At 43.0% G+C, this 142,172-nt stretch overlaps 5 protein-coding genes across 7 annotated transcripts; 1 reads left to right on the top strand and 4 right to left on the bottom strand.

The window, feature by feature from the left end:
• Positions 1 to 402: 402 nt before the first annotated feature.
• SANBR (SANT and BTB domain regulator of CSR) lies at positions 403 to 23,698 on the bottom strand. 2 transcript variants are annotated; one of them, XM_071443537.1, is made up of 21 exons: positions 22,879 to 23,686; positions 19,829 to 19,994; positions 17,569 to 17,755; positions 14,367 to 14,460; positions 13,090 to 13,328; positions 11,764 to 11,822; positions 10,967 to 11,127; positions 10,051 to 10,137; positions 9,817 to 9,927; positions 7,954 to 8,077; positions 7,527 to 7,679; positions 7,137 to 7,342; positions 6,669 to 6,768; positions 6,164 to 6,196; positions 5,468 to 5,567; positions 4,314 to 4,408; positions 4,169 to 4,197; positions 4,001 to 4,074; positions 3,274 to 3,362; positions 2,821 to 2,912; positions 403 to 2,417 (listed from the first exon to the last, which is right to left on the bottom strand). In XM_071443537.1, the coding sequence occupies exons 2-21, from the start codon at positions 19,976 to 19,978 to the stop codon at positions 2,381 to 2,383; spliced, it is 2,220 nt and encodes a 739-aa protein (XP_071299638.1). In that variant the 5' UTR covers positions 19,979 to 19,994; positions 22,879 to 23,686; the 3' UTR covers positions 403 to 2,380. The 2 variants fall into 2 exon arrangements, with proteins under 2 accessions (XP_071299638.1, XP_071299721.1); XM_071443620.1 differs by lacking the exon at positions 7,527 to 7,679 and having other exon boundaries at positions 22,879 to 23,698.
• Positions 23,699 to 26,581: 2,883 nt separating this feature from the next.
• On the bottom strand, positions 26,582 to 32,444 carry PEX13 (peroxisomal biogenesis factor 13). The gene is made up of 4 exons (XM_071444181.1): positions 32,288 to 32,444; positions 29,258 to 29,958; positions 28,675 to 28,800; positions 26,582 to 28,435 (listed from the first exon to the last, which is right to left on the bottom strand). Exons 1-4 carry the CDS (start codon positions 32,353 to 32,355, stop codon positions 28,128 to 28,130), a joined length of 1,203 nt encoding a protein of 400 aa, XP_071300282.1. The 5' UTR covers positions 32,356 to 32,444; the 3' UTR covers positions 26,582 to 28,127.
• Positions 32,445 to 32,510: 66 nt separating this feature from the next.
• Positions 32,511 to 58,017, top strand: PUS10 (pseudouridine synthase 10). Its single transcript, XM_071444054.1, has 18 exons — positions 32,511 to 32,589; positions 34,055 to 34,191; positions 35,131 to 35,436; positions 36,663 to 36,749; positions 40,865 to 40,899; positions 41,361 to 41,472; positions 42,997 to 43,058; positions 45,532 to 45,577; positions 47,709 to 47,773; positions 48,198 to 48,283; positions 50,333 to 50,458; positions 51,276 to 51,332; positions 52,221 to 52,297; positions 52,376 to 52,431; positions 52,557 to 52,674; positions 53,761 to 53,903; positions 55,096 to 55,195; positions 55,447 to 58,017. Exons 2-18 carry the CDS (start codon positions 34,066 to 34,068, stop codon positions 55,483 to 55,485), a joined length of 1,641 nt encoding a protein of 546 aa, XP_071300155.1. The 5' UTR covers positions 32,511 to 32,589; positions 34,055 to 34,065; the 3' UTR covers positions 55,486 to 58,017.
• REL (REL proto-oncogene, NF-kB subunit) lies at positions 57,799 to 86,936 on the bottom strand. 2 transcript variants are annotated; one of them, XM_071443836.1, is made up of 10 exons: positions 86,777 to 86,936; positions 81,765 to 81,907; positions 79,033 to 79,181; positions 74,996 to 75,087; positions 65,108 to 65,248; positions 62,075 to 62,179; positions 61,623 to 61,835; positions 61,226 to 61,294; positions 61,053 to 61,127; positions 57,799 to 60,337 (listed from the first exon to the last, which is right to left on the bottom strand). In XM_071443836.1, exons 1-10 carry the CDS (start codon positions 86,781 to 86,783, stop codon positions 59,670 to 59,672), a joined length of 1,662 nt encoding a protein of 553 aa, XP_071299937.1. In that variant the 5' UTR covers positions 86,784 to 86,936; the 3' UTR covers positions 57,799 to 59,669. The 2 variants fall into 2 exon arrangements, with proteins under 2 accessions (XP_071299937.1, XP_071300023.1); XM_071443922.1 differs by lacking the exons at positions 74,996 to 75,087; positions 86,777 to 86,936 and having other exon boundaries at positions 81,765 to 81,903.
• Positions 86,937 to 91,636: 4,700 nt separating this feature from the next.
• Positions 91,637 to 121,222, bottom strand: PAPOLG (poly(A) polymerase gamma). Its single transcript, XM_071443727.1, has 26 exons — positions 121,156 to 121,222; positions 118,341 to 118,499; positions 118,193 to 118,259; positions 117,474 to 117,555; positions 117,281 to 117,390; positions 116,649 to 116,702; positions 115,481 to 115,592; positions 114,541 to 114,630; positions 113,830 to 113,968; positions 113,609 to 113,681; positions 113,404 to 113,524; positions 112,987 to 113,071; positions 112,642 to 112,695; positions 110,968 to 111,087; positions 110,601 to 110,710; positions 108,683 to 108,804; positions 108,426 to 108,595; positions 107,434 to 107,522; positions 107,286 to 107,356; positions 106,172 to 106,243; positions 105,524 to 105,577; positions 104,643 to 104,737; positions 97,542 to 102,346; positions 96,768 to 96,875; positions 93,284 to 93,460; positions 91,637 to 91,766 (listed from the first exon to the last, which is right to left on the bottom strand). Exons 1-23 carry the CDS (start codon positions 121,170 to 121,172, stop codon positions 102,286 to 102,288), a joined length of 2,127 nt encoding a protein of 708 aa, XP_071299828.1. The 5' UTR covers positions 121,173 to 121,222; the 3' UTR covers positions 91,637 to 91,766; positions 93,284 to 93,460; positions 96,768 to 96,875; positions 97,542 to 102,285.
• Positions 121,223 to 142,172: the final 20,950 nt, after the last annotated feature.

Consider the following 142,172-nt stretch of genomic DNA (forward strand, 5'->3'; position numbering starts at 1 on the left):
ATCCATACAGCAATTCCTAGAAACAGAATCATGGAAACTAATTGTATTCACAGATTTAACAGATTGCACCCTTTAAACAATCTGCACTGTGGCAGTGCAAAGCAAAATTACATGGTTTTTTAAACATAGTTTAGCCTGACATTTTGCATACTTGGGTCAGTTGTAGTGCAGCTCACTGAGGAATTTTTAGTCCAGCTTCAAAACTTGATGCAGATAAAAAATCTTTGAAGTTCTTGTAGATTTGGATAGCTCTGCATTTAATGATATCCTGTTCTTGACAGACAAAAAGCCTGTATGAGGATGCTGCAATTTAATCACAAATACACATGCATGACTGAGACCATCAAACAGTATCTATGCACATACTTAGCTCTTAAAAGCATCTATAAAAAACTCACACACTTCTTAAATTAATAATGTTTATTTCCATTAAACCAAGACAAATTTTCAAAATTAATACAAGATAAAAATTCAAGGTGGTTGGCATGGGGGAAAAAAGGTAACACTGCACATCATGTATATTATTTGTATATGCTCAAAAATATTTTTGAATTAAACAATACTGGCATGTAGAACTGGCACTTCCCCACAGAATAAAACCAGCAGAATTTTCCTTTCTCTTCTAGTCAGTAGTTCTATGAAAACTAAACACACACACATGCAGCCTGCAACTTTCACCCCAGGTTTACCATGGGAATTTGGAGCAACCCTCTATCAGAAGTCACAAAATTGTAGCAAAACATTTTTTCTACCGCATTTTTCATACCTGATGGGTTTTATAATACTTTCAACAAACAACAATCAGTTTTCCAACATTAACTACAAGTGCTTCAAACTGCATTAGTACTTGCAAACAGGCCTGAGGAATTCACAAAACCTTATTTATTTGATAACAGATTAAAGCACTCCTGCAAAGTTACAGCTCCTGCCCGAAATCAAAACCACTGAAATCCAGTTTTGCTTGTTGGTTTCACTGGGCTCCAAATTTGCTACAGCATTGGACAAAACACACAAGTAACACTGATTATTAATTGTTTCAATAAAAATCTTCCACCTTGACAGCAGTATTTTCAAGTATTGCTATCCTAGTCCTCTAACACCTACCAAAAATCATCAGGGAACAAGACAAACAAAAAAAGCCCAGTTGGAGAGAAGAGCATTTAAACCAATCTCCCTCTCCTTACCCCACCCCACCCTCCCACCCAGGAAGTTGCTGACTAAATTCCAAACTCCCCATTTATTGTACAGCCAGGAGTTGGAATAAGCTTTCCCTGAGCTCTCTTTCTACCTGTTTCAAAAAGTCAGAATGTGTTTCCTTGAATTCAGCATTCATCATTATTATTATTATTATTGCCATTTTCTCTGCTAATATGCAACATATTTTCTAGGCAAGTTATGTCATTTTGGTAGCCCTGGATTTGTGTTCTATTGCTCCAAATACAGAACTTGAAAGTGCATCTGACTTCTAAACAGTGTTAATCAGGCAGGTTTCAGGGAGTAACTAGACCCAAAAGATCTACATGCACAAGCCTTTGTAGTGATACATCTCTGTTGAATGATGCAGAAATTAATAACAGATCTGTTCAGAAATTTAGTGGCATGGCATCAGTTAGAGAGAGAACTGCTTTGCATCACAAGCTTTGGGTTTTAGAAGGGAACAAAGCACTGTCCTGTGCAGGAGGGGTCAGGAATGGGGATGGGTACAGATTTCACATCCAAGAAAAGCAAGTGGTTCACATGCAAGATGCAATGCTGCACCATCACAGCACTGAAAGCATCTTTGGAGGTCTAGTCCCTACCTGCTACCCACCTTCAGAGGAGTGGGAGTTGTGTGATGTACACAAGGAATCTCAGAACTGCATGAAAATTTTGCCTAAACTAGTCTAAGTCTCAGGTATTGTCATGGACTTTGAATGCAAATCCCCAGAAGACTGACCTAAAATGTACCATCAAATACAACACAATATAAATACACAAGGAGACTTGGGTTAATGCTGCTGACTGCATTCAGAACTCAGTAGTCTTGCTTTTTCCTTTTCAGTATTTCTAGCATACCAAAAGGCATATTTGTATCTTCCCCCATAAATAAAGTTAGTCTGATAATTTAATTTTGTAGATTTATAAAATATTTCTATGCAACTTAACGCAATAGCCTAAAAAAAGCAATTAAATTTAACTTTAACAAATAGTATATTTACAATTAAAATAAGTACAGACCTTATTGGGTTTGCATTCATTTATAGCACAAAATAATTTACAAGGCTTAAAGTAATAAATAAGTCACTGGCAAGCTTTCAGAGGTGTGCATTGTCCATTGTCAGAGTGCAGTGGAGTTTCAGGAAGCAGTAATGAGTTCTGGCTAAAGCATGTCCATGACTCCTCATGTGGGACGGCCTGGGCCAAAACGGGTTTTTGACCTGGGTTAAAAACACATGAGAAACATTTACATTATTCATGTAGGGCTTTTTTACTATTAAAGCAGGTTTTTGATGTGTGGGGGTTTTTTGGTTTAGTTCTACAAGGTGGATGAAGAACTGGATAAAAATCTTGGCTGACACTTTTCCAATTTTCCGTAGTTTCCCAAAAAGAAAATTATGTTGGAGCTGCAGGGAACCTCCCCGCACAAGAATTTCATTCTCCTAGCTCTACTGGGAGACCAAGGGAAGCCTTTGCACCTCATATGGCTTAACCTGGTAGAAGCTGATCCATAAGAAGTGTGTGAACTGAAGCATGTTTTTTCTTTAAAATGTTTCTTTAAAACCCACCACCCCACACTCCCAAAATCCAGGAGTTTTTCTTGCTTTTATTTTAAAATCTTACCTGGGATTCTTCTCAGTGCTGCTTTGTCGTGCACTGACCTGTGCTGAGGCTTTTATCTGAGCTTCAAGCCTGGAATAAATGCCTCCTGCATACTGGAATCCAGAAAAAATACTCAACTTTTGACATGATTTCAATGCAATCAGTAACTTTCCATAAAATTCACTAATATTCAGCACAATCTACAGCATACTTTTGTCCATTATCACAACCCAGCAGTGTTTTTGTCAAACCCATTCTACTTTCCATAAGCAGTTTTTAAAAGCAGTGAACTTTAAACATTATTTTAAACTCCAATCCTCAAAAAATCACACTTGGAACAAGAGGAAGATTGATAAAATGAATTCTTTAGCTTGTGTATTGAATAGATGTTATTTTCATTTGTGTTTAATATTTTTGTTAAGCAAGGCTCACTTCAACTCTGCAAACATTACATTTTGCCAGGACAAATCTTACTTCTTTGCTGTCTTTGGACTTGACTCGATCAAGGTCTCCCAGTCTCATTTTTATTAAGTGCCCTGTGATCTCAGACATTCTTCTCTGATCTGTCAGAAGTAAGAAAGGATATTTAGAACAAAGGTTTTCATTGCTACTGAACACAAAGAGGATTAGACACAGACTTCAGTGATACTGGATTTGTAATTTTTTTTAGTTTATATAAAAGTCTTGAACAGCCAAGCTCCTAAACCCTGATGTAGCCTCAGCAGCCTTGGCAGATACCAGAATCAGCCTGAGGCACTACACTGAGATCAAAATCTCAGGAAATGGTTTGGAGGCAGAAGGTTTTAAAAAAGCAAAATTGCACAAGAGCTTCAGGAGAGATTAAAAAAGGCAGAACAAATTAACCCAATTCTGAATATTTTTAGTCACAGAGACTGGGAAGGAGATGGAAGTGGATGTTTCTCTGTTTATCTGCACAGACAACAAATGCCACAGTGATGCAGGAAAAAATATCTGCATACTTTAATAATCATGAGATGACACAGCTATAATCTCTGTAGGTTCTGTGCTGACATTCCAAATAAAACACATAAATCACACAAACACCTCAAATCCCACTGCTGGATCTGAGATTAAATTCACCCTAGAGGGATGTAACTAAGTGAATTTTAAGAGAATTAGCTGGCTCATTTCCTTTGCATAGTGTTAACTTGATGAAAGGCAAACTCATGCAGGAACAGACCATCTTCTCTTTGAGCATCTTGGTTGTATCTCAGGGACCTGGAGGCATCCCACTTGTTCTGCTGCATGCTCACACTGCAAGGGAAAGGTGCACAAACCCTGTTACCAGGAGCAGCTTAAGAGAGGGAGATACTAAAATGTGCTCAAAAGGGCTTTGAAAATGACTTACATGAAAGGAGAAGCGTCTCGGGAACTTGACTGTTGAAGGAAAAACCAGATTTAATGTGGTTGTCTAAGGTCAAGTCCAACACTTAGAGAAAATTGCTCATTATTTAAGCCAGCCAGAGAGCCTGGATTCACAGCTGTGATTTTACCTTATCAGATGGCTTCTCCCTTTTCTGAACACTAGGTGAAGAAACTGCTTTCTTTGGGTGCCTGTAGGATTTCTTTAGTTTCTCCTTTCTCCCTGCTAATAGAAGAAATGTCTATTCATACCCTCAGATGCTTGGAATTTCTCAACTACAGAACTACTGAAGTATTTTTGCCCCTCAATTTCTTTACAAATAGTGTAAATCAATAGGCTGTTTTCCTTTTATCAGTGTTGCAGGCATGCTAACACACACTACTCAAACGCTTTTCTATAAGAAATGTACAGAAACTCAAGTATGCATTTAAAATGCAGAGTGGTTGCACATAACAGCATACATTTTTTATATTTAAAAATTAATGCACATGCAAGCTATACTTTTGACCATATTAATTCAATGACTAAATTCTGAGCAAATCAGATCAAACAAGTTTAAATTTAAATTACAACATTTTCTTTCAAAATTTATATATATTTTTAAACTGGTACAATTCTAATTGCCCTTTGAGTAATGACAAAAAGAACAAAAATTTTTTTTTTTTTGTTCCAATGAATCATCAGTAGGGTGAAAAGGAGAAGTTGGTTTTTTGCTTTCCATGTTCCTAAACCCATTAAAACATTAAAAATGAATAAAAGTATTTTCAGATCATATACAGCTTAGCTTCAATGCAGACACAATTTTAACTACATTAACCAATCATTCCTCTATGTAATCAAAAGACAAATCTGCAGGGGATTTTTTTGCATGTAAAAGCAGCAAAAAATTGCTGCCTTTTCTTCCAACATTCATTACATGAAACCTCATTAATTTGAGAGTTTCCTGCAAAATAAGTGCTTGATAATTCCAGGGAATTCTCAGACATGAATAGCTGCAGCTTTTCTTGCTTGCCAGTGATTTTTGATGGCACCAAGCAGTGGGGTAATTTGTATCTAACCACAGGAAAACCTGGGATAAATTCAAGTAACTTTGGGTTTCCTTTTGAAACACTAATATTCAAAATCTGCTTACAGAGGACTTCTGCTGCCTCAAATAAAATTCAAATAACTTTGGGTTTTATTTTTGAAACACCTAATATTCAAAATCTGCTTACAGAGGACTTCTGCTGCCTCAAATCCCTATCAGGTAACTCCAGAGAGAAGGACTGTAAAGACTTGATGTACCTGGTTTCTTGCACACTTCTTCTTCATCCCCCACTTCATCCTCAGTGACCTCTGAGCCCGTGGTGTACTCCTCCTCTTCAGATAACAGCGACTGCTGCTTCTAACCAACACCAGGAGAAGCCAGAGATTAAAAGGGAGCCTGGGTTTCTATTCAATGATATATTAAATCTGTCCTGCAGCTGCTGACACCCAGCACAGCTCCCTGTCTCAGTGACCAAAGAGTGAATCAGCACAGAATTATGGAAATGTTCAGTAATGTGATGTTTACATTGTTTGAATATACAGAATTACCTCAATAAGTGATAATGAGTGCCTAGTAATGAGAAATGATGAAGCTTAACGATGAAGACCTGAAGCCCCTCAGACCAGCCAAGAGAGACAGATAAATCAAATCCAAAGTTTTGAGTATGTTTCTACCAGCCTAAAAAACTATTAATAACTGATGCATGCAGTGCTAGTGTGGCTTGCTGCCATTTATAAACACATTCAAAGGAATTTCTCATTTCTATTAATGCAAAAGTAGCACTTCACACTAATGCTTTCTTGTAAAAACTTGTTCCTATACTGCAACCTCCAATTTAAAGCAAAAAATTGCATATTTTGTCTCATTTATTAGGAAATAAGATAAAAATCAAAGCTAGTTCTTTGCTAGTACAGAAGACCAAATATTTAAAATCAGTAAAATATTTTACTAACCAGCTGCAAAGTCCAGTTCTTCAGAGACAAAAACTGGAGTCACAAAGAGAAAAAAGGCATATAAGTTTAAGAAATAATAATAATTCAAATAAAAAAGGGAGAGAAATTCTAAAAATAGGAGTTGTATGTTACAGTACAGCACTCCACACTGGTAACTCCCAGGCCTCCTCCCATCTTGAACTCCAAATTTTGGTGGAATGATCAAACCCAAGTAGGTTGAAAACCACTGACCAACTAAATGCAGTCAAGTCATGGTTTAGTGAAAGTAAGTTTAGCATTAAAAATATTTACAGCTGATCTTTTGATCAAAAATCAGTCCAGGACAGGAGAGAAGTTATGTACTGAAATATTTCCAGCAGACATGGGGAAAAGTTTTGCCTTTTCACTTACCAGGTATTTTGTACCTATGTCTTACTCCAACAATGTATGGGGCTTATTTTTATTAAAAGTTCTTCAAGAACTTCTTCATTATTAGGAAGAAAGAAGGAAAAGCATCAGTACTCACAGCATTGATCTCTCCAGTTTTGGGGCCCCATGGTGTATTTGGTTCTACAAGCACATCACATTCAAGGCCTTTGTCATCACCAAGCCCAATACCAGAATCACTTTGAGAGAAATACATAAACCAAAATTAAACATTTCTATTCCTCTACTTCAGAATCAGCCTCCATTGACTGGACATGCATCAAGAGAGCAGGCAGACCTCTGAGTCAGACACATACCATCTTGACAGAAATACATTAAAATATAAAGACAGCAGTGAATGCTTACGGAGGTTGAGTGACTAAAAGCCTGCTTGAAAAGTGAAAGGAGAAAGTACTTGTTCTTCAATTTCCAAGTAAACAGTCAAAAATAAGTTACCCTCAGAAAGACCTGTGACTCATTTTGAAATGGGAGAGAGCTCCAATATAACAGCACACGTGTTCACTGTTGAGGGCTAAGTTATTTCAGTAGCACAATACAATGTTCTTACCTATTCTCATCCTTAGTGAAAGGAACAACTATAACATCCCTATGATGCAGCAGATCATTCAAGATCTGAGCAGTCTGAGATGGTAGAGCATCCCCCTCTTCACTCTGAGATGGCAGAGCATCCCCCTCTTCACTCTGAGATGGCAGAGCCTCCCCATCTTTGCTTTCTGGAGGTAACTCCACCACATGATCCCTCACTTTGCAGCCCTGCAATACACAGAGGCAGAAGATCAAATATTTGAGTTAACGGGAAGAATCTGATTCCAGTCAGTATAACAACAAAAGTTCAACTTCTGAATTACAATCCTTATTTTGGAAAAAGATCTATTTTCCTAACACACTGCTGCCCACCCCACCACATGCTGTGCTCTGTAAAGGAGAGCTGAAGTACCTTTGGGAGGGTTGTGGGGTCAAACCGAAGAACTTTTTGGTTACAGCATGGATAAACTCCTGTGCCAGTGGAGCCCAGAGCACTTGCTACACCTGGATAAAGAACTGGCTGCGAGTGGTACTGGCAGTGGGAGAACTCAGTGCACAGGAAAGACTACATCAGCAAAAACATAGAGAGTGAGAGGTGAGACAACCTATGGAAGTGAAAGTTCTGCACTGTAAAGAATGTGTACCTAGCTTTATCAGCAAATATTATCCAAACAGCTTTAATCCCTGCTTCACCCCTCAAAAGTCACCCACCACAAGCCAAAGTAAAATTCCCTAACCTGGTTACCACAAGCCAAAGTGACATTCCCTAACCTGGTTACCATAGGCCAAAGTGAAATTCCCTAACCTGGTTACCACAAGCCAAAGTGACATTCCCTAACCTGGTTACATCTTGAGCAGGTCAGCCAGTTGACCGTCCCCCAAAGACGCCAATAAACATCCCGCCAGGATTTCAGCTCCTCGTGAAGGCCAATTAAATACTCATGCACTTCCCAGGTTTTGTCTCTGAAAAAGCAAAACAGCAGAGTTGACTCTGTTTTGATCCTGCCACCAGGACCAGAAGATAAAGAAAGAGCAGAAAACACAGTGGTGAAAAGCCTCCAGTAGTTACAACAGGAGGGACACAATGTCAGACAATGATTACTAAATTCAGAGCATGACAGAGGAGACTTTATTCTTTCAGAAAATCCTAAACTCACTCTAACAAAGCATTACAGCTTGATTCACCTCAAGATCCATACAGTGCAAATTTACAAGCTAAGGTAAACATCTTCTATCTATCTGCAACACAACAGCAGCTAAGAAACACAGTTTGAAAACACAAGCTCATGCCATTTTGATGAAGGTACATACCTGGCAGTTCTAGTATTAAAAACACAGGACTTTGTTCCTTCCTTGTGATCAAATGAGACACACCTCTTCAGAATTTGAAAGAAAATGTGCAACTTGCAGTGGGGCATGTTATCTTCAGAAAGAGCAGATAAAATTTCCTCCCAATTTTAAGCCCTGGCCTGAAGCATTTTTGTTAAATGCGTGCCTATCCTAGACTAAGCAAGGAGCACATCCAGTTGGAAGTCAGTTCTAGGCACCACTAGAGGACCAATAAATAGAAACCTATTTTTAAACCATTAAAGATAGAACTGTATTAGCTCCTGAGCCTGAATTCATTAGTGGCCAGCATCACTTCTCAGTAAACATATTCTGTGTAGCAAAGCATCACAAGTAGCACAAAGGCAAATAATTGGAATCTAGATAATCCTCTGAGTAATTTTAAAGCCCTGCACATTTATCTGCTGGGAATTGCAGAGCAGCCACATACACTCAGCTTAAGTGAAGTAATGCAATTAATGAATTTGATGTGACTAATCACCAATGATCTTAAATAGGTCAGGACAGGGGCACAAGATGTGGTTCTACGTAGGTGCTGGGCAGAACTGAACTCCACACCTTGGAATAACTGGTGGGAGCTGTATGGAACTGTTTGGGCTGTTCTGAACCAAAGGGATCTGATGGGAAAGGCCTCCTGTCATTAATCTCCCACTATCCCCCTCAAAATGGGCATGTGGGAAGGGAGGGAGCTGCAGCTGATCATGGACTGATCTTCATTAACAGGAGAATCTAGCTGTTCACAGCCACAGATCAGACAGAACTCAATTAAACATTTGTGCCAAATGAATCAGGCTTGCAAACAGAACAGGTGCTGCAAGCTCCTCTGACAAATACTGCAGGAACAGAAAAACAACTGGCAAAGTTTATTCATAGCAGCCTTTAAGCAGGGTGAGCATTTGATTTGACAGTATAAAGTCAGATTAGGAAATACTCTTTAGCCTTTCTTTGCTGGCATAGTGGGCTCTATCCTTCACTGAAAAACCTTGCAGAAATGCAGCATTTAATTCAATCTATCACCATCAACTGCATACATCTTAAAACCATCTGAGGAAAGAATTAGCTGAGTATTTTCTATTTAAAGCAGTGCAACCCAAAAATAGCCCTCCCAGTAATCATGGCTGCAGTTTTCCCATTTTCATTCAGCAGCAGCACTGCTGAATGAATTTCAGTAGCACATCATCATAATCACATGCCCCATGGTTTTTTTTTTTTTGCTAGGTAATACAAGTTGAGGTGCTTCATTTACTCTTCACATATCTGTGACTTAATTTTGTAATGTATCTGAGTATGTAGTACTTGTAAAATCACCCAAAATGAGAGTTGAAGAAACATTTTATATATGTAATATTCACTACCTTATATGAACATAGACAATATTCCCATGTTGGTCTATGTTGATTTTTCCTGGTACACAGGGAATTCTCCTTTCAGTTTCTTTGGTTAGCAACTTTTTACATAAACAGCACCTAGATTAAAAAATAAAAACAAAAAAAAAGAGAAAGAAGGAAAGAAAGCACTGGAGTAAGAGCAGGGCTTCTAAACACAGGGGCTGCCCTTGCTATTGAAGCAGCCATATAAAAATGCCATACCTGTATAAAGTTGCTGCATTTCCTCTAGAATCTGGATTTACATACTCAGGATCAAACAGTCTCTCAATCTTCTTGCAGAAAAGTTTACTATTAATGACAGCAACACAGCTCACCCATTAGAAAAAAACCTGAAAATTGCTTTATGTATAGTGAGATTAACAATCACACTCTGATAAGCAAAGTCACGCACAGAATCTAGCTTTTAATATAATTTTCCTTTAAATTATCCTGTCCATCTCATTTTTACACAAGTGTGACAAAAGTGATATTTTGATTTTTTCTTTATTACAATGCTTGCCAATATCAACTCCCAGCTTCTACCTTGGTTAAAAGACCTTTAATTAGTGAATGTTGCTGTGAAACTGCACTTCATTCTAGGATTAAGCCTTCATCCCTACAGACTAAAATCCTCCCTTACTTCCTTCCACCTTGCTTGTCTGTCAGTCTGCCCTTCAATAACTGGCCCTTATCTCGATACTGAGCTGGGATCCTGATGTAAGAAAGAACATTCCAGCACAACTATTGAGCCTCCCAGCCACCCTGAATTCTAAGTCCAACCATCCAAGTTCACAGGGTGCTGAAGCCAAACCATTCTCTACCAATTAGGAGCGTGTCATCCCATAAAAGGTTTCTCCCCTAATCCTTGCTCCCATGTGAGAATTCATGAATAATTCTCCCATGCCATGCTCCTAGTGTGGCCTTTCTTTTTGCTCATTTCCTATAAAAGCTCTTCCCTTTTGCTCATAATTTTAATATAAAGTTCTGAAGTCACACCACTATATTCTGCATTAAAAATACATTCCATAAGAATATATATAATATATAATTTCAAACTGCACAGTCTTAGCTGTTATGAAATATGATCCCAAAGCTCAACAGCACTTCAGAAGTGTTTTACAAGGCAAAAAAAAGTTACCTCTTAAATTTGTCTCTTTTGTCCTTCAGCTCTTCCACCTCATTGTGCCTGAAGAGATCAGCAATGTGTGTAACAAGATTAGCGTTGATACAGTTCATGTTACACGGCGTGGCTACAATAGCATTCATATTTTTGTGACAATAATGAATACATTTCTCTACCTAGGAAAAATAGAAATATCAGTGTGAAGGAATTCTAGACAAAACCCCCCATACTAATTGCTTCAAGACTTTTATTTTAAGTGTGGTGTTTTGGAAAAACCAAAACCAAATTTTAGTTTGGCTTAAAAATAAAAAGCAAGCCTCAGATTTGCCTAAAGTTGATGCTGAATAACATGATTTAGTTTATGTTCTCCTCCAAAAATTTCAGTAACTTGCCAATTTCTTGTTGAAATAGAACCACAAAACTCATGGATCTCAACTTCAACAGCTGTGCTTTGCTGTGGGCCACCCCAATGACAGAAATTTTGACAAATATTTTAACAAAGTCAGCAGCTATTCCTTATACAGAGCTGGAAAATCAGATCCTGAATTGCAGATACATCATTCATGTAGAAAGGGATGTAAAACGGCACTCTAGATCACACTATCACATTTAGAAATAACATACTCTTTATTGCATTGAGAGTCTGCAAATATTGGATTACTGTACTGAAGAGAAGTGTTAAAAATCTCAAACTGTTCTCATTGCAGCAGCTGTTTATGTAGCAGCCAGAGCACAACAAACAAGCTGTTAGGACACCTGGTAATTAACAACTGTGCCCTCCTGCCAGAAAATCAATCTTTCTTAATACTTACTAATGAATCCATCTTCAAAAACTCAGAAGAAATAAGGATTGAGATGACATTTGATGGTTCTAGAAGGCAAGAGAAAAAAGGTGGGGTTTTTTACATGGATTTTTTATTGTAATTTCACATCACATCCTTCTCTCTTCATAATCGCTAACACAGATGCTAAATATTTTAGCAATCAACTTGTCATTCCATTTTCCAGTATACAGAACCTTTTAATCATCTTAAGAAATAAACTTTTGGTTTACCATTTCAGTGGCCAGAGCAGAACTATAACTATGGAAAAATAAAAAAAACTATAACTATGGAAAAATTATTAAAATTGGAAAAGGAGGCTTCACAGGGATGCACTGACTAAACAATTACACAAGATTAACTTCCATCTGTAGCCATCACACCCAGCTGAGATTTTTTCAATGTAACCTTCACATTGCAAGTTATATTTTAAAAAGTGGTAGGAAAGGCTCATTAAAAACTTGCCTCAAAATCCACAAAGACTCTTCTACCATTGTATTGGATTGCATTGAAATTGGAGAAAACATTGCAATTGTACCAACAGGGAGCAGAGGAGAAACAAACCAATCATCAGCATTTAAAATCTACCACTCTGCCCTTGGTCAGAAGAGGCCTGAAGAATCTTAATTAAAACCATCACATCCAAAAATATATTAGGGCTTCTTTATTGCTTCAACTTTCAGCATGTTTCCTCAAAGCTGTCAGAGCTGGCAGAGCAGAGTCATGTGCTGAAATGACCAGAGGATCTCTGTTGCAACATTCTTCTAACAACTGCTGATGCCTTGGGAGGGCTGCCCTAGAACAGAGGCTGGACAGAGCTGAAGAATAAAGCAGGGATTTATTGGGAGGCCTCAATGGATCCACCTTGAGCAGCACAAGAGCCCAGCCAGGGCTGCACCTCAGGGGAACCCAAAATGGTCACAAAATGCATGACCAGGCACAGGGTCTGTCACTTTGATCAGTTCTGCTCCATTTGCATATTGGAGTTCATTGTTCAATTACAGCTTTAGTCCATGCAGTCCCATCCTTCTTTTTCTCTCTCTTCAGCCCACGTTGTTTGTGCTCTTGGGCCTGAGATTTGGATCATTTGTCCTTGGTCCCCAGCTAGAGAAGGAATTGTTTTGTCTCCCTGCTCTGCAGAGAGCTCACCATCCCATAATATGGAGCCCTGACCCACACACTAAAGAGAATCTGAAAAATAGAAAAGCTCAAACCTGAGGCACCACTGACAACAGACTGGGGCTGAACTGCAGCAAAACCATGCATCTTCTATTAGTACAGAACATAACAAACCTACAAGAAATGATCAGCTTTTACCTAAAGTGGGCATTTCATCAGTCTCAGACTCCTTGGAGTTCCTTTTGACGTATCTTATCAGCCAGTCAAAGATGTGAACGTCACAGTGCACAGAAATATCCACCTCCTCCCAGCGCTGGGCATCCACTGACAGGTACTCAGCAAAGTATTTCATCTCTGAGATCAAAAGGTCTCGAGGACACACAAAATCTTCTTTCAGGTTTTTGGCTTCGTCACACACATGGATCACCATATTGGGCCTCCAAAGGAAAAAAGCCACAAAGCAAATTAGGAGCCTAAGCCAATCAGGACACCAAATCCCAACAACCTCATCTCCTGCTCTGGGTCATGCATTGCAGCACTGATGCAGGGTTTTATTAACAGAGGGAAAACAGGGTTTTACTAAACTCTGTTATACCAACAGGGTTTTATTAACAGAGGGAAAACAAATTGCAGTTATTAACTACTAACAGAAACTATTTTTGGACAGGTGAAGAAGACAGAGGCATATCATCTACAGATAATCAGTCATTTAATTAAGGAAGCAGAAATAGAAAGTTTCTACCTCCATTCCCCAATTTTGTCACCTGTTTGTTAGAGGATACTACTTGAGTTATATGGAGAACTTGTTTGTTCTCCCTTCTTGATTTTCTTCAAAGAAGAACCAGATATAGATGCCTAAATCACTGAGGCACCAAGGACAGTAACAGCAATTTTCATTGGTGGAAATTAAGATTTGGTTTATTGTATATTAAAAATCTCTATTTCTTAAGGAATGCTTGAAGCTAGACTCAGTAAATGCTGTCTCTGTTTAGAGAGATGCTAAAGTTTCAAACAAACATTATTCTATGTGTAATTATATAGTGTGGAAAACAGGGATATGTGATGGAATAAAAGTGACCTGGATGGCTACTGGAATTCATGGGAAAATTTTTCATTTACAGCTCTTTTCCTGCTTTTACATAGGACAAATCTACGTTCAAGAGTATTTTCAAAAGTGTTATTGACCATCAGTCTTGTTTCATTCCTTTATAAAACCAGGCATGTTTCTCATTCCTGTCCCAGCAGTGATCAATCACTCAGAGGAACACAGATTTACAAATATCTCATTGCACACAACATTCTCAAACCATCTCCTTGAATTTCTGCAGCAACAGAAGGTTTCCAAATTTCTTACAGCATTCATTAGTCTGTTTCCAGTTGTTTTCTTTCTGGCAGTAGATAAATTTCAGCAATTTAGACATCTTTCTGTCAATTCTACAATCCCCTAGGTAACAAACACACAAAGCTCTTCTTACCCCTGGGTTTCATCAGTGCTTTCCCCACTGTTTTGGACAGGACCTTTCTCAGATTCTGAAGAACAGCTCCTTGTGGAGGCTGCACTGGGCCTTCCTTCAATGTAAGGAAAAAAGGCTGCATTAGAACAAAACCTCCTCATCTTTTGCTCTTCAGCACCTTGGAAATGCAACTGAACTACGGCAGCCATGGTGGAGCAAAGGCACAGGCAGAGCAAATCTGCTTCCCCAAGGGCCACTAAACAATCCAGATTGCTGCTCTGAGTGCCACCCTTGGGAACCCACAGCAGCACCACTGCTGCCTTGCCCAGACTCCTGGCTACAAACACAGATCACTTCTGGCTCAGCCCTGAGCATGAGCCTCACAGCCTGTGGCACCTCCTTCTGGGAATGTCACCCTCTCCTGCAGCTCTCCTGCTCTGCTTTGTGGGACCTGGCTGCCACAGCAAAGCTTCTGCCAGGACAGAATTTGAGACCAGTGCCACTCCTTACCCATCCTGTGGCAGCTTTGGGAATAAGTAGCTCCCAAAGAGAAGCACAGCAGACTCTTAGGATGTGTTTGTTTTTGCCAAATTTCTCACACATGTGGCTTGAACCAGCTGATCACATCAAACAATGTTCCAAGAGAGCAGAGCAGGAAATTTGCCTGGTCCTAGAGCTACATCACTGAGGTTGTTCCAGGAACAAAGGACAGGTGCACTTCAAATAGTTCATCTTCACAAAGGTACTGCAAGCAGTGGAAGGTGCACACAACAACCTAGTGAGGTTCAGGAGTTCAGCCACCAAATCCACTGAGTTCTGGACCAAGGGTTAAAGCAGTGACTGGCATTTCCAGCTGTGAATGGATTACTGCAATGTGGAACTTCAACAATCTTGCTTGGAAGTCAGAAAGATCATTATCTTCTTTAAACAATGGATGGGCACTGTATCTGTCTTCCACTGCAACCCTAAGGTGGTGATTTTCCATGATTATGCCATTCTCCCAGACTTCTGGGAGCTCCAGAAACATCATCTCCCTTTTGAGTCATGTAAGAGGCTGAAGAAGAACAAGACAGATCTCTTCATCTAATGGCTGAACAACTACAGCAGACTGACAGCAAAAATGATATGGTTCAGAACACAGCAGTTATGCCTTTCAGGAAAGCAAAATTACTGCACCAGAGGCAGAGAAACTAAACTGTCTGCAAAGGTGCAGCCAAAGGCCTTGCACAGTTAAGTCTTAGCAAGGCCTTAATAGAGGGAGCAGAATTAGCAGAAGGGAAGATTCATTCAACAGATTGACTCCCAGTAAATCCTTGGGCAGGGCTGCTCCAGCCACAGCTCTCTGGGCAGCCATCCTCACTGCAGCAACCAAAGGTGTGAGCTCTAAAAGAAGGGACTGTGGAGATATGAGATATGGTATGGAAGAGTTCTGCCTGCAAATACATTAACAAGTCCATTGTGAACACAGTGATTTATTGAAGGCAATAATGGTGCCAAGAATATGCAGCACTGCCAAATTAATGGGGACATCTGAACTTCACCACACATTGCTTCAGATCTTCTTTCCTCCCTCCCAAAGCTCACAGATGGATTAACTTTTGAAACCTTGTAACAAAACCTTTAGGTGAAAGGCTATCCTCTGTGCTTATTTACTGTCATGAGATGCAATCAGAGGGACTCACCAGCAGTTGGCCTTATTATCAGCAAGTATTAAATGAGCTTTTATAACTCAGCCAAAACCAGAATCCAGCTCAGAGTGAGTATGGTCTGATTTGCTTTTTCTTGCTGTTACTCATGACTACAAACAAATGCAAACAGGCTCAAAATTCTTGATCCTAACAGTAAGCTAATGTGAATAAATCCACTAGGAAGCAATTAATTAAACAAAGAAACATTTACAAATAGGATTGTCTCAAATCCCCAATTCTGAAATGTACAAATGCCTCACAAATACTAAGAAGGTGAGTTCACCCAAGCCTGTGAGAAAAAAAGATTAATTACCCTAATTTCATACCAACAAATTACACTCAAACAGGGCAAATGATTTATCCAAAGTCACAAAGAAAATAGAACAATCTCAGGCCAGGATCTTGTCAAAGGAAACATTACATTAGTGGACCTGACTGCATTAATAGCCATTACATGTCCTGCATTGCGAGAAAGCAAACACTAATTGTCTCAGGAGTTGTAGAAGCAGAGTCAGCTCGTTAACTGCCTCCTGGGAGGCTGCTAATCCTGTAAACAGGGACCTGTGGGTGCCAGCAGCCCTCAGCCCACATCAGGCATGGAACACATCATTGAAAGCGGATGGGAAGCACTTCCAGGCTTGACACTACACATCCATTTTCCAGTATCAGCCCTTGATTAGAGTTATTAAACCCACTTTGAACAAAGGTCAAACAGCTGCTTTTCTGCTGCAAAGGGGACAGTGAAAACTGCAGTGAAGGACATTTGAACAGAGAACACATTTAAATGCTTCACTGTTGCTTAATTTTTAACACAGAAATTATTTATTCATCACTGAAGCAAATTTCTTGTGCAAATACATTTACCAAGTTCTAAAGTCACTGGAACATCTCTGTACTGAAAATCAGAGAATAACACACACATTTAATTACAACTTCTGACAGAAGCAGTACAAAAGGAATTGTTAACAATATTTAATTGTGCTGTGATTGAATTTACAACTATTAGGTTTGGTCCTCTTCTTCCCAGTAATTACTGGGACACATAATTGACCAAGACACATTTTATGTCATCTCAAGATTGTCTTGAAGCAAAAATTAGCTACATTTTTCTCCTCTCTACCTATCCATTGCAGTTACAGGTCTTGTAGCTGGGAGAGGAAGGTTTGCCCTCAAGGGATCTCCTCCTCAGCTTCCTGCAGCTTTTCCTCACAATACTCTCCAGTTATTTTAATAACGCTGCTAAACGTGACTTCAAATGGCTGCAGGGTTAACAGCACACCACCCAAAATCCTAAACACAATCCAGCAGAAAGATTTATGCCTCTTGGAAGGACAAGTTCCCAAAAATACCCAAGCAAACATTGATTCTTAAACCAAACTAATGGCAAGTGCCTTGCTGTATGCATAATATTCATATTTACCCTCCAAAGATGAATGACTACCATTCCTGGGTGGACTTGACTTAACCACTGAGGCCAGAAGCATGCACACACTGATTATCAAAGCCAATATAGGTGAGAAGGACTGAAAACATACCAGTGATAGTAATGGAATCCTGCCCAATAGCAGGCTCCTGAAACTCTGGCTGGGAATGGAGCAAGGAGGATTTGATGTACGTAGCTAAAGTTTCCACAGGACTCCCACCAGCAGCCATCAGGGGGTTATATTGGTTGTCAACAGGTGAACTTCCACTGCTTTTTAGCTCATCAAACCTTTTTGCACACTGTCACAAGATTAAATGATAGGACAATGAAGCAGTAGCTTTCAGCACATTTTTAATAACTGTGATTTGAGGTGGATACTGTATTGCACGTGAACAGTTACTGATATCAAACTCATAAATGCTGCCTGCTCAGTGGTATCAAGAAAGTACATAAACACACAGTAAAATAAGAGTTACCATAATTAATGATTCTAACAGAAAGATTTAAAAAATAGATAGAACATGTTTAAACTTTCATTTCCTTAAACCCTGTGAGATTTTAAGCCCAAATTTCAAAGAAAAACTTACGGGGAGAAGAAGCATGCACACACTGATTATCAAAGCCAAGATAGGTCAGAAGGACTAAAAACATACCAGTGATAGTAATGGAATCCTGCCCAATAGCAGGCTCCTGAAACTCTGTCTGGGATTTAAAAAATAATTTAAAAAATAGATAGAACCTGTTTAAACTTTCATTTCCTGTGAGATTTTAAGCCCAATTTTCAAAGAAAAAGCTATGGGGAGAGTTTGAATTCTCATTTTGTAACTGGTTCTTTTACCATAAATATGGTCAAATGTCATTAAGAGTGGCTATTAATTAATTCACAATTCTTATTCTTTTACTTTATGACTTCATTCCAATTTGGACAAAAGGGACTGCTACTTTCCACTGCAATTCTATAAACTTCCCATCCCCTGGTTTTGATAAACTGGAAAGTCTTTCTGTTCTGTAAATTTGTACCAACACAATCATAATTACAGATTTGGTTCAGTAAAGTCCTACCCAGAGGTAACTTGCTCATACAAATGAATCTACTTAATTCTACAGGTGCTGCTCCTGTGACACAGGTGTGGGGCTCCATTAGCAGCTGCTTTTATTTATTTATTTAGGGTTGAGTTAACAGACATGCCATGCCTGTTGCCCCTTTGGGCCAGGGGCACACAGGGACATCCTTCTGATATTCACAGTGTCTCAAATTTGGGATGCCAGTCACAAATTGGATATATCTGTGCTTTTATCTAACTGCCTTAAACAGGAATTCTTTAAACAGGGACACATTTGAAACATTCAGTCCTGTAAAAGCAGTGATCAGAGATGTATTAATCAATCCCATGAATCAATGTGAGGAGAGGGCTCACTGCTGCTGTTATTTGATTTAACATGCACAGTGCTGTCTGCACATTGAAAGGTGAACAACAGAGATGTCCCCAAGCCTCTGCCAAGAACTTGAAAGGCAGCAACGTTCCACAGAAGCTTCTACACCCAATCCTTCATTTTGCTGTTTGAAATCCAAGGTTACAGCAAAGCCCAATAGCACTGCTATAAATGGGAGCTGCCACACTTGATTAGGTTTGCAAGAAAGTCAAGACCACTGTCTTGTTTTCTTTCAGCTTTGCTGAATCACAAGGGCAAAAGACATTTTCTTTTCTTAGCTTATACCCTCTCAGAAATGAAAAAGTCAAAATTATTATTATTATTTTTAAAAAAAGAGCATTTCACCAGGAAATTCAGCAATCCAGAAAGAGAAGTATACAGAGGTTCTTCCAACTCTACTCCAACCAAAGAAAGGAAAATCCACACCTTGTAGGATCAAAAAAGCAGCAACTACACTCCTTACCCAAGAGAGGTCTGTAACCCCTCCTTGTTTAGAGTTGTAACAACACACACACAGAGTTGTTAGGTTTCCTAGTCAGGACACCACAGCCTGCTCAGGGTTAGTGGGTACTGGCATCCCTTCCACCCAAGTCTGAGCTAGGGAGTTTGGAATGCAGTAGCACAGCTACCTTTTTTTAATTCCACTTTTTAATTTTTTCCTTCCCAGTAATTTTCATTCTTATTCTGTGTAAGTTCTAATGAAACACAATGCAGAATGCATTTTTCAATTTCATTGATCAGGTTCTGTAGAAACAAAACAAAATCCTCCATCTCTTTTCAATCTACTGCTCATTTAACATTTTCAATTAGGTGCAAATTACTTCAGGACAAAAAAACCCAAAAGATAAGCTTCAATTTCCCTCCCTTCTCCCAAGAAATGTTTTCTTCTCCATACAGCATTGCTCAAAGCACACAAATTCTTTCAGTAGTGAACTCACTTCTTTGGAGGTGTATCCTGGAACCAGCCTTGCCACACTGTCCCAGTTGATGGGCTGGGGAACCCCAATCAGGGAACACAGGATCATATCCAGAACCATCTGGTTGTTGTCATAGGGGAAGTTATTGTTTTCTGAGAATCCACGACTCATCTTTGGCTACTTAAGCCTAGAAGAGAAAGAGTTTTTAGCAGGTCTCACTGCATGGTTTGCTAAACCTTGATCTGCTTTACCTGCAGCACTCCATAAATTACTGAGGAAATTGTTTACCACAGCATTAAAGTCAAGTACTGAAGCTTTTTTGACAAAATTTCCATATTCTCAGAGCCCTGAGGGAGAAGCAGATGAGCAAAGCACACCAAACCCAAGAGCAGCAGCAGGTATTACCCACCTTTCCTCTGAGCTGCCTCTTTCCAGAAGGGAAATCACACCTCTGAGGCCTCTAACACAAGGGAAAGGTTTCCAAAAATCTCAGAATAAACAGCCAAAGTTACAGAGGAGCATTTTAATGCAAATTTACACACGTTCAAATACTTTTGTCTGTTCCCACAAACCTCCTACACTCGGCTCTGCTCTCTTGCTCTGCCCATGTGCTCAGCACACCTGACTGCCATCATTCAGAAGCCAACCCAGGATACCAATTTAAGGGCCAGCAACCCTTAGGAGCCAGGAAACCATACCTGAATCTCCTTTGCTCTCACCCCCAACCCCTGACATTCCCAACTCCTTATCAGCCAGGATGAGCAGCTCCAAAAACCTCCTATTCCTCAGCTGTAAGCTGCATACCAGAACAAAGCACATAACAACAGCAGAAAACACTTACAAAACAAGATTGCATTTAGGTTTTTTTTCTTCTTTTGTATGTATAGCACCAGGGAACAGAGTAAAAGTTCAAAGTACTGATTTAGTTTCTGCTGGGAAAGAACTGTGGGCATTAATTAACAGTTTCATGTTCAAGTAAAGCACAGCCAAAAAGCTCAGAATAGAAACACTTAATAACAGAACTTGAAAGCCACACACAAATTTTTGACTTATAAAGCAAGAATTATAGAGAATTTGGGAGAAAATACACCTAGATAACACCTGATAACTTGTTACTAAAAGCATACAATACATAGATGTTTTCTTTGCACCACCCTCTTTCTAAAAGAAAAATGCTTGAAATACACAATATAGCCCTGTTTTTTTCTCCCCCTAGAAGCTGTTCCAGCCCTTTTTCTGGTTTTTTTGGGGTTTTTTTTGTTGTTGTTGGTAGAAACAGAAATCACAGCAGAGGTAACTGTAAGCTTTCATCCTCTCCAAAGAGCAGCTGAATTAAATCAGAAGGAAAAAAAACCCAGAACCCACTGAGAGAACTCGCTGGTTTCCCACAGTCATGAGATTTTAAAAAGAAGGGGAAAAAAGCCACAAAAGAGATGACAAGTCCTATAGAAAATTTCATACCATTTCAGCCGTTCTGTCTAAATTAAATCTGCTGTAAAATATTAGTTTTAGAAGAGAAAGGTCCTCACAGGTTCCACAAGCCCAGAACCCCTTGTAAAAGAGATGTCACTGTCAGGTAGCAGCGGATCAGTCCCTGTGTCCCTGTCTCTGAGAGCACTTTGAGGCAGTGTCACTGTGGTGATTCCATGGCACAGGCTCCTCTCTGTCAGTGTGCAGACAGATGTCAGTACCGATCCCAGCCCTGAGCATCTCCTGATTCTGCTGCCAGCAGGAGAAATGACCCAGCCAGAGCAGGTCAGCACCAGTGGCAAAGCCCAGTGCTTATGAAACACAGGGCTGACTTCGTGTGCTAGCTCGTACACATGGAGCAGCTGGCTTAAAAATATGTTTGGACAAGATAAGTAAGTGATGGAGTACTATAATCCCTTGGTTTCTCACCATAAAATAGGCTTAATGTGAGTAGAATTACCAGCAATGTCAATATTCCATAAATCACCATTTTGAGGGCAAGTGCTATGGGATGATTACACTGGGCAATCAAGGAAAGAAGGGAAGAGAGAATGAAAACTTTTTTGTTTTTGCAAAAGAAAGGAGCATGTAATTTACAGGGAAGTTTACTACACATCAACCCGGTGGACCATGAAGCAGCCCGAGCATGAAGGGATGAAGGGATGACAGGTGCTCTAAAACATGATGACACGTTCAGAGAGAATCAAGTCTTTGTCTCTCAATAAAGGTTTCTTTATTTGCTTATTCAGCACATTAAAATACAGTTCTGTATATGCTTATTACTGCAAAGACAAATGAAGGAGGAGACAATTACAGGCAAAGAGAAGTATTTTTTTTATATTCTGGAAAGAGCACGGGACTCCTCTTTGTGGCTTTACACATGACATTGCCTTTTTGTCCTTTAGGAAACCCTGTTGGAAATATAAAGACACATGCAAGATTCTGTCTCATGCAAGAGCTCTCTAAAAGCAGCAACATAAAGCCTGTAAGAAATCACATTCTTAAGAGAAAAAGCAACTTGTACAGATTCTCTCCACTCTGTTACTGCAAGGAAAGCTCAGGTTAACCCCTTCCTCAACGATGACAATTGGAGGAAAACAAAGTTTCCAAATTATTTAACTCTGACCAACTCATTGAGATGCACAGCATATAAAGATACATGAGAACAGAAATTCCTATTAATACTCAGAATTCCCAATGAAGCGGTGCAAAGGATTCTCAAGAGTTAACTCATTATGGAGACACACAATCTGATTCGACTTTTTTATGATTTACAGCAAGCCATTCCTGCAGGAAGGAAGGGTTGCTGCCCCTCGCACGGGCAGAGCGTGAGGGAAGGTGAAGATGCTGGGATGGACGGGCAGAGGTTTCCATCCTCAGCTGAAACGAACGCAAGGAAGTGATGGTGCAGAATGAGGCGGCGGACAGGAACAACAGCAACTTTGCTGCTTGCCCGCGTACCAGCCAACGTTAAAAACTACAAAGCCTTTAAATTAAAAATATAAAAACCCGTCTCAGACGATCTACAAGTGCGGCAACCTCAGAGCGGGGACCCCGGCGGCCCCCCGGGCGCTCTCCACCGGGACCCCTCCCGGGTTTACCTGGCGGTTCCCAGGCGCGGGGCCAGCGGCACGGGAAGGGGCGTGCAGGGGGGCTCCTCCTTGGGCCGATCCGGTGGGGCAGCAGCGGGACGGGGGCTCAGCTCCAGCGCAGGACGAGCGGGACCCGCCGGGCGCCCCGCCCGCACCCGCCGCGCCCTCATCTGCCGGCACCGCCCGGGCCCGCCCTCAGGGGAGGGGCGGCAGCGCCGTGAGGGGGGGCGGCCCCCGCCAATGGGCGCGGGGCGGCCGCGGAGGCCCCGCCCCCCCGCGCGGGGCGCAGCCAATGGGGCGGCGAGCAGCGCTCCCGCCCCGGGCGCGCGGCGGCCCCGCCTTGCCGCAGTGCAGCGGTGGCGGCGGTAGCGCCCCCTCCCGCCCCGCGCGCGGCGTCCGGTCGCCCTGGCAACGCTCCGCCCCGCGCGGCGTCACGGTGACGTCACGGCGCGCCTCGCACAAGTGACGCGATCAGAGTGACGTACACACATCGGCCATGACGTCACGCCGCCGCTCGTCCTCCGGTGCTTTCCGAGCGGAGCCCGCGGCGGTGGCTCCGCTTCCCGCAGTCCCAGCTGACCGCAGCGCTCCCGCCCGCCGGAACCAAGCGGGGAAGGAAGAGCCCGGCCAGGGGAGCTCGTACGGAAATAATGCATCGGACACGAGAGTCCGGCTCGTGACGTAAGCACAGCTAATTAATTAAACAGCAATGTGTCAATGCACTCCATGCTCCCACCAAAGAGGAGCCCCAGTTTAAGCTCTTCCCAGGTTTCCAGCTGATGCAAACACTTCAGACGCTGTTAACATAAAAGCAGCAGCAGAACACTGAAATTGTTGCTAATTACACAGAGCAGCCCCACCGCTGGGAGTGGCTCACCAGAGTTACTGTGCACAGTAAGGCTCACACTGTCCCAATCCTGTTATTTCACCCACACAGTTTGATTTCTGCTGCATGGCTACTGCTGTCTCAAGTATTCCCAAACATTTTTTTAATTACTTCCTGTGGGAAGCCACCAGTGCCTGATAAAGACCAGCCCAGATCTCCTTTTCCCACATAACAATCCTTCCCTTCGTAGTCATTTGGCAAAAATCAGGGATATTAATAATTTTCTTTCCAAAAACCCCACTTGTAAACTCTGCAATAACACAGTGAGGACAGAGAACGAAAAAATACCCACAGAAAAAAATCAGAAAAAATTATTCCACCAATCTAGAGAAGCATCTGAAATCTAAATTCTCTAAGTCAGTCTGAAAGCCTCCCTTAGGTCTCAGGGAAAGCAAAACCCACTGGTTTCATACCACCCACAGAATAAACTAATGCTGGAATATTGCTGCATTATGATGACATCCAGTTATTCCACAATGAATGGAAACATGCTGGCATGTCAGAGAACAGCAACATGGTTTTTTCATTAATCTGTGCTATTAGGCAGAAGTCAGCCCCCTCCTGTTTATTTTTTTAATAGGAAAAACATTCTCAGTATTTGAGAATAAACAAAACAAACCAGTATCTTAAATTTTACTCATGTGCTGTTCTAGAGACTGTGCTAGATCAGTTACAATAATCCAGAGGTAGTAGAGCTGTCCCTCTGTATTTTTCATTTCCAAAACCACAAGACTGTGTTCATACTCTGACAGCATAAATAATCCCTGTCACTTGCTGGAGTCTGATAGTTTTGTGACTGTTGTGAAATTCAGGGAATTGCTCAAAGCAGGTAAGAAGGAGCCAGGGGTGCCCTGCACTGACATCATGCCCTGTTACCAGTCAAACCAGTTAGACCAGTGCAATTGTTCCAGGGAGATTATCCAGCAGTTAAAGGCTGAGCTCCAGTGGCCACAGAAGCCAGGGGACAGATTTATCAGCCCAAAGCTGCTTTAAACTGCCCTGCAAAGGAACTAGTCCAGGATGTGAGGAGAAGAGGAAAGGATGTGTGGGCACTCACAATTGCCACCTGCCTTTACAGCCCAAAAATGTTCACCAATCTCAACACTCAGGCCACACCTGCATGGATAAACATCTGGGAGGAGTTACAGAAGAACATCACTTCTTGTGTTATGTTGTGTAAAACAAGAACAGTTCTGCTATGACTGCACACAAGAGCATTTCTACAGCGGTTTAGCAAGAAATCCCTGGGCTGGTTTCCAAGTTTGCACCTCTTCTGGAAGGTTTTCATTGCCAACAGAGGAGATTTGTAAGAAGCTGCATTTGCTTTGTATCTACCTCAGCAGCAAATTTCACCAAGTCAGAAAAACCTTAATATCCCAGATGGAGCCTAATTCCACACAAGGAAGAGTTTTCAACCTGTGCAAAGTGGCCCATTTATTTCTACTAGACAAACAGAAGATTTTAAATTGATTTTTCAGAAAGCTGAACAAAGCTTTGACCCTGTGCCTGCTCATGTTCCACCTGAGAACCACTCAGCAGTGGCACTTGTCAGTAGCTCACATATTCAAGCAGAAAATGGTTGATCTACTAAACAGTATCAGCAAGATCCAAGAATAAACTAATATCTTATAGAAACAGATGTCAAAGCTCTGTTACACACTCCTAGCTCTGCTACAGGTATATAAATAATTCAGAAGAGTAACAGAAAGGTAACTTATAAGTAAATAAAGGTAACTTACAAGTCAAAGTAAGAGCTGCTTGCCTAAATGCTTAGGTGAAGCAGTATTTCAGGCACCTCTCTTGGCTGATCTCCTCTTCTAGGCTCTCCTGTTGCAGCCACACCTGCTCCTTTTGCTCTTCTCCCCTTCCTAAAGCTCTGCAAGTCTGGAGCAGCCTGTCCACCAGCTCTCCTTTCCACCCAGTGCTCATTTAGGTCTTTTTTCTGTAGCCTGCCACGTGGACAGAAACAGACAGTAAATTGTGGTGTATATTTTACTTCAATGAACTTTAATACCCTTCTGCAATCAGTACAATTAATTGGGAGTTAAAGAACTGACTTCAATCCCTCAGAGCCTTCTTTTCCAATTAAGGTAATTGCAAGATTGAAAGGATCAAAATTCTTGCTGAGATTTAGGAGATACAATGATGACAGTGACTTGTAGGCTGAGTCAAACAAATATAAAGACAACTCAGGTGAGAATAACCTATCTTTCTGCTAAAAGAATTGTTGTCAAAATAGTATGACCTGGAAGTGAAATTAAACTTATCTTTCTAAAAATAAGACTTAAACCATTCCAACAAGCATCATGGCATTGTCTTCTAAACTTGTTCTGAGCCAGAAAACAGAAGAGAAAACAGGAAGGAAAAAAAAAAACCTAAAACAGCCAGAAAGCCAAAAAATCTACCTGAATGGATACTCTTAAAAAAAGTTGGGGTTTATTTATTCATTCATTGTAGACCCTTCCTCTGGTTGAAATCTTCCACTAACAGGAGAGGCTGACAGTCCATTACTTACATCTCAGAACTGTAAATGAATTCCCTCCAGGGACACACTCTGCACACAGAACTGTACACATGATACACCACTCCCTCCCTTTGCTTCTCTGTATTTTAAATTTCAGATTTTTTTTGCTATTTTCATTTCAACAACAGATATAATTTTCAAATACAGATAATTTTCTGGTACACAGGGCAATGTCTCAGGAGCATGTTCAGTTTTAAATCTCAAGGTTTTCATCTGCCCTTTAACTACTTTTTCCTTTACATCTGCACTTGAAAATCTAACAATTTACTATAAATTATTTTAATCACCATCTCCCAATCCACTTAAATTCATGTTCTATTTATTAACAGGCATTCAGAGATTACTTTCAAATCAAGGTTCCAGCATAACATTTGTCTTTTCAGCCACTCTACCTCAATAAAATTGTGCTCATTTTTTTAGAGCTTTGTTGTGTTGAAGAGACTTCTAAGAACCCAAGGCCAGCAAATGCCATTAAAATATAAATACTGAAAGCTTTGTTAACACATAATGGGTGTTGAAGATCCCTGTAGGAATGGTCAAACTGAAACTACTCAATCAATTAAGAAAAGGCCTGTGGCCTACTTGTATTTCCAAGAAACTTTAGAATAAAACAGCTATTTTAATGATTAAGACAAACTTAAGTTATTTAATCCACTGATGTAACCTTCAGAAGTTCAACACGTTATACATACATACTACAAGGAAAAAAAAAGTTTTAATTATCTTTGCTTCATTTAACAAAAAAACCAAAACAGTATTTCAAGACAGAATTCTCAAACATCCATATGAAGAAAATACTTTGAACAGTCTTAATATTTTTATGGCTTTTGATAAACTGGAGCCCTAAAATTTTATGGGCAGATGCAAAATTTACCACCTGAAAGGCAGCATGAAAAGTTTGTCTAACTCCAAGACCTTCTCTAAGTGACACAATTAAGCAAGAAATGTTACTTTTTCTTTGATGCTCCAATTACTATCAACTTCCTTCAACTCAAGGCTTTCCTACTGCTCAAAACCACAGGAGAGATAATTTGACACTGATATAAAATCAATAAAGGACAGAAATAAGTTGAGATGCAGATGGTAGCTGATAGATAGGCAGCTAGCAGGCTACATCACAAAATGGCTAAGAGTGATGCAAAGTTAGTTAAGGGAGTAACAACTAATGGGTGCCTGACTGCAGAACACCCTTAATTCCAATGTCCTTTCAACAAACAAACCAGAACTGCTTGGAACTACTGGTGATGCCCCACTGCTCTCCCTTTGTAAAGTCTATTTCTCCTCCCAAGTCCCTTTTTTCCTGAGAGCTACGTTCTTTATGACAGAACCCCACTTCTTATGAAAGGCAACTTAAACCTTCTAACTATTCCATTGTGTGCATCTCCTGCAGCTCTCCCTCCTTTCAGGGGGAGACAATGTGCTGGTACTCCTTTATGGTTCTGAGGGTGATGTTTTGGAGGACATCTTACAGAAATCACTCTTCCCTTTGCACATCTGTTGAAGAGCCTCCAGACTCCTACAAAGAATGGGTGTTAATTTGTCTCCTAAGCAAGAATGGCACTCCCTATTTTTTTTTCCTTTGTTTTCTATTTTATGAATGCCTCACTTCTCCTATCTCAAGATCTCAGAGTGGCTGCCAGGTGGGTGGATAGAATCACTGACGTACAGCCTTAGGTGAATCAAAAATAAATACCACAAATTTGAGCAATCATTTCTCCATCCCTTCACCAGCCAGTAGCAGCAAAAACTGGTACAGCCCCACCAGTGCTCCACTACAAACCAGATTTTCAACAAGCCCTAAGTGGTATCAATAAAGCACAGTTCAGTTGCTTTGTTGATCAAAGTGCATCAGAGCTCCTGCTTCTCTCCTCCAGCCACAGCGGAGTCCGACGCCGCAGGAACTTTGCTGCTTCCAGCAAAAACAGTTTCAAAAGCTGCCTCCTGCTCCTCCAAAGTCACAGCAGCAGCAGCAGCAGCAGGGGCTCCTCTGACAGCTGTGCTGGGAAAGGCTGGCCTCTGCTCTGCAATCCTCTCCAGGTCCACTGTTCTCCTACCTCTTCTTTTGCCCAGGATTTTGATGTAATTAGCTGGCACAAGTCCTGTTGTTTGGCCGTCGTAACTAGCCAGGAGCCAACCACGGATCTTGGGCTGTTGCTCTGAAGAAGAGAATGCAAATGCATCAAGTTACAGGACAACTCAACAGAACTGAACAAATCTACTCTCTAAGTTTTATTAGAATGCAAGTAATCACTTCACGGGGAGTAAAAATCAGTGTGCATGAGGAATTTGGTCAAATAAGGTGGTTTGGGGGCTTTTCTATTTCAATTTTCAGACTCTTGTACTGTAACTTACTTCACATGTGATGAGAAAACAAACAGAAAAATCAAAAGTTTACCTTTGGGTGCTAATCTTAGCATGTCACCAGCACGGAAAGAAATTTCTTCTTCTGAGAGAGCATTGAAATCATATTCTGCTCTTCCAACTACATGGTCATCTTCTCCACTCGCCCAGTTACTAGACACTGTTTGCAAACAAAAACCACAAGTTTATCTGCTTTGACTTACAACGCTCGGCGTGTTTTTCAAAGGAAAATGAAGAAAACACTTCACCTTCCTTGCTAAATCTCTCTTTTCCAATAGAGAAGTGATAGAAGTAACATGAAAAGCAAGATTTGGGGAGCAAATCCAACCAACACTTGTCCCACCCAACCCAAACTGCCACATCTAAGAGGAAGGAACCAGAAGTTGAGAGGAAGCATGATTCTGGAATCACAGAAAGCTTCAGCAGGAAACCACATCTTAACAACAGGTTACTTAAGCAGGCTGTCACTTGCATCACATGCCTAAAATTCAATACTAATAGATGTGCCCCAGCATCTGTTAATTACTATTGCTGTAGTGTGAGATTAATCACTATACAGGTAACAAAAAAAGGAACAATACACACTGCACTTCTCTGGTGCTGCAGGTCATCTTTACCTGTTTCTTCCTCACTGTATGTAGAAAGCAGCTTCCAAATCAGGTAGGGGCCTCCCAGTATGACAGCAAAGAACAAGAAAATGGGCCAGGATTTCGCAGAGTTAGCCACCTTGTCTTCGAGGCCAGCACGAGCCACTTTGCCCTCGCTCTCAGCCCACAAATCCTCGTTGTCGCAGCTCTGCCGCAGACCCAGCAGGCGCTGCAGGCGCTGGTAGAGGTACCTGATAGTTCTCACGAGAGCAAAGGCTGAGAACACCTTGGTGAAGTGGACTTTGAGGCGGGAGAAGTGGTTGGCCACATCCAGCACGGCCCTGAAGCTGTTGTAGACGGCGGAGAAGGTGGCATCCATCATCATGCTGACAGAGGCGAAGGCGTGCACGATGCTCTCGATGGACTGGAAGGCGCCCCTGCTGCTCTCCTCAGCCTGCTGCACAAACCTGCTGGGGGGAACGGCCTCGGCGCAGAAGCGGTTATAGCCCAGCCCCCCGTAGCCATAGCTGTAGGGACTGTAGCTTCCATAGAAAGAGGAGCCGTAGGAGCCGTAGCCCGGCGAGAAGGAGCTGCTGTAGGCCGGCCTGAAAGCGCTCAGGCTGCTGCTCGCCGCCTGCTGGGAGGGCCTGGGCAAGATGGGCGGGGGGATTCGTGCCACCACCGTGGGCTGGCCGGGCCTGGTCAGCAGGTTGTCACCCAAGTCAGCAGACCTAAACAAAGTCAGATAGGCAAGATCAGCACCCAGAGTTTAGGTTTTCCTTTCCACTGACTCCTAAACACCACAGAGAGTTTCAGCAGCATGGGTGTGACAGTGTTCACAAGGGTTCAAGCATGAGGGAAGAGACAAGGATCTGACTCGTCTCCTCAGCTTATTTTATGATATGTATTAGAAGGCTGGCTAAGAATAGAAAAAGAAGGAATGAATAACAAAGGCTTGTGGCTTGGACTCTCTGTCTGAGCCAGCTGGGCTGTGATTGGCCATTAATTAGAAACAACCACACAAGACCAATCCCAGATGCACCTGTTGCATTCCACAGCAGCAGATAACCATTGGTTACATTTTGTTCCTGAGGCCTCTCAGATTCTCAGAAGCTGATTCTTCAAAAATCCTAGAAAAAGGATTTTTCAGAACACATGTCTGTGACACATGGGGACAGGGAACCAGGGAGCCCAACACTCAGTACATTGAACAGCTCTAGGGTTTGCTGGAAGTAAAAGATCTGGGCAGGAAACACAGATCCTTCAGGGGGATAAAACCCTCAAAATCAGATATCCAGTGCAAACATGGAACAGGAATGTAAATATGTAAAAAACCTTTACCTATTTATTGTGTATTTAATGTATCAACCCATGAAATACACAACCCAGAGCCATCAAACCTGCTGCTCTAACACCCACGTCATTCTTCTGCACATGGAAGCCCCTAACACAAACTTCTATGAACTTTCCAATCTGAAAGTTTTATTTCCAACCCTTGTTCCCAGCTCTTCTACACAATGAGCCAATGATACAGCAGGAGGAAAGCTTGAGAGCTCCTCTGAACCCACTCTTAAAGGGTGGCATGACCTAAGTGGGAATCCAAGTAATTATGCAACAATATGTGCAAGGGCTTTGGGGTCCCCAACTTCCCTCTCTACCCAGACTACTTGATCACCTGTGTGCAGATTGGCAAGGGGTTAAATCTACTACTGAGCAGTGTTGGCAGAGAGAGGTCTTAATTTAGTAATTTTTCTTTTCCTTTGCATGCCCATAAGTCTAAATCATTTTATCAATGCCCTTCGTAATAAAACTCTGGAAGTACTTGACTGGCATTTGAATTCTGTCAAGCAGCTTCAGCCAGTTCAATAAAAATATATGTGTTTCATTCACACCTTATCACCCTAAAAGTCAAACATTCTATTTCCCATGCTTACTGCCTCGACTCACAATTTCCCATTTCTGCAGTCCAGAAAAGAAGAAGGAAGTCAAGCTGGAATTGCTAAGGAGCAGCTGCTGCTTGCTGTACTATTTCCATACAAGGTAGGGAACAGCTTCCTCTCAGCAAAACTTACAGGTTTCCACAGCAAAGAATAATATTTGTATCTTTACACTGCTGCTTTTTCCGTCACAGACTGTAACTCTCTCAGCAGTTGAAAACAGGAGGAAATATAAGTTATTACCCCAGCAAACAGAGCTACTGTAACTCAGTAAGTCACATTACAGTCTTCTGTCCTTTAGACAACTTGGGACACCCCGCTTCAAAGCTGCTTGAAGCTGTTTAAAATGGGGTAAATAAACCCAGAATGAAAAACCAACACCACCAAACTGCTGGCTCAGCACTCTGCAGAGAACGCAGAGAAGTTTCTGCTCAATGTTTAGTGCTGGGCCAACCTTTAGCCCAGTTTCAGCTCCCTCCAACTGCAATCACCAGCACCAAGAGAAAAACAAGACGAGTATTCAGCCACCCAGCGGGCCTTCCTTGGCTTCCCATAAAAAAGGAATAGTTCATAAGCCCTTTCTGTGCATCCTTCTCCACGAGCAGGCTGGGTTTTCCGGGAGAGCTCCCAGAAGATGGGAACACTCACACGACACTGACAACACACAGGGATCTCTTCCAAATCCTGGGGCTGACACGCAGTTCCCCCTGTCCTGCAGAGGCTCGGGGGCTCACAGAGCTGCACAGCCCCAGGAAAGGGCTGGGAATGCCGCCAGGAAAGGACTGGGAATGCCCCCAGGAAAGGACTGGGAATGCCCCCAGGAATGGACTTTTAATCCTCCCAGGAACGGACTGTGAACTCACTCTACCCCCCGGTGACAACACGGCTTTCCCTCCCCACACCGCACACGCAGCTTCCCTCTGCCACCAGCGGGGTTTAAGCCCGCAGCCCCACACGCCGAGCCCGCCCCTCTCGCCCGGCACAAGCCCCTCACGGCGCGGGGCAGCCCCGGCCGGGCCCGACCTTTGAGCCCGCCCCAGGGGAGCGGGCCCGGCCGGCCCGAGGGGGCGAACCCCCATGGCCCCCGCGGCGGGAACATCCGGGGAGGGATGCCCGCACTCACTGGAAGGCGGTCGCGGTGCCCGGCAGCCGCCGCGACTCCCAGGGCTTGGGCGGCGGCGTCGCCGCCATCGCGCCCGCTCGGCCCCGCTTCGGCCTCACTCGGCTCAAGCTCGGCCCCGCTCGGTTCGGGCTCGGCCCCACTCGGCCCCGCTCGGCCCCGCCCGCCGACAGGCGCCACGCGAGAGCGCCGAGCTATTCCACCAGCCACCCTACGGGCGCGGCGCCCCACCGCGCTGGCCGAGCGATGCGCTCTGCAGCTCTGCTGAGCGGGCCTGTGCCGGCTCCGGGGGCCGCCGAGAGAGGGTGAGCGGGAACGGGAATGGGAACGGGAAGGGGAACGGAAACGGGAATGGGAATGGGAAGGGGAATAGGAATAGGAATGGAGCGGGAATAGGAATGGAGCGGGAATGGATCCGGAACGGGGCTCCTGTGCCCCCGTCCCCTCACAGATGAGGGGCTCTGAGCTCCGCCCTGAGGTGCTGGGCCGGAGCGGGATCGGGGTTCCTACCGTCACGCTGCCACCAAGTGTCAGGAATATTGACTGTCACATTTACCAGGTGGAATATTGTCACATTTACCCTCGTGTGTCACGCAGTGCCAGTATAAGTATATATAATTCACCTCGCATGGAGCTGAATTGAGGTCGCAGTTACCTAAAATCGTGTTTGTTTGTGTTTGTTCTTTCCTTTAAAAGCAGCTTTGGAGTTTCCCAGGCAGCCCTTGGTTTTTACAGCTTACCCTGAAGTATCCAAATCCAGGAATAAAGAAATTCATTGAATTAATAACTTTTCCGTGCTGTGGAGGCTCTCCCTGGCTGCAGGATTCCTGAGCAGAATGGGGAATTGCAGGTGTAGCAGTGGCTGGCATGGAGAACATGGATAAATCCCATCCCTTGGGACACAAGAGCTAGCACAGTATCAAGTGTTGCTCACAGGACCTAAGCCCAAAGCAAAATCGGGTGGTTCGTTAGTGCTCTGGAATTCCTTGCTGAATTTATTCCCACAATGGACTCGTTAAACCTTTGGTCTGAACAATTGTGGTTATCCTTATGTGCTTCCTGAAATTTCCTTGATGTCCAGTGAGGGTGAGCATCTCATTGGGATTCTCTCTTCTTCCAAAAAAAAAAAAAAGCTGAGTTCACAACATTTTGGCAAAAAAAAAAAAAAAAAAAAAAAAATCAGTCTTTTCTAAAGTTTTGGGCAGAAAGAATGACAGGAAACCACATTAGCCATGATATTAAAAAAAGAAAAAAAGCATTATGAGATTTCTCATAAAACCGTGAGTTCTATATTGAGAAGGGAAATAAGTCTTTATTTTATAAATCTTATTTATCTTATAAATCTTTTTTTTTCTCCCTGGGATTTTCACACACTGATTCTTTAGTCACTGCAATTTTAGGAGGAATTCCCATTTTAAATTTGCCTTAATATGTCTCAGCTCCACCCTCCATCATTCAGTAAAGAGTAGTGTGTCATGTACTTTATCCAAGATAAAACTGGGCAAAAGCTCAGCATTTCCTTGTCAGAACTTGAGTTCAGGTTTTCTAGGAAAAACCCAGCAAATACAGAAGCTTTTCCTGCAGCCAGTGATCTTTTTGGGTTGGTCTTCCCCTTCCCTTGTGCCCGTGATTGAAAACAAACATTCATCCCAAGTTTTCTCTAGAGGCCAACAAAAACTCCACTTACTCTAAGCATGGTGCAGCTAAGTCTCAGCTGAGTACTTTGTTTATTCTAAGCTTTTCTTTTGACCTGTGTGTGCTGAATGTTAGGTTCACCCAGCATGTCTCCAGTGGCAGAGAAGGACAGAGCAGTTGTTCAGCTCCTGCTCGACGCTGGCACGTGCCCACGATGTGTTCTGAGGTTCTGCTCTGTGGGGTCACAGCTGCTCTACAGACACCCACTCCAGGTTTGTCCTTTGTGGCCTGAAAGGAAAAGGAGTTATGTAAAACTCTGCTTGTGCCTTTAATGGGGAGGAAATCAGATTTGGTAGGGGGATGCGACTGAAGAATTGCAGGGCAAAGGTTGAGGATAAATCAGAGAAATCCTCCTTAGCTTCTCTAACCCCCTCTCTTTATGCTTTCTGTCTGTCTGTCTTGATTGTTTTACCTTTGCTCAAGTTTAGACTCTCCACAATTCATTTTTAACATCTTTCTTCCCCACCTTTTTTCCATTTTTTTATCAGTTATTTGAGGCCTGTTCGTTCATTGTACCGTGTTTTACCCTTTTGCATCTCTACCTGCTTTTCCTCTGAGTTGCAACAGCACAGTAACTGCTGTCTTCCCTACTGAAATCCTTTTAATGAATCCTTTTTCCTGAACTATGTCTTGTCTCTCATCCTTCCAGGAATCAGAGATGTGCAGGTAATTGTTAATTTTTGAAGGCTTCTCTCCTGATACAAAGTTCTTACTCCGTGTGTTTCATTTCACCCCCACCTGTTTCTGCTGTCTTTTCTTTTTATTGTAGTGGCCAGCTCTGTTCCTGTTGAGTTGAAGGAATTAAATTCTAACACAATCTAAATGACAAGAAGCACTAAATGTCTCTTTTCATGGAATGGTGTTGGGGCAAAGATAAATGTGTTTCTGTGAGCCAGGTCTGGAAAACGTTTTTATTCTTGGATGATAAACAAGTCTATTCAGCAATATTTTCTCTGGAAATTTCTATTCTGAGAGAAATGCAGCTTGAAGCTGTTGAATTGTGTCTTAAAGGTGTTTTTGGGCATAAATTCCCTGTTGTTAATGACATACACTGAGCCTTGCCTGGAACAAACACAATTCCACTGCCCTGTGGAATGGGGGTTGTTAAAGAGGAGCAGACAACCAAGCTGTGTTTCCTCTGTTTGTGCCAGGATCTGCTGAAGGATCTGCAGGAATTTCTGAAGAACAGCCAGGAAAAGGAAGGCACAGTGTGTTTGGATGTGGCTGACCCCCCTTGTAAGAGACTCAGGCTCGAGCACAAGGAGGAAGGTGCTGATGAGCTGAACCACAACGGGGCCATCCCACATCTCCCCTCAGCTGGGAATGCTGGGAATGCTGGGAATACTGGGAATCCTGCCCTCAGTGGGAATACTGCCCTGGAGAGCTCTGCTGGGAGGGTCTGCAACGTGTGTTTGGGAATTCTCCAGGAGTTCTGTGAGCCTGACTTTGTTAAAAAGGTACATTTGTCACCTTTTGGGGTACTTTTTTGGAGTTTGTGTATGCTGGGGCCTACCAGGATAGAGAACAAATAGACCAGACAACAAACCAAGACATTTGCCTGTTTTGAAGATTTGAAATGTAGATGGCAGAATCCTGCTCCACTCTGCTCCTGGGCAGTGTTTGCACACCCAGCAGTGCAACTGGGAAGTTGCATCTGTGGTGGCACCAAATTTTGCCCAGGCTTTGTCACAGTGGCACTTTTTAAAATAAAAAAATAGCAGTGCAGGTGCAGTGGAATGACTGCAGGGAGCAGACTTTCCAAAGAAAAGGACTCACAGCTACGTGGTTACATGGATTTAGGAGATGACCTGAGGTTCAGCTGCTTTCAGGGAAAACCTCTGAGGAACTCTTCACTTTTTATGTGACAGGAAAATGAGGAGTCATCAAGTGCTGCTCTCTGAACCACCAATAACAGCATGAACCTGTCTTTATGAAGTACCACAGGGCAAGAAAATGTTTTGGTGATGCAGCAGATTGTGGATAATAGAGAAGATGTGAGTTAGGAGAGAATGTGGGCACAGAGCCTTGCAGATGCCACCTCTGAGCAATTGTACTGCTCATGTGAGCAATATCAGCTAGATATTTCTAGCTGAAATATCATCTGGAAAACTCACACTGGCACCTGAGATCTTTAACAGAATATCTCAATTTGGAAAGGATTTGATTTAACAGCAGGAATGTATCAAAAATGGGACTAGACAGAAAGCACAATACATAGTTTCTGTTGCTGCAGAACATAATTGTTTCTTTTTTGTTTCCATGGGCAGGATCTGTATCTTTTTACAGAATCCCCTGCTGAGATTTGTTTCAGAGCTCCTCTCTTCAGTGGCAATGGAAAATCTGACAGCAGTTGTTAAGGCACCACAAAACCTACTTATTTAATACAGAAATTTCCTTATCTGAGATGCTGTTTTCACCTAAAATTTCAATATACAATTGGTCCTGGCCTTGAAAGAATGAGTTTGGTTGTTTCATAGCACCAAGGATACTAGGTGATTAGCAACTTTTTTTTAACAGGACAGAAAAGCTTGTATTTCAATAAGTTGTTAGTGATTACTCTGCTTTGTATTTTGGGCATCTCTCTGAGTGTGTGATAACATCAATTCACAGTGATTATTCTAGAGCAAAAATTATCAGCTCAGTCCCATTGCTGTGGTTTCATATTAAACTCCTTCTCTTACAGGTGTGCCAAAAAGTTAATTCTGCTGACTACCAGTTCACCAGTTTTGTATTTTCTGTGTCACTACCCCCACAGCTGTCTGTCAGGGAGGTAAGTAACTCAAATAACAACTTAAATAATTAAATACATATTTAAGAAAGTAACTGTGGAATGTACGATGGTTTGATTTTTAATTGTTATTGTTTAAAAAAAAAGCCCAGAAGCCCATGCTGGAAGTGAAGTCTGCTCTCCCCTTCCTTCTGGGTGAGCATTATTGTAATTAATAAAGGGCCTGAATCACTTCAGTTTTCAGTTAGCCCAGGAGTTACTCTCCATCTGAAGACCTGAAGGAGTTTGTGAAACCCTCAGGTGCAGATGCCAGCCCTGCTTTGTGGATCTTCTCAGAGCCAGAGCTGCCCAGCTGGTCCCTTTCCAGGGAAAAAGGATAATTGGTAGTGCAAAATGCAAATGAAGGAATTTGAGGATGAACTCTTGAAATGTTCAGCATTTTAAATGATGGGAAAATACACTTAGTTGTGAGGTATTTTGCAATCTTCCTCTGCTTTCTGATGTAAAATAAAACACAAGTACTATTCTAAAAGTGATGTAAAAGTGGTGTTTCAAAGGGCAGCACGTAAATCTGTGCAGGAGTGGCTGAGATGTGGTGGAAGCTGCAGTGAACAAGGCAGAAAGAAGAGAGGATGGTGTTGCATTGCTGTGTAGAGCTGTGTGAGGTCTCTGCTCCCACACAGTTTGGTGAATTATCTGCTGCACGTGTGGTGCTGATTTGTGCTCTTAGCTGTGGCATCCTGGGCAAGTGCTGCCACTGTCACAGCTGACAAATATTCCACTCCTAAATCCTCTGCAACATCACATTCTCTTCTTCCCATCCTAAACTGAGCACAGTTGGTTTGTTTGCTTTGTCCTTTCTGGCTGGCTGAACTACCCTGATTCCCACTTTGGGCTTTGATGCCTCCAAAAGATGAGGTCTGTCAAAAAGCACTTCCAGGCCAGCTGAGTACTGGGATGCCTGTGATGCTCTGGCAAACCCCAAACTTAGGTCAGGCTTTAGTGAGTTTGAGTCCAGCTTTAGGCCCGGTGTGAGCCGAGGCGATGCAGCAGCTGGTGTTTGCAGGAAGCCTCGGCAGAGGGTGGTGTTGCACTGCACTTCAGCTCAGGGATGGCCTCATCAACTGCCTGCGGCTGGAGCTCCAGCAAAGCGGCAGAGCTGGGGACAGCAGGGGAGTCACAGCTGTTCTGTGGGCCCACACACCAATAGATGGAGTGAAATGAGTGAGTGGGAAGTTTCAAAACTGGGTCTGTTCCCTTTGGAAGCACTGTTGGTTTGGCTAGGAGAAGGTTTGGAGTGAGAAGTTCCTGCTGTCCCTTCTACTCCATCCCTCCTGTCTTATCAAATGCTGAAGCAGCTTTATGTTTGTTCCAGTTGCAGGGGTGAAAAGGGATGATGATGATGGAAGAATAATTTTAAAAATCATGGAGCTTTATTAACCTCCTTTTTAAGTTTATCACTTAAAAAAAATAGGTGAGAACCTGTTTTACAGCCACAGAAAAGCAGCAACACAGTATGTAAAAATGTCTGAAAATGTCAAAATCAGATATCAGAATATCTCAACGTGCTTTGTGCTGAAAAGAGGCAGTTTGTTAAATTCTGCTTTTAGTTCTTTGACCTGCTGTGTACAAGAACACGTGGAATCCTCTCATCAAAGAGCACCCAAAGGCAGCCTCTCTCCCACTGCCCTCTGGTGTGACACACAGATTTTCTCCATCATCTTTTTTAACAAAAAAAAAAAAAAATCAGAAACTGCCTCTCAGTGTTACCTTCATCCCATTTAATTATGACACTTGTCATCCTGCCAAGTCTAAAATGTACGAGGGGAGCTGGAGAAGAGCAGGACATAAAATCTGCATTTGCATAGTATTTGTGTCTGTGATGCAAGGAAGCAATTGCCTCCTTCCACAAGCAGCAGGTTTAATTGAAATAAATCATAAATACAGGAGTCCCAGGTTTCTGTCAGACAGCTCTATTAGGATGTGAGGTGAGTGGTGCCCTTCAGAAGGGTGGCAGATCAGTCCTGATCCATCATCCTGGTGCCTGCTGCAAGGACATTGATGCAAATAACATCTGTACTCATTACTCCCTGTAGGGCTGCTGGGCCTCATCCTGGAATTCCCCATCTCCGAGCTCTTTGCTGATGCACTGAAGCAATGCTGGGGCTGGGATTGCACCTGGGATTTCAATTGTGCTCCCTCAGACAGCACCAGAATCCCATCCTGCAGCTCCTGATCAATGAGTGCCTTGTGTGCCACAGATGAGTTTGCTGCTGAGCATTGCCCTGCAGGCTTCAGCTCTGTAATGAGCATTTTTCATTTTCAAACCACTTCACAAACATGAAGTAATTAGGAAGGAGAGGGATCTGATCCCCTGCTCCATGTTCAGCTGGGAGAGAGTGCAGGGGTTTGGCTGGCTTGGTGGTTGAATGTGATTTGGAATTTGGGATCTTTTTGGCTTCTGTGCTTGCAGTACCCTCATCTATTGTTTCCCCTTAATTGGAGGGGAAAAGTAATTTCTTTCATTCTCTTTCAACTTGGAAGTCAAGAGAGAGTGGAGATGAAATTTGACCTGTGCTCTCATTTTAGCACAGCTACTCCCATGCAGAAGTTTTGTCTGTTTTGTAGTTTTATCCCAAGAAAACAGGGATGAGGAGTGTGGTGAGCCTCCCCCTGAGTCCCAAACATCCCAAACCTGCACGTGCCCTAAATCAAGGCACGAGAGAGGTTTCTTTGTAAATTGGCATTTGTCAAATGCAGCTTCCTAGGCCCAGTTCTGTGGTTGTCATATCCTGTAGTTCAGAGCTACGTTCAAGGAATTTCAATTGAAGCTATTTTTATTTATGATTTTATCTGGGTTATTATGCAAACAGGATTACAGTATGCTTCAAGTGAAGCAGCCTTACTCATACTGTCTTCAAATGCAGGATAATGAATCACAGTGGATTTGAGCAAACAGCATTTCATCACTACAACTGCATTTGTTTTGTTCAGCAATCGTGGAGCTAACAAAGTTTGTGTCCTCTCTCCACCATCCCTCTGCCCTCTTAATTCCCAGCACTGTTTTTAGGGTTCCCTCATCACTGTTTTTAGGGGTCCCTCATTCATTCTTTTAGGTGCACCAAAGGAAGGACAATAGACTTATTTTGTTGATTGAGTTCCTTATCAGCGTGGAAAAGGGATCTCTGATGTGCTTCCTTCTGATATCCATGTGATCCTGAAGTTTGAGAACTGGTTTTAAACCTCTTCCTCAGAATGATTTCCTTGACAATGCACAGTGATTCTTTCAGCAGAGTTTGGGGGAGGTTATTCTCTAAGTACATGAAAAATAAAAGGTGGGGAAGAGGTTTAAAAGCCTGCAGCTTACAGACTGAAAACTGTTTCATTGTGATGGATTCAAATCAAACAACTTGATTTTTGGAGTTTATCTCCAGTGGGGAGGGTGACACAGGCTGAATTAGTTAAGTGCTTTCCTGCCAGTCCTTGTGTATTTTTTGAGTAGAGGAGAACTGAAACTGTTGTTGTTATTCATTGTAGGAAGTTTTGAGGGGAGTTTTTATCTTTTTACTAATTGTTAGTGAACTTGAGCATTTATGCTGAAAGTTCCCTCTGATTTCTAGAATTATTCCTTCTGTTCCTCCCCTTTTCCAAATTTAGCCTATTCACCTAAACTGTGTTGGGTGCAATTCTGTGATTACCAAGTAAGACCAAATATATTTTTAATTCTATTTTTTATAATGGATGATAGCTGAATTTGGGGTTTTATTAATTTATGCCAATCAGCTTTTATATCCCATTCATTTAGACACTTTTTTTTTAATTTTTACATGGGAGATAACTGATGACTTAGAGTCTATTTGTAGTTACAGTATTAATAGCAAGTTTCAAAGTGTTCAATGATGCCTCTTATTTTTTAACCCAGATAGGATTTGATGTGAAGAGCAAAGTGATGTCTTAGAAATAAAAACTCACAGCAATCCCATCTTTCCACTTCTGAAGCAAAAGCTAAATTCCTGATCCTTTTTTTTTGGTCAGGAATTATAAAAACACTTCTCCCTTAGCAAAGAGCCTCTCAGATTGTTGGGAGTTCTGAGCCTTAATTTCACTTGCTTTTATTTTTTCCTCTCTTTTCCCTGGGCATGGCTGGTGACCTGCAGCGTGCTGCTTGGCTGGGGGTGAAGCAGCAGATGAGGTGAGCCATTGCTTTTGCTGTCTGTCTGTCTGTCTGTCTGTCTGACAAGAGCTCTTCATACAGACACCCTTTCTCTACATGAATGTTGATTTATCGTCCCGTTTACCTGATGCCTACAAAGAATAAGGTGGCAGCTGGGTTTTGTGTATTTTGTTTGTTTCTTTTTTACCTGGTTTGACCTCACTTGGGCTTTCTTATCTCTTTTGGTCTCTAAGCTCCCAAACAAGTGGTTTGAAATGCATCTCTCCCTTCCTCAGCTTTTCTCTGGGCAGCCTCTGGAAAGACTTCTGCAACTTTTGATCTCCCAGCAAGCTCTGGCATCAGTTTCCTCAGTGCACACACACAAAAAAAAGAATCCATTTTACTTGGCAGTAGCTGCTTCAGTTCCTCTTGAAATATTGTATGTCATGTATCTATTTTTGACAGACCCCTGTGCAAGTTATTATTTCTTTGTGATTCAGAAATCTGGGCCTTCCCTTGGCCAAGGATGACATTGTTCAGCTGAAGGAAGCTTACAAGTGGATTATTCATCCCCAGCTGGCAGAAGAGTTGGGTGTTCCTGCTGATGGAAAGGTCTTGTATAAATAACAGAACACTTCTGTTTCTTCATTCTTTTTTCATCTGGGGTTGTGTGTGTATATTTATGCACTTATGCACATGGTGGGGAAATAACAATGTATCCTTCTTTCCTTATTAACAGGGAAACAAGATGAGTGCCTCCTAAATTCACCATAGGGAAGTGCAGGGGGGAAGTTCTTTTAAGCAGAGCTCTCCATGTGGGAGTCCTGAGGGGCCCAATGTTCATTTTTGTACACACAGATCTTTGCATCTTCTGAAACCACCACAGGCCTGTGCTAAATCTCTTGTGTGCCATCTCCTTTTGTTAGTGAGACTTTTCCAGTTGTCTCCTTTCCAGGATCCCTGTTTTGCAGAGGCTGAGGAATGCTCCCACATTCCTTCCCTGCTCTGCTGTCACTGCCAGCACTTGTTCAGGATCTGTGGATAAAATAAATGTCTGAGATGTACTGAAAGAGCAAGGACTGATCCTTGTTCACTCTAATGAACACTAGAAATGGGCTTGTTGGGACCTGCAATATCCAAAGTAGGCAGTAGAAATGGTTTGTTTTTTTTCCAAACTGTTTTCAACTTGCAGATTGTCATTAATATCCTTAAAATCTTTCTGCAAGGCACTGACTGAACATGGCAATCAGGTGTTGCCAGATTCAGAAGCACCTTGAATTGTCTTGAAGGTAAATTTTCTGTCACCAGCCATAGCACTGACCCCAGGACTAGATTCACTTAGTCTTCATGTTGATTTCTCAGCTTCCATAATAATTACAGGCTCTGTTTTCCCAGGAGTGCTAATTGAAAGCATCCCTTTTGTCTTAGTGAAGAAAAATCCCCACTCAGTTACTCTGAAGATGATCCAGGAAGATACAAACTTCCCACACACAGAGTTAGCAAAAGCTCCCCCCCACTCAGGCAGGAGCCACTCCAGCCATCCTGTACCACAAAAGTTGTTTTTTAGTGCCTTTTATCTACAAGGCCCTTGAATATTAGCCAATCTTTTCAATAGCCCTCCTGAGGTGTTCTGCTATCAGAGTAACACGAGTAATGAGTGTTGTTTGCCCAAGGCCAGAGAGGGAATTGGGGCAAGAACTGAGATTGCACTGGAGTTCCTGGGCTAGCTGTCAATCCAGCAGGATGTGTTGCCTTGCTGTGCCCCAAGGCCATGCAGGCACTGCAAAGGAACCCCTGACAAAATTTACAGCGGTGACTCCTGCAGGGTTTTTATCTTTATTGCCCTCCTGGGAGGGCTCTGGGGTGTGTAATAGGCTTTGAGCCTTGGCTGCCTCTGCCTCAGCCTGCACAGGATGGCACCAGGGCAGGTCACTCGTGGCTCTGAGTGCTCTCACGTCATCCTTGGTGACTTCAGAAAGGCAAATGCTGCTCTGGCACACCTTGTAATGTCTTTAAACATAAATGGATGGGTTATGCTCTCTTTTGTCTCTGCTGTTTTCCTACAACTGCAGTAGGGGTGCTTGAGAATATCCTCCCTTACCTCCTCCTTTTTCTTTTTTCTTTTTTTTAATTTAGAGTTTGTTTGAAGTCAGCGTGGTCTTTGCTCACCCAGAAACAGACGAGGAGTGCCATTTCCTGTAAGTTTTCTACATGTAACAAAAGATCTTTATCTAAATGTTGTGCAATATTGTTGGTTTGATTTGTTACAGAGGACAATATGCAGTGTTTATAAACTATTATAAACTAGAATGTGGCCTGCATCTAGATTTCCTCATATCCATGTGAACTTGGCAGAGCTTGAAGTTAAATCATCTCTGGTTAATTCTGCTAATAAAAAAAAGCATCTGGAATTCTGATTTGAACTGGAAGGAGAGCATTCAGATAAGTTCTTCAATTTCAGCCCTCCTCAAAGTCATTCAGTGTACAATTTTTTAAAATGTGAACAATGTAATTGCAGGTGGGGGAATCTTTTGAGGTCATACCTAAGTTTTCCTGCTCCTGTAGGACACATGGACAGGAGAAAAGGCTTTGAAGTGAGTTAATCCAGCTTAGCTGGTTGATGAAAACAAACAGAAATTCCCTGGCAACTGCACACAGCCCCTGGCCTGGCCCAGCAGGGCACCTGCTGTACACAAAGAAGCAAAACAGTTCTGTGAATTTAGCTGCCATTTAATCTGATTTCTGAAAATCTAGCTGTAGTATACTCTGGAAAATTAGGGTCACTCTTCCTGTTTGTTGATGCTTCCTGGAAAACCTAAGTTAATTTGCACCTCCTGCAAGTGAAATCTCAGCATGGAAGGGAGCAGAGATGTCTCAGTTAAAATGTGAATTCATTTCTTGAGACTGCAGATTTCCCTTGCAGCCTTCATTTATTTCCTGATTTCTCTTCTGGCAATTCGTGATCTTTGGGTGCTCAATCCACCACCTTCTTGGTTTTCCACAGCTGCATCTTTTGTTAGTCCTGAGGTGGGGGATGAGGGAATGGAAGTTTGGGAAGGAACCAGGTTTAGGAACAGTTATTACCAGTGCTTGCTGAACATCTCTCCTTTCCAGCTTCTTCAAGACTGGGCAAAAGGGGCAGAAAACTGTGGGGCCAGACCACTGTTCTAAATAATGATTGCTGCAATCCTGTAAAGAACTTAAGTGTTTCTGCATCCTGCACCCTTTTATTCTAATTTATTTATTTTTAATTCCTTCCTCTGAAACCTCTTCACTGGTATTTTCTGCTCATCCTTCCATCCTTTTTCTGGCCTTTCAGGAATTTTGCTGTTGAACATGTTATGGTGCCAGTGTTAGTGCTCCAAGCAGAGCAGCTGTAGAGGTGAAAGCTGTAAAGAAGTTCCATTCCACTTTCCAATTACTCAGGTTATTCCATGTGACCTGACAATATCCCTTTATTTGCCTCCTCTTTGTAGCACACTTAAACAGCAATTAAGGCTTGAGACACTTTCTGAAGAAGCAGCACATCACCTAATTTAATTACACAGTAGTTCCTGAGGTGCCAAGGCATTCTGCCTGTGTGAGTGGCTGGCTCTGGGCACATTCTGAGGCAGTGCTTTGGTTTTCAGGGAAACATGGTGAATTTGGGAATTATCACAGTAGTTTGACAGTCATGGTTTCTGTGGAAGCAAAGAAGGGCTTTGTCTCAACCTGGGGAGTTGCAGGTGTGCTTTTGGACTGGATTTCCACTGCAGTTTCTCACCTGTTCTTGCACAGTTGGGTGGAGGTGGGTGTGCTAAAGGACCCATGGTGTGACATGGAAGATTGAATTGGCTCTTGTCAGTTCACATTTAGGGTAAGGTGATACTGAAATTTGGGCAGAGGGAGTTTGCATTGCTTTGGGTCACAGACTGGCCAGGGAAGTTGTTTGTACAGAAACAGCAAAAGCTGCTTCCTTAGAGGCTGAGGGAGTTACAGAGGTGTTGAAAAGCACCAGCAAGACATGATAGCTTGGGCTGGAGGTCAGAAATATCTCTGCCTGCATACACAGAAATCCAGAAACCATCTCTGCCTGCATACACAGAAATGCACTAATAGGAACAGCAGCTTCCTCTCCACTGCTCAGAAAAAGGGTTTGTTTCACTGACTGGGCTTTCACTTTCGTGAAACAGCCAATAGTTTCCTTCCAAACAGGCAAAGCACAGCTCGTGGTGAGCACCTGGGGTTACTTTTTCAGTGGGAAATTGAATTTTCCTCTCCAGAAGGGACAGTTTGAATCTCAGGTTTGTGGTGGGTGTTGTCTAAGAGCAGCAAGTACAGATTTCAAGATGCCAGTGGATCTTGCCTAAAACTTAAAATATTAATCATGACCTTTATTGAGAAGGACTGGAAAGGACTGAAAGCTACATTTGTGTGCTTTTCCATCCCATCTCAAATCTGAGATGTTGGTCAGAGCAGAGGAGCAGAGCTTTGTCCATGATTTCCCTGGATCAAGTAATGCACATCTTGCACCATTTTTTGGATCAAGGGAATTTAAAAATCTGCTCTGAGCTGAGCTGTGGAAGTGAGACACTGGATGTATGTGTACAAAACCATTTACATGCTGTGCTTGTGAGTCTGTCTATCTCTTTCTCTGTAAGAGGAGCAGCTAATTTTCATTTCTGTGTTTAGAGCCACAGCCTGCCCAGACTGTTTCAAACCAGCAAAGAACAAACAGGTAAGATCTCAGCATTGTATTTCTGCTCTGGCATTCTGAATTTCACAGCAGTAGCCTACAACTTACCTGGGTTTTCAGTCAGTGCTCAGTGTCTGCTTTTCCTGCATCAAAAAGCTCTCTGGTTTCCAATTGTCTGAAAATAAAGTTGTCTCCTTTATTCACTTCACCATTCTCAGCTTAGGAAAACCAAGAGCTCGATGCTTTTGTTTAGGTTGTTCGCTTTCCAGGCTGTCCAAAGGCCATCATTTTAGGAAGGTTCTCTGTAAATACCTCCCTCAAGAGCTAGGAATTTGATTGTCATGCATTAAAAGCAGCATAAAAGATGATCCTCCAGCTCTCTGTGGGTGAAGCAGTTCAGATAAGTCACGTTGTGAAGATGAGACTCAGCAGCCAAAAGGGAGATGATCACACTGCAGTTTCCACGTGCTCTGATCTCAATGAAAGCCAGGATACATGCAGGATGGTTTTATCCTGCCTGCCTCTGGAGGAGGGGGGAAAGAAAAGGGACCTTGCCACTTGCTGCAGACCCTGAGCACACTCACAGCCACTGATGGAAAAGGGGACACACGAGGATGAAAAACCAGTCAGAGGGGAGCTGCTGCAAGTGGGACAGTTGGTGTGATCAGAGGGAGAAAAGTAACTCCTGTCAGAGGCCATTGCAAGGCCTTTGATTCTTTCTGGTGAAGAGTCTGCCAACATTTGGCAGAGGCAGAGTCTGGCCCAGGAATTCTGCTGACTCTACTCCACCTGACCAATAAGCAGCACTCTTTTTTTGGAGAGTTGTATTGTTATAACTCACTGCTTGCTGCATTGCTGCCCTTGAAAAGGGGGGAAATCCCACATAAGGAGCTAAAGCAGCGGGGCCTGGCTGTTAAATCCACACAGGCAACAAAATGTAGGGGAATCTAAAGAAAAATACCAGCTCTGAAGAGCTGTCAGAGGTTTGTCCTCACAAAGAAGCTGGGCTTCAAGAGCTGTGTTAATCAGAGAAGTGGTGTAAAAACTGGCTTCTGAGGGAAAATGTCTGTGCTGTCTGTGTAGATAGTCATTTAAACCTGCTGCTGCTTTCAGGGCTTTCCTGCTCCTCTGAAGGGAAATGCTATTATCTCTGATTTATGCTTGGAAGGAGAAAGAGCAGCTTTCCTGAAGACACCCAGGAACTCTCCAGAGCCGAGACTTGAATTGTCCCAAACAGTGACCATGGGGATTTTTGTTTGTTTGTTTTCCTAAGTCCCTAATCCAGTTTGCAAAAAAGACACCATTTAATAAAAACACATTCAGCAGAGAGCCCTCAGGGCAGTCCCAGGGCTGGAGCACATGCCTGGGAGGGGAGGCTGAGGAACCTGGACTTCTTCAAGGTTCTTGTGAAGGCTTTGGGGAGGATCCATTGAGTCTCCTCCTGGTGCCAAAAGAGATTCCTGAGAGCAGGGAGCCAGGCTGATCTCACAGAGCGTGGTGGAGGGAGGAGGCACAGCAGGAACAGAAATGAGAAGTTCAGAGGAGACACAAGAAAAAACATTTCACCTTGAGGAGCCTCAGAGTGGAGCAGGCTCCATCCCAGGTGGATTTCAAGACCTGACCTTGCTTGCTTAGCAGGTTCATTTAGAGACCTTCTCCTGAGCAGGATTTCACCTCAGCTGTCACAACACTTGTTCTGCTGTCCCAGGAATGTAAATTCCCCCTGGAGTTAGCCCAGCAGCAGCTGGCTGTGCCCAGAGCCTGGCACTCTGCTCCTGCTGCACTGGCATTGCTGCTTTGCTGCACCTTGGGGAGCTGCAGGAGGGAGTGCCCAGCCCCACTGCTCAGAGCCCTCAGCTCTGAAAATCAATCCAGTTTTGAGCTTCAGAAACAGATTCCTGCTCAACAGGCTTATCTTCAGCAGAACCACCTGCCTGCTGTCACATCAAAGCTGGGCTTGGGTGCATTTAGCTCCTGAAAAAGAAGCTGCTTTGGGTTTCTGTTCATGGATTTGGGATTCTGGTTTTAAACTGTTTTGGAAATTTGGACCTGGGCTCCCAAGTGAGCAGTGACAGAACTGCACAGTGTAAGTTTCAGTGCTTTTTTCTTCCTGGGCCATATCCTTTCCTTGCTTTTCTTAGTTCTTGACTCATTTTTTTCTTTCACTGTGCAGTCTGTTTTCACCAGAATGGCAGTTATAAAAGCCCTGGAGAGGATAAAAGAAGAGGATTTTCTCAAGTAAGTAAATACTGAAACTATTTCTCAGTATTGTGCTTTAATATAGAATTAGGGAGGGGAGGAAAATATCCAGTGGGTATGTACTGGTAGGGTGGCTTTAAAAGAACTTTTGATTGTTTAAATTCTGTTGGTTTACTGCTTAAAACATGTTTTCTTTCTGGCAATAGAAAATCACTCCTGTTCTTTTAATTAAAAGGACGATTTTGAACTTTAGAGTTTGTAAGGTAGGCTTCCCTTTACAAGAAATATTCCCATATTTCCAAAATGTTAGGAGTTGAGTTTCAAGAAAACACCAAGTGCTGTTAATATGGTAAAAAATCACACACAGTGGGAAGCCAAAATAGGCACTTTTTACTGCTCTGGTGATGCTCCATCATGTTCTGGTAGTGATGATGCTTTACTCTGTTTTTTTCTTTTAATACAGGCATTTTCCATGTCCCCCAAGCTCACCAAAGAACCTCTGTGATGCTCTGGAAATCCAGTGCAATAATGGTGCAGTTTTTGTGGCTGGTAAATTGATCCATTTCTTTGCTGCTGTCTTGTCTTGAAGAGAACTTTGTTACACTGCCCTGAGACCCAAAGGATTCTTGCTGTTTGTTAATTCCTGTAATGAAGTGTAAGGAGCAAAGAAACAAACCCAGCTCTGTCCAAGAGTGCTTTGAAAGGGGAAGAAATTATATTTGAGCTCTGCTGAAGATATTATTTTGTCAAAAGTTAGAAATTACAGATCCCCTCAGAATAATGGTTTGAGAAAGGCACCTCCACACCAGAAGCTCCCAGCAGTGCTGTTCCCTTCCTTGGGTTTGGATTTGGATTCAGAGGTTTTCACCATCTGGATTTCTCTGCTTATTATCCCATCCAAAGCTGCAGATCTTGGTGGGATTTATAAAGGTTTGGGTGAGACAGGCAGTGCAGCAACAGCTCAGGCAGTGCAACATCCCTGAGTTGAGATGATTGAACTTTTTTATCATCTGCCTGCCAGAGTGTCTGCCACTCTCCTAGTCCTTTGTAGGAACAGCTTATTTAAATACATGCAAACTGATTATTGCTAAAAAGAACCCAGCCTTTAATTTAAATCCAACATACTGTGATGATAAAAATCCTGAATATAAAGAAATGGAAAATGAAAAAGTGTGAAAGTGAATGGCAGGGTGGTTGATGTTCTACATAAACCATTCCATATTTTTAATTACTGATTAGACAGTTAGATGTACACTTTTTTGAATCCAAGATATCCAGTTCCTTTTAGGCTTTTCCAAACACACCGCTTTATTTTAAGTTGGTTTATTGGGTAGTTTTTTTCAGAATTCAACAGTATGAAGAGCAAAACAGAGGGTTTGCTTTCTGCCTGTCATTTAATACTGGTCTTTATTTATAGTCTATCTTTTGCTCCAATAAACAATCCAGGCAGGTGTTTAATTTTTGAAGAACTAAATCCAGAATAGAATTTATTGAGTACAGTCCAGATATTTTGCTTTTTATAAATGAGATGGGATCTTAATTTGTAAGCACAACATTGTCCTCTTGACCTTACCTTTAGTGTTTACACCCCAGCCTTTTTTAAGGATTATGGGGCTGTCAAACCAAGAAACACCTTCTGTTTTTTTAGACCTACTCTTGTTCAGATCAAAAGTTAAAATTATTAGAATGGGGAGCTGAGAGAAAAAAAAAATGGCCAACCTAATTCTCCTTTTTCTGTTTTATGGAAAGAGAATTTAGCAGCGTGAGGCTGCTATACCTGAATGATGAGTCACCCTACTTTCATTATTTACCCCAGTGAAACTGTGTTACTCAGTTTCCCCATTTGTTTGTGTGGCTTTTTCTGCAGCTCAAACTGCAAAAGGAAACATTGTTCGAGATAGGAAAATATGATAGGAAACCAAACCCCTGAGATGTCAGAGGCCCAAAGCAATGCAAGAGCTACTCTGAGTTCCTTTGCTTTTCTATTTGCAAAGTTTCAGGTTGAAAGCAGTTTAAGCTCCTTGGCCTTTATGAATTATTTCCTTGCTTTGGGAATCTTTTCAGTCCTTGTCAAACCTGTCCACAGAAAAGCTCATATTGGTCATCCATGTCAGGCTTGTTCTTGTGTTATAGAGGTGCCACCAAAGCATCACTGGGACCACCCAAAGATGCCAATCTCTACATGGCACCTTCCCAAGACTCCTGCCATTCCTCCTCATTTATTATGGGGACTTTTCACTCCTTGCATGCTGTTCCTTGTAGTGAGCCAAAGCATTTTAGTTTGGGTTTCTTTTCTTAAGCCTTGAGGCAATGGCAGAACTGGCTTGGAGCCTGGGTTATTTCACACAGGATGGTGGTTCCTGTAGGCAGGGCTGCAGCCACAGGCTCTCCCAAGTCCACTCTCAGTGTCCATCCTGGTTACTGCCCCTTCCCTGGACACAGCCATGTGTGACCCACAGTGCTGGTGTCATGCTCCTGCCATAAAACAATCTGGAGCTGTCAAAAAAAGCTCCCATGGAAGTGAAATGTGCTGGGCAAGAGTGCAGCTTTCACCCATGGCTGTGGAATGGTTAGAAGTACCATGGTTGTCTTTTACAGGAAGATACAACAAATACTCCAGGAATTTACCTCAGACTCCCTGGATTATTGATGGGGAGAGGAAGCTGGAATCTTCAGTGGAAGAATTGATTTCAGAGCATCTGATGGCACAATTCAAGGCAGACAGTAAGTCTTCAGGAGATCTCCTACCATACATATTTTTCATCACTACTAGAAGATTTTTTTCTTGGTAGCTACCCACTTAATATGGGAGTATAATGGAAAAAAAATTGATGTTTCTTTATCCCTCTTGTTTCCTTCCAAGTTAAAGCTTGTAAACTTTATTTAGCTGTGATCTGGGAGTAATTAGATCCTTTTATCCTGCTAAAGTAGCTCCTCAGTGGATCTGATGATGCAGATATGTTGGTTTCATGTGGCAGTGTTTTTGCTCAACCAAACTTCTTAACAGTTGGTAATTCATAGAATGACTTGTACCAAGAAGGTTTTTGCCACAGGTAAAAATTTATGGGCTCTGCCTGGCTTTTGAGCCCCTCATGTTTCTGACCATTTCTTTTCCTCAGTGCATAAAGTCCCACAAGCTAAATGCTCATCCAGGGATTGTCCAGATGAAATAGTCACTGCCCATCATTTGTCATCTGACAAATGTGGAATTACAGACATAGAAGGTCCAAGGAAAAACTGCATTAAAATAGTAGTTTGGAAAAAACCCCTGCTACCTCCCCCTCTTCTCCTCCCAGTGGATAAATTAGTCTGGTTGTAGCAGTCTCATTCAGGCCAAGGAATTGGGAGAGCTCTTCTTGGGAAACTTGGGGATAAATAGGAATTCCCACAGTTTGTGAAGTGCAGGCTCCTGCTTACAAAGTAGATTTGAAGTAGATTTTGCAAACAAGTTTAGAAAGAAAATATTTCACCTTTTAAAAGCTGTAGAGAGAATCACAAATGTAAAATAAAAGCTCACCTGCCTTGTTTAAATCTGTTACAGGCTTTAATTTTAGTTCCTCTGGAAGAGAAGATGTGGATGTAAGGACACTAGGCAATGGTAAGGCTTGGGAAACCCCTTGTGAATCACAGAGATGGAATGGGTGTGTAGAGCTCCTCTGACAGATCCTGCTGAATGCCAAGAATGTGACCAGGCATGCTTTGGAATTTTATCTCAGAAGTTATTCCCAAAGTCCAACAGCTTCATAAAACCAGCTTGAAACAGGAGCCCTTTCTCAGTGGCCTTGGCTGCATGGGAAGGCATAGTTAGTTAAAAGTATTTTATTTTATTCACTCCCTACTTTTAAGCCATTTATGTCAGACTGACTCCTCTCTTGTTTTCTGCTGGATCCTTCAAATTCCTTCACTGCAACTGCATGAGGGAATTGTTTTCTTTTTGAACCTGAGTCCTTTCTAAAGGTCAGCTGCTTTCCAACACACTGGAGCTGCTGTAGCCAAGGGAGGAGGGAAAGAAGAACTAAAAATGAACAGTTCTGTGTGTCAGTAGCTGTCTGATCTGTAGTGTGATTCTTGGCATGGCTTGTGCTGGGGATTGTCCTGGCCCTGAGCACAGAGTTACAACTCTGGCAACAGATGTTGAGCTGAGGGAGTGGGATTTAACATTGCTGTGCACCTGGGCATTGCTGTAGGTGACAGAAAATAAGCTAATTAGCTTTTTTTCTTATTTTATTTTTTAATTAGCACAGACTTGTACAAGATGTCTTCTGGGAAGTCATAATTTGCACTTATTGCTGATACTGGGGTTTAGTAGCCAAAAAAAAACTCCCTTGTTTCTTCCCTTGCATCCGATGCTCCATCCCTCAGCCTGCCAGTCCTGTCCCTGTTTGTGTAGCAGCAGACAGTGTTCACACCTTGCAGCCTTGCTGTGTAAATGCAGCATTCATTTTGAACAAGATGTTTTTGTGTTTTGTTTCGGTGCCGCTGCCAGGAAGGCCCTTTGCGATGGAGCTGGTGAATCCCCGCAGGATCCGTTTCAGCGCCGAGGAGATGAAGAGGCTGCAGCAGGTGAATCACGTGTGCAGCACGTGCTGCCTCTCCAGCCCAGCAGCTCTGCTAACTGAGTGCTTTCTTTAAATATCACAGGCAATTAATGACTCTTCAGACAAAATACAGGTTCGAGATTTGCAGCTTGTCACCAGGTCAGTGTTTATGGTCGCCGGGCGAGGGATTTCAAAGCGGCGCTCGGGGAGTTGGGAAGTGCTCCTGCTCACAGCCTTGTGTAATTATGCTTCTGTTAAGTGAGTAATTAATTTCTTTTGTTTAGAGAGGCAATTGGTCGTATGAAGGAAGGTGAGGAGGAGAAGACAAAGACCTACAGTGCCTTGATCTGGACAGACAAAGCGATACAGAGAGAGGACATCGCGTTTCTCGATGATATCAAGGTAGCAGGAGCTTTTGTTGCTCATTTAAATAGTACCTGTCCTGGTGCCTAGGGAAGGGTTAAATACAGGCCATCCATGGGCCTACCTCTTGCTCTGTGCTTGGTTTTTGTTTTGGTTTTGTTTTCTATAATCAGGGTTTCTCTTGCTATAGGGACTTCCATACCACCCTTCCTTCACCAGTCACTCCAACAGGACACAGGGGTTGGCTGTCAGCAGAGACCACAAATCCTTGTGTAATGTTCACCTTCCAGGAGACCAAATTCTGGGAGAGGAGGAAATCTCCACCCCTTTGTTACCTTAATAGTGTCCTGTGTGAGTGAAAGGAGCAGAAAAATTCTTTTGTTCTGCTCCAAAGCCATGCTCCCACAGCTGCAGCGCTCTGGAGGTGGAAATGTCTATGTCAGAGTGCAAAGGGGCCTCAGGAAGGCTCAGCATATGCAGGAACGAGAACTTTCTCCAGATGTTGGCCTGATGGAGAAGTGGGTTCAGTTTTTGGTGTGTTGCACCATTTCCTATAGGAGCTGCCCATGAGCTCATTCTCAAAGCCATTGCAGCTCAGGCAGGCAACTGCTGGGAAGTCCTTCCTTTAGCTTCCCTTGCTCCTGACAAGTTGCCTTTCACACTGCTGCCTCTCCTTTGGGAAAGGGAGTTGGGAATGAACTTCTGAAAAGACTGTTCTGAGATCTAATCTCATTTAAGGTTTTCCCCCCTCACTTTTATTTCTAGGGGGTTGGCTGTAGTTTAGACAAAGCATTTTGTGGGTGAGATTTATTTTTTCTTCTGATTGCCCTGAGGCTCTGAGTGAGCTGCTAAATCCTGGAGTCATTCCAGCAAAGGGCTATGGAGATTTCAAGGTTATTCCTCTGTATTTGTGATTCCATTAGTTTGTGTTCATGCGAGGCCTCTGAGAGGGCTGTCCTTTTTCCTTTGATAAACTTGGAAAAAACCGGTCATGCCTCGAGATAACTCAACTGCCAGAACACAGGATAAAAGAGATGGGACCAGTCAACACCACACACAGTTCCTACGATCCAGGCAGCCTTTGCACACTTCCTCCCTCATGGTTTTGGTCCCTCCTTGCACCAGGAGCTGAGGCTGGAGCAGAAGACGCCGCTGCGGGTGCTGCACCGGCGGCCACTGGCCGTGCGCTGCCGGCTCATCCACAGCATGAGGAGCGAGTACATCGACCAGCACCACTTCCGCCTGCACCTCAGGACACAGGCAGGAACGTATCCTTGGCACCTGGAGCCTGCCAGAGAGGGGCCAGGCAGCTCCTGCGGGCACTGACTGGCATAAGGGAGTGGGACTGACGGGGGTAGGATGGTCGGGATGGATGGAGATGAGAGATCTCTGCAGCCAGGTCATGGAACTTGGGGTTTATTGCACAGGGCCTGCGTGCAGGGCCCTGCTGGGAGCTGCCAGCCACAGCTCAGGCCCCAGAGAAGTTAAGAGAGAGGTAAAGAGAAAGAAGGCAAGAGCATGGTAAAGAGGATGAGAGAGTAAAAGAGAGGATAAGAGAGCGAAGTTCCCGTTACAATACAATAAATCTTCTGTGTTGAATATTCTGATTCTCACTAACCAGTCTAGTACAAGATACAAATCCTATAGCATTTACATACAGCCTATAAGAATCACTACATTACCACACTGTGTTACATTTTAAACCCTAAAAACTCCTCTTTGGGCCCCTTCTGCCAAGCTGTAGGGTCTGCTCTGACCCTTGGGCCTGTCTGCAAACAGAGGGTGTTGTTCCATCAAAAGGGGATCACCTTCAGCTGGCCACACCATTGTTTCCCAGTTGTTCAGTAACTGAGGGATCTCAAAGCTTGCTTTCATTTCAATCTCACTTATAGTTTCCATATTCTCAAAATCTTTTGCCAGACAATCATATTTATAAGGCTTTCCTGTTTCATCTTCCCCAACATAAGGGGAAATTCCCTGCTCGGATGGCTGCAGTGTTTTGAAACCCTGGTCTCCCACAGTGGTGTCTCTGCACAATATTTGCTTTTAGGTCACAATTTCACATTGGAGTTTTCATTAAGTATGTGACAGATATAAAATTGTGCTGGTTAAAATACACTTCAGCTTTTTCTAATTTAACTGAAAACTTTTCGCCTCCAAAAATGACCTTTTCCACAGTATTTCATGCACTTCAGTGCAGACTGGAGATCACAGCTATTTACAAGTCACACTTTTGTCCTAAAGTCACTACTCAGTTTGGAATGAAACAAAATAAAGGTCAGCAGTGCAGTTTTTGGCACCAGAGTCAGAAGCCAGGAATTAGGTGCTCTCCTAAAGAAAGGTATGGGCTCAACAGGATATTAACTAAGAAATTACTTAGGAGTAGAAGAAACACTTTTTTTCCCCCCCTTTTGATTTCTTTGGTGTGGAATGCACCTCTCCTTAGCCAGAGTTTTCCAGCTACATTAAAGAGTTTGTGCATGGAGACTTTGGGAGAACAAAGCCCAACATTGGGTCCCTTCTGAACAGAACTGCTGACATTCTGGAGCTGGATGTAGAGGTGAGTTGGTTGCTGTTTGTCTTTCCTGGAAATTACTAAGGGAGTTGCCCTGGTGAGATGCTTTCCATGGAATTGCTCTAAGTGGATCGACATTCCTTACCACAGGATACATTTCCTACTGCTACTCCCCTTTGTAAATGCAGCCCAGCAGAGAGTGGTGCTGCCAGGTAGTAGCAAAAGGAGTTGTGATTCTCTTGGTATCTGTAAAATACCAACTCTGCTGCCTTTTTCCCCCCCCTCTGCCGTTCTAGTCTGTTGATGTTGACTGGCCTCCAGCCCTGGCTGATTAACCCCTGGAGCTGGGATGAGGAAGCAGCAGCTCCCTGGCAGCAGCTGGTGACCAGACACTGTGCAGGATCTGTCACAGCCTGGGTGCCAAGGGTGTCCCTGGAACATTGGGATCATGTTGATCTGCCAGAGGATGATACCCTTGGGCACCACTTTACACACTCAGGACCAGGTAGTGTTGGTTCAGTCTCTAGCCTTACTTTTATTTTTTCTGTACATAAAAAGATTTTGGGGAGCCAATGTCTATAACCCTCCATCAAGCCAGGTTTGATTTAAATTTTTTTTTCTATTAGATACTACAGCTTTCCTTGTGTGGATGCAGGTAACACTGAGTTACCTGAAACCCACTCCCAACTTTTCCTGAGACACTGCCTTTGTTTTGGTCAGTGGCAGTAGAGATAAGCAGATTTGTCTCTCAGAGTGCTTTTCAAAGGGGAAAAAAACCCATTTTCTGAGGAAAACTTTGCACTTAAAACCAAGTTTTTCTCATTTAAAAACATTGGGGATGCTTCCTAGAAACAAGAGTTGAGGCCTCCTCAGCCCTTTTGAGGAGTAGGAATTCCCCAGTGAGTCACAATGTACAAAAAGACTGTGAACTCCTGACAGTGGTGGGTGATGGGAATCTAAAGAAAAACAGGAACAAAACAGGAACACCGAGAATGTCAACGAGCAGGCAGAAACAGGAGCTACCACAGGGTGCTGGTATCGAGAGAGAGAGATAAAAACCTCTGATTTAGCAGCATAATAAATTTTTTCTTGTGCGTCACTTTGGATGGATGCCTGGAAGAGTTGAATACAGCCTAGGAACTGGAATAGGGAAGATCTGAGGTTTTCTTTGGTTATTTTAAATGTTTCCTACTAAGCACCACCAAGGTCTTTAGGAAGTCATTTTCTATACCAGTATCATGTTAATCCATTAGGGAGGTGCTTCCCTGAAGTACAGAAGAGTTAAACTATCAACAAGAAATTAAGGTTTGGAATTTCAGAGCTCTTTGTTAACATTTTGGGGCTAAAGAGGGTAACATTTGCCAAGACAAGTTACCCTCCACTGTCTGGGGACAGGGAGGATGACTGGGATGTCTTCCCTTGAATTCAGTGATGCTACAACAGCTCCATCACAGCTTGAGCTGGAGGCTCTAAAAGTGTTAATAAATACATTTTTAAGGAGCTCCTGTAAGGGTCTGCCTGTGCTGGGCTCTCAGCTTGTGTCTGTAACGTAAGTAATTCAGAAGCTCCTGTTTTTCTAACACAGAAATTTGATTCAGACAGAAATACTATTTTTGGTTTTAATATTAAAGCTCTTATGAGCAACACATTCCATGAGTAGTTCTCAGATAATAATCTGCAGCCAGGAAGGAAATGTCATTAATGATGGAAAACTAAACAAACTGAATTCAGAAAACAAAAGGGAATTTCATATCTGCATGATTTCTTGAAACTCACAGTGAGCTAAAATACAATTTATAAATTCCATAATCTACAAGGGAAAGAAAAACTGTAAACAAGACTGTGCTCTCTGGACACAGCAGGCATGGGAAGAGCTGCTCCAAGGGGCAATGGAGCCAGAGAGGGGAGAGGGAAAGGGCTGCCAAGGACACACAAGGCTCTTCCCTGTGCAGCTCCTGCCTCACCTGGGGATCCCAGGCAGAATCCAGGATAAGGATTGGACTGGATCCAGCTCAGGGTGCTGGGTCTGAGCTCTTCTCTGGGCAAGGCAGAGAGCTCCTCCCAAAACTCCCAGGCTGTTTATTTTTGTGGGAAATCTGAAGTATCCAAATGGGAGGGTGGAAGCTGATATGCAAATATCCCTGAGCTCTCAAGGCAGCTCCTGGGCACCAATCACAGGCAAAAATGAAACTGAGAAATGTAAACTGGGGCTCTGAACTTGGTTTCCAGTCCAGTTTTGCAACCATCACATACTGAATATTGCAGCAATAACATTCATGTTGCACTTGGGCCTTCAGCTGATTTTTAGGAGTATTTTTGTGAGTGCTCAAACTGGGTGTTTGGTGAGAGCCAGATTTCATCTTGGATTTCCCCAGCTGGACACCTCTAATGCCTCCCCCCTGCATTTTGGTTTTGCATCAGCTCAGCCAAAAGCATCTGTGCCCTAAAACCCAACAGCTCTGCCACAAAACCTGCTCAGGCAGATCAGCCCTCACGTGCCTGAGGTTTTATAGGGGCCACCAACAACAGGGAGCAGAAAATACCCCAAAAAACCCAGGATAAGCAACCAAGAACCTACCTTGTCCCTTTTCCCTGCCTTCCCGTGGTGAGGGACGTCACGAAGCCGAGGAGGCTGCAGAAGCTGAGCACTTGGTATAACCAGTTTTTTTAATTACCAAACCAACTCGTTTACAAAGGAAAACAGAACTTGGAAAATATTTAATTATACGGTAAAAACAAATTGTACTACAAAGAGCTTTATAAAGTGAGCAAAGGGTTTTCTGAAGTGAGCAAAATGTTTACATTTAATATAGTTAAAACTGAGAACTTCAAAAAAAAAAAGAACTGAATAAACAACACAATTCAAACTTTCTGTGTATTTCTTTGGCCTTTCTATTGCTTAGGAGTGTGGAGGAGAGGTGCAGAAGTGAGGAAAAACTGCTTTACAACAGTTTTCAGTTTGTTGTGCACCTGGAATCAGGGGAAGCAGTTTCCAAAGCTCACCTGACTGATGGAATTCCAGCAGCAGCACTGGAGTGCTCCCAATGCAATGGATTCCTGCAGGGAAGGCATCCCTGCTTTCCTGAAAGCCACAGAGGGGTTCTAGAGCACCTTTCCTTGTGTACAACTCCACATCTCAAGTGGCTTGTTTGATTTGGGGGGTGGGTTGAGGACAAGTTGTTGCTTTTTTTTGTTGTTGTGCCCATAGTGCAATTTTACATCACCAAAAGGTGACAACGGGGACCTTACCTGCCCTAAAGAGCAGCTGTGTCCCTTAGAAATACTCAGACATTTCCCTGTGTTGCTTCTTAAAAAAATAACAGCATAATAAAGTTGCCAAGGCCAGAGTGTCTTACCCAGCCAGGTACCTCCAGCTGGAGGTGTCAGGAACAGCTCCTGCTCAGGCTAAGAGCGAAGACTGGGAATCAAGTGGGTGGGAAGAACTTCTGGTTCCTGATACAGAGGACAGAGGAGTGGTTTTAATTAGTACAGACTGAAATGGCTTTAAAAGTTGTTAATAGAGGTGAGGCTGCACCAAGGCAGCCTCTGGCTTTGCCCTCCTGGGAGGGGGTGGTGCTGGGGAGGCAGGATCTGGACCTTCTTTGAAGCAGTCACTTGCATAGCAGGAAACTGCCAGGATACCTGAGGAAAGAGTAAGTGGATACTTTGGCTCCAGAGATTCCTGCCTTTCCAAATCTCACTCACGTGGCAGCTACACACACACACACAAGCTGCAGAGCAATATCAGCTTCATTCCTAAAGCTACAGGGGCATGGCTTGTGAAATTGTGCAGTCTGGCTGAGCGCAGACAAGTCCTCACTTTCTGTTCCTTGTCTTGTGCAGTGATTTCCTTTACAACAGAGCTGGACTATTTAAAAACTCAAACCTTCCGGTCTTTTTAAATATATCTAACAATGACATAGTCATTAAAAAAAATTTACGAGTAAATTTGCCTTCAAAGCAAACGGAGTGTGGTGACAGCGTGGAAAATCAATACATGTTCTCATTTTAGGAGAAGGATATTTATAGAAAGGGGGTTAAAAACCCAAATCTTTCAAGTAAGTTGAGCAGAACTCAGGTGCCATTCATTAGACAAGACTGAATGAGAGTGCTCACGTGCAGGGTTTTTTTTCCTAATTTCTGTACTATCAAAATTTAAATTTGATTTCTATAGCAAAAATGGCTATTTCAAAACAACTCCAACCCTGTGAAGTACTCGAAATTTTAACCCTTCTGAAGATGCCAGCTTTTACAGTCCCCAAAGGTAAGGAAGCTTTAAGTGTTAACAGTTCCCACTTCCAAAAATACATCTACAAGATACTTTAAGGTACAGAAACCCCAAACCCTATTCCCACCCCCCTCTTTAGGGGCACCACTGTGGGCTGCAATAAATAACCTTTAAGTTATGTCCTGAAACTTGCACAGCAACATTCTGAAAGACAAAGCAGGGACTCCAGAAGGGTAAATGACTCCTCTCCACGCAGAGGCACCCGGGGAGCTTTACGCAGCCGGCGCAGGCTCACGGGTGATAGCTCTGCAAAATGTTATCGAAGGGGAAGGACTGGTAGAGATCCTCGGTGTGGACACCGTCGGTGTCGTAGAAGTGCCCGTCGGCCAGGCCGCCCTGCTGGCCCAGCCGGGGCTCGCCCAGCCCCTCCGCGTCCATGAAGCCGTAGGCGGGCTCGGCCAGGCCGGGCTGCGCTGAGGGGAAGGCGGCGCCGCCCGGCCCGGCCGGGGGCAGCTGGAGCTGGGGCTGCTGCCGCTGGCTGCCCGTGGCCAGCACGGCGCTGAAGCGCTCCAGGCTCAGGCTGCCGCAGCTCAGGTCCTCCGTGTCCATGGCCAGCGAGGCGCCGCCGCCGGGGAGGCTCTGCTGCAGCTCGGGGCCCGGCAGCACCGCGGCGCCCATCCCGTTGGTGCTGCCGAAGGTCCGGAAGAAGCTCGAGTCCTTCTCGTCGGGCCAGGCCAGGGCGCCGTCGGGGAAGGCCGGCAGGGAGGCGCTGCCCTGGGGCTCGGTGTTGAAGCTGCTGCTGTGCGGGAGGGAGCCCAGCGCCCAGAACGGGGTGTTCAGCAAGTCCTGCTTGCTCGGCCCTGCCGGAGGCTGCGAGCAGCTCGGGTACAGCTGGCTCGGGGTGGACAGGGCTCCCAACCCCGAGGACATCATCAGCGTGGAGGGAAACACGTTGGGTTCTAGGGAGAGAATGCCACTTTTTAGGGGCTTTTTCAAATTACAAGTGGTAAAAGGCAAAGGAAAGATGGCAAGATTGCATGGGTGTTTCCACTGTCTGCTTTGCTTCACTGCTGTCCAGGATGGACCCCGGAGTTGTGGGCAGCAGCAGGAGAGCTGCTTACTGTCACAGACATCTTTTATGAACAATCCTTTCCTTAGGATTTTTCCTCCTGAGAAGCTGAGAGGCCTCAGGAACAAAATGTAACCAATGGTTCTCTGCTGCTGTGGAATGCAACAGGTGCATCTGGGATTGGTCTCATGTGGTTGTTTCTAATTAATGGCCAATCACAGCTGGCTCAGACAGAGTCCAAGCCACAAGCCTTTGTTATCATTCCTTTTCTATTCTTAGCCAGCCTTCTGATGAAATCCTTTCTTCTATTCTTTTAGTATAATTTTAATAGAATATATATCATAAAATAATAAATCAAGCCTTCTGAAACATGGTGTCAGATCCTCATCTCTTCCCTCATCCGAAGACCCCTGTGAACACAGCCACAGCTTACTTGACCCCTCTATGGCCCATACTGAGGGTGACACAAAGAACTGATAGCTTGAAGTTTGTACAGTCAGAAGCATCACTGTCTTACAGGAAGAAAGCCTCAAGAGATTAGAATTTCGAGCAAAGAGAGGGCACTATCTCTTTAAAGCACTGTCAGACTGCAGGCAAAAACCCACCTTTCTTAATCGCCTTCCCTTCAGGAGTGACCACAGGGAATGAGGCTACTTTGGGCCTCTCCATCGTGTTGGATCCTGTGATGGAACACAACATGAGTGTGCAGCATTTACAGAGAACAGCTCCAGCTAAATGTAAGCTCACTCAAGAAGAAAAAGAAAAAAATTTTCCTTACCACAGTCCTGTATGAGCTTCTGCCAAGCCAACGTTGATCTCTGCCTTTTTGCTTTGTTGCCATATGGATCTGGAGAGAAAGGAGTGGAAGGGGAAAGTGTTGCTTTTCTCTTTAAGGAAGGCCTAAAGGATCACCCTAGTGGCACCAAGTTGTAGTAGGAATTACTTAAAGGAAAACATTGCAGGCATGGCAGCACTAACAAACCATGCCAGTGCTACCCAGCAGTAATTCTGGTAATTCCACTGAAAGAGGGAATGAACTGACTGCTGTAACTTTCAAAACCCCAAACTCTACTTTGCCAAAGCAGTGCTGTGGATCTCCTATTCATTAAGCCACCGCCACGAGTCCTGCATTGGCCATGGCTGTTCAGAAGCTCCTCTCATGGTTGGAACCGTACCCTTTTCATCTGGCAGGTATCTGAAATCCATGGGCTCACTGACTTCCTGGTCCGAGGGCCTCCGCAGCTGCATCTTCACGGTGACGGGCTCGGAGATGTCCCTGAGGAACGGCGGCGTCCGGAACACGATGGCGACCTGGCGGTGGACGTCGGCCTGGGAGAAGGAGCCCTTGGCCTCCCAGTTGTCCAGGACAAACCTGACTTCTATGTCATCTAGGCCAGGAGAAACAGAAAGATGCTTGTCAAGCTGGAAAACTGAGAACTTGCAGCAGAAAAAAGGGGGAGCAAAGTGAGGAGCTGAGATCCCACGAACCCGGAAGCTGTTCCACCCAGCTCCAAACCCAAACCGCTCCGAGGTGTGTGCTGAAGGGGTTTCAGCCCCCCAGCAGGAAAATGGTCATGGAATGTGTCCAGTTGAGAAAAAGAGAGAGAAAAAACCTAGTCCAGGTTACCTTTCTGGACTTTGTCACACAGCAGAAATATTTCGTCTCCTCCTTTGACGCTTCCACAGTTCTTGTTCACACGACAAATTCTCAATTCTGCGGTGTTGGGAGCTCCTGGAAGCAAACAGGCAGATTTAATGACCTAGAATTACTGTGGCTCTGTCACTGTTGGATAGGAGGTGCTGGGACTTCATTATATCAAGGAGGAGTGTGACACCCTGAAATCCACACAAAGCAATTTCCTCCATACAGGAAATTCAGGGTCTGACATTCCATGATCCTACAGCTTATCTCCAAGCACAAGACACCAGCACTGCTGTGCCACCCATTCCCTAACTATTGTAGAGCAGTCTCAAATACTTTCCCCACTGAGGTGGTGGTGCTCAGCCCCACTGCCCTTCAAGCTGCAGAATTCAAAGCAGCTCTGTGGGTGACTGATTACCTTGTACAGTCACACTTCTCTGGAAAGAGCTGGGCTAGCAAGTCAGGAGAATTCCCCTCTCTGAGGATCTGGCTGTAGTTCTATTCTCAGAGCTGCTTGGCCATCCAGCCTCTCCTCTGTTCCCCTCTGCAGGTGCCCAGGAGCAGCTCCATAATTTCACACCTTCACTGAGGGCAGCAGGTTTCACCCCAAACCACTCAAACTTCCAGCTCCAGGCTGTGGCTGTACAAGAACAGCCCTCAGGATAGCTGAGGATGGAGAGCTGCCTCCCTCCCAGCATGAGTTAGCCCCCACTGAAGGCTGCACACTGCATTCCAAACAATCTCATGGCTATGGGTGACTCCAGTGGGATGGAGCCACGCTCTGCCTGGTGGTGTCTGGCTCCATTCTGGAGCAGCAGCTCCAAACACTTTTAAAGTGTCTGGAACGATCCAGCTGGTGCTGCTTTGACACCATGAAACTGATCCTGCATGAGGCTCCACCACCATAGGCTCCCCATTTCAGACTCAGAGAAGAAACACAAAAATCAAAGCTCATGGTATCAACCTCAAAAAAACCCCTACAAACAAAAAACAAACCAAACCAAACCAATCTGCTTTAGTTTGAATCAATTCCTACCCAAGTACAGCTAGACTACACCTAGAGCAGAGCTCTGGTAGCCCCTCACCAGTCCCAGTTAGGTAGGTACTGTCTGCAGTTACTACTGTCACTATTCTAAGTGGGAGCTCAGCCCCGTGTACTACTACATGACACAAACCACTTCATTTGCTGAATGAATCAGAGCCCTTCAAGGGAAGGGAAACCAAACAAACCCAGAAACAGCACAGGGCCATGTGATTGACAGCGTCACACGGAGCTTTTCACAGGAAGGGTAAATTAAGAATTGTGAGGAAAAGCCTCATTTTACCATGTTTCACTTCTGTGTGCTTGAATGGCACTCAATAGCAGAGAATCAAGGAGTGGTCTGGGTTGGAAGGGATCTTAAAGATCATCCATTTCCAACTCCCCAGCCATGGGCAGGGACACCTTCCACTGTCCCAGGTTGCTCAGAGCCCCATCCAGCCTGGCCTTGGACACTTCCAGGGATGGGGCAGCCACAGCTTCTCTGGGCAGCCTGTGCCCTGGTACATTAACACTTCTCTGGAAAGAGCTGGGCTAGCTATGAAGGATGAGAAAGTGAAGAAACACTGGATTTGAAGTGTCCAAGCTGGCTTCCATGGCATCTCTTTGCTCCTAATCCGAGCAGATCTGTGGAGGCTCAGACCTCAGAGCCCAAGGGTGCCCAGCCTGCAGCCCCTGTCCCCTGAGGGCACAGCCTGGCTGTCAGAGCAGCTCTAAGCAGGCTGACACTTCTAAAAGCAGCTAGGATGTGAAACTGAGCAGGGCTGTTCTTTACAATGTGTGGTTGGGTTTGTTTACAGGGCTGCTCTGCTACAGGGAGGGCTCTGGGTGCCTGCAGAGCTGCCCACACACACCCAGCACCGCCCCTGCTTCCCCCACAGCAGCTCTGCAGGCTCTGACATCAGCCCACCAGCTGTAATCATGATTTGGCACATTTCTAAATGGCATCTAAGGCAGAGCTGCAAATCTGGTGCATCAGTTTTTTATCTCAGCCCTGATTATTTTAGTGCAAGGGTTCTCAGTGACACAATGCTAGCAGCTCCAGCTTCTAGATCGTTCTGGAGGAGACTCTAATTATATCAGAGCCATCTGAGTTCATACTCAGCATATTCACAATGGTTTGTGCCCACATCAACACAATCCTAACAACTTCAGGAAATGCAGATCTCATTTTATTCAGTACTTTCTGCTAAAATGAGGATGTCAAATATTTAGCATGGAAACACTCATGGTGCAGAAATGAAAAGCGCTGCAGGAAAGTTTTTCAGGATTAAGAGTTCTTTTGCTACTCTGCTCCCAGAGAGGAGTCCAGCACACACTGGGGGCTAAAATCCTCAGCTGCTGATGCCCTAGGGATGTCCAGTTTTGTGGAATGTGGAAAACAGTGCCAAGAAGGAGTGTCACATACTTCTGCACCCTCCTGGGTGACCAAGGACTCCTCCATTGCCCACCTGTCCATGAAACAGCCACCAACCAGGACACAATAGGCCTTCAGACAGTTTCCCACTGCCATAAATCTCTCTTGCAAGTCCCATCCAGAGCCCTCACAAGGGCAAAGGCAAAGGCAAGACTCCTCAAGGGCACAAACAGGCTCTAGAGGACTCTTGGAAAGCAGATCAGCCTTGAGGCAGCCACCCATCCCACTACTATCACTTGAATCACTTGGCACATCAGGCATGAACCCTTCCTAGCAATCACTGCTGCCGTGTGTGAACACGGGCTGGAAAAACACCTGGGTGTAAATCCAGGAATGCCATGGACAACCCTCACTCTGGCTGGCCAACATTTCACCCTGGGATCACGTCTGAATGTTTGCTCACTGTGCCTTGCCATGGGACACTCATGCACCTGGCAGTCCCACGCCACAGAAGCCACCCAGAGCTGGCACAGGCCTCAGGCAGCTGGCATTCCCCATCCCAAGCTGAAGAGAAAACAAAAGGGGAAAGCAAAGAGAGCCACGTGGCTGAGGTGGTACTCACTGTTGTCATAGATGGGGTTGGAGATCAGAGGGGGCAGGGCTATGCTGTAGTTGCCATGCTCGTCAGGGAGGAAGGCCTGGAAGCAGAGCCGGACCACGTTCAGGTCGTACTCGTCGATGTTGTGCAGCTGCTCCTCGGGCACTGAAGGACACACAGCACCCAGGGTCAGGCACAGAACCAGCACCAATTCCTCACCAAACTGGGGATGAGCCCTCACCAGTAAAAGAGATGGAGCTGCCCAGCTGGACAGGGGCTGCATGAATGAATCCCTTGCTCACACCAATGATACTGAAGCCTTTCACGCCTTCCCTGCACCCAACAGGGTTCAGTTGTCCGAACTCCCCATCTGTTCCTTGTGCCTGGGTTCCCCACCTTGCCTGCCACAACAGTTTCATGTAGCTATAAGCTTAACAGTAATTTTTTATTCTTTGTGCATGATAAAATTTGCAAAATTAATGTTGCTGCCCAAGAGAAATATTTTGGTACAAAGGGATCCTAGGATCCTGTTAAAGACATTCTTTGGCTACATGGTATTATTTTCCTCTGGAGACTGAGATGGAAGAAGAGTCAGAAGACAATTCCTGGGGCAAGAAAGAAGCTGAAACAACAGAAACCACCTCCCCAGCCCATCACCAGCAGTGTCACAGCTGTACCTTTCAGAGCAGGGATCAGTAGAGCCATTGGGATACAGATTTGTGACACAAGAAGGAAAGCCTTGCTGGAAAGGATCCATTTCCTTGCATATTCCTTCCAGTTTGCATAACCCAAACTCAGCATTCCAATTTTGTTCACTCCTTATTTTAATTATAAGACACAGGGTCTGGGGTATCATTACTGAACATTTAATGTATTCCCAGCTTAATGGACAATTCTGGGCAGAGCAGCCCCCTCTGAATTCAACACTTTCCTTTAAGGTGTGACACTAAACCATTATCTTATGTTGGCACTCAATGCTAGTAAAAATGAGAAACTGGCTTAATTTCACTTAAGTAGAAGTACTGATAATTAAAATAATTGCAAGTGTTTCTGTCTCCCCAAACCCCTCCCAGCAGCAGTTCAGCTGTTTCACACTCCTCACAGTTACCCAAAGCCAACATGTGCCAAGCCACCAGATCACCAGCTCTCCACTCTCCTGCCCTCCCTTTCAAAGGGCTCTTGCAGGAGCAGAAGATTAAACATGGCTGTGATAAGCAGCCTGGGGACCACGCTGTACTGATTACATTGCCTGCTCTGACCTTTAGCATTTATCACTGGCTCAGGTCTCCACCCTGCCACGAGTGGGATTCCACAATGCCCACTTGATGGCTTCTTCCTTTTACCTTTTGATAAGTGTGAAATTGTCAGTGTGATGAGCTCAGAATACTTTCCACTGGGCATTCTGAGTCCTTCTGGTGCTCTGAATATCAATTTCTCCTGGTCTCTAGTGCAAAGGGAAATCAAGTCACCTTTCCCCTTTCCAAGCCTGTGATCTGCAATATCTCAAGGCAAATACAGCAGCGAGTACAAAACTAAGCAACAACTGTGGGAGCTTCAGAAGTGCTGAGCCCAGGGGAGTCCCGCCCGTGAGCACTGTGCAGGTTGGTGCTCACTGTGTCACCAGACACACACGGTTTTATGCTTTAATGCCCTTCATTAGCTCACCTGCTAACCTGAAAGAGGATCTTTAGGAAACGGGTTTGGAACAGACAGCTCCTCAGCCTGACCCGGATTTGGCTGACTTACAGCCCAGCTGCCTCTGGGTACAGCTGATTCAGAGAACACAGAAGGAAAAGTGCACTTTCAAAGGGCACCTTGCAAAAAGGCTATCAGGAGAGCAGCTCTAATCCATGCCCTGACATCATGGAAGCTCCCAAGGACACCCTGACATCAGGGCTCACATTCCTGTTAGCCATTGGTGACCATGTGGGTCCCTGCAGAGAGCCAAGGGGTGCTCAAACCTCAAACCTCTTCACTATCAAACTAAGCACACAGATTCAGTACCTTTGCCTGAGTAAGCTGTCTGTGGATGGAAGCTGAGCACGAAATCTGGATCTGGCTCCTGACCCTGAAGCCAAAGTGAGGACATCGTGGTTGTGCAACCAAGGCCCTCTCTCACACTAAAGGAGCCTCAGCCCCGCTCCAGGCCCTCCACAGGGAAATGTGACTCTTCCTCAGAAACATCTAACAGCAGACTGAAGCCTAAGAGTACTCCATAAAAGCAAAAATACTCTAGATATGGAGAAAATTAGCAATGCTAATGTTCAAATGATGTCATTTCCTCTGCTACAAACTTGCGCAAATTCCCAGTAAATCTGTCCAACACCTGACACAGGAGTTGTGTGCCAGGAATGGCAAGGGACAGAATCACTGTGTACAGCTCATTCTATTGCAGCAAAACCACTGCTCCTGATTTGCATGTTTTCATAAACCATTTAATAGAATCTTTAAAAATGTGGGGTTTGAAAGAGGAAGCGTTCAGTCAAGAGTGATTCCTCTTGGGCTATTTTTAACCCCACAAGAAGAACATAACAGTGCAAGAAAAGGAGAACAAGACAGCTGCAACTCCATCTTGTGATGACACGCTTCAAAAAAGAGAGAGACACCAGATTCCATGTGCATATGAAGAAGCACACAGCTTTCACCCATTTCAAAACAAGACAATCATCCAAACAAAACAAAATGCTCTTATTTTTAACAAACATCTAATCCTGCTCCCTCTGAAGTCCATTTGAGAGCAGCCACTGACTTGGAATGGATGCTGGTTTACACCTTGGGAATATTAAAAGCAAACAAAGCCGAGGCAGACAAACACCCTGAGTAACGCCTGGAGCGCGGCCGGGTGGAGGACGGTCATGTCACCCCATCTTATTCCAACAGCTTCTGTGCAGAGGGACAGCAGAGGGGTTAAACCTGACAAACCTGAAGTCAATAAAGTTAGGAAACACTGTCGAAGATTTTGGGAACGCTATGTACTGGAGAGGAGGAGCAGCCACCCCGCCAAGCCCTGCGAGCTCCGCGCAAGCAGGACTGAAACCGGGGAGCATCGCAGGTGGGAAGGAAAACCATCATCCCATGTGGCACCTTGGGGGCACAGGTGTGGTGAAAAAAGGCTCCAACACAACACAAGAACCAAAAAAACAAAAAGGGAAGAAGTTCTCTGGTTTTGGCAAGGGTTCAACTTCCTCTTCTGACTGCTGCTCGCTGTGTGGTACCACACCTTAGTGTCTTCATCTGGATCCAGCTGAAAGAGCTGGAGCCCGACCAAAAGCCTGGGTATATTCCTGTGATGGCCCAGTCTAATTACAAAAAATAGCCTTCACCTGGCAGAAATCCTTTAACTGTAGTTGTCTCTGCACACAGGAACACATGAAGGACTAATCATAAGCTTTACAAGGAGCTTTCAGAAGTAACTCACAGAAATTAAAATAATATTTTAAAAATAACTAAAATTCTAAGGTAAATATGGACTGTGATGTCAAAAAAGCCCATAAAAATACCAGCAGCACCATGGTAAAAGAAATCCAATCCCGCTCACCAAGATTCTGGCAAGAGGGTTGCAAAAGGAGTACCTGGAGTTATGGTCAAACCCAGGGAGGATTTGCTGTTCATCTGGAAAGGCACTACAATAACCAGTAAATAATTTCATTATAGATCTGTTTACAACTCTTCTGAACAAAATGCTGGTTCTTCAGCTTTACTAAATCATTATCTTGGAAATAATTCCCTAATCCATTGTCTGCTAAGGTGGGGAAGGACCAATACAGTCCCAGTGTGGGCAAAACACCCCACGTGAGCTGAACTGTGAACTCCTTCCAACCTGAGCTGGCTGATCCAGGCAGCTCCCAAGCATCAGGTTTGGGCTGTCCCTGTCTCCAAGATTTTATCTCTAAAATCCAGAGATGCTCTGCTGTGATTCCACTGAATTCCACTGAGGACCTGCTGGATTTGCTGCTGTAACACAAAACTGGAGACTTTCTGGGCTCAACACACCAACGTGCAAGTCCAAGTTCGGACACAAAATTAAAGATGCTAATGGTGTCAGGCATCCTGTTTATTAATTTCTAATTATAGTTTTATAGGTTTTTTAGTATTTCAATAGCTTTCAACATCCAGCAAGGCCAATAAAATGCCATCTCTATGATTAATTTAATGGGGGGTTAAGGGCTCTGATGTTCACTCATAAGGTGATGCATCAGGGAAAGTGGAAGTTTATTCTGAACACTGAAGTGAAATGATCAAGGGTTTGGTTTTTTGACTGATAACACCTATCAAACAGCAGATCCCTCACACAGAGCCCATCACCCAACTAACGATGTCACCCTTCTGGAGTGGGCAGAGCTGGAGGCATCTCAACTTAACCTGCATGGAAACTTCCAGGGCAATGTGGTGTGACACAGTCAGAGAGGGGGCTCTGTGGAGAGCACAGCTCACCCTGCTGCAAAGGGACATCCTGTGACCTTCCCCTGTCACTGAGGGGCTGCAGGGCCACATGAGATGTCAAAGAGAATGACCTTCCACAAGTTAAAACACCCCAGAGATCACACCTCATTAATAATCATCACACATCACTCCCCACATGTGTGGGGAACACACATCATTAATAATCATCATGAGTTGTTTCTCTCTTACGCAGATGAGGGTTTTTAATTTAGGGATATGCTGGGAGCTCAGTTTCATTTAAGGGATGACACAGAAGTGGTTTGCCTGCAGGGTTTTGCTCCTGGAGTACAAAGATACCCCCCTTGGCCCTGATACCGACTGGGCAGTCTAACTCGGTCCATGCCAGAGGTTTTGCTGCAAAAGGTGGCTCTGCCCAACCTTTCCAGCACTGCTCAGGCCGGCTTAGCTCTCATGTGGTGAAGCAGATCAAGGAACTGGTCTGGCTCAGAACTATCTTGCCAGAAGGGAAGAGGAAAAGGCTTGTTTGCAGCCAGCTGGTTCCCACGACAGGCAGCCCTGGTGGAAGCAGAGCTTCTTCCAGAGGTGCTGCTGATTTACACCAGGCAGGGAAATGGGCTGCAAGCCACAGGTCCCTCTTGGTGCCCAGGAGGTCCATTTCAGACCCAGCTTATCCCCCCAGCCTGTGTCCCTGCTGGTGCTGGGGTACCCTTTTACTAACACTTCCCAAGGAGCAGGATAATGGAATGGTCTGGGTTGGAAAAGACCCTAAAGCTCATCCAGATCCATCCCCTGCCATGGACAGGGACACCTTCCACTGTCCCAGGTTACTCTGAGCTCCATCCAACCTGGCCTTGGACACTTCCAGGCATGGGGCAGCCACAGCTTCTCTGGGCAACCATAAAGAATTTCCTTTGTATATCCAACCTAAATTCCACTCTTTCTATTTGAACCCATTACTCCTTGTCCTGTCACTACAGTCCCTGATGAAGAGTCCTGGTGAAGCTGGGAACAAGGGGAGGGAAGGACTGTGGGAGCACTGTGTTTCTTCTCCCAATACAGCACACCTGTTTTATTCCACTGAGAGCCACAAAAGGTAATTTTCAATCAATTCTGCAGAAAAAAACCAGAAACTTTTACCTGTACCTTGAAACAGAACATGCATCAGCAACACCCATTTTTCAAAAAGCAAAATGTCAGTGAGTTGGTGAGTGCAAACAACTAAAATTCAGATGCCATTCTCCAGCCAGTCAATGCCCAAACTTCTGTGGAACATTTCCCTGGTTTACAGAAGAAAGAAATTCAGGGGAGGCAAATGGCCTGGCCAAGGAAGAATTGTAAATACAAATTAAAGCTTTCAAAACTCAGGACTTGTTTCACCTAGACAATGTTTCTCTGGCTTCTTTTCCTGTTTTAAGTTCAGTGTGAAAAAGGTAAAGTTGGAACAGATTTAAATGAGTGTATCTATCAGGCTCTGTACATTCCTGATATCGTTCTTTAGGCGTTTCTGTTTCTATCATAAAAAAAATAAACAAGTCAGCATATTTGTCTTGCTACCTGGTAATTTTCCTTTTTAAACAATTTGAAAGGGGGCTGTCCTTTACTATTAACACATGCATTTTGGAAGGAGCAGAAAGGAGCCTTTGCATGAGAGCAGAGGAACAAAGGGCTTCCCAAAGCTAAGCCAGGGCCATGCCATGATCAGGACACGCAGCTTCCCTCGAGTGGGTTTGCTCTGTGTCCCTTCAAAAGCTGATGAGACTCACTACTACGCTTTTACACTTCAGGATGTAACTGGGAGGCTGCACATTTGTTTTAATAAAAGAAAAGAAGCTCAAAGCTTCTTGTGATGTCCGAGGAGATTGTTACAGCGGGCACCTTCAACCCGTCCCCACTGCCGAGAGCCACTGACGGAATCCACGAAACTCCACAAAACCCCCTACGGAGCTGGCACAGGTGGAGAGGGGGATCCTGGGGACGCCACAGGAGAGCAGCAGCAGAGGAGAGGGGGTTTCTCATGGAAGCAGAGGCGGAGGAAGCCGCGGAGAGGGGCCGGCGTGGGCAGAGCGAGGGCGTCACGGCACGGCAGTGACGAGCGCAGGGTCAGCCGCCGGCGGGCGGAAAGGGGAAACGCAAAGGAAACGCTGCGGAGGCACAGCAGACGTGCCGAGATGTGGGCTGCAGGGGAGAGCCTAAAAATGAACTGCACGCTCCTAAGCACAAGCAGCTGCAAAGGAGCAGGAAGACTGAGCCTGTGGCAAGCTCCAGGGAAAGTCAGGTTATCCCCACTGATAAAAACCGCCTGGAATTTGGGGATTCTCACTCCGAGACAAGTCCGGGGTTTTCGTGCTGCCGTGCATTTGGCTAGAAAAAGGTCAGTCCTTTGTAACACTGCACTGAGTACAGTTTTTCCATAATTTAAAGAAAACATTTAGGGCTTTTCCTCATTGACAATTAACTCCAGTTGTTATTAACTCAATTGTTGTCTCTATGTCAAGTCACACCCACTCACAAAAGCTCTTAACTGAAAACTGGCTCTTCTTTTAATTTGAGTTGGCTGTACATCAGACAGTGCATGGGAAGACAAGGATATGGCACAACTCAACAGCTCCTAAAAGAAAACAAACACCATAGAAAGCAGACATGGACCAGCTCCACTGGAGGAGTAACTCTGCTCCTTCGATGCTGTGCTATTTGTATCATCATCATCACCACCATGCCGAGGAGTCCCAGTTGCATGTTAGGCTGACACTGTGCCCCATTTCCCTGGAGTGCTCAGAGATGAGAGACAAAAGGGATTTCTAGAATTCTTGAGATTGTTAGAAGGCTAAAATATATGGCAGGTGCTTTAGGAATACCACAGATCACAACCACGATGTGGAAACAGCAATTCCCTCTCTCTCAAACAAGGCTAACACAAGAGGAGCAACCTGATTGCAAGTCATCCATCCTAGTGAATGCACACAGCTCCTACAGCCTGTGCTGAACTTCACAAGGCACAAATGCTGTCAGCCAGCACTGGGAGTTCACAGGGAGACAGCCTTACACAGGTGCACTGGCAGAATGACCCCAATGCACCTCCAGCTGGGCACATGGCAGTGATCTGCAAACAAGTTCCCATCACCCAGGGATTCCAAGGTAGGCATCAATTGTTTAGGGTCAATACTCAACCTCTCTTCCCCAAAAGGGGGCTCAGGACAGGGAATGCTTGTTCCAGAAGAAAGTGGGAAAGAAGAAAGAAAAGCCTACCTATACACAAGCACCCTGAAGGCTCATTTTCCATGAAGTTCCTTTGATGATGTCATACAAGAAATGAGTAACACCAACTCGCGACCTGCTCCAGAATGTCTCTAAACAGGGCAGTCAGATGCCTCTCTGAAGACACAGAGGTAAAGCACAATGCAGGATGGATTCAGCACAGCCTGCACAATCCTGGAAAATGTACCAACACTCCTCTGACCTTAAACAAACTAAATCCCTACATAAAATTCTCAACCTTGTCAAGCACTGAACGTTTGCAACGATTGCTGCTTGCAAAACCCCGTTCTGATCAACTAAATAAACACATAAAACCACTCCTGTCACTAATTCTGTTTTATTAGACCTTGGTCCCAGGCCCTTCTAGGCTCTGCTCAGCGTGGGACTGCCCTGGAGGCCGCTCTCAAGTGGCTGTGCTTTGTGCTGACACGTTAACATGCGCTGAAGGGCAGTGACGCAGCTGGGGATTGCCAGCGGCCCCTTCTCAGCACAGCCCCTGCCCAGAGCAGGCTGCTGCCCTGTGTGTCACCCAGGCAGGCTCTCCCCTGCTGCCAGGGCAGCAAAGTGGCCTCCTCCACTGCTGGACTGGTGGGAAGAAGCCCAGGATCTGCCCGGCTGCTACCGAGCTCAACTTTCTGTAATCCCCCCAAAATTTATTAGTGGATGTAGAGTAAAGTGTCAACAACTGTAAAAATTCTACTTCCTCCTAAAGAAAAGTTCCCCTTTTATTGTTTGAAATCAAGGTAGAGCTGGCTGAGTCAAGGCAACATATTCAAACCCTTAAAGTGTTGAAATTGTGCTGATGAACTAAACTCTTGTCAAAATACTGTGTGCATACATAATCTTAATTAGGGCATTTGTTCAGATGGGTCATCAGGGCCATCAGCCTGATTCCAAAAAGCTGCTCTAAAATTAAGAAAAATATCTAAGACATTTCTTATTCTGTGATAAATTCTTCATCCTTCTTTTTGTCCCAATTCAGGGACATGTATTTTTAAAGGCACCAGAAATCCAGCTCTCAACTCTCCATTAAGGATCTTACCTGAATATAGCAAGAATTCTGTGGGTATTAGAAAACCCACTGAAGTGTTTGGAGAATCTCCAAGCTCCTGCTTAAGGAAATACACTTAGGGAAATACATGACTACACTGACATTGCTTAACTAATAATTTGGGGGTATTTATGCTTATCATTTCATTTTCCTCAGTTGTGCCTGCACTCTGGTCCCACTGCAATTGGCCAAAAAATGTTGCAGTGTGTTCCCCACCCCCTCTGTGCAGAGAACTTGGCAGTAAAATTGCTGTGAGGGGAGTTGGTTTAACAAGTTCATCTGAAGGGAAACCACTCTCATTTTTTTATTTTTTTGCTTTCAACTTGGTTTTCCACTGGAGCAACTCGCTGTGGGGCCACGCAGCCCCTGTGTGTGGTGGTGTGAGGAAAGTGGTGGGAGTGTGTGAGCAGGGATGGAGGGAAGAGCAGGATGACTCCTCCTGAGAGCAGCCCACAGATCAGTCACATCAAACAAAACCCTGTGGGCTACCCCTCACAGGTGTGGTTCTGCAGCAGCAGGCCCTGCCTCTGACCCTGACAAGCCCAACCACAGCATCACAGGATGGTTTGGGGTGGAAGGGACTTGAAAGATCATCTTGTTCCAAGCCCTGCCATGGGCAGGGACACCTCCCACCTCCCACTGGGCTGCTCCAAGCCCTGCCCAGCCCAGCCTTGACACTGCAATCCTGCTGTGGGTTTCTGAGATGCCATGCTGTGAAATCAAGTGAGGGGCAGTTCCCAGGGGGCCATCAGCCCCCTGGCTTGGCCACAAGAGACACAGCAAGAGAAGAGATGAGAAAGTGGAAATTGAGATTTGTACTGGCTTAAGTCGTTGCAGTTATGCTAATTCAGTCTTTTACTCTCATCACTGCCAAAACTGGGGAAATCCAACTCCCAAGATACTTGTAGACATTTCCAGGAAAGGTTTCTGCTGCTATCCCATTCCTTCTGTCCAAGCAGCAACTCAGACTGCTGCTGGGAATCACAAAAACTCAATATAAAAAGAAAAAGGGCAACTATCCAAATAGATTCATCACATGATGACTGGGAAGAAAGACTGGGAGGGACACAGAAGGGGGAGACTGCTTCTCAGAAAGAGATTTTTTTGGAGAAGAAAATAAAGCTCCAACCCAAAAGCAAAGGCAGGACAGGACAAACAAAACCCCATCACCCTGCCAAGAGAACCAGCTGATTTCCACTCACCATTGAAAGGGTTAATTTTCTTTGAGATTCGTAAAGAAATGGACTCCTTCAGGTCTTTCTTCTTCACACACTGAATGCCCAGGTTCTGAAAACTGAAGCATATGTGGCCAGATTTCAGCAACTAATAACATCTTCAGTGGAGACTATTAAATATAATATTCATGTTAATTAGTGTGATAACATCCAGTGTAAGAAATGAAAAAAAATCTTCTTTTGAGAAGGGTATAGAAGACCTGAAGAGAAAGAAGCTGTTTTTCCTAAAGTAAGGGCAGACACAGAAGGAAAAAAATCCTAAAATAAAATTCTAAATCATTTACATTCTTAAAAATATATATTTCTATATTAAAATTTATCACTCTGCAGTAAACCTACAGTGATTAAAAAGTAAGATACTCAATTTGGGTGATTTATAATGACAATCATTTTTGTAATCAATAAACCTGGTAATTTGCATTAGTTAAAGGATTTACTCTCCTGCTTTTATCAGGGAATGTAAATCTTAAACACTATTATAAAGGGGTTTTTTTAAACAGGTCAAAACAAGTTTTTAAATCTCACATAGTTATGGAAAAGTTCTGAAGAGCTCTGCTCTTCCTGATTTGCATAAAAGTGCAGGTCACCCTGATGCAGGAGGTGGGGGGAGTCCCAGGCAGGCTGACTCTTTCCCACATGGAAAAACCATGACATCATCAAAGAAAAAAAGAGAAACAATCTGTGTTTCATGATGCTATAATAAGCTCTGAAGATGGGTTCTACCAGGCATCTTTCTCCAGAAGTCCCAGCCATTTCCCTTCCTTTGAAACTCTACAAACCTTCTTTGCTTCAGTAAAAGAGCATCCTACTGCACCTAAAGATAGTCCTTTTTCCTGCCAAGAGTGCTTGTACACTTCTATCCTAGCAGGATGTTAAGTTTAATCTCCCTAAACTCTCCTGTCTGTGCCCAACACGCTGTGCTCAGAGGTTCCTAAACCCTCTGCCATCAACTAAATAAACACATAAAAGCCTCCACTTCAGGCTCCACTTCCAGAACCTCTGCTCAGCAGAGGAAGGCACAGGCTTCCTTTGCAAACTGAACATGGCATGACCTAGGGGAAAATAAGATGCAGCAGCATCTCATCATTCACTAAAGCACTTTGCCTTCCTATCGTGGCTACTGACACTCACCCTGGGACTGTACCTTGATGAGCAATCCCATTTCCACCTGCTCCTGGAAGAAGTACTTTCTTTAGGGCTGGATCACAGCCCACATCATTGCCCCCCTCAGAACACCCACTGTATTCCATAGATTGTTTGAAGCACACCTCCAAGTCCACAAACAGGGGAGGTTCCTTGTTATACCCCCAAAGGAAGCCTCTCATGGACAGGAGGCTTTTCAGCAGCCCAGAATTGTCAGATTATCAATTTATTATCAATTATCAGCTTTCAAAGGCTGTGCTGTCACAGTGAAAGTGTGTGTTTAGCCATGCCTAGGCAGAGCTGGGGCAGAGGAGGAACTGCTGAGAGCCCCAGCAGGGCTCTGGGGTTTCACATTGATGGGCGCTGACAGGAAGCAAGTGAGATAACAAGAAGAGAGAGGGAGAAGTAGGAAGAGAGAGAGAAAAAAATTAAAAACAGCTAAGAAAACTATGATATCATCCTTGCAGAGAGAAGAAACTAGGAAGTAAAAAGTCTGAGTACACAGGCAGCCCACAAGCTCTGACTTTCATAGCCTTGCCTTGATGTCTCGGCCAGGGAGGGCTCTGATCAAGTTTGGGCAGCAGTACAAAGATCATTATACCACAGGCAGAACAAAATGCTTGGGAACTTTAAAACATGGGGACCTTTGAACAGCAGAAAGCAGAGTAATTACTCAGAGCAGCCCAAAATCTGTGATTAGTAATTCCACTTCTACTGAGGGGGGAAAAAAAGGATTTTTTGCTCAATTTGGGATGCTCAGCAAGAGTAAAGAGCCAGAAACACTATTGACAGAGGACATCTCCTGCTCACTAATACTGGATGAGGCTTTTCTCCAACACGAAGAGAAGAATGTGAAGGTTGAGTCACCAGCCACAAAAAGGAAAATGACTTTAAACATCCAGATCCAATTATGGATCATACTGTTCTTTCATCTTAAAGCAACCAATGATTTGTTAAAAAAAATGAGTGTACCGATGCTGGAAACATTTCAAAGGGAATGTGTCGAGCCTCCTCCCATCAGGACCTCCAATGTCAAACACAAAGCTCACAGTTTCAATTATCAATAACATGAAAGCAGCCCACTTACTATTCTGTAGGTAACTGAGAGGCTCATATCCTAAAAATATTGAGAAGAATTCATGGATGGAGCAAACAAGCACCAGTGCTAGAAGTGAAACAGAGGAATGGCACTATGCCAAAGGGCAGGATTTGATGCAAACATATAATGGAGATGAAATCACAATCTGCAAATAAATATTTGCAGAGCATCCCAGTGCTTCTTGGCATGACATCCTGCAATGGCCCCTCTAGAAGGCTTGCCTGTGCCTCCACACTGAACCCTGTGCAACCAAATGCCAAGAGGAGAAGCAATCCTCAGGGTCTGCCTGCACTCAGTGATGGGAACACAGGGCCAGAAAAGGCATTAAGCAATCAGGCTTTTCTGCTTTGGATCAGCAGGCACAGGGCTGAGGGGAGGAAGTGGGATGGGCCAGAACAGCTTCTTCTTCTTCTCAGCTTGATCTGAGAAGACCAAGGGGAAGCTGGTGAATGGATGGCCAGAGGAAGATGCAAGGTCCTGCTGGAGTTTAGGATGTTTGCAAGTCAGGGTGCTCTGTGCCACCAGAACACACTGCAGCACACCCCTGATCCCTTGAGCCTGGGCTGGATGCTGATGCCATCCCTGATCCCTTGAGCCTGGGCTGGATGCTGATGCCATCCCTGATCCCTTGAGCCTGGGCTGGATGCTGATGCCATCCCTGATCCCTTCAGCCTGGGCTGGATGCTGAAGAAGCATCTCCACTGTTTATTTCACCATTTCATAGTGAAATAAATCACCACCTTCAAAACAAATGTGTCTTCAGCTCTCTCCTTTAATAGTGTCCTACTGACTAAACCCACGTAAACATGGAGTAATTTCACCAACAGCAACAGAATCCCATTGGCCTGAGAGCTGTGTGTAAGAGCTACTTATACACTGAAATATTCACCTGATTTTCTTCCCAGCTCAGTTATGCTTACCCCAAAGCAATAGCCTACTTCCATATTTCCTACATTGCAAACTGTGAACCACAAACAGCTTGCCAGTTCTAAATTCCCTTCTCCAGCAATAATCACTCCATGTTTGCTGCAGCTTATTCTGCTTTTATTTTGTTACACGAGACTTGGTAAACTTGGAGGAAACACCATGAAATACAACTGTATTTGAGATATTCTTAACAGCACTGAGGAATGTCTTGTACACATCCTGAGTTTTCCTCTCTGCATCCACAAGCAGATCCTTCCCTGGCACACTTACTCTTCAGAGCTGGGCCCGAGCAGAATCTGTATCTTCAGTCAAAAAACCCCAAAAGCAACAACAGTGACAGCTACTAACATTTCCAGATGTGTCACAATCACTGTCTTCTAGGTTACATGATACTCAGCCACTACAAACTTTCTCCAGAAAGTCCAAATATAATTTCCATGGAAGGTGTGAACTTCCCTCATCACCACGAAGTACAAATTCTCATGCTGTTACCCTTTCTATTACTCATCATTTTTACATGTAGGAAAGAGTCATGCTCAAGATTAAGATGTACTAATAAACAAGGCTAAAAAAAGTAAGTGGGAGAAAGGAAAAGAAGACAGACATTGGGAGAATGGCTGAAGGAAAGAAGAGGGTGACAGGAAAGAAAAAGTACACGTGTAACATCAAAAAGAGAAGGAAATACTTCCAGGGGAAGTTTCCCAGGATGGATTAGCAAACTATAGCAAAGACAGCATTGTAATTGCTCTTTTAATCATTAATATGAGTTTTAAAACACCAGACTAGCAAACCACTTGCACAATCAATCAAACTCCCAAGCAACACCATTACTCACGACAGGACTCGCCGTTCCGGCCCGAACTCAGCTTCGTAGTAGCCATCTCTGCAGTCTTTTCCAACCAGATCATGGGGGTGTGGCTTGTAGGGCTCATTCTTCGTTACCAGTGTAGTTCTTATTTTGATTTTTCCAAAATAGTTCAGAATCTACAAAAAAAATGTGGGGTGTTTTCAAGGTTTTAGGTGTCGGCCCTCATCTGTTACAGAAAATCAATTTTATCCTGAAATGCTCTGTGGAAGAAACACAGAGCTATGCATGTGACCATACAGAAATGTTGTCTGAAGAACAAGTCTACCTCCAAAGATTTTAGGAAAAAAACTCATAAAGGACCAGGGATGAGGATAACACCTGTGCATGGAACACTAAGTAGCGAAAGAGGATCTTAGCAGATACAGGATAACATGACAAACATGACACAATCCCCTCTGAAGTTGTTGGGTTTTTCCCAACTAATTCTCAGATGAGTAGTCAATCTTACACTCAGGCTGGGCAGTACCAAAATCTCAAGTTCCTACCAGAGCTCTCACAGCAGTCATCAGCCAATTCAATGCTCCTTTCTCAGGTGCATGAAAGCAACCTCAAGCTGATGTCTACCAGTGAAGTCACCGAGTGTGAGGGAGTGTAAAAGGAAAAACAAAAAAGGAGGAAAAATAGTTTGGCCTAAATTGTTTGACACATAAAAGCTTGAAAGCAAATACAAGACTTACTCAGGCACATATTTGTGCAGAGGTGAGCTTTCCTCCTCCACTTCCCCTGCCCTGTAAGTAACAGTCCCTCTCCTTCCCCTCCTTTCTTCTTCCTGAGACTCCAAAGATCCACCATGTATCCTTTTTTAGTCAACACTTCAAATCTTTAATTTGAACTGTGCTCTTTTACCTGTCATCATCTGTTTGCATCAATCTCCAGTTTGGGTCCATTCAGTCTTCACACAAGCCACTGTAACTTTTTACCCTTAAAATGATACTTCCACTGCTCCTTTACTTTCTTCAACCATTACATCATTTCTCCCTCACTTTACACCCAGCCCCATGAATGTGAAGCCTGATCTAGCTGCTTTTGGTTCTCCCGTGCCCCCTTGATGTTCATCTTCATAACCACACCATGAAACTTCATCTCTTCCTGGCCCCTCTCTTCACGTTTCCATCTCTAGAGGGCACTCCCCTGGAACCCAATCAGCACTAAAGCCTCCCACGGGCTCCAGGGAGGCAGGAATTCACCTAGAAATCACCTGCTATCAGCACAATCAGCTCTGTCATCAATAGTCACCTTTCAAAAGAACAAACTTGGCCAGGCTTGCATGGTCACATACCCTGTCCCACCTCCCCTCTGGGTTCCGCCTGGCCTTCATGTGCAGCACAGTCCAAGAAAAGAAGAATTAAGGCTTGATTCAGCCCATTCAGCTTGTGCCCTGACACAGACTGGGGCTGAGAGTCTGTGCAAGCCTCTACTCTTGCCAACAGCCCACACAGTTCCTTGTTCAATTGGCAGAGTGCTGAAAAAATGAGTCTGGCACCATCTCCATTTCCTGCATTCCCTAACCAGATCTGGCACTGTGATAGTCAAAGGGAACCCTTCTTTGCTTCTTCCCTCACTAATTCTGGCTCCAGGGCTGGACCAGCTTCCACAGCTGCCTTTATGCAATAGAGACTCACTCTGCTGCTCAACACATGACTGCCAACACTTTCCTTCTCAAACCCTCCCTCTTAAAGAGCTTTTTTGCTTCAGCATAAAACTTCTCATATTTCTCACATTTCACATCCTCTCTATCTGTTAATGTCCTGCTGTGATTCCAGAGACTCCATTTTGGGCTCCCCATTGGTGTTTTTATGCTGGCATACTCTGCAAACACAGATACACAGCCTCTGTTCCCGGACAGGAAGATGGCAAGTGCTCTTCCCATTTAAATTTGAGCTTTTTCCTCTAACCTCAGCTGACAAACTTAAACATCAGCAAGGAGATGAGAAATTCTCTTCTCTTCCCCTACCTGTCTAGGGTCTCCTTTGTCCAGCCTATGAAAGCTACTGTCTAAGTGGTTCCATTCCAGCTCTGCTGTCTCTGTCTTTGTCCCTGCTTTGGTCACAGCTCTCAGGGCTCCTCTGAATCCCTCCACTCTGGATTTCCCAACCCATCCGTGGTGCAACCACCCCACTCATCATCCCTACAGATGCTCTGAGGACTCAGTTCCCCGTTCCGAGCTCATTTTTAAGTTCTGACTTCACACACTTCAGGCTGGTGTCTTTTGCAGAGCCCATTCTCCCCATCATGGGCGATTGTTTGCTCGCACAGAGCGCCTTCTTTCATGTTGTGCCCAGCAACGTTTCAAAGCCTTTCCACATTTTGTAGGCAAATTCCTTCAACTCTCTCCCAAAATTCGTGCTGCAGTCCAAACCTTAAAACCAAACCCACGTCACCCAAGTAAGGAAGCAGAGCAGACGTGCACACAGAGAAAGCTGCTAATGAATGGCTCCCAGCCCTGGAGTCTTCACTGTGGCCCCTCTAGCAGCACTTTGTAAACCACCTCTGCACCTTCTCCTCCTCCTTCTGGAAACCAAATCTTTTCGTGACCAGGAGCAAGTAACTCTTTTCCCACTCTGCTGCAGCTCCATTTGCATGCCAAGGAAAGAATCCCAGAAAGAGAGATGAAAAGCATTGTATTTACAGTGCAGAGTCCAACACATTGCTACGAGCACCACGGGCACTGGTAATTCCTGGATAAAAGCAGTATTTACCTGGATGGAAGGGAAGGTCTTGTTGTTCTCAGTACTGTGTTCTCCTGGAATGCTGCCTGCTGATCTTCCCTCACATTTGTATCTGAAACGCATGCCCCTTTGCCTGGGTTGCTCAAATATTTCAATGTAGGGCTCAGGGCCACCTTCAAAATAAAATATTTTCAATGTTAGGACACAGTAGAGCTTAAAAAGCAGCAAAAGATGCAAGAATTAGAATTTCTAGGCTTTTGATTTACATTACCATCTTTCCACTTGGTCTACCCGTTCAGGAAATCCACTCTCTATTTTTAGGTACATGAACATGTTGAAGGTGGGGTACAAGGGAAGAGAACAGATTTGGATGAAACATCCACAATATCAATGCCATGGAAGTAATTAGCAAAAAAAGACACCCTTCTCTCCTTCTCCTCTAGAACTTAGCTTCTTTTAACCATTGTAGAAGATGTGTCTGATTAAAGAAGTTTTTATACAACAAAAGCCAAATCATTATTTGGGATTTCTCAAATCATTATCCAACATTTTTAGGAATAATACAGTTTTAGGTATGGCTGTTGTCTCCAAGCACTGGTACTGTCAACTGCTGTATTCTCTTAAGCATCCTCTGAAAGGGAAGATGTTTGCTCAGAATCCACTGATTTAGGTCCTATCACAGTGCAGCAGAAACTATTCAAATTATGCAAAAAACCCCCACGCTCCTACTGGGTGGAATACTATCACTGTGAGCTCAAAAAAATACCTGACTGCTCGTATTGAACTCTTCATTTTGAGCTGCCCATCTCCCATGGGGCTGGTTTCCAGTTGCAGTATCTCCCCAGACAATGAAACCTCAGAAAAGCTATTGGGCAGCTGTCAGAAGGGAGGTTTTCAGGAAACACAGAGTGATAGCTGAGAATAAGAGACAGCAGAACTCTTAAATTAGGGGGGGGGGGGGGGGGGGGGGGTTAGAAAGACATTAACTTAGCAAGAGCCTAAGTACTTCTCAAGTGATGTTTTATTGCCAGACAGCAACAAGCTATTTCATATATCTCACTGAGAACATCAAACAGGACAGTCAATCAAACAGTGACAACAGTGGGATGGCATGTGAAAAACAAACAAAAGAGGCTAAGTAAATATTGTTGAAGCTGAATCATCACAGTGCTACACAATCAGAAGAACGTAGCTTATGGAAATGTCTACTGAGCTCTCTGTCATCTTCATATAATAGCATCCTCCTCAAGCAAGGCTGAGCATCACAAACAAACAGGACAGACAATATCCTGTGGCACAGCACTGAAAAAAAAGTGCTTGGACTTCAACATAATAAGCAAAACAGTTATTAAATATATTGAAAGTGCTGAAAGGGTAAAAGAACCCCTACTTCCTTTTGCCCAAGGTCTGTGCTGCCTGTGAATCCACAGCACACAGGTTTTGGCAAAGAGGTGGATTCCAACCCTAACTCCATAATAAAGGCTTCTCTTTTGTACAATGGTTTAGGCACCTCTGCCAACACAAAACTTGAACTTTATGTCTGGGATTTGTTGATCGCAAAAGATTTCCAGTGCTGCAGCAGTTCATACCCAAAGTAGGAAAATATTATAACCTAAGAGATAAAGTAATTGAGAGCAGCAGAGAAGGGATGGATGGAAAGAACAACATGTGAGACATCACCTCAGTCTGACCTGAATGCACATTTATCTGTCACACACCTACAAGCAGGGGTGGAACTGCATCCTCCACCATGTGAGAGCAGCTCTTGGATGGTCTTGCACAACTGGAGCCTCTGCAAAACCTTCACAAGCACAATACACTTCCACTTGAGACTGTGTTTGGGGTCAGAACCTTTGGGAATTGTAGTTCAGGACTCTTTACAGACCTTTCCAACAGTCAGTCAAAATGCAGCAGTTTCTAAACTGATCACCTCCCATCAGGTAGATTTTAAGTAACTTGCTGATCACCAGGCATGAGCCGTCACATTAAACACACATCAGCCACTAGTCTAGTCTAGGTTCCTCAGGGGGATAGCCCCTTTTCTAGATACTTCCAGCTCTTTACCTAACTCTCCTTCAGATGAGCTTTGCATATTTTCTCTTTCTGGAAAACAAGCAAAAGGGAAGGGGAAGGCAGGCATTGATAACAAAAAAGCCTAGAAATGACGTAAAGCTGGTTTCAGAGAGAGCAGAAGTCTGGGCTTCTCACAAAACCATGCTCATGCATCTGTGTATGGCTATTTTAACTTCCACACTTCAACTTACTTCAATGCTATTGCACTGATCAGCACAAACACAGACACGTATCCATATACTAAATTAAAAATCTGTGTTACAAGTTAAAACGACCACATTACAGGAAAGTGCCTCCTAATCTGGCACTAATCTGGGAGACTCTCATGCTTACATAGCTGCCAAGCAGACATGCAGGACACCCACAGACATTGTGTATTTGTCAGAACCAGCCAGAGCCTCGCCACTCGCTACAAGAGCGCAATCACTTGAGGTCTTTAACTCTTGCTGCTTTAACCAACAATTTCCCTTCATGTTCTAGCAACACTCTGCTTGAGAGGGCTATTTTCTCACCTCTCAAGAGCCCTTTATTTTAAGGCTCTGGGCTCAGTGATCTTTATAGGGCTGTGGTTGAAACAAATGTCATTGAAGGTAAACCCACCGCTCAGCAGCAGGTGTGTTTGTGGGAAAGTAAAGCTCGGTGATGCAGCAGCCTCCAGAGATTAAACATTAAACTTCATTTTGTCTTGGCTGCCTCTCTCTCTGTTCAAGAACCACGTTATCATCTCTGCTGTGATTATCAGTGTCATCATGTTTTGTGCAGAGAGGAAACACACAGAAGTGTTTGTGAGAGTGACAGGTATTACCAGCACTCTGCAGCCAAGTGCCCGGTGTTCCCTATTTCTGTAAATCAGCAATGTGCTTGGGAAGTGGCACAGCTTAACTGTGTCACAATCTGCTCTCACACACACACAGAGGTCTGTTAGCTCCCACACAGCCACTACAGACCTGCCCTCCTCAGGTCTCACTTTGTGTGTCAAACAGAGGTGAGATACACCAAAACCCAAACTCTCACTAATTCTAGAGGAGAAACACACAGCTATTCCTATTTATTACCTGCCTGTCCACAACTACTCCATAAACCATTTGAAATGGAAGAAAAAAAATCTAGCTAATCCTTCATCTAAGTTCTTAAGAGTTTAATTTGTCATTGTAATTAATTCTAATTGCCTATACACATGCTAGCAATAGAAACATTGTGCTGCACATTATAACCTGCCTGTCATTCTTGTTGTTATTGAATTGCTTTTTCCCCCTCCTGCCCTGAATACAACACTGAACAATTTTAAAGAGAATATAGGAGATCAAGTGTCCCAATTACATATGCAAGGAAAAGAGGCAAAAGCAATGACAGCTCTGAGAGTTCAGCAAGGAAAAGAGGTAGAAGCAGTGACAGCTGTGAGAGTTCAGCCAGTTATGCTCATTCAAGAACTGAAGGGTGTTTTATTCTCACATTTTGAGCAATACAAAGAGGAACAAAAGGACAATCCCTAAAACTCGGAACAGACTTCCATCAGACCTCTCCATGACAAGAGACCTGTGAGAGTCTGAAGTTTAACAAAGCCTGTTTCACGAGGGAGGAAGTGTGACACACTGCCACCAAGCAAAGTGACAACCCGATCAAGAGTTCTGTCTCATCCCTTTGCTCCAAGCAAGCAGGCTCTGGAGGAACTGCCCAATTTGTCATTTTCTTGCAGGGCCAAGAGCGAACAGACTCTCCATCAACACCTGCGTGTGAAAGCAGAGCAGCTGTGGGTATTTGTGGAAGATGTGAAAGTATCACCAGAAACCCTCCGGCCCGAGGTGCCCGCACTGAGACACAGATGGGAGAAGTGTCGCTCTTGAACTCTGATGTCACCGCTCTGAACAAATCCCTGGTGGCACGAAGTCTGTCATTTCTAAAAAGCAAGAATCTATCCACTTGTAACCTTCTGCAACACTTCAGGCAAAGCGGGAGGATGGCAAAGCTTTGTCACAGCACACCCCACCCAATTTAAGCAAAAGCAACTGGAAACGTAACACGATTTGATTTGAAAAAGCAGTAATCTACCTACGGCTCTATAAACTGCACAAATTCTAACAGAGACCAAACAACGCTCGTGAACTTCCTCTTTACTATCGTGTTACATTACAAAACGGCAACGAAAAGGAAAAAAAAAAAAAACAAAAAAAAAAACGACAAAAGCTAGCTAGTACCAGGAAGTTATAAACTTCCCCCGCTGAAAAAATTCCTTATCTGGTTCCTAATTACACTGAAAATACATAAAGACACGAAGAAAAAAAACAACCCGAAACTGCTCTCTCCTGCTTCATTGTTGTGACTTTAAAATACGAACGTTTAAAGCACAAGCCCGGCTGTTTCCTCTCCGCGTTGATAGTTAGCACACCTATACATTTATCAGGAGTGAAAGTTCAAACCTTCCTAAGTGGGAACAGAACACACACTCATGTTCTGAAAAGCAGATTTGCCTAGAAATACTATTCTAATTAGTATAGCCTAGTTTTAAATTTAGGGGTTTTTATTTTAACCCTAAGAAAGATACCAGAGAGATGCCTCCCGAAACGATGACAAGCCTCTAGAAACTTAATTGTGCATTTTGTTGCAATTATTCAGAGCACGATCCCTTATCTGCATTACTTTCCATTTGTGCCATCACTATTTCTCATTCATTTGCATTCTCACAGCCTAGTTCTTATGTGAGCGGGATCCTGATGATCACGACCCAACCTCCAGCCTGTTGTCTCCGTCCCAGACAGGGACCCCCGCGCTTATTTAACACCTAAACGCTCCTGCCGCACAACTTTAAGACCTAAAAGATCCATTTGAAACGGAACAGCCTCGCAAGACCTCATCCGAAACGCCGCTCCGGCCTCGCAGAGTCAACACCCGCCGCCACCAGCGAGGGCGGGCAGCGCTCGGAGCCCCTCGCCCAGCCCAGCCCGGCCCGGCCCGGCCCCGCCGCTGCTCACCGGCCATGCTGACAGCTCCGCTCCGGCCTCTCGCCGCGGGGCTCCGGCCCGGGCCCGCACACCTCGCAGGGACACTCGCACGGCCGCGGCTGCCGGGCTCGCCGCCCTTTTCAGGGGGAATTTCCCGTGGGGCGGGCGGGCGGACGTGCGCGCTGTGCTGCGGAGCCGCCCCTCGCCCCGCCCCGCGCCGGCGGGCACCGGGGAATCGATCCCCGCGGAACCCGCTCCGGGACGGAGCTCCGCGAGGAGAGCAGGCACACGGCTGTGCTCCGGTCCTGCCCTGCCCGGCAGCCAGAAGTACGAAGGCAAAGTTCAGCTGCTCTGGTTCCAGAGCAGGGCAGGGATAGCGAGAGCTGTTTCGTTCCGGGGGCATCGCCCCGACACCGCCGCCAGACCAAGCGCTCTCCTTATCCATCTTTTTCTCGGTCGCACGGAGCCCGGTGGTCAGCCCAGGGAAGGGAAAGCTCCAGGCACGACTGTACTGAAACCTTCCAGCGCCTACCCAAGCCCCCCATGAGGTTTATAAGACAGACATGGATAGACTTTTACCAAGGCCGGTAGCGACAGGGCAAGGAGGAATGGCTTTAAACTGGCAGAGGGCAGGGTTACGTTAGATACTGATAAGGAATTCTTTACTGTGAGGGTGGTGAGGCAGTGGAACAAGCCTAGCCAGAGAAACTGGGGATGCCCCATCCTTGGAAGTGCTCCGGACCAGGCTGGATGGGGCTTGGGGCAGCCTGATTTAGGGGAAAATGTTCCTGCCCAAAGCAGGGGGTCGGAATGAGACAGGCTTTGAATGCCCCTTCCAGCCCCCTCTGATTCAATAAGTAAGCTGTATGTACTAGGGACAGACCAAGACTGCAGGGAAGGTAAGAAATAATCACCAACAAGCCCATTCAGTCACAACGATCCACTCTAAATCTACCAAACCTCCGGAGCATCCCAGATCCTGCATCTCACAGCTTGGCCCCCACACAGCGAGGGGAAGCCAAGGAGCTGCACACTGGGAACAGCCCCGTGTTTGGAGCAGGTGGAGAGGTCAGTAACAAACAAACAAATATGGGGGCAAATTAAAAAACACCTAAAAAAAGAGGAACACAAAGGGAACAGGAAGGCCACACCTAGCTGTGGTGTCAGACTGCTTAGTTAACAATAAAATGTGATTTTTTTTTCTTAAATCTTTAATCTGGGAGTGGAATAAACTGTCCCATTTATTAGTTAAATCAATTAGTATCCCTGAAAAAGAAAGATTAATAAAACAACAAGAAAAGCCTGAAAGAACACTCAAGTGATGTACAAAACCGATAGCTTTTTGCTTTTTTCCCCACTATCCTATTTCTAAAGCTAAGGTTAGAAATGAAGCACAGCTGAAAATGCTGTTCTATAATCTGCAAATTCATACACCAATCCATGTAACTAAGCAGAGAGGCTGCCAAATGCTTATTATTCTTCCTGCTCTGTACTCCATCTCAACAGGACTTTTCTTTATAACCTTAGTTTTGGCTCAGCTATCCTCATATTTCCTATAAACAAAAATTATCTTTCTCCACCCCACAAGCAAAATTTTCTTTATTAAAGATTCATGGTTTGTCACATGGTAGGATTGTTGCACCCCTGTCAAACTTATAACTGAAATTGGAATAGAAGAATCCTAGGGAGAACACAGGATAATCAAAATGTCTGTGACATTAGCCTTAGATGAAGAGAAGAAAAACTACACTACTCAGATGTTATAATAAAATAATTCTATTGCTGTGGGTTAGTTTCTTGCCAGAAGAATGTAATTTCTTATTTTCTTTCCCACAAAAAAGCCAAAACAAAACAGCACAAAATATATAAACCAGCAATGCCCTAGAAGTGTAAGATATTCAGACTAAATTTTTACATCTTCAGGGATTTCTTGGATTCCCTATGATTGATAATGTACAATAAAGCAGGTCTAATATTTTAAATCAAACTCAGACTTTACCTACACAAGCATATGTGACCACAAAGCACAAACTGACAAAGAGACTACAAATAAAATTGTTCTGCTCTACAACAAAGGCAGCAAATAGGAGAAGTGCACAACCTGAATTCTCTGTGCTAAGCACCCCATCCAAACAATCAGCTCATCAACACCTCGTGTTAGAAGATACTTCAGTTTTTATATTGATCACCTGCTGGGGGAAGTTTTGTACAAATCTTTATTCACAGGGCTGAACAGCCAGAGAAATGCTCCCAATTTGAGGGCATCCCTGCAGATCACAGGAGTGAGCGGGACAGGATTTTTAAAAGGAAAGGGGTGCAACTCCTGTGGGATAGCTGAAGCTGTAGATGTGAGTTTTGAGTTTAGATGTAAAGTTAAACTAAACACTTTCCCTTACTTATCTTCAGGCTGGTTTTCCAAATCTCTGATAGTAAAAACTCTGACATCTCAGAAGGAATTAATTTAGTTGCTTCCCTAAATACAGTTTATATACCTGGTTTCCAGCTATTTCTGCAGCCCATGACACTACTGAGTAAACACAGACCAGGGAGACTGTGGCTCAGAACAGAAGTATCCCCTGATTTCTTCAGAAGGAAAGTGTTAGCGTAGGGCACACAATCCAAACTGACGTGAAATTAAGGGCAGTATTCCAGCCAATACAAATACTGTGTTATTACTAAAACATAGTAAACATTCCCTACTTTTCCCCAGCTCTTTTGAACTCTACCTCTTAGGGCTTGCAGGAACAGGCTACTCAAAGATAATCCTTAAGATTGCACGTTTGAAATTGGGGTGGTATCTCACATACACAGCAGGGTCTTTGGAACAAACTGCTCCTTGATTTTATTCTAAAGAAAAAATATGAATGGATTGCACTTATAGCATCCCAAAAGCTTTATCTCTCTTTCTTCAAGTGAAAACAATTTGTGATAAACAACCAACCCTGTGAAGAGTTTAATTGTGTTAAAATCTATCAGCTCCCATCATCAGAATACACAGAGACTAGATCTGGCTCAGGAGGATCCTCAACAAAGTGACTGGAGGAAGGACAGCATGGAAAGGAGATGTTTTCTTGATGGTTTTTCTCTAGCAGTAGCCATAAGCCAATGGTCAGGGAAAAGCACAACAGTGGGACAAAAGGAGCTTTTAGTCTAAGACCAGCATAGCTGTTTTTATAAAACATTCTATGGAAACCAAGAAGCCTTCCCAAGAAAAAGGCAAAAACCTAAGCAAATGAAGAGGCCTTACTCAAAGTTGTGCAAGCATGTGGATATTCCTCTATTCCTGACTGGCCTGTATGCAACTCTGCTCTGCTGCCATTGGAATCCCTGGCCCGGGGATTATCCCGGGAGAGTGAGGTGAACTAGAGGATTGCACTACAGCTCTGGCAATCACAGAAACCTCGTCAGCAGCTGCCACGAAGTGTAAGAACATGTCATAGCTTTGGGTATATGCAGATCCCTGCAAAAAGCAGGACGGAATTCCCCTCCTGCAGCATTGCATAACAACAGCCAGGTGCTTCACTATTATTTTTGTCAGCCGACTTGGCTATAGCCAGGGGCCAGATACCAGAATTCTTAGGCCAGTCTGATCCAGTGCTTCACTTCCTGTCTTCCAGTTAAAGCAAATGTTTTAAGATCCCATTTCTCTCCAGTTATCAAGTCCAAAGACAAGTCCTACCCTCCTGCTTTTCACTGGCTGCTGCTCTAGCACATTTAACACCTACATTGCTACAAGGAGTAAAGCTCCCTGTTCTGGCAGGGAGCTTCTCATGGGGCAAGCAAGGCTAGAGTGGAGGGATAAAAAGCCAGCACTAAAACCTCCTACAGCAGAGCACTGAGTGTTTGACATGGTATTTGCCAAGCCTAGGACAATGGCTCTTCAGTGGTACTTAGCACAGGCATTGCCCAATGAAGCTGGCTATGACAGGAGAGCAGCACAGGCAAACCATCAAGTCTTTATTTCCTGTTCCCAGCTATCTGACTTCAATCAAAGATAAGGCCCTTGTCACTGGCCTGGTTAAGCAGACACTAAGGTACTTTCAGCATATGGCTCTCCTAATAAGGTGCATCACTAGGAGCAAGAATAGTATTAATAAAATCATTCTCTTCTTTCCTTAAGGAACAAAGTTAAGTGCTGTTTTCTTGTCCACTCTATCTCAAGCCTCACCTACTGCCAGATTAGAAATTTCCACTCCTCTGTGCCTTAAGAAACTTTTTGCTGTCAGAAATATATTTTTTAATCTCAAAGGCGTCTTACTTAAACACTGTCAGACCTTTTGTGCTTATTGGTCCTGAGGAAGGCTCCAGTGCAGAAGCCATTCTCAAAAACTCATGGCTTCCAGATTAATGATAAACTCAAAGGTTGTTCAAGTCACTCTGCTGGAAGCGTTCCTGTACCATACTTCGAGTTTGTTTGACATTAGAACAATGCTACTGTGCCTCCCTCAAAACAGGGTGGAGAGAAAGGAAATGCTAATAGAGAAAGGTAGGTCTTGTGGATAAGGCACAAGGCTGTGATTCAGGAGACTGGAATTCAGCTCTTGGCAAGTCAGCCTTTCTACTCTTAGGCAAGTTGTTTAATTCTCTAAGCCTCAATTTCCCCAATAAAAATCAGAGAAGATACTTCCTTGCTCCCACACTTCTGCCTTATTCACTCATGATGCAACTTCTTCAGGGGATGACAACTCATTACATGAAAGTGCCAAGCACAAAACAATGATAGTTAAATGAGCACTGGGGTAGTGCCAGAAGAAGTGTCCCCCCTGACAGACTCTCTTGTCAGAGAGTGTCCCCTCTCTGTCTCCATCCATATCCAGGTAACTCACTCCTGTGCATTCCTACACTGTTCCAAGCACTCCTTTGGAAACACAGGAGGCATGCATAACACTTACCTGGAGGAAACAAGATGATTGGTTTTTTCCTGCTGGCTCAGTTTTTCTGCTGGAGCCAGTTCCATGTGCAGTCAGAAATGAGCTGCCAGCAGGAAGGAATGTGGTGGCACCAAGGCCAGAACAAGTCTCTGGAAGACAAATTTGGGCAGAGGTGCCTGCTTCCTGACGGAGTGCTCACGTCATGGAACTGTAGCACAACACTGTATTTTTAGCCTGAGAAATTGATAAGTCTCCCTGAAATGTCTAATTCACACTCCTCCTTTTCCAGAGTTAGTACTCAGAGCAGAACTTGTCAGACACTTTCTCTCCCAGCCCTCTCAAATGTTTCCTATTCCCTTCTACTCATCCCAGTGCTGTAAACACATACCAGGGTTTGGGAGTTGCATTATTTAACAGAGAAATATTTAAATGTTTGTTGGCAGGCAAAGAAAAAGATGGAGTAGTGTTTTCATTTTCCACTGTGCTACATAGAACACAGTAGTTGATTAGTGACCTCTGAAGTGGTCACTAAACTGCAAACTCCTTCCTTATGCCACAGTCAGGATTTATCTGATGCAGTAGAGCTGTAGGGAGAGGACTTTTAAAAAAGAGATGAGCTCAAGCTGAGCAGAAGGAGCAAAGTCAGCAGAAAACCACCTTTTTCTGCCCAGAATGATTTTTTTTTTTTCAAAATAGATTACCCCTATAAGCCAGATCACTGTGGTTGCTTTCAAAGGGAAGCCACAAAGCACAAGGAGGCAGAAGGAAGGATAGGAATTGTCCCTTTGGCAGCAGCAAGCTGTTACGAGTACCTTAGTTTACAATGAAAACTGCATAAAAATATACAGGCAATGTATGCCTAAAGTAATTCTGCTGCTCCCCAGAACTCCAGCACACTCCAGCCAGTCATCGTGCACTGGGGCCACTACAAAGGATAACAATCAATCATCCAGGTTTTTATTACAGGACTTCCCTTTTTCCTCAGGGCTCACAAGGAGTTTAAGCTTTTTAACATCACCTTGAGCTTCAAGAATCTCAGAAGACTGTATTCTCAGCCAGTAATCAGAATCAATTAGGTTGGAAAAGACCTTTGAGATCGGAATCCAATCTCTGACTGAACGTTACCTTGTCAAGCAGACCATGGCAGTGAGTGCCACATGCCGTCGTTCCTTGAGCATCTCCAGGATTGATGAATCCACCACCACCTTCCTCAGAAGCCAAATTCAGTATCTAATCACCCTTTCAGGGAAGAAATTCTTCATAATGCCCAACACAAACACCCCTGGGTGCTGCTTAAGACTGTGTCCTCCTGTCCTATCCCCAGGAGAAGAGCCCGACCCACACCCGGGCACATTTTCCTTTCAGGGAGCTGCAGAGAGTGACAAGGCCACCTTCAGGAGGTGAAAAAGGTACCTCGTTTCAGTACAGCCCCACCTGATACAGCTCCTCTTAATTGGAAGTCTCACACCTTGATTCTCACCCTCTAGCCCAATGACTCTGTAGCTCTGATTTGAGCAGTTAAAGGATTACACCCAGGAATGACAGAAAGTGGCATCATTCTTCAGGCCAAAGGTAAACACATAACACCTTCTGGGACAAGTTTACACATCAAGTCCTCCTACGGATGCAAAGCAAACCTGCCGTTTGTAAATTAGCCATTACACACCTTATCTGGCGCTGCATGAGCCCTTTCTCACAGATTGCCCGGGGCTGTGTGTCACAGGTGCCACCTCAGCATGCAAAGCCTCACTGGCAGCAGCTGGCCACAATAAACTCGGAGTAAGCCACAACCAGGCTGCTCATCCACGGCTGTCTGTGCCTGTGCATCCAGCTTGCTGCCATCCTGCAACAAAATAATTCAGACTTATTAACGAGGCCTGTATCTTAGTAGGGCTACCATTATTAGTGTGAGCTTTCTGAATGACAGGGTTGAAAGCCCTTGATTTCTCACCCAGAACAGTGATGAGTTTTGCTGTTTCATTGTCTTGTTCATTTGGCAGTTGCTACATGACTTGTCAATTTTGCTTTTAGGACATCTGGGGAAAGTGTGACGTCGCTTTTCTAATCAATGTTGTGGTTAACCTCTCATACAACAACGAGTTTGATAAATACTCATTCACCTGCACAGGATTTTCACTTGTGAGCCTTAATATTGTCAAAAACAGATCAAATCCAAAGAACAGCCTCTGGGTTTTCAATCTGAAATACTGAGCCTTAAGTATAGTAAATGTGTCAGGCACCATGAGACTCAGAACAGTTTCAGATGCCTGAAAAAAACACTCCATGTACCTTACTTGTGTGCAAGTAAAGAATACACATATCAATCTGATTTTTTTTTTAATGAAAAAGAACACCAAGCCAAGAAGAAGATTACTTCTTCAAGAGACCTCTTGTGCAATACAAATCAAAAAAAAAAAAAAAAAAGGAACTGAACTGATTTTTTGCTCTGTGCAGTGGAAATAACAGCTCTAGACACAGCCTGTTGAATGGAAACAAAACAGACACCACAAGCTGCTTCTGGCAAGTACGTGCAGGAACCAGAGGAAGGAGAAGGCCTAACCCAAGAAAGAGCTGACAGAGAGCAGCCAGTGGCCAAAAGGATTAATTAGGACAAGGGCCAGAGTTTAATGAAGGTAATGTCATATATAAAGCTGAATATAAAGAAAAGGCAACTGCTTCATGGAAAGGTTTCTTAACAGGCAGATGTAAAAAAGACAAATTATTGAAGTCAAGGATGTCCCAGCTCCACTTCTGATCAGTCTCCAACGATACCCCGGGCTGCAGGTCAAATCAGCAGTGCTGGAACTCAACCTGCTCAGTTCTCTGTTCCCAAAGGCTGAGACAGGTACCTGCCACCTAAATCTTTCATTGCACCAGACCCAGGGATTCTAAGATAAACATTACAGGCACCAGTATCAAAAGAGTAGAACGTAAGGAATGGAGGGCATTTGGAATAAAATCTGTGATTACAGCTTCATTGGCTTGACTCCTGCTTGTCACAGCAGCTTGTCCCTTCGGGGCCTTGATGCCATTGTCTCAGGGATGGTGAGTAACACCCTCGGCTTTGTGGTGTCTCAATAAAATGTCCCCTCGCGGTGACAAATTTCCTCAGTGGGCACACAAATCCTGCTACCCCCCACTGCTCCTGTAGTCCTGGCCTAGTGCTTCTCCCAGAACAACAGGGTCAAGATTTACATGTGCAAAGCCCAGAGCTTTAGTCTCTGTGCACTATCTCCAGATCTCATCTCCAAGAAAAGCAGCCAAAGAGAGCTGACTGTGCCTTTTCCTGAGTTCCCATTAAAAGAAAACCTGCATAAGTAACCATCTGCGTAACTGAAATTCAACTGAGACCAACGTTCCCACTGAATTTGAAAAGCAGTTCTGTCCATATACGTAATCATTTGCTTAAAAAAAAAAAGATAAAACACCAAATCTATAGGTTTAAAGAAGTTTGTTACTTTTTAAAAAGAAAACAGCTCTTTCAGTTTTTCTTACCATCTTCTCTTACCCCATAAAAGCAAAATCCTGAGAGTTAACCAATCCAGATTTAACACCACTTCAAAGTTTTAGAGATAGAAACCAAATCTATTCCCAAAGGCATGGATGCTGTAGAGAAGTGAATGCTGTAGCTGGCTGATTCCAGGAGATTCAGACATGGTAATAGCAGAGACACTTGCCTAAAGTAAAACTGGCTACCACACTTAATTAGTATTCATTATGCTCCACCCCCCCATAAACAGCCTGCAGAGAGACTGGTGCAATTGTGAGATTGGTGGGGAGACCTGATTCACATCTGGATACTTTCACTGCCCCAAGTCTTTCAAACTTACCTGACCCACCAAGTGAGACTATGGCTCCCAGGAAAAAGCTGCTGCGGCAAGGAAAGCTTTAATTCCACCTTTCCTTAACTCCTCCTTCAATTACAGCTTTCTTTTCCCCAGTGCTAGACACTTCTGAGATTCAGCTGGAGAGGGCACTGGGCCATCTTGTCTTGATTGTGCTTTTGCCAAGAAAGGTTGAACAGGATGATCTTGGGGTTCCTTTCCAAGACAGCATTCCATTCCATGACAGATGCTGTCTTGGCAATTGCTGGTGCTACCCTTTTTCACCATTTTCACCTGTTTATTTTGAAACTGCCAGGGCTTTGGGACAAATTGGGGAGAGATCTTTCATCCTGCCTCCACAGCACAGCAGGGTGGTCTAAGGCTACAGCTCCTTGGCTGCACAGCAACCCAACCCTCACATGTGATGCACTGATTTATTTTTGGGGCTCCTGAGCTCTCTTATGCTACTGCTCCTAATTCCCTTTGCCCAACAGTGGGCAATGCCTGTGCTCTTGGGGTGCAAAAACCCCATTAGGAAACAGATCTGAAATAATGACATTAATTCAAAAATCCATGTCGTTTAGCTGCTGGATTTTTTTTAAACTAGAATTTATCTTCCTTTTACATATCTTAATTATGTATGTTATTGTTTCTGCCTCCTAAATATGCATCTTTAAGCTTCAATGTCAACATAAATACTGGTACAGCTATGCAATTACAGCACTTTTGCTTCTGCAAATATTCCCATGACCTACATCACAAAAACTCTGGCAGGTGACCCAGTTACTACAGACTTGGTCAGTTCAGGACTTCACACTTGCAACACGGTTAAAACCTTATTTGCAAAACAGTGCTGCTGTAACTGGTCAAGTGGAAACCATGTGACCTGACATGTTTTTAATTGCACTGCAGACAGAACTTTTAATTTACATAGCCTAGGACCAGCATATACTTCTGTTCTGATGCCAGAGGACACCAGAAATGTAGGAAGTTAAAAAAAATCAAGGCGGCCACTTGGATAATTTACTCAGACAATTACTGTCTCATCATTACCATCCCTGCTTAGAAGAATGTTTACCAATGCCCCTAGAAGAAGAATGGAAAAATAAAATTAAATATATAGCTGAATGGAACCACAGAATAAATTACATTTAGCAGAGCAATTACAGTTTCTCCCAGACTATATGCAATATGAACAGGCCTATATTTGTGTGGTCAACAACCCTGCCTCATAGACACCCCTGTAATTAATTTGAAATAACAAAAACCAGGGATAAATAAACATGGTGTTGTTTTTGCTCCCTTTACCAGTGTTTGGCTCCTTACCTACATACAGGCAGTCCATTCACTGCAGCTGATGAAGCAGAACTCTCCAGCCAGGAAAGAAGAGAAGGACTCAAATGTGCTGGGGACGAAGGTGGCAGCAAGAACCTCCTAAAATGATAAAACCCCAGTTGACTGTGGTTTATAAAAACAATACAAGCAAGACATAGCAAAGCAGCTACTGTTTAATTATAGTTACTAAAGGGTTTTTTTTCCCTCTCTTTAACAGCCATTTTATGCTCTAGCAACCCTGTCCACTTCTCTTTTGCAATATCCTCCCCTTCACAAGCCTCTAACCCACCATGCTTTCAGCTTTTGCAAAAGTCACTGGCTGTCTTCCAACCCAGAGCTCCCCACCACCACATGCACAGCACTGCTCTAGGAACAGATGTTTGGTGTCTTCATAAACTCCTGGCCTGGGCTCAGGAAGATGGAGGGCAGCCACAGCTCTCTGTGGTTCCCTTTACAAGAGAAGCTCCATCTTGGCTCATAACATGCTCAAGCAGACACTGCCCAATGGCATATTTGGGAATTTCAGAGAATTCACACTCCTGGAACTGGAAGAGGGAAGGGGTGTGTCAACTTCTCTCAACTGAGTGTTTTCCCAGCTTTATTTGGGGGGGCTTTAAGAAACTTATGAAGCAATAGCACATTCTTGGTGCTCATTGTGCATGTTCACTGCACTGGACAAGTTTGATTCCAGGAATAAGTTTATTAAATTTGGGGTCAGGCAATAACACAATCTCAGTGAAGAGTCAAGAGAACCCAATCACGCACCTCATTTTCAGACAATGCTTCCACTTAACTTGACTGGAATTTTGAGTGATAGAAGTCCATGGCCCTAAAAACAGAACATTCCTGTAAGTATTGACGTATTGTGAGGGGGATGGATTCCAAAAACTTGCTGTGAACTCTGCCAGTCTTTCAGAAAGATACAGCAGTATACCAGTTCACACATGTAACATTAATCGTGTTTTTAAATAAATATGTACCCTTAGCATCCATTCCTTTTCTAGAGATACTCCTTAGAAAATAAGTCATCCTATTCTTTTTTTTTTACAATTTTACTATCAAGAACTATTGAGATTCTTCCTCACCACTCTCACTCACCCCCACAATATTAGGACATAAAAACTTACCCATGAGTACTTAATAAGGTGTTAGTTTGCATCTGGCAGTCCTGTGGCACTGTGGGTTGTGCTAAAATTCTTAGTGAGACTTTTTTTACGGAGAAACGAAAATAAGCAGGAAACAAATTTGTGATTTTTTAAATTGTTGTTGTTAGGAAGACAGTCTGAAAGGAAAAGTTGTTTAATTTGCAAGCTTGTAAAAAAGCAACAAGAAAGAACAGTGGGCTATCATGTAAATAGTGGGTTAAAAAATCAATAGCTGGTGTCAGTAGTCTCTAGAAATACAGAACCCTTAAAGCAGTCCTTAGGCAGATAGAGTAACTTGTGTACTGGGAATCCCCACTGTGGGCATAGACAGCCTGACTGAAGAAAAAGGGTCTCACATTCAGGGAACTTGACTTCAGTTTCTGGTCTGAGCCACAAAATTTCTGTCTGGCCCTTCATAAATGGTTAATCTCTACACCTTAGGTTCATCTGTTAAAGCAGAAGGAAAGCCTTGGGAAAAAATGCATGATACTTAATTCCAAAACAATAATAAGGAACTTCTGGTGGGCACTCTGTCCAATTATTTTGGATAAGAAGTCATCTTAGACATTGGTGTTAGTGGTATCCATTACTTAACAGATAGGTTATCCCATGTTTGTCAACAAAACATCTTAAGAAGTAGCTGAAAACCAAAACAATCTAAGCTAAAGAAACAGTGACTGAGAACAGACTGAAGTTCTCATACAAGCAGGAGCTGATGAAATATTGTGGTGTTGCTTAGAAGTCACTGAGACTGTGGTTAGTTTCTATTCTCTAGCCTTAAACTTTTCTGAGTAATGGCTTTGCTTTTGTTTGACGTTTTTAGACCTTTGCACGAGAACAGACAAAAGTGCAGCAGAGTTTCCCCACTGACATCACAGCGACTGAAATCAGGGGTGACCTTTAAGGTTGAACACAAGACTTGTGTTTGAACATACAAACCTCTGCTGGAGCTCCACAGCTGGGCTGCTGGACAATCCACCTCAGCTTACTTGTTACTGAAAGGTGAACCCAAACCAACTTTAAATAGCCAGAGTCTAGAGAAAAATGAGATATTACCTTGACTGAATTTTCCCCATTTGAAGTCACAACATGTATGAATGGGAGAGAAAATTAACATGCTGCTGCTGACTCATTTCTGGAAGAGGAATAGTATTTAGTAAACTGATTGATAACTTTACAGGCACGTACCAAACATTTACCCTGAATTACAGCAGAGTGAACATCTCTGTACTTGCACAATTTACCATTTAGTGTAAGGCAGGATTTATTTAGTGGGTGAACAGAGGAACAGAAACAGGGGATTCCCTGGCCTTTTCATTGCTAGTACTTCACTGCTTGCAACAGGGTCATTTTCCTCAAAATACAATTCCCAGGGGCATATTTTTGTCTCATTTGGTTGTAACTAAATTACTGCAAGCAATCACTCTACAGAAGACACTGTTTCCATGATTTTCCAGTTGTTCATGATTTGGCAAATTTGGTAAATGCTTTGAACAAAAGCGATACCAGGTTTCTTTACAGACCCTCCCAACATGTTATCCTGAATAGCAAGTAACATACAGAATTAATTAAAGACCTGTAAAAACATTCAGAATGAGTGAAGAAAATTAACATATCCTGTACCATCTAGGCAAAACCAAAAGTGAATGTAATGACCAGCTCCAAGTCATGCAAGAAACAGAGACTTTACTTTCAGAAATACAATTCAGAGCCAGCACCAGCTTTCAGTTTCCTGACAGCCTAATGCCTGTTTCATTTGAGAGAGCAGAAAATGCAGAACTGTAAAATAGCTGGTATTTCTCTGGCTTAGTTATTAGAAATCTCTGTTGGATTGCTCATTATGACAGGTTTCTGCCTTTCTGCTTAAGGCTGTACATATTAATATGAAAATTCAGTATCAAATAAATAAAAAGAGGAAAAACAATCTAACAAAAATCACAACAAACATTGTTCCAAAGCAGTGCTGAAGGCATTTAGCCAAGAATTACACATCAGTGATTCACAAAACCTCAGCTTTTCTTCCTTGCATGCATGCACTCAAGAGTAGGTGGTATAACCTTCTGTTCTGGCCAAGTGACCACACTGGAAAAACAGAGCAGAATTAAAACTGCAGGGATAACAGAAATTCTAGCATGTTCTAGCTTTAGTACCTACTTGCTACAGCCTCTTATTTTTATCAATTATCATCAACACACATTGTTGGTTATGGCGAGTCAACACTTCCTAGTTTAAGGCCACATTTTCAGTCACTCCCAGTTTGCCAACACCTTTTCTTCACATGATCACACACACTGCCCCTTAACACGATTTTTTAGGAAAAACAGAACAAATATGACTCAGTCATTTTTCTACGAATGACCATGGGGAACATATACTTTAACTATATTCAAAGAATCCTTAAACTTTTAAGAAACTCCTTTGCATTTCAGAAACAAGGACATGAAATTTAGTGAGGAAGCTGTGCTGGTGTCATTACTGGGATTTTTTGCTCTTCCTTGGAAAAGATTGACTTTGCATGTTTGCCAGACTTGCTTTTAGTAGCCAAAATTTTAGCTTTCTGTCCACTGCACAGACATGCAGAGAGTGAGGTGGATGGTGCCCACAGCAGGCAGCTGATTGCCAGGCTGCCACAGGCTGAAACTGAAACAGGGCAGGTTATTTCTCCTCTAGTTTCAGGACTCACGGCAGTTTTACTCATCACTACCAAATAATGATTACCCAGTTCAAATTCAGAAAGAGGGACTCAGGTGCAAGAGGGAAATGGGAATCATCAGAGAGAAAAGGAAAACAGGCAAGAAGAGTCTGAGATCAGAAGGAATGAAAAAAAGTTGAGGTGTGAATAAGAAACAAGGTTGGGAGAAGACAGCAGGAGGATTCAGAAGTTTCCTTTTTCCCAGGAAAGAGGAACTGCTCAAGGATGAGCAGTCCGTATCAATTTCTTGAAGGTCAGACAGCTGAGACTTTAACAGGCTGTATTTTCCAGAATAAGGGAAAAATCAGTCCCCAGGCTACTGCTTTGTCAAGATCCTCCCATAGTAACACCCAAGGTCCAACAGCCTGGAGCCCTGAGCCTTTGGGCCACGCTCAGGGGCCCGCACCCCAGGGGAGATGATGGATGGAGAAACCCTCATCCATCCCTGGGACACTCCATGGAGGCAGCAAGGAGTGCAGGGTGGAGGCCACCCCCGGGCGCTCAGGGCAAGGCAGGCACATCGTGGGGGCTGTGGTGTCCCCGCAGCCGGTGGCAGCGGCAGCCCAGGGCAGCAGTGACGCTCCGCGGTGGCCACACGCGGCACTGTCACCGCACACGCAGCCTCGGGGCAGGAAGCAGCCCGGCCGTGGGACGGGCACGGGAAAGGACACAGCGGGCAGGCAGTGCCCAGAGCCAGCCCCCGGAGCGGGCACGGCTCCCCTGCGAGCCGGGAAAGGACACGGGGGGGCAGCAGGCAGCCCCCAGAGCCAGCCCCCAGAGCGGGCACGGGTCCCCTGCGAGCCGGGAAAGGACAGAGCCCCCGGGACGGGCAGGGAGGGAGAAGGCAGCAGCCGGCTGGGCTGGGCTGGGCTGGGCGTGAGCCCCTCGCCTGCAGCCTCCGAGCACGGTTCTTCATTTACTGGAATAATGCACAGGATCACACTCTTTATAAGAAACGTGATGAGGTAATTGCTAAAATACAGCCAGGAGTTTTTGCTGGTCTTTTTAGGCTCAGCAGCTTATGTCACTCAGTGTTACATAAGACAGGGTTAGTAAGCCCCCTCTCTCCCACAACCAAGTTGAACAAATTTCAAGATACCTTTTTTCCTCTTTGCTTTTTCCTCCTTAAGGCAAAAAGTAAGCACTTTCTCTCACTTCCTACAGGAAAATCAATTGCTACAGCCAAAATGTAGGTGACTTCACATTAACTGCTTCTTTGCTTGTACCTAGCGAGTAAAACCACAGATGTTAACTCCTGCAAGGCAACTTCTTGCTCAAAGTTACTGACACAATTTCAGTGCAGAGCTGCTCCTCTTGGAAGAGACTGAGATGAGGGACCCATGCTCAAGCCAGACACCCAGCAACCAGCTAAGAAAGCAGAGAGAAAAGAACAACGTTTGGAGGAAGTCTGAGAGAAAAGAGCTTCCCTCAGGCAGGAGTAACTTCCCTTCCAATCACTTCAACAGAGGAGAACACCCAAGTTGAGTAAGTTTGAACTTTATTTACAAACAGCTGAATTCTAATCTCAGGGTCCTGGGGCAGCATCGAACTTCTGCAGCATCCAGGGAAACTCCAGAACACTGACGTCACTTAACATCACACTTGACATCCTTATATGTCAAGACACATTAAGATAAGACGTGTAATTCACCAATGGATCAAGTCTGAGAAACTAGTAACCTAAATTCTTCCTGAATGCTCTTCTCAAAACCCTGAACATTCTTCTTAAAACCCTAAGAGTGAGGAAGAAAATAAAAAAAAATTTATAAAGAGCAATTGGAAGATTAACCACAAAGCAAGAGCAAAATAAAATGATCTGTGTAAAGGTATATCCATAGCTAGGTTACTTTAGTTTGAGAATAGTTGCATAAGTGCATGTGCTGACATAGAGCCTATGGGAAAATGATCCCTTAAACAGTCTTGGAACACTCATGTGGAAGAATTTAAAAGCATGGGAATATTACAGGACTGTAGTCTACTACAAAACACTTCCCATATTCCTTTTGCTGTTTATCTTATCACCTACTTCAGCTTTAGTTACCTCAGATTCATGATGGATTTGTATTTACACAGGTGCTGAAGCTGTAGACCTACTGTAACTGGTACACAGAAGTGACAATGTTTGAGTGCTGCTGGTTTAGAACAGGTCACAAAAAGGAGGCAACCATTTTATAAACCCAAGGTGTAGTTCTGCTGAAAGCCACTTAAGTAACAGGGGTACTGTTTCGTAATTTTAACCTAAATCAAAGCCTTGCAGTCTAAGCTTTGGGGGTTTTGGAGGGTAGAAGGAAGAACAAGGCCTAAAACTCACTAAGGTCAATTTCTAAGGGATAAATTGCACTTGAAACAAGCTGGAAACCAGAGAATAAGGGGAAAAAAACCAAGTAGATTGTGATAAATGTAGCCATGCTTTCCCCAAGGGTTTGGGATACTAGCAGCAGAGGGAATGCTAAGGAGTTAAGACATGACAAGATAGATACCACCTCTTATTTCCTTAAAGTCCTTCACTCTCCTCACTAAGGTGGATACTTAAGATGTTTAGAGCTCAGATTTGCTCTTCAAGACAAGCAACTAATTTTAAAACAATTCAGGGGTATCTTTGTCCACATATCAAACTGGGACTTCAGGTGAGTCATGCAGTTGGCCAACTGCAAAATGCAGAGGGCATTAAATCAAACCCCAGATCTAGCAGAAGCAGGAAAGCAAAGCAGTGTTCCTGGTCTCCTCAGGCTTACTCTAGCATGGCAGTTTAGTGGTAGATGTGGCAGTGTTAAGTTTACTACTGGACTCTAACCTGAAGGTTTTTTTCTACCTAAATGATTTTATGACATTAAAATTCTGTAGAAAGCTTTTTTCTGGCACTGCCTTCCTCCCACCCCTTTAGAGTTGGTTTAGTTGCTTAGATTTTTTTAAGCAGATCCCATCTGCTCTAAAAAGAAAAAAAAAAAGAGACTAAAGATTTTAAATTTCACTTTGAAGATAGCTTTTTACAGTACATACAAAAATACTCTGGAAAAACAACTTACAAGTTCACTTATGAAACCACCAAATGATAAAGAAATTACAGTAGAGAAATAGCATAATACTTGTTTCATATAATCAGAATTTCTCCCCACCCCCCAAAACCCCTAATGCATTTAGCTGGGTAAGCAGTGCTATCAGTTTACAGAACCAGACTCAAGACTAGGACAGGTTTTCATGTAAGCATTCAGAACAGCTTTCAGGGTTTATCTGAAACCACCTTCTGCATGCAGCTTGCAGGTGGGCAGTAGTGTCAGGACAGCCTCAGCTGTTGCAATGTTTCAGTGCATCTTTGCTGTGTGCTCAAAGTTGGGCTTTACTACCCAGTGACACAAAAAAACCTCTCAAGTCTCACACTGGAGCAGTCTTGAGACAAAGAAAGTATCAGATAACACAGCATGGGACATGTCTGTCTAATCTCCATACCTTGGTAGCATCCTCTGCTGCATTTCCTTCAATACTGAACTCATTTAGGGGCCTCCATGGGAGGCAGCACCTGTGCAGTGCATGGCTGTGCAAGGCAGGGGCAAGCTGCAAGGAAGCTGAGCACCATTGTGAGAGGAGCACAGGAGTGCGTGGTGTGCCAAATGGGAAGATAATTGGAGAGAAGAACAATGCATGCACATGAATTAGGCAAGCACAAAGGAACACAAGCACGCTAGTATGCACTCGAAAACAGAATGTGGTTGCAGCAACTAATTAACCCTGGTGGCATTTATCCATTCTGAATCCAAGGCACAGGACAGGTTGGTTTTTGTAGCTGTTTCAGCTGGTGACAATTTAGACTTTTAAAAAACTCCTAAAGGTAACTGTTACAAGCACATGCAAAGAGTAGCTCAAAAGGAAGCAAGCATCCAACAGCAGTATAAAAATCAGACCATGATTTTAGCTGGTCAGTTACAGTAGGGGCACAGTAACCTTCTACCTTTGTAAGTAACTACAACACACACTCAGAATAAGGACTGGTAACAAGTGATTATCCTCTTCACCTGAAGATCAACCACTTACCCATTAAGGGTAAGTTTGATGGATCTTTTAATAATACGAATGCTATTTGTTGGAACAGGAGATGAAGAATCTGGCAGTTCTTTACTGGGAAGCCTCTGTAACACACAAACAGATGCCACAGCAAAAAAAAAAAAAAAAAAAAGGAAAAAAGGATTTTTTAAATCAATAATTGAATTAATTTAAAATTCATTAATTCAGAAGTAGCAGCAGATAAACCCTTTCCTAGCTGAATATAACATTCTTTGTGTAACACTGTTTATGTACTAAACTTGTATGGCTCAAACCCATTTTTAGAGAAGCCTTTTTTTTTTTAACCACACCACTTATTGAATTACCACCATATCCAGAGGAAGAACATTTTCCCCTCTGCACAATTCTTTTCTTGCATGAACTGAGACCAGTATATCCCTGATGGGGGGGCGGGGGGAGAAATTAGAGTTGCTCAACAGCACAGTAAAGAAAGATTTTTCTCAGATCCATGGATCAGGAAAACAGAGTCTCTACTGTCTGGATCACTTCCAGTCTTACAGCCCTCACTTTCACAACATTCTACATGACACAGAGCAGTTAGTCACCTATAGACTTCAAAGCTTCCAAGTCTCATCACAGAAATCAGTATACGAGTACTGATAACAGTACAAGAAAACCAAACCAGGACACAAACTCAGTGTCTGGGGGCATGGAAATGTAGTTTGCCAAGTTCAAAACTTGGAAACTTTGGCTTTTCTGAAGGTCATTGCTCATTTATTTAATTTGTTGGAAGCACAACAGGCAAAACCCTGCTCATCTTCAAACCACCAAGTGTGATGGTACATAAATCTTTGTACATGTGATGAAAACTGGCTCTGCTTTACCTATGAAGACAAATGCACAATAAATACCTGTGATCTTGATGTGATCACTGGAATCTGCATGGATTTTCCATCAAGGACACCCTAAAAAAGCCAGAAGGGATTTTGTTAGGCAGTATTGCCAGGTTCCTGACTGAGAGGCAGCAAGTTCTGGCAGCAAGGATACCTTAAAATCATACATGCATTAACAACCTCCACCCCATGGGGCGTGGGTTTAGGTATCCTGAAGCCCTAAAACCACACAGACAGTGGTTCAGGTATTTCAGCCCTCACCACCAAGATCTCATCTTTATTTGAGGGCGTGCCCTCAAGAGTTTATGCCTCAGTAACAAGCACCATGAATAGCAAGGCTCTTTATCTTCCCTCTGAGAGGCCAAAGGATTTAGTCTTTACAGCAGTTTTAATTTACATCAGTGAATCAAATAGTTTTGAAAAGAAAATTCAGTATTATTTCAAACATGGAAATGAATTAGACACTACCAAATCAACTAACAGTAACATTTAAAAGATAGGTCATATGAGTGTAATATTTGGGGAATGAGAACTGAAATAAACTAAACCAAAAAGTGTATTTTTGTTTCCATCAGTAAACATGCAGAGAATTTATGTGAGGCAGTCTAATCACCAAACTATTGAGCTTTTCAGTTAGTCCACTGAGTAAAATCACTTAAAAATTACATTTTTTGTAGCTCTCTTCCTCCCATCTTGAGGGTATCCACTTTCTGTGAAATCCGAGTCCCACACGTTTAGCTGGAGGAACAAAATACACAGACTCAAAATAATTGCTGTGCTAAAATTCTCTTATTTGGGTACAGCTTCCAGTCAACACATTAGATGTATTAGGGGCCATTCTTAAAAGAATATTTACACAAGTCCACCATTACCCCACAGGAATTTCAAGCCTCTGAAAAAGCCCTACTACCCAAGCCTTGAAATCTGTACTTGCAATATTCAGCACTAGATTACAGTTCTACAAGAGGATTCTTTTTAAGTGTCAAAGTTGAGGGCTCTTTCTCTGGTTGTTCTTTGCTTGTGCCTCAAATCAGAGGTCAAGCTCCAAGAACAGCTACTTAAGGATATTTACACATAGGAATAAAACAAATGAAATACTAATCTAGAAGTTCCACAAACCAAGATTTAACAAGAAACTCCACAGTATCATTTCAGAAGTAATGACCTATTGAGTAGGCTGCTGATTTCTAAAGCAGCACAACTATCAACAGGCACTCAAAAAGCATCTGCCAGAAACAGATTAGCTCATACTTTTACAGTCATAAGACTCATATCTTCTTTGTTTGGAGATAGTTTTTTTCTGAATTAAGAACTGCTTCCAGATGAGACAGTTCATTCAGCAACTGGTCACTGCAGTGACAGATAAGCACAGGAGTATTTAGATAACTTGGCACCTGATGACAAGCAGTCATTAAGTGCCAGATCTTGAAAATATGTTAATAGTTACACATCAGATTAATTACAATTACATTCTAGTCCAACTAGAATGTAAATTTAGATTCCTAAATCCTTTGGGGATGTATAAATGCATTCATTTTCAGTTATTTAACTTGTTCTACATCAGTAATCAATACTGCTTTCAACCCTCCTTGGGCTAGCCCCCCCTTCTTGCCTTTTCTCCATCTATGGCTTTTTGGGGGCATTCTCCTGCTGTTGGTGGACGAGATACTTTAGAGCTTGGAGAATAATGCTGCTTAGGTGAAGCACTCCTAGGATCCGTGATTAGAGTCCCACTTAATTTATGCTGCTCTTGCACAAAACACGCTCTGAGTTGACAAACCGTGTTATATCCTGGAATGGTGCAACCAATGGGAGGTCCCGATGTTCTTAGTGCAACTGTAGCCTCCATTTCTGTAGGAGACACCTGGCTTTTAGAGTTTGGCCATGAAATGATAAACTACATTCCACCTACCACTTCAAATACATACTTGAGTCAGTCACAGGAATGCAAAGTCCCTTAGACGTGGATGGCTCAGCTACACTGTTGGCACCACTACAACTCTGACATTCAACATTTCTATAAAAGTCAAACACTTGAGTTATAAAATGCTAGTTTGTGAGATACTGTATATGTCATTTCCAGAAAGTGCATGCAAGACAAATACCAACCTCCTTAGCCCCTTGTCAGAGCTCTATTAAACAACACAACCTCCCAGGCAATGTAGCACCAGACCACCATTTTGCTGGATTTCAGACTGCAGATTTAAACTCAAGCATTTTCTTTACTGAGTCTTTATGTGCTCATATATTCTCCCAGATTAGTCCACCCAGCACTTGTGCTGCTTTGAACCCCTGTTCTGTTCTACCCAGATGTCCACACACTTTTTTGTGATTATTTTTTTTTCATGTGACTTCTACAGTATCAAACATTCTGAAGAGAGCAGGTATCACACATTTGGTAGGACTGGGCAATTACTCTCAAGATTACATATCCTTCCTGTGCTTAGGGATAAACAGACTTCCCAGGAAGTGACAGACTTTTACTGCCCAAGTTCTCATACCACTCCACTAAGTCAGCAGCAGCTCTGGTGTTTCTGACACCAAAATCGGTATGTCATTAGAACTTAATCTACTTGGCATCACCATACTTTTTGTTAGAAAGAACAGTCACTTGCACATAAAATACTCCAGCTTCAAGTTGCCCACTAAACTGTGAAGATCTACATTCAAGACTAAATTTCCCTGGTGTCAAGTTCTCCATTCCTCCATGTTCATGGATATTACTTAGAATTTTTCAAGGATTCCTTTAACCTGGTCTCCTACCACATGCCCAATGGAGATTCCAGCTTTATTCCTGAAGCTTTTAGAGCCCTCCAAGTGCTTATGATCCACATAGATCCAAACTAGAAATCCTAGACTCATTTACAGTGTGAGTCAGTTAAAAGCAGCTTCTCCACAGTTCCAAGGTCATGGCACTAACCTTTCTGTCTCTGCTGTAGAGATGTCCAACTTAGATATCTTATTTAACGAAGAGGAATTAGAGGGTGTTCTGGAATCTCTGTCTTTGGAACCATCCGAACAGCTTTCACCTAAAGAAGACCTTTTGCACTGAAGTCCACTATTATTTTGACTAATATCTGACACCCTTTGCTGAAACGACAGTTAAAAAATAAAGTCTTCAAGTAATCATTAAAGCTTTTATTAAAAATTACCAGAAGCGCTGAATTTTTATTATACCTTCTTTCTTTTCTGTAAGGTTCCTGCTGGCAAAAAATAATGGAGTTGCTTTCTCTTCACATAAGTTGCCTCAATCTTCATACCTTCCTTTAGGATGTTGAGGGCACTGGCCTGCCTGTAAACTGACATCAAAAACAGTGTTGTAGCTTAGTGGGGATGTTTGCATTAGTGCTGGTCAGTTATATTTGGTTTCTTTAGAAACATGACTGCCCAGCCCAAATGAAGAGTTCCCAGCTTAAGTTTACACAAAACACTGCCCAAGCATTCCCATCATCATAAAAAGGTGACTGTGACCTGTGATGGCCATTTTCCATTCACCACAGCCCAGCCACAAGAGCTGTTTGAGTTCAAATTTGCATTTTTAAATTCTATCTGTCCAAGGAAGCCAGACTGGATTTTAGGGACATATGACTTAACAGACTCACTACAATTTAAACATGTTTTTCTCAACTGCCTGCAAGCAGCCTTTTATGCAACTGGCAAAGGCTATAGCAGCACAACAGTTATTACAGAGTTAAGGCACATTTAGATAAGCTTATCTAACTGGCCTATCACTGGAGCATAACTGGAAAGGCAGCTTGCTAACACACAGAGAGGGAATCAAAGCAAGGATATGCAACCCAAAGGCTTTCCACAGGAGACCAGAAGTGAAGTAAAAGCACAGAGATGAGCACACACACCAGTATGGACAGTTCCTTCAAATGAAATTCAATAATTTGTAAAAGGGAAATAAAGTTCACTGAACAAAAGCCCTCCAAACTGAGCCTTCTGTCCTTGGGCTCCTCAACTTGAAATTAATCTTTGCCCTCTAAAATTATTCTCTCAAAGTCAAGGCACATGGTAACAGCTCTCTAGCACAGAACTACTGGTTCCAAATGATTTCCCACCTCTCAAGGAACAGCTTTTCTGTTCAATTCTCTCTGGATTCACACCCTACAGCCAGCACATACCACAGGCTGTGAGAGCACACAGCTAAAGTAAGAGCCCACAGCCACGCTAACAATGTTTGTGCACAGAGGATTTACCATTAGTTCTGGCCTCTCAGCAGCACATAAATCTCATCACCATAATTCACACTTGCCACTGAAATGTAGTGCCACTGCATGTAACCAGCAAGTACAGACAGCAGTGCAAGTCTGAGGAAATCACCCTGCCTGGCTTGTAACTCAGATGAGAGTTCTGATACATTTTTCTGTGCTTTTCTCATATCCCAAGCACGAGCTATGAAGAAGGTTGGGTTTTACTGCTTTTAGTCATGCCATCTGAGCAAAACAACACAGAAGTCGTGCTGGTGCTATGGGAAAACTCCAACAAACATTTACAGGATTACACTGTTCAGAACTCTGTCCTAACACACTCATCACTCAGAATAGCCTAATTTCCTTATTATTCTAGCATTATCTAACAACACTTGCCATATTAATTTATTTCTACATCTATCAAAAGTAGTACCAGACTTTGGACATGAAAATTCACATGCATGTAATTACTATGTGACAACCCAGTGACTTCCACAGTTCTGAGATCACATTATACACAAACTGTCTTGGAGAAATACCATCAACAGGCATCAACAACTCCTTTCAGAGCTCGACACAGTCACTTCCCACTTCCAAAGTTCAGCAGCTGACTACTGTTTGACAAGTATAGCTACCCCAGCAAATGGGCATCCCTGGGCTTCACAGCTGACTGCCCCTACAAGAAATGCACTTGTTTCACATATGGCACATGGTGTATGACTGTAACACACTTTTGTTTTAAGATGGCCTTACTTTGACAAATGTCAACACAATGTGGTTTTGAAGCTAATCTTTCATATGTTGCTATCTAATAGCAAAAGGAAGCACTTTGTGAAGCAACTTGCACTGGAATAAAAAGAATGACACTCTACAAGTCTAGAGCAAGAAGAGAGCCTTACCTGTGTCTGTGAATGACTGTATCCCATGTGTTAGATCAACGTTAGTCTTTACTGCACTTTCTGCTTTCTTAAACACAAGCCCAAGAAACCACATTGATACATATCCACTCCTAAAAAGAGACAGATTCACAAACCTGAGTTGGGCACAGACACCAGTCACTTGGATTCTGGTACATTTGAGCTGTTCAGTTTAGAGATAGCCCAGACTAAATTTCTCAGAGCACTTCTCCCTGAACTGCTCCCTTCTTTAAGATTTCATGTGCTCAGGACCCTGCCAGAGACACATAGAGCCTCTCTCATCAATGAGCTGAGGGGAATGAAAATACAATTTGGCCAATGTGCACTTCAGAAAAGTAAAACAACTCACTGTTTATAGAGAACTTCGTTGCCAGGGAAAGACTGTGGCTGCACGTGTGCAATAGTTATAAATTCATTCCTTTCCAAGTTTCCAACCAGCACACGGATTTTGGACTCCACGAGGCCAATCCTAATAAAAACAAGAGGTATTTTATTCATTTTTAACTGTTTCCAGCTCATCAGTTAGATGCCTTTTTGTAGCACAGTGTTAACCAATCAACAAGGACCAAGTTTCATCCAGCTGAGCAGACACTAGGTCTTTATATCACATACATCTGTAATTTGAGACGTTCCCAGTGACATTTGTGCTTTTGTTTCTAAAGACAGAGACAAGTGAGTTTTACATGTACCCTGCACAGTTTGGATACAACACTCCCGCCTGTGACCTATGATGAAAATAACAAGGAGCAGATCCCAGCACCTCTGGGGTGCAGCAAAACTCCTTTTTGCCACAAGGATCAAGGAGAACAGTGGTTTTGGAAAGGCTCAAGCACAGCTGTTCAGTTACACCCAAGTAAAGATGCAATTCTTCTTGCAGATTGATCAGTGAAAATGTAAAAATAGTTATTTTAATAAACAAATCATCTAGTCAACACCCTCCTCGGAAACTTCCCTAAGAGATGAATCACAACCACAAGGGCTTTAATTTTAATAAAGCACTGGCATTTCATCCTTCTGCCTAAAACTCTGTTAACTTTAAAAGCAGTCACAAATCTGTATGTTCTTCAAAAACATCTTATGTTGATGAATAACAGATATATTATCTATTTCCAAATCCACTCAAGAATTGGTGAACTAAACCGTTCCTTATAATAGACTGAAGCAAGTTTATCTTCTGCTTATCATTTTCCCAAGCTGCAAAACTGGAAAATGTGCCTCTATTTCTGTCACTGAAAAAAAAACCAAAACCATCAGCTCTTACCACAGCCAGAATTTCCCTTGTCGTTATTGTGAGGTACAAGAAGCTTTGTTCACTCAAGAACATTTCACATTAAAAATTATTTGGCCCCCTGCCCATACACCTTGTTGTACACAACTGTAACTGATATCAAGCTGCAGCTGATAAGATTTTTAGGTGAATATTTTAGAAAGTTCAGATAAAAGGTATTATCCATTAAAACTATTTTAAACATCAAACATATCTTTTAGAGGTGGCTCAAGAATTATTTGACTTAAGGTGCAAGCCAAACTTTGAAATAAAAGTAAGTGCCCTCAGAATGGGTGTCTGTTACAGAGAGGTGTTTTGCTTCCTTAATTGAGCAAAGCAAGCAAAGTACTAATTTCTTAACAAAGAAACCCACTGGAAAGTCAATAAACGCACATTACCGTGCCTTAATTCCTCACCATTTCCCCTTATTTCAAAATTCACAGTGACTCAGCACATTCACATGGTTTAAACAAGTAATTGTTGGCAAATCTCCTTTCATTGAAGAAAAGCAGGTCTGGAATAGGCTGACTACACACCAGTGCAACCTAGTCCTTAAATATTACAGTAAAACTCTTTATGAAAACAAGTGTAAGGCTCTAGAACAGTGGTCTTCAAAGCAGGGAGGGAAGGGGGTGTATTCCATGCCTAGTTGCATAGTTACTGACTTATATTTGTTAACTCAATTAACAAAAATGTGGTGCAACATTGAATTGATTCTCAGTTTTGCACTGGAGCCACATTTAAAGCAGCACTTACCAGTTTAGGTGATGCTCTTCTGTAAAGGCACTGGCAGTCAGCACAATGTAATGTCTAGAAGAAGAAAGGCAAATGAGTACACTAGCTCCAGATTTTATCCTACATTCTAAACATCAGATGATTTTTCTTCTTGGTAGGAAAAATGCTGTGAGTGGCATAAGACAGCTTCTCCTATCTTCCCTATGCTTGTATGTACCAAAATTTATATGATTACTTCCAGTTTCTTTAAAAAGCCCTAAACTGAAACACATCAATCCAATTTTCTATTTAGAACCCAAGTTAAAACTCATTATTCTAACCACTAAGTAAATAACTTCAAGTTCAGACAACAGATTTCATACATACTTGTACTTCTGAAAGAAGTTCAGTGGTTCAAAGAGCTTTGACCAGTCTGATTTTCCTTTGAGAATCTCATCTGTAACTTCAAGACCTACAAATATGGTTGAAAATCTTATCACTATTTTTTAAAAAATCTCTTTTCAAAAATCTTTAAACAATCTTATGACTATTTTTTAAAGATTGCCATGACAAAGTTTAGAAGATTGTAACAGTAACTGACAGAAGAAAAAAAAGCAGGAATTCCACTGACAAAACGCAGATCCCACAACAGCTGATTGGAAAACTAGTGCCTTATTGCCCGCAATGGGCATTACTTCCCAGAGAAATCTTAAACCTACAACACCTCACTGAACAAAACTAATTCAGATGACACGGTTTCATGGAGCCAGAAGGGGACTTTGATAGGCACAGAATGTACTTTACCACGCTGGAACTCCTCCACCATGACTGCTCGTGTTGACACGGACACGTTGTAGGTGGAGTTCTGCTGTGGATAGGCCGGGGTGATGATGGGCATCACGTGGTACCGGTCTGAGGGGTTCACCTGCGAGGTTACAGCAGCTCTGCTCAGCACCAGCCGAGGGCACAACAAACTTTTAATGCAACTCTGATTGCAATGGCTACCTACCCTGGGGTCCCAGACTGGTAGATTAAGAAAGCTCTCTTCAAGTCGTTTCAGCAATACTGGCTTTGGCCAATCCCTATAGAAGAAAAAAAAAAAAAAAACCAGTGAAGTGTCCATTTTAAGCTCTGCAGTTCGAGGCTGCATGGGATGCTGTCAATGTACATCTTGATATAAATAACTACAAGTGCTACTTCTTTATGCAAATTAAAATAAACAGCTTTTACCATTTTGAAAAAATCAAGAAGAACTTGTTAACGAGAGTAGAGGCCAAAGCATTTGGGTAGAGTTGACATATTCTTGCTACCAGCATGGCCCAGGAGACTCCACCAAGAAATCCCATGATGTTGGAGTAAACACCACGTCCTGGAATGGATACCACACAGTTAGTCTGTGGTCTTTCAAATTCGCAGCACCAGCTGCACAATCTATAGAATACTTAATACATTTCAGCCTCCATGTTATTTATCTTTGCAATGCAGCAAGGCCAAATTGCTGGTCCTTACAAGTGATGAGAAAAAGAATCATTACCACACCACATCCCAAAGTATTGCTACTGTGAAACTTGCTTGTGCTGCTACACCTACTGCTTCACTTCAATTCCCCTGAAGAGAAAGTACTAGAAGAATGGCAGAACCTTTCTCTAGCCATTTGGGCAAATGGGACTTTCTTATTCCTTCTACACTTAATTGAGAATTTTTATCATTTGTAGTCAGGTTCCTGATAAGCAACGCAGTAATGTCTCATAAGCACTTCCCTCTTCTCTGAACTCCATCTCCACTAAAAAAACACATGGAATTTACCACATGGACAGACCATGAACCTAAACTGAAAGGATTTCAATGTAACAACTGCCATTTACATAGCAATCCAAAGCTGAGGTACATCCAACAGTGAGCATGAAAGGTTCAAAGGCCGCAACCCACGCTGGCACTCACGTTTTGCCCACAGTTTAACTGCACGGAGCGTGAGGCGGAAGTTCTCCAGGTTGGGCACCAGGCGCAGAATTTCATCTGTGACCCTGCTGCCTGCGGGACAAAAGGGGAAGCACAGGAGTTCCCAGCAACAGGCACAACTCAGGTGTTCCTACACAGGATCAACAGCTTATGGTTCAAGTCTGGAGTACTTGCTTTGTATTAAATTGTGGATTGCACATAACCTTCAGCATCACTTTAGGTAACCCGTGCCCTCAGCAGCTTTGTTTAGACTACAACTAACAAATTTTAAATAAAGCCTCCCCACAGGATGTTTTGGGCATAAACTACAACCCAGGAAGCTCCACCTCAGCGTGAAGAACTTTACATCACAGGGTGGCAGAGCACTGGAATGGGTTGCCATGGGAGGCTGTGAAATGTCCCTGTCTGGAGGGATTCAAAACTCACCTGGACACATTCCTGGGTCAGCTGCTCCAGGTGACCGTGCCTTAGCTGGGGGGTTGGACTGGATGATCTCCAGAGGTCCCTTCCAACCCTAAATACTCTGTGATTCCAGAAGCTAGGTTTCTTTTGACAGCGAGCAACCATTAAACCAAGTGGTGCTAAACATTGAGCAAGTCAGACTTCAGGTATTTTAATTACTTTTTTTTTTAATGAACAACCTTGTTTATCCTTCATACATTCTTATCAAGTGCCCTACTTAGTCATCTGAATTTCTGGGGCAAGCTGGAGCACCTGCTCACAAACCAATCAAACAAACATGAGACAAGTCTATGTAAACACACAACTCCTTGAAATATCTAAATTTAGGCTCACTGGTCACCTCCTCAGAACTCAAGTACACTGGAGATCAGTTTCTGCATCTTGTACAGAAAATGGGCTGTGCAGTGTGCATTCTGTGCCAACTTAAATGTCTCTACAAAGGCGTGCAGGACATGCTCACCATTCAGGCTCCGGATGCATCTTATATCCAGGCTCTTGAGGCACGAGTCATCCCTGAGATCGAGATCGTCAGAAACCGTTGGCAAAGAGAGCTTTGCAAACACAAGGTCAATCTTCAAGAGAAAAAGGGTCAAACATGACTTAGAATGCAGCACTGTTTGCAAACCAGTGAGGGACATTCACGTGGTCACGTGGTTAACGTTTGTATTTAGAATTAGTGGACTACAGATAAATATTTATTTGCCAGAAAACAAGAAAACTGCTCTAAGTTCTCTATTTGTTTACAAAACCACCTCTTTTTTTTTAAGCTCAGGAAAGGAAGGGTTTTTTTTTTGAAAGCTGGAAAGATTACTCTAAACTTAGGAATTTTTAATTAACCATAAAATTAAGACAAATTAAAATCACTTCAACTATACTTCAACAAATGAGAAAGCATTTTCTTTATGCTGTAAGGCCTTAAGCATCTGGTTTTTAGTATAACCTGAAGCAAGCAAATTATTCTGTGAATGTCTGTACCAGACAAAGGCCATAAAGAAGTCCTTGAATAAGTGTCTTCATGATAGTAATTACCAAGCAGTAACTTGGTACTTAGGTATTACAGCAAGTGGGTATTTATTCTCTACATGAAATGTATTCCAGATAGGATTCCTGCAGCTGACAAACTGAGGCAGCAGTCCAGTGAGTAGTTTTACTTTTCATTTTCCATGTTGTTTGTCCCACAGGGACTTCATTTTTGATTTGCAGCAGAACATCAGGAGATTTGTGCAGGGAAGCACAACAGAAACACCCCCTGCAGAAAGGGAGCTCTTGTCAGAGCCCAGGGGAGTCAGCAAGGACACTGCCTCTACTCCCACTCTGCACATCCTTGGGAGATAAATGCCACCCAAGCAGGCTACCCTGGTCTGCAGCACAGGTGTAAAAAAAGATGTCACTCATGTTCCCACGCTTGCCAGGGGCTTATTTTCCTAGAAGATCCCATTTTACTTTTCTGGGATTGGTTGTGGTCTGGCTGTTTAATTACAGTTCCCTAAATGTGCTGCAATGTACTGATAAAACTCATAAAACAGCAAGATCATAAAACCCTGAAAAAGTTATCCTACTCCAAAGCAGGAAAAACAAATCTCACTTAAAGGTGAAAAAAAAACCCAAATAAAAATTAAAATTCTTACCTCAATGCCATCAAATTCAAATTTGATAACAGGTACATATGCATCCTCAATGGCCTGTGAAGGAGAGGATATCTCTAATAAGATATCCTTTTGCAACTTTGAAGTTTTTCCTATACTGTGATGAAATACAGATTTACACTGAACTACTCAGTACAAAGATTTAGTTCCTTCCAAACACAAAAAATGCTAATAACTCTCAGGCAGGACAGCACTGTTAGGGTACCAACACTAGATTTTATTAAAAGATCTTATTTAGGCAAGAGATTGAGAGGCTGACCATGTGGTGTAACAAACAGTGCACAAGCCATCAGTATCAGTGGCTGTGAGCCCTTCCTACATCCAAGGTGAAAACACAGCTTCCAGGGACAGCCTTGCTTTTTGATACAGCTGACTCATTCCCAAAACACAGGGAGGGGAGAGGCACCACAAAAACTCTTTTGTGATGTGCTCACTGGGGAAAGGAGCCAAGAGCTGGACAGCAACTTTTTCATGCTGCATAAACCAGTATATTGGAGGGTACTCAAAACTGGTTTAACTTTGGCTTGTAAGATATTCATTACCAATGCAAGTCTTTAACATGAATATTCTTACCGTACAATTTACACAATCTATCAAGCAGAGAGTTTACTCACTCTCAGGTTTTTTACTTCCTCTTGATTCTTCAGCTTTTCAAAGAATGACTGAAAAAAATCTGATCTTTCCACGTGACTGGGAGCAACACAAAGGGCATCGATGTCTGAACCTGCAGGGAGATCCCATTTCTCCTGTTACTGCTGGAAGTCACTTTCCAACATCAGAGCTATGACCAGGCACTCAAAGTACTACCTTTGGTGTGTACTCCAAGTCTGTAGGAGCCAAATGTAAATATTTTGCCACCAACTTGTTCTGTTATTGAAGGGGGAAGATTCTGTAGGTAGAAGAGAAAGTTTAAGATGCACATTATCCTCTGTGCAAATTTAACTTGTGTGAAAGTTATTTAGAAAAACTGTAACAGCCTGCATAAGCAATGTCTTCTCACTCCCTTACATTTTAGTCTATTAGGTTTTAATTCTGTTTTTCTGAAATAAGTTGAGCTTGCCACTCCAAAACAAGATTATAGGTGATGTAGCAGTACTTCTATTAATTCATACAAATTAAGACCTATTATTAGACTTCCCTGCAGCAGAGGCACATAAATTAACACAACTAAGAGCCATTCAAAGGGCATGTCTAGAATCATAATTTCAAGCTAGACTGAGTGCTGTAGGCTGTCTGGGGCAAGATTAGTGCCAATTTCAGCATCTTTCTCATCCACAATGCCTTGTTTTGGCTTTGTTAACAGCTACGAGTCAACTGATCAAGCCAATGCAGGAATTTATTCAGTTCCCCAAAGACTGTGAGAACTTGATCATGAAATACCTTTTACAACATATTTCAGTAGCAGTTACTACAGCTCTACTTAATATTTAAGAAGTTAAAAGCTGAACTTCAGCACAGATCCCAGTAGCCTAGTCTTTAAATCAAAAGGCTTCAGCTGTTTTGACAAAAACAAAAAAAATTCTTACCTTGCTCTCAGCAAGCTCTGAAATCCATTCTCTGACAAAGTTATTCAGCTTTCCAAGAACAGTTGTCCTGTAAAGAAAACTCATGCTAAGTTTGCTTAAAAAAATAAAAAAAACCCCAAGAGGTTAACAAATTTTAGTCTTGTTATACCTGTGATAGAGTTCTTCCTGGTCCTCAAACACCCCAAATGGCTTCATTGCCTCAATCAGCTTCTGAGTATGGATGTGGTCTTTGTCACTAGGAGGAGCCAAGCTAATTGGAGAGGTAAGTCCATAGTGCCCTTGAGGCTGGTTCTGCTGCCTGGAAGTACTGAGAGAAAATACAGGAATGAGTACATGAAAGAAGAAAATCTTATAGGAAAACACCCCTTAGCTTACACTTCACAAATCCATTTCTGCCCTTTCACCCAATGTTGAGAGAAATGAGGAAAAAATCTTGCTTATCATTTTTAGAACACTTGACTTCACTTAGAAGTCACAACTACTTAAAAAAAAAAGCATTTATGGATGTAAGAAACCATGCAAGATGCTGCCACCTTAACATATTTTATTTGCATTGCTCCAGCCCATAAAACAGATCACTGGGAAATGAAAAGGTTTGAAACCCACCAAGGGCAACCCTACAGACAGCACAAGTTTTGGACATGCCAGTTTCAATTTAAGGATATTCCAAAAGGATTCCTGCTAGCACCAAACAGAACAATTCAACATCTTTTAATTAAACGTTTTTGTTAGGTTTCTACTGATTCAGGAAGGGCTTTTTAGTTGATTGTAAAGCATATAGGTCTGTTAAACAGAGTTGATGCAATAAATTTGGTGTATTACTATATAAACCTCTTGCTTTAGAAAGGGGCAAATGGAGAAAGAACACCTTATTGTGCATTACCAGCTGAAACCAGGAAAGGTTCCAGCTGGTAATGCAAAAGGAAAGGAGTGGGACTGGAGGTAAAAATGGTGCTTAAAACAACTCTACAGAAACACCAGCACCAAAAGGAGGAGACACCCCCAAAGATCTCATCAGGGTCCAGACACAGACCCTAAGGCTTAATTGTACCATTATTTAAGCAGGATATCTCCCTCCTTCACATATGTACAGTTTCAAAGATCTGCTGGGTTAGGCAAGACATATTTATACCTATTTAAGGTACCTGACCCCATGCTGGCTGGAACAATATTAGGAAATGCTCAAAGGCAAGCTTCACCACTTGATTTTTTTAAAAGACAGGTTACTGCACAGCTCCTTATTTCTCATTGTTGCCTTTACTCCCTCTCTTAAAGAGATTTCCCTCTCTTTAAGTATCCTTATGCAATTACACACAGAGCTTCTAGTCACATAGGGGGTTTTTTTGCCCCCTTTCCTCTCTCTAAGCCTATTTTTCATACTTTCTTCTCTGTGCTTTCCAAAAAGCTGGGGAGGGAGGTATTAGGACTGTAGTGCTATCAACAGGTGTCCCCAGTCAGAAAAGCTGTTTATTTACAAGCCTAACTAGGCCTTGACCTAATTTACCTTGTTTATAGACATTGACAATTTCCACTTCATAAATAAAAATATTCATAATGAATATTTTCCTTCCCATGATATCATTTTCATAACAAATACAGGAGGAAAGCCTGTACTTAATTGCTGTGCATTACAACTAAATTAAAACACCTACAGCAGCAACTGCTTCCATGTTTTATGCATTGCTTGCATTGTACAACTTGCACTTCATAAAGTTTGCACAGAACAAGGACAGGATTTAGACTACACCAGCATTTAAGATGTTTCCAAGGCACAAAAAGGCACCACCTGCCTTTCATTGCCTCATTCTGCCTACAGATGATATAACTGGAGATTGACGTAAAGCACAGTATCAATTAGATAAACCTAATATTATTAGCATCAAATATGTTTATTTTTAATTACATATTATTCATATAAAATTCCTCCAGTCAACAATAGATATTTTTCAGTTGCTTACACGTATCACTGATAGTTTGACCTCACAAGTTAAGAGGTGAGGGAAGCAGCACCTGTTAAGTTTCACTGAGTGAAACTGAAGAATTTGTTGCCCCTTTTGGAGTAATAAATAAATGAAGTCCTACTTTCCTCTCTCAAGCATATAAGCTCATAATTAAGGGATCTTATGGATCCTAACACATATGGCACACCACCCATTCACCCACCAGCCTTCTCCTTAAGCCAGAACCCTGTTGCACTTTAATATTTTGCCAAACCTTGTTACAACCTGTGCATCACAGCAAAAACCTCCAATGTGTGTCTGTTCTGGTAAACCACACTTTTACACAAAAAGCCATCCTAAACGGATTTATTCCGGGTTTTGCCCCTCATTTATAGCTCCCCAAGCCGCAAGGCGTGTCTCCCCACACACCACGGGTCCGGGATAAGGTCACACTATGCGGCACAGGCCTTCAGCCATCGCTGCGGGGCTGAGCGACCCGAGCCCGGCTCCTGAGCCACCAAACCAACAGCAGAACCCAGGGAAAACACGGAAGGAGGAAAATCCCCACCACCTGGGACCTTCATCGAAGGGAGCCCAACTCCACCCTTCACCGCTGCCGCCCCAGCTCATGCTGCGCGGAGCCCGCGGGCGGCTGTGCCGGCTCAGCGCTCCCCGTGCCCGCCCCCGAGGCTCGGGCAGCCACTGCTCGGCTCTCCTCCGCAGGGCTCCGCAGGACGCGCAGCCCCAGAGCAAGGCGCAGCCCCGTTACCGCCGTTCCTCGCCGGCCATTGCCGTTGCTTGGCGACGGCGTCGCCGCCACACGCGGTGAGACCCGGGCGAGGCAGCCCCGCCACCCGCACTCCACCATTTATTTCAACCGGGAATTCCTCCCCTGGTGGGCGAGGGCAGCTCCGGCCCCCCCGCGGCCCGCCGGGGCCCCTGGCGGGGCGGCTCCGGCGGGTGTTCCCCCCCCGGCCCGGCGCTGTCCCCTCAGGGCAGGGCGGGAAGGCGCCGCCGCCTCACCCGCGCGTCTCCTTCATGGCGCGCGCGCACAGCCCGCGCCGCCGCCCGCGCTTCCCGCCCTTCTGCACCGCCGCCCCCTTCCCGGCGGCCCCCGCGCCCGCCTGCCCGCCCGCCCGGCGCCCCCTGGCGGCTGCCGCGGAGTGCGTCCCCTCACGGCGGCCCCGCCGTCCCATCGGGTGTAGCCGGGGTCCGTCAGCGTTTCTGTGGGACGGTGTTCCTTCCCCGTGCCCATGGTCCTTCCCCGAGGAGGATATTCCTTCCCCGAGGAGGATATTCCTTCCCCGAGGAGGATATTCCTGCCCCGTGGCGTGACAGACCCGCCGAGCCGGGCTGGTCCCCGCATCTCACCCTCCCTCCCACAGGACGCTCCCGCTCCTGACATCCCCTTCCAGAAAGGAGGGGTAAAAAAAGGACGGGAATCGCTCTCGAATTAGGCTCCTGACAGCCTCTTGACGTCCCCTTCCAGAGAGGACGGGTGAAAAAACCCGCAGGAATCGCTCTTGTATGAGTTTATTCTCATCCAGTAAGTGCAAGCATCTCTTGACTGCAGCTGGTATCGGTGGGATTTAACACACATTGCCAATGTCAGGGAATAGTACCCGCCACAATGTCATTACCATACATAATTATCACAGAAACATGGAGTGGTTTGGGTTGGAAAGCACCTTGAAGATCATCCATTTCCAACTCCAGGGACACTTCCCATTACCCCAGGGTGCTCCAAGCCTCAGTGTCCATCCTGGCCTTGGGTGCTTCCAGGGATCCAGAGGCAGCCATGCCACCCTCACAGGGAAGATGTTTTTCCCTCATATTTAATCAAAACCCACCGTCTTTCAGCCAGAACCCATTCCCCCTTCTGTCACTACAAACATTTGTAAATAGCCTTGCCTCATCTTTCCTTGAAGTCCCATTCAGGCCACAATTATCACAATTTTGGGCCAACGCAGTGTGTTACAAACTGAGCATTAAATCAGCCAAACTACCCCGAGAATATGGCATTTAGATGATAATTCCCCACTCACATTCAAGTCTGCAAAAAGTAAAAAAATCAAAAGCATAATGTTTCTGTAAAGTTGAATAGATCTTTGGAAAAACTTTTGCTTCCTGCTGCTCCGATGTCTTGACACGTCACAGCCTTTTCCTGAGATTAGCAAACGATTTCTGTACTTTTCTGAGTTGTCTTTAACATCTTTTTTGAGGCAAAATATATATTATCTTTCAAGATGCTTTGAAGAAACGCAAATTTAACTTTTGTCCTGAAATTTTAATAAATTAACAAAACAAAAGTACCTTTAGCAGGATTATGTTACATACCTTACTCAAATAACTTACTGGGGAGTTGAAAATTATTTTATCTACTGAATGTTTGCATGGTGGTGTTTGTGCTAAAATTTCAGTCTGATAAAATTGATGCTTCTGCAAAGAGTTATAGTGGTAAAGAAAAAATCAAGAAAATTTATTGAGAGCTTTTGTTGAACCTCTAGCCAAGAACATTTTATTCTCAGAAATCCATTAGGGTATTCTTTAATATTTTATGGTGCTCACAACAATACTGTGATCCTACAATCAGGAAAACTTGTATGCTGCTTTTTTTTTTTTTCTTTTCTCTCAGGTTCATATCCCTACTTAGTGTGAGGAAAACACCTGCCTTTATTTTTCCTGATTTACAAGGCCAGTTACCCAAGTTTAATTTTTTTAAACCTGAAACCTGTTTCTGCTGCATGCTTTAGTACCTCAATAGGAGCTTTGCCTGCCCACAGATGTGATGGGAGGTTTTTAATGGAGAAGTGATACTTTCCTTTAAATCACCTGGAACATTTAGGAAAAAAAATTAGCAACTCTTCAAGCACAGAAGTTTTTCTTCAGGTACAACTCTAATGTTAAATGGAAGTGAAGACTAATCCAGCTTAACCATCTTCAATGCTCAGCTAATATAGAGGAAAGGCAGGAGGTGTTTGAGAAACAGAAAGTGTTAAAGTTAGAGCATGGGTGAGCTCTTAGGGTGGTTAGAGCTTGGCTTCACACATAAAATGATTTTTCTGGAAAAGGGATGGTGCTGAGAACAATAATTAAATAGGGTTCTTCTTGTTAGGGAGTTTATAAATTTTAGTTTACTGTGTTATGTGAGGTGACTGGGTTAGCTCTTCTGTGAGTTGTTTGCTTTTGGTTTTTTTTTAACAGAAAATAAGAGTCTCCTGTTATCTGCCATTTATTTAGTCTAGCATTAGTTAGTTGCTACTAGTTATTTGATTGTGATTTATTCTGTATATTCTGCCCACGTTACTGCCCCAGTTTTATCTGTAGCAGTGACTAAACCACATCATGTTCCAGGGTGTATAGAGTTTGAGGACGGTTAGTTTCAAGGTAGTGCTTTCCTCTGCTGGATGTGTTAACTTTTGTGAAGCACCTGGGTTATAGAAATGGCCAGAAATGAATTAAATACTGCAATTGGGGTTCTTTCTTGGTGAGTGTCTATGTCATCCAGGTAGCATTAGCCTGAGAGTAATGTGAAGTGGGGGGGGATGTTTGGGTTTGTTTTAGTTTTTAAATTGCTGCTGCATTGTCAAGGAGTCGATATCCTTCCTTCTCTGTAGTAAAAATGAGGTGATATCTGAGTACTTTCAGTCTGTCAGAGGCTATTCCTGAATTATGGAGAGGTGCTTTGTAAACAGCTAGGCTATGCATTTGCACGTGTCAGAGTCTGTGTATGTGATTTTAATCTATTCTGTGGAGTTCATGATGTTAGTGTGATGTGGTTTATAAAGCACTTGTGGGAGACTGCGTGTTTGATAGACTTGTGAAGTTTGACAGCCTACTTATTCCTGGATAAAAGAAGTTGTCTGTGTATTCCTTATAATCTTCTTGCTGTTGTTTCTTACCCCTTTTCCACTTGGGTCTGTTCAGTTGCCACCCTGTGTTCCATAGGGAATTTTGCTTGTAAATGCCTGTCCCTTTTCAGTGGGAAGTGACAACTTTGTCCATTTTTCCCTCTTTAAAAACTGTTTTTCTCTATCCCACGTGAGCTAATTACCCATTACTATTTTATTTGATAAAGTGCTTTGTGATTATCACATTTAAATGCCATAAAATTTTAATAATTAAAGATGAATGAGCCTAAACAGATTTTTTTAAAGGCAGCTCAGAAGAAATTTGGAGTTTATGCATGAAAAGTTATGTACCAGCTACTGCACCTGACTCTCTGCTTCAACATGTGAAATATGCCTAAGAGGGAGACTGCTGCAGTGAAAATATTTGTGTGGTATTAAAATATTATCCACATCACAGAAATTTATCAGAAAAAAAATAGTTTATTCAAACTTTGTGTTTGTGCAGAGGATCTTATCTGTGTAATGCACTATATTTCACTAGAGAGATTTTTGTCAGCAATAATTTGTATATATACATTTAGGCTCTGATGAATATCAGCTGAAATATGAAATTCAATTCTAGAAAGCTGCATTTTGTAATAAATGTTCCCAGGATTCACTAATCTATCACGTGGAAGATCTATGTTGAGAGATAACACTGGAACAGCAGAAGATGGGGTTACTGAAGACAGATCTTGGATGGTTTTAAATAAGTGGTGGCTGAAGGATTTGAGCCCTTTGTTGTGGATTTGGGTTTTTTTCTTTATTTTTCAATTTCATCAATTTACCAAGGGGCTGTAATTCTGTAGCCTTGTAACCTTACAAGCTGCTGAGAACTGTAAATGCATAAAATACTATATTTTAAGCCAGCTGAAGCAGCAAGCTTGCCTTGGAGGGCATCCCTTTAGGACTGTTCTGTTCCAGTGCCACTTGTGCTTCCAGGCTGCCTTTCCCCCATGGTCGTGAGCTCCTCGCATGGGCCATTCCCGGGGATTCTTCCCCTCACTGCAGTCACTTGCTGGGATTTCCACGAGCCCCTGGTGACGAGCCAGCAGAATGGACCCTCTGCTTTGTTTTCCCAGGGAAGTTTTGAACGCAGGATTGGAATTCCTGGTGCCCTTCCCCGTCCATCAGGAGCAGAAGGCTCGCTGGACCTGCAGAGGCAGGCGGTGCAGGTGCCATTGGCACCAGGAGGCGGACGGGTCACCGCCCGGTGCGGCTCCCAATTGAAGCAGAGATGAATGCCGGTGTTAGCCGCTCCTAAAACAGGTTAGTTAATGGGAGCTAACTGTGAGCTCGCTGAAGCAGCACTAATCTCACTCAAGTGTCTGTCTTTGATCAGCTCATTCTCTCTCAGCAGGCCGAAAAATAGCCACAGGACAGGAGTGCTCGGTTTACAATCACGGTAATTTCGCTTTAGGTTTGTCTTTAGCTGCTGGAGATTAATGAATCAAAAGGGTGTTTAAATTTACAGCCAGTTCTCTTCTAATCACTTGGCAGTATCATTTCTGGCTGTTTTCTGCTTTGATTACCTGAGCCAGTCATCCAAAGGATGCTGCTGTTCTGCCATCTGATAGTGGGGTACAGCTTTAAATGTTTGGGAACTGGGAAATGATAGCAGAGGGTGTTCAGGATTTTTTGCTTTTCCAGCTGTTTCCTGAGCTGTGTATTTGTTACAACCAAGTCCAAATCCACCATCTCACTTTCTTCTTCACTCATGTTTGCCCATGAAACAGTAATTTTTTATCCCAGCAGCATGCATCAGTTGTGGGGACTGTGTGTTTGGAATACCCATTTATGGGGAAGTGTGGATGGGACTTGTGATGCCTAAGGATGAGCAAAAGATCTGCTTAACAAGGTCTAAGGCTGATAGCATTTGGCATAGGGAATCGTAGGTTTCTTCAGTTTCTTGGGGTTTCATTCTTAGGGGAAACCTTGTGTGGTGAAGTGTTTGCATGTCCCATAGAGAACCTGGCTATTGTGGTTCTGGAAAGATTTGATTTGAGCTCTGGTACCCTCCAAAGCTATTATGTGCATAAAGTTCCTTGCCCTTTCAGTCTTCCTTTAATGTGCTTTCCTTTGGGGAGGAAAATTGAGTGAAAAGTGCACTTGTAATTTCAGATTACCCCTTTATAACAAGAACAGTGATCTCTGCTAGATGTACCTGAAGAAGAAAAAAAATCTTATGTGGTGGTATAGGTTCAGAAAATCTCCTGGGTCAGAAATAGTTGCCAGGAAGGTATTGCCCAAATTTAACAGGATATGGCTCTTGTAGCTTTTCCTTCAGCAAACTGCCTTCATTTTGCAGGTAATATTTGTTTTACAGGGTACTGAAGAGGTGTAACTTGTTATTATTGAAAAAGTATTTTCTCTGACCTGAACAGAAGTTTCTACAGATGAATATCTTTATGAAAAGCTTTACATGGAGAGCAGACAAGCGTAATTTTTAATTTTCTTGATCTAGGAAGAGAACAAACCTGTTTAATCTTTGCATTTTTCTTTACTCCTCTGGTGGGGACACAAGCCCTTGGACAGCTGCTGGTGTGTGACACTGGTGGTGTTCCAGTTCCATTAGAGTGTGAACGTGGCTGTGAGCCTGTTTTTGAGCATTAAAGCCTGGTGCTAATACCCCTGATACAGCATCCCTTATCATGTTGAGGAGTCCTCTTTGTCATGAATTCATTAGTTTCATGCAGAGATCGTATATAATTCTGATTGCTGCTTGCAGGGAAACTTTAAAGAGGGGAATGGATATTGATAATTACAGTAACACCTCAATTGTATGTGCGAGTGGGGAGAAATTTTCATATCCATTAACCTTGCAGTAAAACTCTGTTGAAGGGTTTTTTCCCCTCACCTTTTTATATCTGATGGTGTTCTGTTCATGCAGAAACAGGAAAAGAAGGCATAAGTAGGGCTCAGCTTCTTTTAGAGGATTTTGTCATTTTGGCATCCAGTCTGGTGCATTGTTCACAAGCTTTCTTTGTTGTAGTTGATGAAGTAAACCATAGATAATTGATAATAGTTTCTTTTTGAACAGTTGTTTAGTCAGGGAACTTATGTGCAAGCTAAGCATGGAAGTGGATGCTTTCTTATAAGCCTTTAAATAAAAGTTACCTGAAAAAGAAGAGGAGATGAAGCAGAGGAGAGTGACAAGTAATGGGCTGAAAAAATTAGGAAAAAGCAAGAGGAACATTATGGAGCAAAGTTAGTGCAATTATGTAGTTTAGGTGAATATCCTTTAGGATTTCTTGCCTATCTGTGTGTGTGCAAGTGGATATGCATATTCAGTTACTTCTGTCTTGATGACTGGCAAACAGACATAGAAGAAAGTCAATACTGCATACAAATATGCAAGTATTTCCTGATAAGTTCAAATTTAAAATAAAAATTAACAAATTTTTTAAAATTAAAATTTTAAATTTTTTAATGTATTATGTATTGTCTTAGTTGAGTGAGAGAATAGAAAGCAAGAGACAAGGATAGAAAGCAAGAGGCAAGGAAGTGAGCAGTGGATTAGATGTGCCTGATGTTCATGAGGGCTGCTTTTAAATGAGGCAGTCCAAGGTCTGCCTCAGGAATACAACAGTGCTGGGATGGGCGTTCCTGTGTGTGGGTGAAATGCTGAAATGCTGTTGAGCTCCTGAATGAAGGGTTCATTGTTGGGTGCATTGCCTCTACTGAAATACAAAGGGTTCCTACTTGGGATAAATAAAAATTACACCTGGTTTTGGTTTTCTTTATGCTGTACGAAAGGAAGAAAATGGCACTCGTACAAATAAGCCCCTGCACTGTCTTTATTATACTTTCATCTGCCTGGTTTCTCCTAAATAATGTATATTTGGTCCTTTTTCTATTAACAAATTTCATTTTAATCTGAAAGTTTCCCTTCTTTTTTTTTTGCTTGCTGTTTGAAGCAGTGGAATAAAGGGGAGGTGTTCACAGGGAAGATTGATGTAAAGACTTCAGATTCACGGGATTATTGTTTTCTGAGATTATTGAAAATTGATTCACTAGAAGTTTGTTGCTAGAGAAGTTTTCCACCTTTGAAGCACTCTGTTTTCCCTGGGGAGCCCTTATTTAATTGATGTTAGCCAGGTACAATAACTCTTTTCTGGGATGCCTGAGTTCACTCTTTAAGTAGAAGTCTCTAGGTGTTCTTTGCTATTTTGCACAGGAGTATTTAATTATTCCAGGTATTTAAGAAATAATGCTAACTTGAGCAAGCTTGCTTCTAATTGTGCTCTCAAACTTTGGGACTATTTTACCATAAAGTGAAAACAGGGACAAGTGTGATCTTGGAGTCACACTTTAATCTTTGTAACGTGCTGGTTGTTTGCAGAGGTGCTACAGGAAAGCAAAGCTAAGAATTCATTACATAGCTAAAACTGAGACACATCTCAATAAATAAAATCGTTTTGGTCACATCAATGTAGCCACAAAAATATTGTGCCATGTTGATTGCTGAAAACTTGGCAGGGGGAAGAAATGTCCCATCACAACTTTAGAAAAGTGGAGGGAACAACAGGTTTCATGTGTTTGTGAATTTTCCAGGTAGTCCACATCTGTGCAAGTATCTTTTTTGTCAAGCTGCTGGTTCCTTCTCCAACAGATGACCAGCAGGTTCTTAATATTTCTGTGTGCTGTTGTGTAATGCATGTGGATAAAGGCACAGGGTATGCTCTGTGCCTGAATAAATACAATTGGTTGCAACGTTTCTAGAAAGCAGTGAGCTGCTGTTAAAGCTGCACTTTTTGGAATCGTCATCTTAAGTGGAAACTTAAAGCTTCTGCAGGGGTTTTTGTTTAGTGTATGACCCTTCTGCATGTTTCATAGTGTGTGAAGTGACCTCTGCTGTGAGTGAGGAGCATGATAAGGGCAGCAGGGCTGAGCTCTGAAGCTCAGAGTGCCTGGCAATGAAATCACCGCGATCTTGCTGTGTGAGAATCGTCCTCATGAGTGCAACTGTGTCTGTGAGTTGTCTGGTTTTGCTTTAGGATTTCCTTCAATGCCCACAAATTCCTGAGGCAAAAATCAGGAAGTAAAATTAGGTTTTTGAGGCATAAATAAAGCGTTGAGGCGTTCAGGTGTTTATGGTACGTGCTCTCCACCCCTGGTTAGTCATGGCTGTGGAAGGAGCTACTTGCCAAATACTCGATTCGTAACTAAGCTGTGTAAATCTTGTTATCTTGGAATGGTGTGAGGCAGAACGTGAATTCTGGGTGAAGGGCTCTGCTTAGGGCTGGGTCTAAAGCAGTAACAGACACAGATCTGGGACTCTTACCCTGCAGCTCAGCATCTTGATGGTTGTTTTTACCCATGTAGAAATGTGTGTTTTTCACTAAGCAGGAGACCTGCATAGACTGCCCTGCCTCTTTCCTGGGACTGTAACTTTATAAATTGATTTTTTTTTCTTTAAACTACATGTGGATTCATTTCATTTATCCTTTCATGTGCCCCATCAATGAAGCACGTAGGAAGATAAAAGTATTAATTACCTTCAACTACTAAGACTGAGAATAAATAGGTTTTAATATTGCTAGTTTCATACTGTACTATAATTAACAGCATCCAAGAGTGCAGAACTTGAAACAGATTAGAAAAGAAACCTCAGTGCTGTTCAGCTTTTACCTTCAGCCCTGCAGCTTTCCAAAAAGTATACAGTGGATTTTCAGTCTAGTGGATATTTCTTAGCTGGCAACAGATAAAAGCCTTCAGTTTCCTGGGAGAGAACCAGAGCGTAGCAAAAGCTGGTTGCATAGCCACTAGTGGAATCCCTTTAATACTGGCTAGGTGATCTTGAGAATTTTTAAAATAACAGTAAGGAGAATCTCATTTCAGTGAGGCAGAGTTCATTCTTGATAAAGGGCTTTCCAGAAACTAGTTCTTTGTAACTATAGAAACACCTAAATTTTCTAATCTTTGATGGAGAATGAGAACAGACTTTGCTGAGTTCTCAGTAAATCCCAGAGCTGATAGTGAATGCTTAACACATTGAATGTAGTAGGAAAGAGGCTCTTTGGAACTTGCTTCCAGTAAAACATTCTCTAAATCAGAGTAATATCCTTATGAGGCTGCTTAATAATGAAAAAGGTGGTCAGAGGAGTGTAGTGGTGAATGTCCTTGGAGCTGAGAGGAAAAGGCTGAAGCAATGTAAAATAATTTTCTGAATCTTCCAGAGAATTATTCTCTCTGCCCACAGCCCTGTTTTATAAAATTGAAATAAAACCCAACTGTATTTCTTTTCCACTTAAAGAAAACAAAACTTTTGGTAACACTTAACAGCAGTGGAAACAATACTTACTGCTATGGAGACAACTAAAAAAATCTGTATAATACAGGAAGATTAAAAGCTACTGTAAATCTGTAACTTTAAAGATAAGTGTCAAGTCACTAAGAAAGTGAGCATCTTGCTTAGAGTTGAACAGAATTTGATATGGAGCCAAATTCAGGTGGAAGGAGTACATCCTGAACCTGAACTACCAGAATTCTTCCAATTCTGGTGGAAAACTTGTTGCTGTGCTTTTAGCTGTGTCAAATGGCAAGGGAAAGCAACAGATGGAGCAATGAGAAAGACTTCCTTGATGGTGCTTTTGTTGTAAGGGGATCTTTATTTTAGAACACCCCCTCCTGCAGGTAAAATGCTTCAGAATGTTTGTGAAGGAATCCAGGGAGCAAAATGGAATTTAAAAACTTTAGTATGTGCTGGGTTATATCACACTGAAGCAAATAGAGTGACAAAGCACAAGGTATTCAGAGTGGCTGTTCCTAAATAGTATACTCAATGCCATGCTTTAAAAACAATTTCCTATTTTCATGTTGCTGATTTTGTAGATCCTTTTACTGAAAAAGGATGGGCTGGAGAAAATCTGCATCCATAACCAAACTTGCATGGTTTAATTGCAGCCACCTCAAGCCCTTCTGTGAAAACTGCAATTTTGAAATGGGTAAGGCCCCTGTCATTTGTGAATGGCACTGATCCAATGCCAAACTCAGCTTGTAAGCAAGATTGCTTGAGAATGGTGATTCCTCTCTCCACTACTTCACCAAAACCAGAATGTAACATAAGTATAGTTTCTTAAAATTTCTCAAGGAGCTGCAGGGGTAGTTAGACACACAAGGATTCTTTTAATTAGGATGATTTAACTTTAATAGGAGATGTGGCTAAATATCCATGCAACATGGAAATATTGGAAAATATGGTAGGTGGAGTGTAACAAGCCATAGTGACCCCAGTAAGCAATTTAAACCCAGTAGCTCAGTGCTGTTAGAGGAAACTTAACCAATGGTGTGAAACCTGGAATTTGAAATCAGTCAAATTATTTTTTACTGATGCAGAAAGATTCATTTTTTTCATGGGAGAGAGAGACACTTTTACTTTTCAGGAGTACAGCAGGAGTTTTGATATTCTTGCTTTGACAGCTGTAAGTTAACTTTGTTTAATTTTTTTTTAAACTTCTTATTGGATCAGGCAAAAATTTTTCTCCTAGATTTGCCCTGAGATTTCTCCCCATGTCATTCCATGCTGGTGGCTTAACTCTTGTGCTTTTTCAGCTGAATAAGACATCTTGCAGTTGTCAGGACTGTTGTGTATTGTTAATTAAATGCCATAAGAGCATCTGTCTCTGAGAGAAACAGGCTGCAGTTTCAGTCCATGGCTATTGTATGGAGTGAGGATCAAGAAGAGTGTGCTCAGCTCAGTTTTCCAGGATCACACAGGTGTGCAGGGATGTGCTGCCTCTTGCTTGGACAACAGCAAAACAATCAGATATCAGCCAAGACTGCAGATGCAGCACCCTTGAGTCAGTGCTGAGCGTCGATGGGAGGCGAGGCTGGCGCTGCTCTCTGCAGGTGTCTGTCTGATCTGTCTGTAAGCCTGTCAGTCCCTCAGACAGTCCCTGGGGTCAGGGCACACAGTCTCTGCTGCAGGGCACTGCAGCTCTGCTGCTTCCAGTTCTGCTGCCCGGGATGGGGCCAAAGGAAACCCTAAACTGGGACCTGCCTGGCGCCTCCTACCCCGTTCTTTGTTTCTCTTGGAAATGCCTTGCTTGATACATTGTATGATTTCATTTGTGGACTTTTTCCCTTTTGTTTTTCAGGCTGAAGTAACGGTCCTCTGGAAGAGCTGGAAAATACACAAGTAAGTATTTAGTTTTGTGGGTTTTTTTCTTCCTCCTCTGAGTCATCTTTTGGAAGGCCACGTCATTTGCCACTGTCTGTCTAGAGAGCTCAGACTGACTTCCCAACACTGGAATTTAAATTGTTTAAGATCAGGTGGTGAATTTTTCAACATCTTGGAAGAATTTCAATTGATGTTTCAGGTTTCATTGCAGACGAATTTGAAGCAAAAGTGCTTTCAAACACTCTTTGCTTTCTGCCAGCATCAGTACAAAAGCCTTGAGATTTTGGGTGGGTATCTAGAGAAATATGTATTTTGTGTTTTTTATTAGAATTTGTATGAATAGAGGCAAAAGAATAGCAGGGTCTATTTTTAATTGACCTTAATATCACAGGTTTGGCCAGCCTCTGCTCAGTTACATGACTGCAGGTGATCTGGATTTGTGCTGTACCTTCAGCAGGGCAAGCGAGCACAGAGCTGGCCCAGATTAACCTGTGCAGAGCTTTCCATCCATCAAAGTGTAAGAGATTTAGCTTTTACAGAGTGTGTAGGTCTCATCTGAAACTTCCTTCTGGCAGGTGTTCTTCTCTCAAAGTGCATTTTCTCTGCCCCACCCACTGTCCCCAAAAAAATATCTTCATGATCTTTATAAAAAATATTCAACGAAGACAACGGATCGTTGTCTGCAGGGAACTGAATACAATACTTGGTGTCCAGAGTGTTGATTTTCCTAGGGAAAAATACAAGCTACTACTCCCTCTCCTGGCCTCATAGGGGAAATATATGGAATTGTCAAAAGGGGGCATTCTTGCTTTTTCAGACAAATGAAAAATAAGTCATAAAATAAGTGTATAGTTAGACCTGTCATTTAGGAAGAGTAGAAATTGCTCAAGCTGAAAATCTTTAGCCAAAGCAAATATAACAGATGGAATATTAAATATCAGAAATGATTTGCAGACTAATTTAATCCCTTATTTGTGGACAGAGGTTTTATCTATTTCACCTAAGGTTTACCCAAAGCTTTTGTTAATTGAGGAAAATGCCCAGTGCAGTTACACATGCACTGTCTGTATCCAGAAATACATATCCCTTCCCACTGTCATTTAACTCTCAGAGGATAATTCTCCATATCTGTGTTCTGGCAAGCCTGGAATTGCCAAGTAAGAGTTGAACAAATTGTGTATTCTTCTAAAAATCTCTTGAAAGGACAAATCCTAATGTATAACCTATCTGGAAGTAGCTCTGGAATCTGAGAAGTTACTGATGCCCTGGGAAGCCCTTGGTCAAGGAAATAAAAGCAAATCCAGGGCTGACTGTGCAAACAGAGAATGGGTTTGGTTTTAAGCTTCTGTGTTCAGAGATGTTATCAAAGATATTTACTTCTAAGTTTGCCTGAGCATTTATGGATTAAACCTGTTAATAAACAGGTTGAAACTGGTGCTGATAATTCCTGTTTGTAACCAAATTTTACTCTGCTCTTAGGTATTTCTTGTGGTTTTATTTATTCTAGTGTTATGATCCTTATGATTAGGTAGAGTCTTCATATAAATGGCAATTAATATGCTGTGCCTTTAATATTCTAGATCAACTAGAAGAAAGCAAATATATGACCTGCATTTAAAAAGTCACATCTGAAGATATCTTTTTTTCCCTCTTGCCTAAGGAATAATTTTCTTTGTATTTCAGTTTATTTAGCTAATGCAAATAAAAAATATTTCTACCTTAAGTTTATAGAATATTTTAGTCACTGTATTTTAAAAAGATGCTACTTTTCCACCAAGATTCTGCTTTTCACACCTCAGCATCTAATTTAAATGTAGTGGAGTGTTAGGATAGGGATAAAGATGTTTTTCATGCTAAGAGGTAGAATCAGAAAACACCAGCACCACAAGGAGGTCACAAGTATGTATCTGAAGAGAGAGCCATAAAATAGTTCAGTTTTTAAAACAAACAGAAAACTGCAATGATCTTTCTGTGCTACCCTTCACCTCCTGCAGTCATTTGTACTTGAGGGGAGAGGGTGCAAGGCACTGCCAGATACTCCTGGCTCAGGTTTATAAGCAGTCACTGAGCTGCACAGGAGCAGGCAGTGTTTACACTGACAGTTTTCTCCTGGCAGTGGAAGAAAAACACTGGCCCCAAGCACCTGATTCTGAGCTCCTCATATCTCTTCTTAGCCAGGGTGGGAGGTTAATTTGGAGTTAAGTGCACCAAATACTCGAGTTTGTTACGCTTAAACTGCTTTAAACTGCTAATGTAGACATCCTCTCACAGGGACCCGGGTATTTGGAAAAGATTAAGTTGAAATGAGCTGGAGGTACAGAACAAAGCTCTGACAGAAAAGCAGTTGTAGGTGTAAGGAAGAAATCCAAGTGTTATCTGCACTCATCAACTCAAAAATAAAACATGAGCAAAGAATTTCCATTAATCCACTCTGCAAATGAAAAGGTTAAAAGGTGAACAGAAAACTGGCAAGGTGGTCAATCTGCACCTTAAGTGACTGAATATATGTTTTTTGGGATGGTGCCTGCAAGGAGATCCTTCCCCTATGTGTACTGTGACCAGTTTTAGGATTGCTCTGTGTGTGTAACTCTTCTGTTTCACCCTCTTTTGTACTACTTTGCACCAAGTGCAGCTCCTGAGGGTTGACTACAGCAGGATTTAAAAATGCAGATTGCCATTTTGCTTTGGCTCACATAATGCCCAGGTGTGTGCTTTGGGCATGGTTGTACTCCACTGCAAGTTAGTAGGTCTCCTAAGATAAATGATATGTTATTACTATGATTTTTTATTAGCAATCTATTATTAGTGTCCTTTTGGAAGACAAAGTGCTGTGGTTTTGTTTATTAGCTTCTTTGTGCAGGTGTGAGGGAGTGCAAGACATGTAGCTATTAAAAACCCTGAAATAACTATAAATGATCCTCACATGCCATGAAGTAGAAATCAGGTGATGGATTACTTGTAGGCTACCCCAAAAATGTGTTTGTGAGAATAAATGATAGTATTCTCAAACAAAAGACTTTCAATCCCAAGTCAGACCTGATTCCAAAATGCAGAAGAGGGAAGGAGCTCACAGTGACTGTAGGGAGATATCAAGTAAAGAAGGCCACAGGCTATGAGGGTAAAGGGCCATACAGACAGCCTGGAATAATCACTTGTAGAAGAGCATGGAGTAAGTTCTAAATCCTGAAGTTCTGCTAGCAATGATAAATTCAAGCAATCAAAGTTATTTTGATTATACTACTACTACACAACGAAATATTTATCTTCTTCAAATTGCTGGGGAAGGGTAATCCAACCAAACAAAACCCCAGCAGAAAACTGGTGATCAGGAGCCTGAAAATGAACTCAAAGTTCTGCTAGTTCACAGCACTAAGAAGGGTGTAACAGCAAAGAGGTGTTCCATAAATGCAGGGATTGAAATTCCCGAGAGGAACCAGCTTGGGTGGACATTAAATAAATAATCAAAGGACTTTCTAGTGCTCTGGCTTGACCCACTAAAATGGTTCCATTGGAGGCCAAGCCTGCCCAGCTCATGTTTAAAAATTGGATTTGTGAGAACTTGCACACCACTCCAACACTTTCCTATTTTAACTTCAGCCAGTGATGAACTGGTTAAGGCTCTTTTCAGCTTTTAAAAGCTTCCAAAAGAAGCTTCAGATGCCTGGTTCCTATTACCTCCTAATATCTCTTTGGAATACAAGTGTTAACTTTTCTCAGGCATACAACAGACTTCAGTTTAAGTAAGAATCAGCATGAGAGGTTTCAATACTAAATTAGAACTTGATTCTGTACAGAGTTCAAATTTGGCATCAAAAGTATCAAGATTTGCATGTTAATTTGGCTGTGAATTTCCATGTGGGCTGCTGGACATCCTTCATTTGAAACCATTGTGCTGTAGACTTTGATTTAATTTAGAGGGGATGGAAAAAACCAAAATCCTTCAGAGGATAATCCAGGGAGCCCTGAAACCAGTCTGAATTTGTCCTTGCAATGAATGTAGTGCAAAACTTTATGAAGATAACACTTTATTAGGAGAATTGAGAAATTAAGTTGATTTGTTTTTCAAACTCCCCCACAGAAACTGCTCAATTGATTTCAGAAGATAAACATAAATGAAAATTTGTGATCAAGTGTCTACTTACAGGTAAGAGCAAAACTTCAGTGGATTCTTGGGAAAATGTGAACCAAGTTCTGGGACTCTTGACTTAGCTTTGTCTTCAAATATTGTATTAAGAAACCAGGCAGAGAGGTGCTTTTGGAGCTAGTGCTGGGTGGGAAGCAAAGAGCAGAATGATAAATAATGTGTTGGTCTCTGGGAGGAGAGGTGTCTTGTTCCTGACACACTGTCAGGAAGATGTTTTGTGGATTTGACTCTGTGTTGAGGAACACACACCAGTTACTGAGTAAGTGGTTTTATGGGGAATCTCACCCACGTTACAATAAACGCAGCTCCAAGATAACGTGGCTTTTATGCCTCTACGCTTTTTGGATGATAACTGTGAAAAATTACCTAGGGAAGGTTAGCAGGCTGTACCTGTGGCCATTTTCTCATGACCCCTGAGTGATAAAGTTTGCTATCTTGGATCATGATGTGCTGTCAAATGACAGGTTTGCCTGTCTGGCCAACGAAAAGTAATTGAGGAGTGTTACGGTTTTACAATCCAGGTTTCACTGAATTTGTAGCTTTTTGAGCTGTTAGACCTGAACAAAATAGGTCAGTGTTGACAGAATAAGATTGGCTCTCACTTTTCTTCGGATTTTGACTATGGTTTGTGTGCATCTCATACCTGAAAGCTTCATATGGGAAGCATGTAGTTTTCTGGAGATATTGCTGTTGGAATTTTACTTACAGCTCAAGTGAGGATTTTTTGGTGTTATGGTACAATATTGTTTTTTTTCTGTTCTAAAATCTGTATATGGAATCCCAGATCTGCATGAATTTGAACAAGTAATTTGAAAGGCTCCTGTAAGTAGGGAATTGGGAAATCCCTACCAGCTGGAACTACTTAATAGTGGAAGCTTTGCTGACCTGAGGTGAGCTGTCCACAAGCCATTTATTTTTGTAGGTATAGGGCCAAGATATGGAGCAGCAAATTTGCTTCTCTTGCTCTACTTCTCACACCCTCCCCTTCTGTAGGGGTTTTATCTGTTGCACCCATGTTGTGTCTTGATGTATTAGTAGCTGGAAAAACAAAACAAAACCCCCCAACCAGATGTGTTTTGTGTGGTGATTGTTTTTTTTTTTTAATATTCTTGAGACAGAAGTATCTGTGTAAACAGATCCTTATGGCCGAGATTTTCTGTAGCTGTTCAATACCTGCTGACTCTGTGACTATTTTTAGCCACCACATACATTAAACATTACTATTTTTAGGCAGCTTCCTCAAGTACTTTCATCTGCATGAAATGTATTGTCTTGCCTCTTGGAGTTTGTCTAAGTCAAATAATAAAAAAGCAAAGTATAAAATGATGCTTTACAACATTACAGTGATGCTTTACATCCATTACACTTTTCCAGGTAAGTTATGTCCAGAAAGAGGAAACATTAAAGAAAAAAAGGTTGTTTTGGCTACAAATGACTTTTTAACTCTTTTAGGGAAAGAGACTTCACGTGGGTATCATTTTGGTTTTGGTGTCACTGTTGTGATGTCCTGTTTCAGGGACACAACTTGGTAAATAGACTTCACTGTAACCTCAGAAGAAGAAAATCCCTGGAAATCCTGAACTTCCATATACTGGGGAAAACAGATCTGTATTTGTGCTGCAGTAAGAAGATAGTTCATGATCCAGATAGGAAGGGTGGAAAAAAGCTTTTCTTTGAGGTGTTGGATGAACTGAAGGACCCCAGGATGAAAATGTTTTCAGGTTGCATGTAGTGCAAAGGTGGTGGCACAGCTGAGATGAGACTGGTGCTCAGTATGCATAAAACAGTAGAAAAGGTGTTAAATGAGCTGGAAAAATTAGGAATGATGGAACCAGTGTGGTGACCAAATGCTCTTCCTTTGCATGGAGTGCCTGAACTCCTTGCTATGGACTCTCTGTACATTTGCTAAAGGTAAATGGAGCAATTAGGATAGCACAGGAATTATGAACCAAAATTCCAAAGTAAACAAAGTGCTTAAATACACTCAGGAAAGGAAAATACTGTTATATTAGCACTGGTCTTCAGCTGACCACATGCTAGATTGAAGCAGCTTTGTAAAGGAAAACACTTGTGGGAGAAAAGTATGTAATCAACAAAGTTTAAGCTTATACCTTGTGATTTAATATTTTAGTGTGAAATAAATGAAAACGTTTTGAAAAAATGTTTTTCTACGTTAGGGAAATATTTTTTTTCCTACTTAGGTTTGATATTAAGAAATGGTTTTTACAGGAGACTAAGGTAGAATGTTTCCAGCCTGCAGTTATCATGGATTTTCTTAAATTAAAAAAAACTCACAACCAAACAACAAAAAAATCCCAACTTGAAGCAACTCTGAGGGATTTGCTAGCTTATTATTTCGCCCTGAGGCAGGATCAATTTTACCTGTTATTCAAGACAGAAATTGGTCTGGCTTCACTTTAAGACCATTATGATAAAGAGTGAGTCTTCCTGCTTTCCTCTGTTCATGTGTGATTATCTTTACCTGGTATTTTGCCTTATCTGTGTACAGTAAGTAGTCAGGTTTTGCAGCAGCCTTTTGCACAGTGGAAGGCTGTTACAGTGTCCCCTCAAATGGGCTTTGTTACACAAAACAAATTCCCTAAGGGCAGTCAAATTTAGCACAAATAGAAAAATATAATGTAGGAAAGACAAGGATGAGACTCAAAGCCAAACCCAAATGCCAAGTGCAGAAACACTCACCCTGCTTGCTCCTCAAATCTTTGCTGCTTCATGCAAGAGTTTTTCCTTCTAAATACCTCCTTGAAGGACAGAAATTGTTTTGGGCTTTGCAATTCTGCCTCTGTTAAAGGGTTCAGTTTCTCCACAATGTGGGGAGTTTTCCCCAGTTTGTAGCAAGTGGCTCTTTGCTGGGGTCTGCACTGGACAGGGCACAGTCCTTGGTGCATTCCACTTCCACCTTGTGGAGGGGAAGGATTAGAGAAGTTGTTTCATGAGCTGCTCTGTCAAATAGCCTGAGAGACACCTTGCCTCCCATAAGACTTCCACATCTGAATCTCATCTATCAAAGGAAAGTCTGATATTTTCTAGGATGCCACAATTTGTGGAAATGAATGAGCTTAATTAAGCTCATGGGAAGCTCTCACAAATGGCTAGAGATAAATATCAAATGGGGTCAATACACTGTCATGAGACTTTTGGCTTGTTACTGGATGTTCCCATCCCTTTGGGATGGCCTGGAGGGCAAGGACTTCTGAGAAGATTGGGGTCGGCCATGATTAAAGCTATATTTAGAAACTTTTTTAATTGCATAGACTTCAGGCACATTAGAGCTGGCTGATTTTTTTTTTTTTTTAATGGAACAGTTTTCTGTTAGAAAATGCAGTTTAGTGGAAATGGGAGTGTTCCATGGGACTGTGTCAATCTGATTGTAGCTTTTGACAGAAAGGGGAAATTAACTCAATTTGTCAGTGCTTTAGTAATATGAGTGTGTCATTTGGACAATGTGTGCCTTATTGAACTATTTGACATGTTTCATGTTGGAACTCAAAGCAGAATTCAAGTAATTGTACTCTTACCAAGATACCACTTTCTATATATGATAACTATTATCTTCTACTCAATAATTTATTGATGGTAAATCATATTAAAGTGGAACATGTGGGTAGACACAAAACTTCTGAGTGTCACTGCCACAGAATGGTATTTATTATTTTATTCTAATAAAATAAAAATTAGGTTCTAGATTAGATTCTAATAAAAATTTAGAAATGCTGGAATTTCTTGGAAAATAGAAGTTGTCCTCAGCATGAAGAAGAGTTGGCAGAATAAAAAAAATCAGATCTTGCTATAAATTAACTCTGTTGGTGATAAAGATATTTACCAGTTTTGTGAGTCTGGAATGAAAGTGGTGGCCTCAGATTTTTCTACAGGAAACATAAAACATTGGAAAGTACTCGCTGAACATAAAGGGTGACCCACACAGTAAAAATCAGAGGTCTGGGAAAAAATACTGTAGGAGCACCGATTATATGAAATAATTTGGAAAGCCAGCTTCAGGGGGGGCCTGGCCTGATGGAGACACAAAGGAATAACCTTAAGAAAAAGCAGTATGAACATTCTGGATGTACCCAAACATTTTTTTTTTTTATGTAGATAAATGCCACCAAGAAATTGCTTTTGAGCAAATCGAACTCTTGTACTTTGCAAGGGACACGATCAGGCAAGCTGTGAGGGGACATGGGGGAAATGTTCATTGGGGTGATGGGATCAGCGCCTGGGTTTCTGTCACAACTTGCTGGCTCCTACAGTGGGTGGATTGGCAACAAATTCATTTGCACCTTTTTGCTGGGGAGAGGAAGGTGTTTGCTGCCTGTCAGTTTGGAACTCACTTTTTAAAGGGTAGGTGAACTGCTTAAGGCTAAAAACCCAAGGACCAGTTTGTGATTGTAGTGTTAGAAGAGGAAAGAGGAAAAACGTGGCATGAGGGCTGAGGGTTTCTTGCACTAGTCTCTTGTTTTAGTTGTACTTGGCATTTCCCCTTTGGTGTTTTACAACCAGCAAAAGATCTCCTTGCTAGGGCTGTTTCTTGAAAAAAATTCCACTTCTAGGTTTGCTTCTTGGTTGAATTGGATGCCTGCTTTTGAATTTGCACAGGGGGTTATGATTTTGGGCATGTGTAGAGTTGCTTCTAGCAGTTTGGTGTAGGGAGTGGGCTGATGTGATACACCTGGGATGGCTGGCATCACAAAGGGGTCTCAGTGTCTGCACAGGTAAGTGCAAAGATAACCTCGTAGAGTGGATGTTTCTGCCTTCAGCCATTCAGAAAATCAGCTCCAATTTAGTTCCATGTTTTGTAAACTTCCTATTGGAAGTGTTATTTTTAGCACCACGGCATATTTTTGTTTCCCTTTCTCAGCAGCTGACTGTGTTGCATTCATGGCTGGAGCACTCCAAGTCAATTGCCAGCACTGACTAATGCCATCAAGCATAGCTTGTGCCTCCAGAATCACACCACAGTTCTCCAGTCTCTAGATGACTCAGAATCATACTCTGGACCCACAAGCTAAAATTCTTAAGTGGTACCATTGATGAAGGAAGGATTTTTTGCATTACATGAGCATACAGGAGGGAAATTTTTTCCTTGGTTTATTTTTCACATTGAAAAAACAGCAAAAAATAATATAATACAACTTAATATATGCTGCTGTGTCCCATCTTGGGGGATGATTGTGTCATTCCATATGCTGTAGCTAAACATAAATGAACTGTTATTAATGATTGCCATAATGTTTTCTAGCAGTTAGCTGGCTGTGATTCTAGGAATTTTTCTCCACTGTGTTTTGAAGGGTTAGGTTATTTAAACTTACTATCAAATAGAATCAGATCAAAGTGAGCTAATTTTTCTTAAACACTAATCATTTTAAGGCTATTGAACTAAATATAGAGTCAGTTCATTAAATCATTAAAACAGCCTGCAATAATGCTCACAAAGTCATTATAGTGCTATTCCCCAGCCAGAGAGGTGGTGTTGCCTTAAGCACAGTTTAATCAAATTAGATGGTGGGTTATGTCCTGGGGTTTCTCCTATTGATATTCATTAAAAATACATGATTTATCACTAATCTCTGTAAGGTATATCCTACTCCTCCAAATGAATTTTGTAAATGTCAGGGGGAAGAAAACAGAATAGTTTATTGTTATAAGAATGTAAGTGTGGTGTGATCACATTTACATTTGTATAATATGTAATTTAGTGATAGATGATAATTTTAATGTGCCTTTAAAATTTCTGTCCTTAGTTAAAAAGTTAACAAAAATGGAAAACCCTCAGGAATAGCCACTTTATATTTTAGTGCTGTATAAGCATATGAATTAACTTTGGAACTAATTATTCTGTAGATCGTCATATAGTTTCTCTTATAGA

Source organism: Agelaius tricolor, unplaced genomic scaffold (genome assembly GCF_023055355.1).
Source record: "Agelaius tricolor isolate 1412-34295 unplaced genomic scaffold, bAgeTri1.0.p SCAF_1, whole genome shotgun sequence".
NCBI classification, from domain to species: domain Eukaryota; kingdom Metazoa; phylum Chordata; class Aves; order Passeriformes; family Icteridae; genus Agelaius; species Agelaius tricolor.

Coding starts and splice junctions, on each gene's coding strand:
- REL (XM_071443836.1), bottom strand. Junction 75,088..79,032: donor CCGGAACGGCGAGTCCTGTC/GTGAGTAATGGT, acceptor CATATGCTTCAG/TTTTCAGAACCTGGGCATTC. Junction 61,128..61,225: donor GAAGCTCATACAGGACTGTG/GTAAGGAAAATT, acceptor GTTCCATCACAG/GATCCAACACGATGGAGAGG.
- PEX13 (XM_071444181.1), bottom strand. CDS start 32,355: ATGGCGGCGACGCCGCCGCCCAAGCCCTGGGAGTCGCGGCGGCTGCCG. Junction 28,801..29,257: donor ATACAGTGAGGAAGAAACAG/GTAAAGATGACC, acceptor GTTTGCAAACAG/TGTCTAGTAACTGGGCGAGT. Junction 28,436..28,674: donor GCTAAGATTAGCACCCAAAG/GTAAACTTTTGA, acceptor TCTCTTCTTCAG/AGCAACAGCCCAAGATCCGT.
- SANBR (XM_071443537.1), bottom strand. CDS start 19,978: ATGAGTCGTGGATTCTCAGAAAACAATAACTTCCCCTATGACAACAAC. Junction 17,756..19,828: donor CAGGATACACCTCCAAAGAA/GTGAGTTCACTA, acceptor ATCTTGTGACAG/TGTGCAAAAAGGTTTGATGA. Junction 3,363..4,000: donor AGATGCTCAAAGAGAAGATG/GTCTGTTCCTGC, acceptor TACTTCTGACAG/ATCAGAGAAGAATGTCTGAG.
- PUS10 (XM_071444054.1), top strand. CDS start 34,066: ATGTCTCCAGTGGCAGAGAAGGACAGAGCAGTTGTTCAGCTCCTGCTC. Junction 48,284..50,332: donor TGGTGCAGTTTTTGTGGCTG/GTAAATTGATCC, acceptor TGTCTTTTACAG/GAAGATACAACAAATACTCC. Junction 55,196..55,446: donor TTCTGGAGCTGGATGTAGAG/GTGAGTTGGTTG, acceptor CTGCCGTTCTAG/TCTGTTGATGTTGACTGGCC.
- PAPOLG (XM_071443727.1), bottom strand. Junction 113,682..113,829: donor TTCTTGATTTTTTCAAAATG/GTAAAAGCTGTT, acceptor TTTCTTCTATAG/GGATTGGCCAAAGCCAGTAT. Junction 107,523..108,425: donor TCTACAGCAGAGACAGAAAG/GTTAGTGCCATG, acceptor TGACTTTTATAG/AAATGTTGAATGTCAGAGTT.